The sequence below is a fragment of the Oncorhynchus gorbuscha genome, linkage group LG06 (genome assembly GCF_021184085.1).
Source record: "Oncorhynchus gorbuscha isolate QuinsamMale2020 ecotype Even-year linkage group LG06, OgorEven_v1.0, whole genome shotgun sequence".
NCBI lineage: Eukaryota > Metazoa > Chordata > Actinopteri > Salmoniformes > Salmonidae > Oncorhynchus > Oncorhynchus gorbuscha.
In genome coordinates, this window is record NC_060178.1 from 55066017 (window position 1) to 55210195 (window position 144179).

General features: G+C 43.0%; 2 protein-coding genes, 2 long non-coding RNA genes and 1 pseudogene across 8 annotated transcripts; 3 read left to right on the top strand and 2 right to left on the bottom strand.

The window, feature by feature from the left end:
* Positions 1-10570: 10570 nt before the first annotated feature.
* On the bottom strand, positions 10571-12793 carry LOC124037414. The gene is made up of 3 exons (XR_006839177.1): positions 12701-12793; positions 11259-11322; positions 10571-10792 (listed from the first exon to the last, which is right to left on the bottom strand). It is a non-coding gene; the product is annotated as an uncharacterized LOC124037414 (long non-coding RNA).
* Positions 12794-16852: 4059 nt separating this feature from the next.
* On the top strand, positions 16853-48528 carry LOC124038099 (protein FAM83H-like). Of its 2 annotated transcripts, XM_046353562.1 has the most exons (6): positions 16853-17221; positions 21202-21665; positions 38858-39022; positions 42568-42692; positions 42964-47308; positions 47469-48528. In XM_046353562.1, the coding sequence occupies exons 2-6, from the start codon at positions 21222-21224 to the stop codon at positions 47478-47480; spliced, it is 5091 nt and encodes a 1696-aa protein (XP_046209518.1). In that variant the 5' UTR covers positions 16853-17221; positions 21202-21221; the 3' UTR covers positions 47481-48528. The 2 variants fall into 2 exon arrangements, with proteins under 2 accessions (XP_046209518.1, XP_046209517.1); XM_046353561.1 differs by lacking the exon at positions 47469-48528 and having other exon boundaries at positions 42964-47461.
* A 2666-nt stretch (positions 48529-51194) lies between these two features.
* On the top strand, positions 51195-64667 carry LOC124038711 (annotated as a pseudogene).
* Positions 64668-75642: 10975 nt separating this feature from the next.
* LOC124037176 lies at positions 75643-76499 on the bottom strand. Its single transcript, XR_006839134.1, has 2 exons — positions 76423-76499; positions 75643-76316 (listed from the first exon to the last, which is right to left on the bottom strand). It is a non-coding gene; the product is annotated as an uncharacterized LOC124037176 (long non-coding RNA).
* Positions 76500-98952: 22453 nt separating this feature from the next.
* Positions 98953-111037, top strand: LOC124038101 (NAD-dependent protein deacetylase sirtuin-1-like). Of its 4 annotated transcripts, none has more exons than XM_046353563.1 (11): positions 98953-99343; positions 100125-100247; positions 104092-104330; positions 104422-104574; positions 104689-104836; positions 104929-105008; positions 105178-105361; positions 105474-106127; positions 106306-106469; positions 110637-110765; positions 110902-111037. In XM_046353563.1, the coding sequence occupies exons 1-11, from the start codon at positions 99016-99018 to the stop codon at positions 110923-110925; spliced, it is 2226 nt and encodes a 741-aa protein (XP_046209519.1). In that variant the 5' UTR covers positions 98953-99015; the 3' UTR covers positions 110926-111037. The 4 variants fall into 4 exon arrangements, with proteins under 4 accessions (XP_046209519.1, XP_046209521.1, XP_046209522.1 ...); XM_046353565.1 differs by having other exon boundaries at positions 100176-100247; positions 110902-111036; XM_046353566.1 differs by having other exon boundaries at positions 110637-110662; positions 110902-111016.
* Positions 111038-144179: the final 33142 nt, after the last annotated feature.

Genomic DNA, 144179 nt, shown 5'->3' on the forward strand with positions numbered 1-144179 from the left:
GTGTGCTAATCTGACCAGCCGCAGTCGTACCCGTAAATTGATATTCGGATTAGATTATTGTCATAATAGGGAAAGAAGTGTTTTAAAATGCCTAAATAAAGGTTGGCAATACCTTTAGTTTAGTAAGAATCTTCCTGCATGTTTATGGACCAAGAACGCTGTAGATCACCGTGTGTGTGTCCGCTCTCACTTAAACTATTGGCAGATTTGAGTCCTCATAATCCCCTATATTAGCCAAGTACTATACATTTATACATACTCAGAATTGTTCTTGGTGATATGGTGCTGCTACTGATAAACAACATTTAGAGACATACAGACAACTGAGTTTAAACAAAGTTGACATACATTATATACTAGGTAGAGTGAGCTTAGAGCTATAAGAGAATGAGCAGATATAAAAATGTACAGTGGGTATACAGTTGATATACAGTGGATGTACACATTTACAATATCGGTAAGAATACAGTATATCTAAATGCAGGGAGATGGACAGAGTGCAATGCAGTGTAGTGCAGTTATTTTGTGTGCAGTTCACAGATGGCTTTATGTGGTGTTCAGCATAGAGTGGTGCTGCTGGTAAGGTTGGGTAGGCTCGGTGCTCAAGAGCTCCAGTGCGCCTGCACGGTCCGGTCTATCCGGTAAAACCTCCAGCCCCCCGCACCAGGCTGTCTCTCCGTCTTCTCCCTACAGGTGCTCCCGCCTGTCCAGCGCTGCCAGAGCCTTCCTCCTGTCCTGAGCCGCTAGAGTCTCCCATTTATCCTGAGCCGCTAGAGTCTCTTGTGTGTCCTGAGCCGCTAGAGTCTCCCGTGTGTCCTGAGCCGCTAGAGTCTCCCGTGTGTCCTGAGCCGCTAGAGTCTCCCGTGTGTCCTGAGCCGCTAGAGTCTCCCGTGTGTCCTGAGCCGCTAGAGTCTCCCGTGTGTCCTGAGCCGCTAGAGTCTCCCGTGTGTCCTGAGCCGCTAGAGTCTCCCGTGTGTCCTGAGCCGCTAGAGTCTCCCGTGTGTCCTGAGCCGCTAGAGTCTCCCGTGTGTCCTGAGCCGCTAGAGTCTCCCGTGTGTCCTGAGCCGCTAGAGTCTCCCGTGTGTCCTGAGCCTCTAGAGTCTCCCGTGTGTCCTGAGCCTCTAGAGTCTCCCGTGTGTCCTGAGCCGCTAGAGTCTCCCGTGTGTCCTGAGCCGCTAGAGTCTCCCGTGTGTCCTGAGCCGCTAGAGTCTCCCGTGTGTCCTGAGCCGCTAGAGTCTCCCGTGTGTCCTGAGCCGCTAGAGTCTCCCGTGTGTCCTGAGCCGCTAGAGTCTCCCGTGTGTCCTGAGCCGCTAGAGTCTCCCGTGTGTCCTGAGCCGCTAGAGTCTCCCGTGTGTCCTGAGCCGCTAGAGTCTCCCGTGTGTCCTGAGCCGCTAGAGTCTCCCGTGTGTCCTGAGCCGCTAGAGTCTCCCGTGTGTCCTGAGCCGCTAGAGCCGCCAGCCAGCCAGGAGCTGCCGGAGCCGCCTGTCACGTCGGCGATGCCGGATTCACCCTTCACTCCGGAGCTGCCAGAGTCTCCCGCCTGTCCGGCGCTGCCGGAGTCCCCCGTCCGTTCGAGACCCGTGGCGTGGGTCCCCGGCGTGGGGGGGTGAGTTGGGTTGGGCAGTCAGAAAAACAAACAATGTTGATTTTTGTGTTCAGCCTAGTATAGTTCTCAATCAGAGGCCGGTGTCGGTAGATGTCTCTGATTGAGAATCATGCTTAGGTAGCCTGGGTTTCACTGTTGGTTTGTGGGTGTTTGTTTCTGTGTGAGTGTTTGTCGCCACATAGTACTGTTTCGGTTTTCGTTTTCATCACATCGTTTATTGTATTTCAGTGTTCAGTGTTCAGTTAGTTTTTAATAAATCGTCATGAACACTTACCACGCTGCATCTTGGTCCGATCCTTACTCCTCTTCAGACGAAGAGGAAATATGCCATTACAATAGTATTACTTTTGTGCCTTATTGCAAACAGGAGGCTTCCTTTTCACTCTGTCATTTATGTTATTATTGTGGAGTAACTAACATGTTGTTGACCCATGCTCAGTTATCCCCCCCATCTACCAATAGATGCCCTTCTTTGTGAACCATTGGAAAACCACCCTGATCTTTGTGCTTGAGTCTGTGCTTAAAATTCACTGCTCAACTGAGGGACCTTACAGAGAAATGTACGTGGGGTACAAAGATGTGGTAGTTGTTTAAAAAATCATGTTCAACACTATTATTGCACACAGAGTGAGTCAAAACTGTAACTAAACATTTCTAAGAACATAATTCCACTTTGAAATTTGTAATTGTTACCTATTTCATTACATTGTTTTGTTACATGTAATCTTTTGGTTCAACCATAATGCATAATAAGCATAATCAACAGGGGGGAACATATTGGGTGTGTCCATTTATAAGACTTGTTCATAAAAGAGAGAACTGTTCATAAAGAAGGGCCTGAGATCAAAGTCAATATTCAGATCACTAGGGGTCAATGTTTTTAGATATATCCAGTAAGACTCCCTTTGTAGTGGTAGGATCTCTGTGTTACCACCTCTCCTTGGTAGAGCAACATGCTCAATGCCTGTGTATTTGAGAGGATGGTTAGCTTCAACAAAGTGAACTGCTACTGGATAGTCAATGTTCTTACACCTGATTTGAGCTGCGGTGTTCAGCTATGCTTTGTTTTAATTGTATTTTTGTTTGTCCTACATAGGCTTTCCCACATGTACAGGTGATGAGATAGATTACTCCCTTGGTCTTGCATGAGATGATACCCCTAACATGAATTTTTCGACTGGCTATTAGCTAGCCATCTAACCAAGCATACCAGACGACAGGTTTGATATGATGTAGCTAGTTAGCTTTCATTAAGACCTGGCCAGCTAAAATTTCTGCTAGCTATCAGTAGCTAGCCAGCTTTTTTCAATTCTGATTTGCTAGCTAATGTTAGGTAGCTAGCATTCTAGGACTGACTGTTCTCATAAAAGTTTATTTTGTAGTGCAAAAATTTATGAAGGATCCAGCTATGGTGGTAATCGGTATCATGTCTGACTACTGCAGTACTGCTTGTCTATGTGCAAGCTAACAGGACCGGATGAGCTAGCAAAACATGTTGTCAGCATCCAGCAGTGATCAGCTATTGGTTGCATACTAATCGAGCTAGCACAAGTTTTGAAAATGGGCTGCGCTGGCCTGTGTTTACCCCTGACTGTGCTCGAATTTGAGAATTCCATTCCAGCCAGCTCGAATTTGGCCCTAATTGTAAGTGCCAGTGGAAAGGCGGCTTTATTCAGCTCAACGAAGGCCTTCTGCTGATATATAAACACACACAGAGAAAATGTTCCCTGTTAATCTTTGAACTATTGATTCCAGAGGTGTCTGACCTCTCTGGCATCGCTCATGCTCTTTCTGGAGCTGCTCCACCTCCACATTCAGGCTGAGGGAAAACCAGGGGTGCAACTTTAGTTTTAGAAGTGGGGGGAGGCATTAATCATTAAAGTGTCCAGTTGGATAAACACTCCAAACAGCCTACCCGACCACTCGGAGGCGTCTGCATGGTCCTAAAGCACACTGTTGCCTTGTTTTGTATCACATTCCAATGATAAAACTGGGGGAGACAAATGTAATTCTGACATGCACCCCCCCCCCCCCACCATCCCCAGTGAAGGTTGCGTAATGTTATGTTTGCACTGTTTTCCCCTATCAGTGAACACTGTGTGGGGAAATAATAGAGATGTGACTTAGCAGGATCAACAAGCTGCTTTGTGAGCTCAAGAGTTTGGTTAAGGGGGAGGGGAAGTAGATATTACAAATAGTTGACATATTGTGTCATACTGTGTGCACTAGACATCTGATTTACGGATAAGCGATTCAGTTTCTCTTAGTGTTCTGGATAGATTTTGTATCCTACTCTGTCCTTTATGCTGTACACATGAAACACGACCTAATTAGAATGTAGGGTTAGGGTTAGTTTTTAGGGAAGTTAGGAACCAACAGGCAGTTAGGAAAGCTAAGGCTAGCTTTTTCAAACAGAAATTTACATCCTGTAGTACAAACACAAAAAAGTTCTGGGACACTGTAAAGTCCATGGAGAATAAGAGCACCTCCTCACAGCTGCCCACTGAGGCTAGGAAACACGGTCACTACCGATAAATCCACAATAATTGAGAATTTCAATAAGCATTTTTCTACGGCTGGCCATGCTTTCCACCTGGCTACCCCTACCCCGGTCAACAGCCCAACAGAAACTCGCCCAAACCTCCCCCACTTCTCCTTCACCCAAATCCAGATAGATGATGTTCTGAAAGAGCTGCAAAATCTGGACACCTACAAATCCGCATGACAATCTGGGCCCTCTCTTTCTAAAATTATCTGCCGAAATTGTTGCAACCCCTATTACTAGCCTGTTCTTTCATATTGTCTGAGATTCCCATAGATTGGAAAGCTGCCGCGGTCATTCCCCTCTTCAAAGGGGGAGACACTCTAGACCCAAACTGCTACAGACCTCCTATATCTATTCTACCCTGCCTTTCTAAGGTCTTTGAAAGCCAAGTTAACAAACAGATTACCGACCATTTAGAATCTCACCGTACCTTCTTCGCTATGCAATCTGGTTTCAGAGCTGGTCATGGGTGCACCTCAGCCACGCTCAAGGTCCTAAAGGTTATCATAACCTCATCGAAAAGAGACATTACTGTGCAGCTGTATTCATCGACCTGGCTAAGGCTTTCGACTCTGTCAATCACAACATTCTTATTGGCAGACTCAACAGCCTTGGTTTCTCAAATGATAGCCTCGCTTGGTTCACCAACTACTTCTCCAATAGAGTTCAGTATGTCAAATCGGAGGGCCTGTTGTCCGGACCTCTGGCTGCTGGTGATTCTTTGATCCACCTCTACGCAGACAACACCATTCTATATACCTCTGGCCTTTCGTTGGACACTGTGTTAACTAACCTCCAGGTGAGCTTCAATGCCATACAACTCTCCTTCCGTGGCCTGCAACTGCTCTTAAATGAAAGTAAAACTAAATGCATGCTCTTCAACCGATTTCTGCCTGCACCTGCCCGCCCGTCCAGCATCACTACTCTGGATGGTTCTGACTTAGAATATGTGAACAACTGCAAATACCTAGGTGTTTGGTTAGACTGTAAACTCACCTTCCAGACTCACATTAAACATCTCCAATCCAAAATTAAATCTAGAACCGGCTTCCTATTTCGCAACAAAGCATCCTTCACTCATGCTGCCAAACATACCCTGGTGAAATGTACCATCCTACCGATCCTCAACTTCGTCGATGTCATTTACAAAATATCCTCCAACACTCTACTCAACAAATTGGATGCAGTCTATCACATCCGTTTTGTCACCAAAGCCCCATATACTACCCACCACTGCGACCTGTATGACCTTGTTGGCTGGCCCTCGCTTCATACTCGTTGCCAAACCCACTGGCTCCAGGTCATCTTCAAGTCTCTGATAGGTAAAGCCCCACCTTATCTCAGCTGGTCACCATAGCAGCACCCACCCGTAGCACGTGCTCCAGAAGGTATATCTCACTGGTCACCCCATAAGACAATTGTTCCTTTGGCCGCCTCTCCTTCCAGTTCTCTGCTGCCAATGACTGGAACGAACTGCAAAAATCTCTGAAGCTGGAGACTCTTACCTCCCTCACTAGCTTTAAGCAACAGCTCTCAGAGCAGCTCACAGATCATCTGTAAATGGCCCATCCAATCTACCTCATCCCCATACTGCATTTATTTATCTTGCTCCTTTGCACTCTAGTATCTCAACTTGCACATTCGTCTTCTGCACATCCTACCATTCCAGTGTTTTAATTGCTATATTGTAATTACTTTTCCACCATGGCTTATTTATTGCCTTACCTCTCTTATCCTACCTCATTTGCACATGCTGTATAAATCTTTTTCTACTGTATTATTGATTGTTTGTTTATTCCATGTGTAACTCTGTAGGTGTCAAACTGCTTTGATTTATCTTGGCCAGGTCACAGTTGCAAATGAGAACTTGTTCTCAACTGGCCTACCTGGTTAAATAAAGGTGAAATAAATCAAATAAAATGTAATTTACCACAGGTGAACTCCAATCAAGTTGTAGAAACATCTCAAGAATGATCAATGGAAACAGGGTGCATCTGAGCTCAATTTTGAGTCTCATAGCAAAGTGTCTGAATACGTATGTAAATAAGGTACATCTGTTTTTTTGTATTTTTATACATTTGTTAAAATAAATAAAAACGTTTCGTTTTGTCATTACGGGGTATTGTGTGTAGATTGCTGGGGATTTTTAAAAAATGTATTCAACTTTAGAATAAGGCTGTAATGTGGAAAAGTGAATGGGTTGGAATACTTTCTGAATGCACTGTATGTTTTGAGTGTCAAACTCTATGAAATGTCTCTCTTTTGAGTGGGTGGGGTTGAACACTTTGGCATGACTCTTACCGGTCAGTTTCAAATCAAATTTATTTATATAGCCCTTCGTACATCAGCTGATATCTCAAAGTGCTGTACAGAAACCCAGCCTAAAACCCCAAACAGCAAGCAATGCAGGTGTAGAAGCATGGTGGCTAAGAAAAACTCCCTAGAAAGGCCAAAACATAGGAAGAAACCTAGAGAGGAACCAGGCTATGTGGGGTGGCCAGTCCTCTTCTGGCTGTGCCGGGTGGAGATTATAACAGAACATGGCCAAGATGTTCAAATGTTCATAAATGACCAGCATGGTCAAATAATAGTAAGGCAGAACAGTTGAAACTGGAGCGCAGCATGGCCAGGTGGACTGGGGACAGCAAGGAGTCATCATGTCAGGTAGTCCTGGGGCATGGTCCTAGGGCTCAGGTCAGTTGAAACTGGAGCAGCAGCATGGCCAGGTGGACTGGGGACAGCAAGGAGTCATCATGTCAGGTAGTCCTGGGGCATGGTCCTAGGGCTCAGGTCCTCCGAGAGAGAGAAAGAAAGAATGAGAGAATTAGAGAACGCACACTTAGATTCACACAGGACACCGAATAGGACAGGAGAAGTACTCCAGATATAACAAACTGACCCTAGCCCCCCGACACAAACTACTGCAGCATAAATACTGGAGGCTAAGACAGGAGGGGTCAGGAGACACTGTGGCCCCATCCGAGGACACCCCCGGATAGGGCCAAACAGGAAGGATACAACCCCACCCACTTTGCCAAAGCACAGCCCCCACACCACTAGAGGGATATCTTCAACCACCAACTTACCATCCTGAGACAAGGCTGAGTATAGCCCACAAAGATCTCCGCCACGGCACAACCCAAGGGGGGGGGGGCGCCAACCCAGACAGGATGACCACAACAGTGAATCAACCCACTCAGGTGACGCACCCCTTGCAGGGACGGCATGAGAGAGCCCCAGTAAGCCAGTGACTCAGCCCCTGTAATAGGGTTAGAGGCAGAGAATCCCAGTGGAAAGAGGGGAACCGGCCAGGCAGAGACAGCAAGGGCGGTTCGTTGCTCCAGAGCCTTTCCGTTCACCTTCCCACTCCTGGGCCAGACTACACTCAATCATATGACCCACTGAAGAGCTGAGTCTTCAGTAAAGACTTAAAGGTTGAGACCGAGTTTGCGTCTCTGACATGGGTAGGCAGACCGTTCCATAAAAATGGAGCTCTATAGGAGAAAGCCCTGCCTCCAGCTGTTTGCTTAGAAATTCTAGGGACAATTAGGAGGCCTGCGTCTTGTGACCGTAGCGTACGTGTAGGTATGTACGGCAGGACCAAATCAGAGAGATAGGTAGGAGCAAGCCCATGTAATGCTTTGTAGGTTAGCAGTAAAACCTTGAAATCAGCCCTTGCTTTGACAGGAAGCCAGTGTAGAGAGGCTAGCACTGGAGTAATATGATCAAATATTTTGGTTTTAGTCAGGAGCCATATTTAGCACTAACTGAAGTTTATTTAGTGCTTTATCCGGGTAGCCGGAAAGTAGAGCATTGCAGTAGTCTAACCTAGAAGTGACAAAAGCATGGATTAATTTTTCTGCATCATCTTTGGACAGAAAGTTTCTGATTTTTTGCAATATTACGTAGATGGAAAAAAGCAGTCCTCGAAATGGTCTTGATATGTTATTCAAAAGAGAGATCAGGGTCCAGAGTAACGTCGAGGTCCTTCACAGTTTTATTTGAGACGACTGTACAACCATTAAGATTAATTGTCAGATTCAACAGAAGATCTCTTTGTTTCTTGGGACCTAGAACAAGCATCTCTGTTTTGTCCGAGTTTAATAGTAGAAAGTTTGCAGCCATCCACTTCCTTGTCTGAAACACATGCTTCTAGCGAGGGCAATTTTGGGGCTTCACCATGTTTCATTGAAATGTACAGCTGTGTGTCATCCGCATAGCAGTGAAAGTTAACATTATGTTTTCGAATAACATCCCCAAGAGGTAAAATGTATAGTGAAAACAATAGTGGTTCTAAAACGGAATCTTGAGGAACACCGAAATTTACAGTTGATTTGTCAGAGGACAAACCATTCACAGAGACAAACTGATATATTTCCGACAGATAAGATCTAAACCAGGCCAGAACATGTCCGTGTAGACCAATTTGGATTTCCAATCTCTCCAAAAGAATGTGGTGATCGATGGTATCAAAAGCAGCACTAAGGTCTAGGAGCACGAGGACAGATGCAGAGCCTCGGTCCGATGCCATGAAAATGTAATTTACCACCTTCACAAGTGCCGTCTCAGTGCTATGATGGGGTCTAAAACCAGACTGAAGCATTTCGTATACATTGTGTGTCTTCAGGAAGGCAGTGAGTTGCTGCACAACAGCCTTCTCTAAAATTTTTGAGAGTTTCAGCCTCTCTCTGCTTTAGCTCATCCTCTGTCCTACTCTGTTGCTCCTCCTTCATCTTCCTCAGCATGGAGTCAATGGCACTCAGATCCCAGTTCCGTAAAATGGTAATCACAGCCATCCCAAGAAGCCACCTGGAACATGCCAACAAACACATAAGCCCAAACAAGGCTTGTAAAACACAAATACAGACACCCTCTGTCTCTCTCTCGTTCTCGAACACACACATACACAGAGATATAGAACCTTGATTATTGCATGCCTGCTCTGGAGTGCTGACAACACCTGCGTGGGTCCTCGGGTCTGCCCCCAGCTGAACTGCTCCAAGATGGCCCCCAAAAAGGAGCTCTGTAGATTGGCTGCCATCCAAACACACCCTATTTTAAAAAACACTACCTGACATACTTCTGCAATTACTAAGGCCTTAGGCATGGACACCTAACTCCAATACTCAGAAGTTATTTGCCTGCTGGAGGAAGCTTGTATATAACCTATGCTCCAAAAAGAAAGGGTTTAAGTCAAGTCATGCTTTTTTGCCTATCAATAGTTTGTATATGTCAATGGGAATTGGTGGGGGAACACTCAATCTCATCTAACCAAGAGCTAATATTTCTATTAGCGCTGTATTATCTCACCAGTGTGTTCTCTCCACCAATAGGGTGATCCCACCTTCTGCTTCTGACACTGATGTGTTGCTGATGGCATCTGTGATGTTGATCATGCAAAGTTGGTTTAGCAGCCACTGGCACATTTTGGGTCTCTGTCATAGACCTAGATAAGTACCAAAGCAAAATTATGTTAGAAATGTCCTGTAAATGTACACTGAGTGTACATAACATTAAGAACACTTGCTCTTTCCATGACATGATATGATCCCTTATTGATGTCACTTGTTAAATCCACTTCAATCAGTGTAGATGAAGGGGAGGAGACAGGTTAAAGAAGGATGTTTATGCCTTCAGACAATTGAGACATTGAATGGCACACTTACACAAGAGGGTGAATGTGCAAGAACGGGGTATGGTAGTACAGTAGGTGTCGTATACTCCCTCTAGGTCATCAGGCTGCTGATTATCCCGCACAGCTGTCACCATCGTCTCGCGCACCTGCGCCTCATGACACTCACCTGGACCATCACCTCCTTGATTATCTTCCCTCTATCTGTCACTCCTCTTGGTTCCTCCCTCAGGTGTTATTGATTCTGTTTTCATGTCCTTGCGTTGTTTGTCTTCATTGTTTCTTTTATGTATTAAAACACTCACTCCCTGAACATGCTTCCAGACTCTCAGCGCACTCCGGGTGCACCGGTTTGAGTGTGTCAAGAACTACAACGCTACTGGGCTTTTCATGCTCAACAGTTTCCCTTATTTATCAAGAATGGGCCACCACCCAAAAGTCATCCAGCCAATTTAACACAACTGTGAGAAGCATTGGAGTCAACATGGGCCTGCATCCCTATGGAAGGTTTTCGACACCTTGTTGAGTCCATGCCTCAAAGAATTTAGGCTGTTCTGAGGACAAAGGGGGGTGCAACTTAATATTAGGAAGGTGTTCTTAATGTTTTGTGCACTGTGTATACTATTGTGAATTATATTGATGCCACAATAATAAAGACAAAGAAAAACATTTTTCCAAGTTATGGAGAAGTAAATCATTGTCACTTGCCACATAAACATTTTTCACAACAGCTTTTTCACTTTAGTATGTGGCCCATGTGCATCTATACATTTTTTTGTCAATTACTCATGTCTTCATTACACGTCCCCACAGATCTTACAGATATCAGTCACACCACCTTTGGAATTGCTAACACTTCCTCGGCCTCTCCATCAAACGCTGCTTCCAGAAGTCGTGTTCGTAGAAATTGCTCTTCCTTCTTCCTCTTGTCCTCCTTCTTCCTCTTGTCCTCCTCCTTCCTTTCATGCTCTGCCTATTCCTGTTCTCTTTGTAGTAGTGCCATAAAAGACTGCAGGCCAATCAAAACACACTTATCAGGGCACACACACTTCTAATTTTCAGAAACAATTGCCTCACATTGATTGTACGCTGCAACACACTCATAGGCACACTCACGGATGCTATTTAAAAGAAGAACAAAGGAGGAGTCAATGTGTAATGCCAAGAGTTCTATGACTCAGAATTTAACATTTTAAAATGTTAATATGCTTTATAAATCCAAACCTAACACCATTATCATAGCTAATTAGCTAAACGCCTCTTTCTCAATGTTAGAAGGTAGGTTGGTAGCCTAGTGGTTAAAGAGTTAGGCCAGTAACCGAATGGTTGCCAGCTAAGTGAGAAGTCTGTTGATGTGGCACTTAACCCTAATTGCTCCTGTTAGTTTCTCTGGCTAAGAGTGTCTGCTAAAATGTAAATGGTCCATAAGGTCTTTGTGGTTCTGTTTTTCCTTCCGTCTCCCACCCCGCTCTCACCTGGTCAGCAGGCCTTGAGTGGCCCACTGGATGGTCACTGCAGCTAGCTCCTCTGGAGTCGGCTCTATAACCACAATAAGCATGCATACAGTTAGGAAAAACAAGGCCCTATTATTATTCAAATGTATAAATATGAAATAGTGTGTACGGTGTAGTTTAGCCTCAGTGCAGACTTATTGTATTTTCTTTGTATGTCAAGGTGTATTTCTTCATTGCCTTTGTAACCAGGTACATTATTGAGAACACATTGTCTTTTACAATAACAAGAGCAAAACCGCAAAGCAATAGACTAACACAACAACACCCGTGCAGACAATAGAGCATGACCACAGTATACATAAGATTGTACAGTCGACTTTACCGCCTAATCCTATCTGTACAGCCCAAATATTTATTTTACCTGGAGTATTCGGTTCCTTTGTGCTGTTCAATATGGTGACCTTGACCTTTCTGTTATCATAATATTTCACATAGGCCTATGTGTTTATATATGGTTTGTAAATGTTTAGAAATTGATTTGTTACATTTTTATTTTTTGAAAGTATTAATTGGTATTGAATTGAAATTTAGAATACATACAAGGTATGTGTTTCATATAACTTCATGAATATCATCAGAGGGCTCCAGAAATAATTGTTAATTTGCTGACTAAAGTAGTATGGCAACAGTTGTCAAAACAATGAATCCTGCTCTATGGTATGTCGCGAGTCGACAATCTATCTACTGCTCCCCTGTGTGCCTTGGGTGGTGCCTGCAGGAAACAATGAGGGATTGTTTTCAAGCTTCCACTTGAGTGAGTTGCATCACTTCCTTTGACCCCATCAGACTCCCTTAGGTTTACAAAGAGACAATTGTGTAATTTAGGCCCAAGTAATGTGTCCACTGTCTTTCTCATAAATCATGTTTAATAAATAGAGAGTGCATTCTGTTCTGCCACAGGCGGGACACAAGACACAAACCTTCTGCATAACAACACATAATGCAACCGTGATAGACTATATTCTATTGCTCTTTTGGCTATCACGCCTGGAGCGACAGTAGCTTTTAAGATCTTAGGGAAGGTATGATGTCACCAATGTACCTCAGCCAACCTGCGAGTCTCACTTCAACTACACAAGCATTATGCACACAGATCTCAATTTAGGATTAAGGCCTAAGTGTACGAGGACATTCAAATCAGATCTTCTTTACATTGTTGCAATGGAAGTAAGACAAAGGTAAATTGCCCAATTGACTCATTTCCGATTGTAAGATTATTGTATCTTTTTTTTACCTTTATTTAACTAGGCAAGTCAGTTAAGATCAAATTCTTATTTTCAATGACGGCCTAGGAACAGTGGGTTAACTGCCTGTTCAGGGGCAGAACGACAGATTTGTACCTTGTCAGCTTGGGGATTTGAACATGAAACCTTTCGGTTAGAATGAGTAATACAAAGCAGTACTTTTCCTTGGTGGTTGCACAGTCTTGGCACTGGCAGAGAGGGTGTTTTCTTATGCCTTGGCAGCAGCATTTCTTGTGGACTGGCTACCCTGGGTCGGCCGGTGTTCTGTCTGCGCTGTGGGGATACACCTTCCAGAGCACAAACAAAGAGTGGAAATTATACTACACATCAAAAGAAAGATCAGCACAACACATCACTATGTACAGAAGGCTAGGCTATCACATATAATGGAATGGTAACTTAAACCAAAAAACAGGCCTGTTTGTGTTCAAAATGGGCTGGGATATTGGTAACTAAATGATGTAGTCTGTAATTGTTTTGCATCTTCACTTCAGAGCACAAGCTTTTGCTAAGGCCTAAATTGTCACATTCAGAAACAGATCGACATCGGCTGACTGCTTTAATCCTCCAATGCCATGCATGTCTTGCATACCTGCCTTTTATGATTGGACTGCTCCCTTTGACGGTGCCAGTTTTCCCTGGACGTTAAGTACCGCGTGAACTGGTATCTTGTCAAAATAATAGCTAGAGGAACCAATCTAGGAGCCCATAACTGTAGTACAATTATCCAGGGGCGGACTGGCCATCTGGCATTTTGGGCAAATGCCAGATGGGCTGGTCCATTTTTAGCCAAGGGGGCCAGAATGGTCCGGTGTGTTAAAAATGCCAGGGCATATTTCTGGTCCCAGTCTGCCCCTGCAATTAGCCAATAAGAGATGGTGGTTTCAAACCTCTCCAACTAGTTGTTGGTGTTAGATTCACTTCCTGAAAGCTTGCTGGTGACCATGGTAACACCTGTGCGGATGGATGCGGTAAAGAGGTCAATGGAGCGCAGACTGGGGGGGATAGAAGCACGTCGGATTGACACACATTCAACAAATCTGATCTAACAAAAAGCGATATTCGCCAAATCTCATGATTGATTTATGTAATGGCCCACAATGTGGTTACTAAAGTCCAATTTGGATGTATTAGACTGTATTCGCTGCAGAACATTTAGAAGTAGTACATTTTCAGGTTTAGAAGAAGTGACTGCTAAACTCCCATTCGTAAAAGCTGACAGCATAGCTAGCATTGAGAAACTGGTGATGGTAATCAAATATGTTTTTTAAAGGGATAATCCATCACAAACCACACATTTTCTATGATTAACAGTGTTGAACAGTTTAATAACACTAATATGTGAACACATTTTTTAATTTGTCAATATAACAAAGTTGGTGCCAACATCATTGCGGAAATATGTTGCAGCTCAGTCAAATACAAAACCCATAATGCAATGCTCTCTCTTTGCTGGCTAGCTAGCTAGCTAGGTATGGCAAACATACAGTTGAAGTCCAAAGTTTACATATGTAACCGGTGTGAAATGGCTAGCTAGTTAGCGGGGTGCTCGCTAATAGCGTTTCAATCAGTGACGTCACTCGCTCTGAGACCTTGAAGTAGTTGTTCCCCTTGCTCTGCCTTTAAACAGCTTGGAAAATTCCAGAAAATGATGTCATGACTTTAGAAGCTTCTGATAGGCTAATTGACAACATTTGAGTCAATTGGAGGTGTACCTATGGATGTATTTCAAGGCCTACCTTCAAACTCAGTGCCTCTTTGCTTGACATCATGGGAAAATCAAAAGAAATCAGTCAAGAACTCAGAAAAAAATGTGTAGACCTCCACAAGTCTGGTTCATCCTTGGGAGCAATTTCCAAACGCCTGAAGGTACCACGTTCATCTGTACAAACAATAGTACACAAGTATAAACGCCATGGGACCACGCAGCCGTCATACCGCTCAGGAAGGAGACGCGTTCTGTCTCTTGGAGATGAACGTACTTTGGTGCGAAAAGTGCAAATCAATCCCAGAACAACAGGAAACGACCTTGTGAAGATGCTGGAGGAAACAGGTACAAAAGTATCTATATGCACAGTAAAACGAGTCCTATATCGACATAACCTGAAAGGCCACTCAGCAAGGAAGAAGCCACTGATCCAATACCTCCATACAAAAGCCAGACTACAGTTTGCAACTGCACATGGGGACAATTATGTTTGTAGGAAAAAGGGGGAGACTTGCAAGCCGAAGAATAACATCCCAACCATGAAGCACGGGGTGGCAGCATCATGGTGTGGGGTGCTTTGCTGCAGGAGGGCCTGGTGCACTTCACAAAATCGATGGCCTCATGAGGAACGAAAATGATGTGGATATATTGAAGCAACATCTCAAGACATCAGTCAGGAAGTTAAAGCTTGGTCGCAAATGAGTCTTCCAAATGGACAATGACCCCAAGCATACTTCCAAAGTTGTGGCAGAATGGCTTAAGGACAACAAAGTCAAGGTATTGAAGTAGCCATCGCAAAGCCCTGACCTCAAACCTATAGAAAATTTGTGGGCAGAACTGAAAAAGCGTGTGCGAGCAAGGAGGCCTACAAACCTGACTCAATTACACCAGCTCTGTCAGGAGAAATGGGCCAAAATTCACCCAACTTATTGTGGGAAGCTTGTGGAAGGCTACCTGAAATGTTTGACCCAAGTTAAACAGTTTAAAGGCAATGCTACCAAATACTAATTGAGTGTATGTAAACGTCTGACCCACACCGACTTCAACTATATAATAGACAGTAGTGTGTGTGTGTGTGTGTGTGTGTGTGTGTGTGTGTGTGTGTGTGTGTGTGTGTGTGTGTGTGTGTGTGTGTGTGTGTGTGTGTGTGTGTGTGTGTGTGTGTGTGTGTGTGTGTGTGTGTGTGTGTGTGTGTGTGTGTGTGTGTGTGTGTGTGTGTGTGTGTGTGTGTGGGTGTGTGTGTGTGTGTGTGGGTGTGTGTGTGTGTGTGTGTCTGTAAAGAGTCAAAAAAAGTAAACGGGTCAATGCAGATAGTTTGGTAGCTATTTGGTTCACTATTTAGCAGTCTTATGGGTTGGGCGTAGAAGCTGTTCAAACAAACAAGAGATTTAAATGCATTTGTATATGATTTGTTTACATCAAACCATCACTTTACTTTTTTAGGAATTTAGAATCGTTAGCACTTTTTTTATGTTTCTATGACAATCAATGCAATTATTATTGTGAACAAGAGATTTAAATGCATTTCTATATGATATCATTACTTTATCTCAACATCACTTGACTTGTTATGCAATTCAAAGATTGTAAAAGTTGGCCAGACCTTTTTAGATTAATTATCACTTGTTTTGATGTTTCTACGGCAATCAATGCAAAAGTCATTGTGAACAAGAGATGTAATGGAGAATTTATGTTGTGTCTAATAGAAAACCTTTTTTTACCTCGGTGATATACTGATCCCATACATCCAGTGGAAACGTCCATAAAAGACGTGAAGATTTTTCCCCTGCACAAAAACAGCTGTCTGTCTCAAGCTCAATAGGCTAGTTGATACAATGTTACAAGTTCGCTCGTGACAGCTTCGTGCTGGACACAGTTTATTAATTTGATACAATGTTGCACTTTACTAGAGATACCTCAAGTCAAGACAAATAGAAAGTGAGGCTGACAGGCCGAGTAGAGACCTGAATTCAACTGAAAGAATCTGTTTTTTTCATCAGGATATTTTCTTCTGTTATTATTTGTTGGCCTTATGCCTAAATATTTTATTTAGTTGATGATGGAAGTTATAGGCCTACTGCTGCGTTGGTTTCATGCGCTCATTTATTTAGTGGCAAATGGATCAAGGTTTATCAGTGTGTATGGTGCTCGCTCCTGCGTTACTTGATTTTTTTTAAATCATGTTAATTCAGATTTGTATGATTAACCAGAAAAACGAAAACATTATTATTGAAAATAAACTTCCACAAAAATGCGCATATGCAAATCAGAGCTGGCACGCAGATTGGTGGAAATGGTAGGATAAATTGTTAGCTTCCCCAAACTTGAAACTCACTCACTTTACCATAACACCCATTAAACAAGTTCGCATGAAAAAGCGTGCCTCTTTTAAACAAATTCGCATGAAAAAAACGTGTCCCCCTATGGAAATCAAATGCCCATCCATCTGTCCTGGCGCCGGCCATGATTATCGTTAACAGTTGACAAAGACTACCAAGACAATGACAAATATTTATACAGTCCTATCACCAGATGAATGTTCTGCAGGGAACGACACTAGACAGTTCAATGTACACCACATTCCTATTATATCCGAGTGTGGAAGTGTGAGGGCTGATATGACCGTGCTACAAACTAACTGTAAAAAAAATTAGAACATTTGCAGTTGCAATCTGTAAAGTTGAGGCGGGGCAGAAATCGTCAGCAATATGTGAGACGGGCGTTTTTCTCATTTCTGAAACTCTTCCATTCTCCCTAACATGCCTCAAGCAAGCATGAAAATGAACAGGTTCTGCCGGAGTTGGTGATAAAGTCAAACAGCACGCTCTTTTTGACGAGTCCAGCACGGACTAGGAATGCGATTCAGTCTCATTGGAGAATAAGTTTCGAAAGAAGGACTAAATAGTTGCAAACAGCCTAAACTGAAACCATGGACGTATTCAATTCATGAAGAATGTCAGTTGAGCCATAAAGTGAGTTCTCAAATTGTTTCACTAAACATATGGGAAGATAATGTGTAACATTTCTCTCTTGGTTGATATTTATTGATTTGTTCGTGGGATTTGTTTTGAGGATGTATACCTACTTTATTCAAACACCAAAATAGCAAGGCTATTTTGTTGAGCTGAGAAACATAATTGTCCCCGAAGTTATAGATATTTCCTAGAAAACTATTATGTTAAGTGTATGTTTGTTATTAGTCTCATTATCCTTATCATTTTTACATTATGTTGGGCTTTTGAGTACTGTATTCCACAGAGTTTCTAAACCCAGAGGCGCAACAACGCTAAACTTCCGGGGACGCTTGCGAAACAGACCAAAACAGAACAGGGCGGGTTTGAGAAGTCAATCAGAGAAGTGAAAAAAAGATTCCTTAGTTGTTAATTTTCTCGTAATATAAAGGCACAGCCTAGATTCTTAAGTAGTTGAACATGTTATTACTCAAAAGTTAAAGTTACCTATATGGAAGGAGTGCCTTTGACTGCCTGCACATGCGCAGTTCGGCGCGAGACGACTTTTAGATCCGAAGACGTGTTTCTACGCATGAGCTTTGCTAGCCAATGTCGCCATGACATCGCCTACAAGCGTGATCAGGGATTTCTATTGGATAAGCAGTTTTCGCCTATCTTCACACTGTACGGTCTTTGGTATTTCGGCATTTTCATGTCAGCCTGCTTAAATATGAACTTGCAAATGGAGTAAGAATTGACTGTTGTGCCAGAGGGAGGAGCCACTCCATAAAGCCTTTTTACCCTGTGGCATATATCCCCCTTTCCACTTTGTTTTAGTGTTGGGTTACACAGGGACATACACAAGAGAATATGAATATGTAAATGGTGACATATTTTGTTTAAGGCTGATTTTGCAAATACGGGTGCTTTTGGATGTTAAATATTTTAGAAAATAAAACGTCTTGAAACTGCTTTTTATGTATCTTCACTCTGTCTGGAAACAAGATCTAATAGTGGCCGAGACCATACTATTACAGAATTTTATCAGTTTCCCCAAATACCCGAGGTCATTACCACCACGTTATAAAATGTGCTATCTTAGTTGAAAAGGAAATCAAAGAAATTGTGCTTAATGTATTTAAAAAAACATTTGTCATTATTTTTTTAAATCATGTTTTTTTTTTACTATTTGGAAGTTTTCTTAGTTATATGTATTCATCATTGTCACGTCTAAATGTCCATATAAGCATTGATGAAACTCAGAAACATGTATTTACCACATCAAACTCGTATTATCTTAAGAACAAGCATAAGGTTCACCTATTGGAAAAATCATCAATATCAATTGTAATTTAATACACCGTTTCCTCAAAAATATGTTCCGTGATGGTAATGACTTAGCATTGTGGTAATGACAAATTACATTTCATATAAAACAACTGATGAAAAATAAATGTAAACATTTGAATGTCACAGTTGTGCATGTTTAATTTTATTGTATGTTTCCCAAGTTTGTTCTTCTAATTGCATGTGAAGTCTTCCAGTAGAGTTTGAAGGGTACCTACCGTACACCTTCTCATTTACAGTCAAATGGACATTAAACTTCTCTTTTGTTCCATCTTTAGTTTTTTCCTCTCACTATTCTGCCTTGCATTCTACTCAAACCACCATGTTTGTCGGCCACCGTCAAAAGCGGAAGTCTGCAGCTCTTTCTCTTTGCAAAGAGGGCACTCTCGATACATGCACTATTTGGTCATCTTCTCGCAACACAAAGACCCAACCAATTCTTAAATATTGCTGCTTTTAACCACTCTGATATAACAACTTGTCTGCCATGAACTGAAGGTTGGCATGTGTCCCTGTCTTTCACTGATGGACTGACAATCCAAAAGGGACATCTGTTGGTGAACTCAGTATATGACAGCTTGACCTCTGATAATTCAAACTTTTGATGGAGTTTTGCCAGTGTGTCGTTCATTTATCACTTCTTTATTTTATTCTTGTGTCTTGTCAATCTTGCCCTTTTTCCTGTTGATGCTCGATTGTTATCATGACATTCAAAGAGCATTTTTATTTAACCTTCTATTGCTGGGCTAATTGCATTCAAATGTTTCTTTCTTGAGTACTGCAGACAGTCTGGCTGTTTGTTGTTTCCACACATTGTCTTCGCAGAGAATCCAAATTCTCTGTGGACCATTTTCACCATGGAATACTTTTTATTAATTTCCCAGCCAAAACCTTGGATATCACTTGTTGGTCTTTTGCACTCTGTTGCTTCTGATATTTATCTCGCGGCTCTGATGTGATGGTGTTATGTTATTCTTCTCAGATTCTGTGGCTTTGACCGCATTTGGTGTTTCGTTTTTGTTCTGAGAGAATCCTAAATACGGATCTTCTCTGACAATCTATCATATATTTATTGTAATACTTTCTCATTTTTCTTTCCCGTGGCCTCCAACTTCACATTTGCCATACATAGATCTCTGTAGACTTTGGATCTGTTTTTTTTTCTCACCTTCCTACGGCCTCTCTGTCTTGGGGTTTCTGAGTTTTAATAGGAGTCGGAATCCGGTGCCATTTGAGGGGCAGGTAGGTCATCATTCTGTAGCTGTAAGACTTCAGGTGAGTGATGTGGTGTGTTCCTTGACATGTATGACTCCATAACCACTCATTTCTGGATAGTTGATCTTCTGTTTCTTTGGTTTATTTTCCATTGCCCCCCCGCCCCCCTTTTTCTCACTGGGAAAGTTGTGAGATGGGTTTCAGTTAACCACTTTCTTTTCTCTTGAGGTATCTTTTTGTTTCTTAAGATACTCTTGGTATCTTATAGGATCTTGTTTGATTTTGTTAATACATGTCATTGTCCTCTCCTTGGTTGATTTAAGGGGGTTTCTTATATAATAATAATAATAATAATTAAAGTCAGTAATAACCATAGAAAATCACATAAATAGACATCAAAATCACACAATCATCCTAACATAATACAAAATATAATGGTCTTATTTAGCAAATAAGTGTTCAATTTCAACTTAACCATGATCATATATGTGATAAAAATATATGTGGTAAAAATGTATGAACTAATACATTTTGTCATTACCACCACATTCTGTCCTTTGCATCACAGTTCATTATGTGGTGGTAATAACGTGTGGTGGGAATGACATTTTTATAGTATTTGTTCATAAATAGCAGGGATTCTGGTTTGCTAAATCCAGTTGAACAGCTAGCATACGATGTATCCTAAATACACATAATTAAAATATATTTTTTAAATCTAACAATTTGATGACATTATAGCCTATTTGGTAATGACGTACAATATTATTTACTTAAGTCATATTTACCTTTATTTTTCTATAATTTCCCGGCATCAAAATTTGAATCTCCCTCCATGACGTCATCAATGCGCTCCACTGTCACTGTTCATATCCATGGTAACCAAGTAAACAAACTTTTAAAAAACGTTATTATTATGTAATTTGCTTGTCGTGGTGGCAATAACAACACGTAGAGACGACTGTATTTTGTGTAAAAAAAAGTAACAAATGGCTTATGCACGTCTAACATGTATATTGTGTCCATTTATTTGCCTCTTTTTAAAAACAGGTGCATTATTTTCTCATTATCAAGACTTTTGTAAGTGTAATACATAGTCGAATGTCAAACGTCTGGGTGTGAGACAGGACAAAAACTGCAAAACAGTGAAATCCAGACATGAAAGGCTTTAGAAAATAAAACAAACAAAAAAACATTGAAAGTTGGGGGAAAAAAAGTTTAAGATTGTTTTAGTCTCTACTTAATGGATGTGATTTTTTTGTGGTTGTTGAAATTAACATTTTATTTTACAAATCTAACCCTGAGACACAAAAAGGCCCGCATTTGCAAAATCACCCATAAATAAGCAGAATTGATCATAGCCTACACATCTGCAACCGTATAACTTTGTTTCCATCCCTCCTCCCTACCAAGTTCTCATATTGTGTGTACCCTTTCAGGTTATCTCTCAGGAATCAGCATGGCGCACCGTTCTCAGTGTTCCTCAGCAGGGGATAACCCCCTGGACCCCAAATACCTGCCTTCCCACTTCCGCGAGGAGTACCGGCTGGCCATTGACGCACTTGTGGAGGATGACTTGGAGGGCTATTATGAATTCCTTCAGAGTGCGGATGTGGTGGACTTCCTCTCCAGACAGGAAATTGAGCACATTAGGTGCACAGTGCAAATTCCGTACCAGAGCACTCAGCCAGAGCTCCCGTATGTAGAGTCTGAGGGAGATGGCTCTTCAGACACATACTGGCCTGTGCACTCTGACTTGGATGCACCTGGTCTTGACCTTGGCTGGCCCCAACAGCATCACTTCATAGGCCCCACCGAGGTCACCACGCTGGTTAACCCCTCTGAGCCAGATATGCCCAGTATCAAGGCGCAGGCTCGTCGACTTATCAAGAATGCTCAACAAGTATGTCGATCAGCTCCATATTATACTAATACTGATTCTGTTGGGAAATATGTTGTGTAACAGAAAGGATATGTAATAGTACAATAGTAAATGTAGAATCAGGGGCATAGTCTGTTTTTGAACATGGAGGGGCCCAATTTAGGCGGGGTGTGGGGGTTTCTCCCCTAGATCTTTTTAGTAAATATAAAATTATTTTCCTGCATTGTAAAGGCCCAAAGCAGCTGTTGATCTCAATATCAAATAATTTCTGGTTAACTATTAAGTACCTTACTGTAATAGTTTTCCATTAAAGTGGTCAAAAATCAAATGTTTTTTTGTTGCAAAAAACTATTTCTCAAGCAAGAATGTCACTAGGACTGTGTGGGCAAGTGGTCTGAGTGGGGGGGGGGGCACCTGGACAGGACACTAGTCTGTTGCAGGGCCTTACCCCTAATTCAACTCCTTGATGCTGAGTGTCAAGCAGAGCGGCATCAGGTTCAATTCTCAACTGGGCATCAAACACCCAACCTTTCAATCTCAGGGTGGACTTTTTAACCACAAGGCCAAGGCAGTTATTTCAAAAATATTAGACATTTTTAGTCATTCAATAAGAGATGCACCAATGTGGATATTGCGGGCCGATATCGATATACTAATTTATTTAACATTTTATGGCCATTCTAGCACAGATAGAAACTGTAACAAAGTTATGTTCATAAGTCTAATAAGAAAATGTGAAATTATTTGATTACATGTTTTACTTGCATCACAAAGTGACTGAAATGCATTCAAAAGGTTTTGCAAAGTTCACGAAAACATCAGGTAGGAATTGTGTGTCTAGAAAATAAGATCTGCATTGCTTCAATTGTGGTTATGTCCCTGTCCCTTCTAATGAGACCTGCAAGGCTTATGAGCATCGTAGAAGGAAACAGAATACATGTGTTCCTGTGAGTTGTAACTTTCAGTGATGGGGTCATAATAGCTTATAGCTCTAAAAGTTAGAGCTAAAAAGTATTTTCCCCCTTTCTGATTACATTTTTTTGCATATTTTTCTGCTGAATGTTATCAGATCTTCAACCAAAACCTAATAGTAGATAAACAGAACCAAATAACAAAAAAATATATACTTATTTCATTTATTTAATTAACAAAGTTATGCAACACCCAATTCCCCTGTGTGAAAAATGTATTGCCCCCTTACACTCAATAACTGTTTGTCCCACCTTTAGCTGCAATGACTTTAGCTGCAATGACTGAAACAGTAGATAGTATAGAATACAGTATATACATATGAGATGAGTAGTGCAAGATATCTAAACATTATTCAAGTGACATTATTAAAGTGACTAGTGTTCCATTAATTAAAGTGGCTAATGATTTCAAGTCTGTGTATGTAGGCAGCAGCCCCTCTGTGCTAGTGATGGCTATTTAACAATCTGATGACCTTGAGATAGAAGCTGTTTTTCAGTCTTTCGGTCCCAGCTTTGATGCACTTGTACTAACCTCACCTTCTGGAGGCAGTGGCTCGAGTGGTTGTTGTCCTTGATTATCTTTTTGACCTTCCTGTGACAGCTGGTGCTGTAGGTGTTCTGGAGGGCAGGTAGTATGCCCCCGGTGATGTGTTGTGCAGACCGCACCACCCTCTGGAGAGCCTTGCGGTTGTGGGCGGTGCAGTTGTCGTACCAGGCGGTGATGCAGCCCGACAGAATGCTCTCGATTGTGCATCTGTAAAAGTTTGTGAGGGTTTTAGGTAACAAGCCAAATTTCTTCAGCCTCCTGAGGTTGAAGAGGCGCTGTTGTGCTTCCTTCACCAAACTGTCTGTGTGGGTCGACCATTTCAGTTTGTCAGTGATATGAATGCCAAGGAACTTAAAACTTTCGACCTTGTCCACTGCTGTCCCGTCGATGTGGATAGGGGGGTGCTCCTTCTGCTGTTTCCAGAAGTCCACAATCATGTCCTTTGTTTTGTTGATGTTGAGTGTGAGGTTATTTTTCTGACACCACACTCACAGAGCCCTTACCTGTAGGCTGTCTCGTCGTTGTTGGTAATCAAGCCTACTACTGTTGTGTCGTCTGCAAACTTGATGATTGAGTTGGAGGCATGCATGGGTGAACAGGGAGTATAGGAGTGGGCTGAGCACGCACCCTTGTGGGGCCCCAGTGTTGAGGATCAGTGAAGTGTAGATGTTGTTTCCTACCTTCACCAACTGGGGGCGGCCTGTCAGGAAGTCTAGAACCTATTTGCACAGGGCGGGGTTCAGAGCCAGGGCCTAGAACTTAATGATGTGCATGGAGGGTACTATGATGTTGAATGCTGAGCTATAATCAATGAACAGCATTCTTACAAGGGTATTCCTCTTGTCCAGATGGGATAGGGCAGTATGCAGTGTGATGGTGATTGTCTGTGGACCTATTGGAGCGGTAAGCAAATTGAAGTGGGTCTAGGGTGCCAGGTAAGGTGGAGGTGATATGATCCTTGAATAGTCTCTCAAAGCACTTCATGATGACAGAAGTGAGTGCTACGGGGTGATAGTCATTTAGTGCAGTTACCTTTGCATTCTTGAGTACAGGAACAATGGTCGCCATCTTGAACCATGTGGGGACAGCAAACTGCTTCAGTGGTACTTATAAGCTATCTTATAAGTTATCTTATAAGCTTCCGGGTTAGAGTCCCGCTCCTTGAAAGCGACAGCACTACCCTTTAGCTCAGTGCGGATGTTGCCTGTAATCCATGGCTTCTGGTTGGAGTATGTATGTATGGTCATTGTGGTGATGACGTCATCGATGCACTTATTGATGATACCAGTGACTGATGTGGTGTATTCCGCAATGCCATCGGAAGAATCCCAGAACATATTCCAGTCTGTGATAGCAAAACAGTCCTGTAGCGAAGCATCTGCTTCATCTGACCACTTTCTTATTGACTGAGTCACTAGTGCTTTCTGCTTTAGTTTTTGTTTGTAAGCAGGAATCAGAATGACAGAATTATGGTCAGATTTGACAGATGGAGGGCGAGGGAAAGCTTTGTATGCATCTCTGTGTGTGGAGTAAAGGTGGTCTAGAGTTTCTTTCCCCTCTGTTGCACATTTAACATGCTGGTAGAAATTAGGTAAAAATGATTTTAGTTTTTCTGCATTAAAGTCCCTCATTGAGTGCGGTCTTAGTGCCAGCATCGGTTTGTTGTGGTATGTAGACAGCTACAAAATATATTGTTAAATAGTGTGGTCTACAGCTTTTCATGAGTGTCACGAGAATTATGTTCTCAATGTTTATAACCCAATTCAATTAAACTACCTGGTCTGCAACCCAGAATTTGTAAGATACTGGTTGAATGAAACAGACAGAGCCCCAGCTAAATAGTCAAAATGTTTATTCACTAGAGCGCTGGTTTGTTGTACAAAACCATTAATTTTATACTAGCTCCTTACGCACATACTTCTGCACACAAACAGTAGATATCATACGCACATACATACACACGAACAGTAGGTATCCTACGCACATACTGTATCAATACCCAGCCGACAAATATTAGGAACCGTGAGAAGCACTCCCTGTCCTCCCTCAAGATTAGGGAGTACTCACTGCCCTCTCCCAAATCTCTCAGAGGCCCCTAGCAAGGTCGGCACCGAATTTTGCTCAGACATTCTGTGTTCAAGATACTATAGAGACATATTGTACAGATATATTGTTTTACCCTAATTCTGACTAAAACTACACACATCATTTATTATCATTTTACTGACTAAGTACACACATCATTAATAATAATTTGATGATTCTAATCAATTTCACTACAATTATATAGTTTCAGGGTGGAATATTCTAATCATTCATTGAAAACATATAAATTCCATTCACAATGAGATGTTTTATTTTTGTTTAATTTAACCTTTATTTAACTAGGCAAGTCAGTTAAGAACAAACGTATTTACAATGATGGCCTACCAAAAGGTAAACGTCCTCTAGTGGTGACGGGGCTGGGATTAAAAATAAAACAAATAAATAACATATAAATATAGGACAAAACACACATCACGACAAGAGAGACAACACAACACTACATAAAGAGAGACTGAAGACAACAACATAGCAAGGCAGCAACACATGAAAACACAGCATGGTAGCATCACAACTTGACAACAACATGGTAGCAACACAACATGGCAGCAGCACAAAACGTTATTGGGCACAGACAACAGCACAAAGGACAAGAAGGAGACAACAATTCATCCCGCAAAGCAACCACAACTCTCAGTAAGAGTGTCCATGATTGAATCTTTGAATGAAGAGATTGAGATAAAACTGTCCAGTTTGAGTGTTTGTTGCAGCTTGTTCCAGTCGCTAGCTGTGGCGAACTGAAAAGAGGAGCGACCCATGGATGTGTGTGCTTTGGGGACATTTAACAGAATGTGACTGGCAGAACGGGTGTTGTATGTGAAGGATGAGGGCTGCAGTACATATCTCAGATAGGGGGAGTGAGGCCTAAGAGGGTTTTATAATTAAGCATAAACCGATGGGTCTTGCGACGGGTATACAGAGATGACCAGTTTTTAAGAGAGTATAGAGTGCAGTGATGTGTCCTATAAGGAGCAGTGGTGGCAAATCTGATGGCCGAATGGTAAAGAACATCTAGCTATTCTAGAGCACCCTTACCTGCCGATCCATAAATTACGTCTCTGTAATCTAGCATGGATAGGATGGTCATCTGAATCACGGTTAGTTTGACAGCTGGGGTGAAAGAAGAGCGATTATGATAGAGGAAACCAAGTCTAGATCTAACTATAGCCTGCAGCTTTGATAGAGTTGAAGTCGGAAGTTTACATACACTTAGGTTGGAGTCATTAAAACTCGTTTTAAAACCATTCCACAAATTTCTTGTTAACAAACTATAGTTTGGCAAGTCGTTTAGGACATCTACTTTGTGCATGACACAAGTTATTTTTCCAACAATTGTTTACAGACAGATTATTTAACTTAAAATTCACTGTATCACAATTCCAGTGGGTCAGAAGTTTACATACATTAAATTGACTGTGCCTTTAAACAGCTTGGAAAATTCCAGAAAATTATGTCATGGCTTTAGAAGCTTCTGATAGGCTAATTGACAACATTGGAGTCAATTGGAGGTGTACCTGCGAATGTATTTCAAGGCCTACCTTCAAACTCAGTGCTTCTTTGCTTTGACGTCATGGGAAAATCAATAGAAATCAGCCAAGACCTCAGACAACAAATTGTAAACCACAAGTCTGGTTCATCCTTGGAAGCAATTTCCAAACCCCTGAAAGTACCACGTTCATCTGTACAAACAATAGTACGCAAGTTTAAACACCGTTGGACCAGGCAGCCATCTTACCGCTCAGGAAGGAGACGCGTTCTGTCTCTTAGAGATGAACGTACTTTGGTGCAAAAGCAAAAAGTGCAAATCAGAACAACAGCAAACGACCTTGTGAAGATGCTGGAGGAAACAGGTACAAAAGTATCTATATCCACAGTAAAATGAGTCCTATATCGACATAATCTGAAAGGCCGCTCAGCAAGGAAGAGGCCAATGCTACAAAAACGCCATCAAAAAGCCAGACTATGGTTTGCAACTGCACATGGGTACAAAGATAGTACTTTTGAGAAATGTCCTCTGGTCTGATGAAACAAAAATAGAACTGTTTGGCCAAAATGACCATTGTTATGTTTGGTGGAAAATGGGGGAGGTTTTCAAGCTGAAGAACACCATCCCAACCGTGAAGCACGGGGGTGGCAGCATCATGTGGTGGGGGTGCTTTGCTGTAGGAGGGACTGGTGCACTGCACAAAATAGATGGCATCATGAAAATTATGTAGATATATTGAAGCAACATCTCAAGACATCAGTCAGGAAGTTAAAGCTTGGTCGCAAATGGGTCTTCCAAATGGACAATGACCCCAAGCATACTTCCAAAGTTGTGGCAAAATGGTTTAAGGACAACAAGTCAATGTATTGGAGTGGCCATCACAAAGCCCTGAACTCAATCCTGTAGAATATTTGTGGGCAGAACTGAAAAAGCGTGTGCGAGCAAGGAGGCCTACAAATCTGACTCAGTTACACCAGCTCTGTCAGGAGGAATGGGCAAAAAAGATTCACCCAACTTATTGTGGGAAGCTTGTGGAAGGCTACCCAAAACGTTTGACCTAAGCTAAACAATTTAAAGGCAATGCTACCAAATACTAATTGAGTGTATGTAAACTTCCGACCCAATGGGAATGTGATAAAAGAAATCAAATGTGAAATAAATTATTCTCTCTACTATTATTCTGACATTTCACTTTCTTAAAATAAGTGGTGATCCTAACTGACCTAAGACAGGGAATTTTACTAGGATTAAATGTCAGCAATTGTGAAAAACTTAGTTTAAATGTAATAGGCTAAGGTGTATGTAAATTTCCGACTTCAACTGTATGTGTTGAGAGAAGGACAGTGTACTGTCTAGCCATAGTCCCAAGTACTTGTATGAGGTGACTACCTCAAGCTCTAAACCCTCAATGGTAGTAATCACACCTGTGGGGAGAGGGGCATTCTTCTTACCTAACCACATGACCTTTGTTTTGGAGGTGTTCAGAACCAGGTTAAGGGGAGAGAGAGCTTGTTCGACACTAATAAAGCTTTGTTGTAGAGCATTGGGAAGATCCGGGGAGGGGCCAGCTGTGTATAAGACTATCATCTGTATATAAATGGATGAGAGAGCTTCCTACTACCTGAGCTATGTTGTTGATGTGAATTGAGAAGAGCTTTGGGCCTAGGATCCAGCCTTGGGTTACTCCCTTGGTGAAAGGCAGTGACTGAGACAGCAGATTTTCTGACTTTATACACTGCACTCTTTGAGAGAGGTAGTTAGCAAAGCAGGCCAAAGGCCCCTCAGAGACACCAATACTTAGCCGGCCCATAAGAATGGAATAGTCTACCGTATCAAAAGCTTTGGCCAAGTCAATAAAAATAGCAGCACAACATTGCTTAGAATCAAGGGAAATAATGACATCATTGAGGACATTTAAGGTTGCAATGACACATCCATAACCTGAGCGGAAACCAGATTGCATACCAGAGAAAAATAGAAATTGGCCTATAAACATTTAGGATCAGCTTGATCTCCCACTTTAAAAAAAGGACAAACCGTGGCTGCCTTCCAAGCAATGGGAACCTCCCCAGAAAGAAGAGACAGGTTAAAAAGGTCAGAGAAAGGCGTGGTGATGATAGGGGCAGCAACCTTAAAGAAGAAAGGGTCTAAACCATCTGACCCAGATGTTTGTTTTTTCAGGAGCTCCTTTAGCACCTCGGACTCAGTGACTGCCTGCAGGGATAAACTTTGTAGCGGAGCAGGGGAAAAGAGGGAGAAGCATTGGGGATAGTCACATTAGAAAGGGGTGGGAGATGAGGAAATGTTGCAAGGAGGCATGGCTGAGTCAAATAGGAATCCTGACTTAATGAAGTGGTGATTAAAGAGTTCAGCCATGTGCTTCTTGTCAGTAACAATCACATCATCAACATGGGCAGCTGTGAGGAGGGGGGTTTATTCTCCAGGTCTTTAACCGTTTTTGCAGAACTTCTTGGGGTTAGACCCACAGAGAGAGAACTGCTCCTTAAAGTAACTAACTTTGGCCTTCCGAATAGCCTTAGTGCACTTATTTCTCATTTGCCCGAACAAGAGCCAGTCAGCCTGAGTATGCGTGTGCCGAGCCTTTAGCCAAATGCAATTCTTGAGGTGGAGTAACTCACCGTCAAACCAGGGGCTGAACCTTTTTTTAATTGTAATTGTAATTTTCTTTATGGGGGTGTGTTTGTTAACAATACCACTGAAAATATATTTTTAAAAAGGGATCAAGCTGATTCTATACCCTTTTACAGAGGCCAGTTCATGAAGGTAGGCTTGCTCATTAAAGTTTTTTGCAAGCGTCTATAACAAATCAGGACAGGTCGTTTAACTGAGCAGCCATTATGAACACAGGCTGTAAAACAGTGATCACTGAGGTCATTACAGAAAACGCCAGACTGATACCTATCCGGAATATTTGTGAGGATAACATCAAGGAGAATAGTCTTTTCTGGGTGTTGGGAGTCATACCTTGTCGGATTGGCAATAATCTGAGGAAGATTTAGGGAGTCCCATTGCTTTAGGACTTGGTCAGGTGGTTTAAGCACGTCCCAGTTTAGGTCACCTAGCAGGACAAATTCATTCTTAGTGTAAGGGGCCAAGAGAGCACTTAAGGGTACGGGCTGGTGCCGATGGAGGACGGTAGCACCCAACAAAGAGCTATTTGAAAGTTGAATGCTTAAAACCATCAAATCAAATGGTTTGATGAACAGACTTGGTGGAGACAACCGAGCACTGAAGGTGATCCTTGGTAAAGATTGCCACTCCCCCAACTTTTGAAGATCTGTCTCGCCGAAAAAAAGGTTATAACCAGAAAGGTTAACAACATCAGTATTCATAATACTCTTCTTTAACTTCTTTGGGGTAGGGGCCATTATTGGGAATTTTGGATGAAAAGCGTGCCCAAATTCAGCCATAAAAGCTAGAATATGCATATAATTAGTATATTTGGATAGAAAACACTCCGGCGTTTCAAAAACTGTTTGAATGATGTCTGTGAGTATAACAGAACTCATATGGCAGGCAAAAACCTGAGAAAAAAATCCAACCAGGAAGTGGGAAATCTGAGGTTTGTAGTTTTGGATTCAGCCTCTATCGAATACACAGTGGGATATTGGTCATTTTGCACTCCCTACGACTTACACTAGATGTCAACAGTCTTTAGAAACTTGTTTGATGCTTCTACTCTAAAGGAAGGGCTCATAAGAGCTCTTTGAGTGAGTGGTCTGGCAGAGTGCCACAGGCTCAGTCTCATGCGCTCACGTGAAAGGTAGCTACGTTCAACTTCATTTCTGAAGACAGAGGAATTGTCCGGTTGGAACATTATTGAAGATTTATGTTAAAAACATCCTAAAGATTGATTCTATACATTGTTTAACGTGTTTCTACTAACTGCAACGGATCTTTCTGAAACTAGTGAACGTGCTTTATGAATGTGGATTACTTGGACTGAACGCGCTAACAAAAGGAGCTATTTTGACATAAATAATGGACATTATTGAACAAAACAGACATTTATTCTGGAACTGGGATTCCTGGGAGTGCATTCTGATGAAGATCATCAAAGGTAAGTGAATATTTATAATGCTATTCTGACTAATGTTGACTCCACAACATGGCGGATATATGTATGGGCTCTGAGAGCTCTACTCAGATTATAGTATGGTGTGCTTTTTCGGTAAAGTTTAAAAAAAATCTGACACAGCGGTTGCATTAAGGAGAAGTGGATCTAAAATTCCATGCATAACACTTGTATCTTTTATCAATGTTTATTATGAGTATTTCTGTAAAATTGATGTGGCTCTCTGCAAAGTCACCGGATGTTTTTGGAACTACTGAACGTAACGCGCCAATGTAAACTCAGATTTTTGGACATAAATATGAACTTTACCGAACAAAACATACATGTATTGTGTAACATGAAATCCTATGAGTGTCATCTGATGAAGATCATCAAAGGTAAGTGATTAAGTTTATCTATATTTCTGCTTTTTGTGACTCCTCTCTTTGGTTGGAAAATGGCTGAATGCTTTCTGTGACTAGTTGCTGACCTAACATAATGATATGTTGTGCTTTTGCCGAAAAGCGTTTTTGAAATCGGACACTGTGGTTGGAATAACCTCTTACTCCTACCCGACATGCAGGCGTCCCATCTAGACATCTGGAAATGCAAATGCGCTACGCTAAATGCTAATAGCACTCGTTAAAACTCAAACGTTCATTAAAATACACATGCAGGGTACTGAAATAAAGCTACACTCGTTGTGAATCCAGGCAACAAGTCAGATTTTTAAAATGCTTTTCGGCGAAAGCATGAGAAGCTATTATCTGATAGCATGTAACACCCCAAAAGACCCGCAGGGGACGTAAACAAAATAATTAGCATAGTCGTCGCTACACAAACCGCACAAATAAAATATAAAACATTCATTACCTTTGACCATCTTCTTTGTTGCCACTCCTAGATGTCCCATAAACATCACTATTGGGTCTTTTTTTCGATTAAATCGGTCCATATATAGCCTAGATATCGATCTATGAAGACTGTGTGATCAAGGAAAAAAATAGCGTTTTATAACGTAACGTCATTTTTTTAAATTAAAAAAGTCGACGATAAACTTTCACAAAACAGTTCGAAATACTTTTGTAATGCAACTTTAGGTATTAGTAAATGTTAATAATCGATCAAATTGATCACGAGGCAATGTATATTCTATAGCTGTACGTCTGGAAATAATGTCCGGGTAAATCTCAACCAAAATATCCGGTCGGAGACAGGAAGAAATGCGCTGCCTCGTGTCCGTTTGACCAAGAAACAAATCGTAGGCAAACGACAAAACTGTTGACATCATGTGGAAGCTGTAGGTATTGCAACCTCGGCCCCATTTAATGTGGTTCACATTCAACAATGGGTTCTAGTGGCGCATGGATATATTTTCGCATTTTCAGTGATCAGATTTTCCTGCGCTTTTCGATGAAATGCACGTTCTGTTATAATCACAGCCGTGATTTAACCCGTTTTATAAACGTCTGAGTGTTTTCTATCCACACATACTAATCATATGCATATACTATATTCCTGGCATGAGTAGCAGGGCGCTGAAATGTTGAGCGATTTTTAACAGAATGTTTGAAAAAGTAGGGGGTAGGAGTAACAGGTTAACGAGAAGTTTATCTATGAAATGATGTAAAATACTTCTATGTTTGAGAAGAAAATAAATATGGCATTTCTGTTGTTTTAAATTTGGCACCCTGCAGTTTCACTGGCTGTTGAGAGGTGGGAAGCTCACGTCCCGAATGGTCCCAGAGAAGTTAACCATGTCTCAGTAATGACCAACATATCTGGATTGGAGCTGTGATCCCACACTTTCATTTTTTTATTTTTAGGTAATAAGCTTCTGGTGTTAACATGCAGAAAACCCAGGCTTTACACGAGAGCAGAAATCAGTTAATGTCTCGTTGGTAGGATATATGTGATCGTAGTTTGTCTATTTCATTATTGATTGATTGTACGTTGGCTAATAGGACCGATGGTAAAGGTATATTACCCTCTCGGCGACCGATCCTAACAAGGCACCCCTGTCTCTTTCTCCTGTGAATGACGGGGATGAGGGCCTTGTCAGGTGTCTGAAGTAAATTCTTCCTGTCCGACTCATTGAAGAAAAGGTATTCCTCCAGTATGGGGTGAATAATTTCTGTCCTGATATCAATAAGCTTTTTTTGCTCATAAGAAACAGTACATTATGTACAAAATAACTTACAAATAATGCGAAAAAAACATACACAATAGAAAAATTGGTTACGGGATCGTAAAACGGCAGCCATCTCCTTCCGCACAATTGTCAAAAGATTTCCAGTTTGCATAAAGTCCAGTGAAGTTCTTGAGGGCTGTCGTGGCATCGGCTTGAGGGGGGATATGCATGGCTGTGACAATAACTGAAGCGAATTCTCATGGGAGATAACAGGGTCGGCATTTGATTACAAGGTATTCTAGGTCGGGTGAACAAAAGGACTTGAGTTCCTGTATATTATTACAATTACACCATGAGTCATTAGTCATGAAACATACACCCCCGCCCTTCTTCTTCCCAGAGAGATGTTTATTCCTTTCAGCGCTGATGGCTGGCCCATGTTTCCATGAAACAGTTACAATCCCTGATGTCTCTCTGGAAAGAAACCCTTGCCTTGATCTTGTCAACTTTGTTATCCAGGGATTGAACTTTAGCGGTGGGTGGTGTGCGCGCCTCCTAAGTCTGACTAGAAGACCGCTCCGAATTCTTCTTCTCCACCGGCGTTGTTTTGGGTCAGCCTTTGGAATCAGTTCATTTGCCCTGGGTGGTGCAAACAAAGGATCCGCTTCTGGAAAGTCATATTCCTGGTTGTAATGCTGGTAGTTCTGGTGAGTTACCACCGCTCTGATATCCAATCGTTCTTCCCGGTTGTATGTAATAACACATAACATTTTCTGGGCTAACAATGTAAGAAATAATACATGCAAAACAAAATACTGCGAAGTTTCCTAAGAACTCCCTCACATCACTGTGGAGAAATCTTGGTTCACTCTAGCATGCAGAACTGCTTTAACTTCACTAGGGTAGGGGGCGGTATTTTCACCTCCGGATGAAAAGTGTGCCCAAAGTAAACTGCCTGCTACTCAGGCCCAGAGGCTACGATATGCATATAATTGGTAGATTTGAATAGAAAACACTCTAAAGTTTCTGAAACTGTTAAAATAATGTCTGTGAGTATAACAGAACTGATTTGGCAGGCGAAAACCTGAGAAAAATCCATCCAGAAAGTGGGATTTTTTTATGTTTGTAGTTTTCTATTGAATGCCATTACAGTATCCATTGACTTAGGACCCAAATTGCACTTCCTATGGCTTCCACTAGATGTCAACAGTCTTTAGAAATTGTTTCAGGCTTGTATTCTGAAAAATGAGAGAGTAAGACCACTCTGAATGAGTGAACCCTACAGTGTCCCATAGATTTTTCATGCACACGACCGAGAGCGCGCCTTTCTTGTTTACCTCTTATATTGACAACGTTATTGTCCGGTTGGAATATTATTGATTATTTAGGCTAAAAACAACCTGAGGATTGATTATAAACATCGCTTGACATGTTTCTACGAACTTTACGGATACTATTTGGATTTTTCGTCTGCCTGTTCTGACTGCGTTTGCGCCTGTGGATTACTGAACAAAACGAGAGGGACTTTATCTAACAAAACAAACATTTATTGAGTAAATGGGAGTCTTGTGAGTGCAACCATATCAAGATTATCAAAGGTAAGTGATTAATTGTATTGCTATTTCTGACTTGTGTAACTCCTCTACTTGGCTGGTAACCGTTTGTAATGATTTGTCTGCTGGGCGCTGTTCTCAGATAATCACATGGTATGCTTTCGCCGCTAAGCCTTTTTGAAATCTGACACAGTGCTTGGATTAACAAGAAGTTAATCTTTAAACCGATGTATAACACTTGTATGTTTTATGAATTTTTATAATGAGTATTTCTGTTTTTGAATTTGGCGCTCTGCAATTTCACCGGATGTTGGCCAGGTGGGGACGCTACCGTCCCACGTCCCCTAGTGAGGTTAATAACTCAGTGATATTTGTGGATTTTCAAGCATGAACTGCTCTTTTCAAGTCCTGCCACAACATTTCAACTGGGATAGGTCTGGACTTTGACTAGGCCAGTGGTTCCCAAACGTTCAACCTCCAGCTGCGTACCCCCTCTAGCACCAGGGTCAGCACACTCTTAAATGTTGTTTTTTGCCATCGTTGTAAGCCTGCCACACACACACTATATGATACATTTATTAAACATAAGAATGAGTGTGAGTTTTTGTCACAACCCAGCTTGTGGGAAGTGACCAAGAGCTCTTATAGAACCAGGGCACAAATAATAATATAATAATAATCAATAATTTTGCTCTTGGTCACGTGAAAATGGTGAATCTAACCACAGGTTAATGAGAAGGGTGTGCTTGAAAGGATGCACATAACTCTGCAATGTTGGGTTGGAGAGAGTCTCAGCCTTAATGTGTTAAATATGTGTGAATATTTTTTAATTCCCTGCGCCACCTTTTCAGCTGAACGGGGGTCGCTGCCCATATCATTGCATAGTGCAGAAAATACACGAGAGTTCAGGGGCCTTGCTTTAACAAAGTTAACCATTTTCACTGTAATGTCCAAAACATATTTCAAGCTGTCAGGCTTTCCCTTGGCAGCAAGAACCCTGTGTATGTTGCAGTGTGCCCAAGTGGCCTCGGGAGCAACTGCTTGCAGTCGCGTTACCACTCCACTATGTCTCCCTGTCATGGCTTTGCGCCATCAGTACAGATATCAACACATCTTGACCACCAAAGTCCATTTGATGTCACAAAGCTGTCCAGTACTTTAAAAATATTGTCTCCTGTTGTCCTGGTTTCCAGTGATTTGCAGAAGAGGATGTCTTCCTTAATTGACCCCGAATAAATGTAACGGACATATACCAGGAGCTGTGCCAGGCACGTCTTTTGACTCATACAGCTGTAACACATAGAATTCACTGGCTTGTATGTAAAGAAGTAATTGTTTCTAAACATCTCCTGCCATGTCACTGATGCTTTGTGAAACAGTGTTGTTTGATGAAGACATTTGTCTGTATAGTTTTTTGGGCCTTTTCCCCCAGCATTGTCCCAGCCATATCCGTGAGAGCAGAAAGAATTAAGTCCTCCACAATAGTATGGGGCTTGCCTGTCCTAGCCACTCGGTAGCTCACCATATATGACACTTCTAGCTCCTTCTAATTAATGGTATCTGTTGCTTTTACATATGTCTTACTACTCAAAAGTAGTCTTAATTATCGCTCCAAAAACCACTGTGGCTTACTGTTTATTTTATGTCTGCGCAAAAGTGAAGGTTTCATCGAGTTGTGAGAGTACTTTTGCATATAGACTACCATTCAAAAGTTCGGTGTCACTTACAAATGTCCTTGTTTTAGAAAAAAAGCTCCTTTTTGTCCATTAAAATAACATAAAATTGAACAGAAATACAATGTAGACATTGTTAATCTTGTAAATTACTATTGTAGCTGGAAATGAGAATAGACTAATGAGTTTCAGAAGAAAGTTATTTGTTTCTGGACATTTTGAGCCTGTAATCAAACCCACAAATGCTGATGCTCCAGATACTCAACTAGTCTTAAGAAGGCCAGTTTTATTGCTTCTTTAATCAGGACAAGTTTTCAGCTGTGCTAACATAATTGCAAAAGGGGTTTCTAAGTATCAATGTAACAGCTGTTGGAAGGAGAGGACCAAAGCGCAGCATGGTATGTGTTCATACTTTATTTGAACAGAACACTGAAATAACAAAAATAACAAAGCGAATGAACGAAAACCAAAACAGTCCAGTCATGTGCAGAAAGACACAAACAGAAAACAACTACCCATAAGACACAGGTGGGAAAAGGCTACCTAAGTATGGTTCTCAATCAGAGACAATGATAGACAGCTGCCTCTGATTGAGAACCACACCCGGCCAAACACACAGAAATAGAAAACATAGAATGCCCACCCCAACTCATGCCCTGAGACATAAAACGATTTCTAAGGTCAGGGCGTGACAATCAATTAGCCTTTTAAAATGAAACATTTGGATTCGCTACCACAACGTGCCATTGGAACAAATAAGTGATGGTTGCTGATAATGGGCCTCTGTACGCCTACAGTATGTAGATATTCCATTTAAAAAATCTGCCATTTCCAGCTACAATAGTCATTTACAACATTAATAATGTCTTACACTGTATTTTTAGAACAACATTGTTATTTTAATGGAGAAAAAAAAAGTTTTTCTTTCAAAAACAAAGACATTTCTAAGTGACCCTAATCTTTTGAACGGTAGTGCAAGTGAACCCCAAATCAATGTAGTTCTCATCATATTTGTGCCTCTTCGATGGTCCAATGTCCCTGTCTGTTGTTTGGTGCTTTCACGGGTGAGGGGGCAGCAGCTCTTCCACTGCATCAGATTCACAACTGTCAGTGTACATGCTAGCTGGGCTAACAACAAATGTAGAATCACTGATGCTAGCATTGGATGTGCTCGTGGAAGCAGAACAACTTGTGTTGTCGACAGGTGCAGGTGTAGCACTGCTGGTAGTAGCAGTACTACCAGTAGAGCTGGTATGTGTCTCTATGGACGCGGTTCTTACTAAATGGACTGTTTGAAAATGTGAATAATTTTTTTAGTAATTTTTTAACAAATTTGGTTTCTTTTTAAATGTAAAAAAAAAATGGAATCACGTTTTTACGTTTTTACTTGGTGTACCCCTGATGGCATTGCACGTACCCCAGTTTGGGAATACCTGGACTAGGCCATTCCAAAACGTCAAATGTGTTGCTTTTTAGCCAATTTCATGTTGACTTGATTGTGTGTTTTTAATTATCGTCTTGCTGCATGACTCAGCTGCAGCTCACAGATGGATGGCCTGGTCATCCAGGTCCAGGTCCTGAGGCAGCAAAGCATCCCCAAGCTTGACATTTGGTAGAAGGTTATTTTATATTCTATTTATTTATTTTTAAGCACTCTTTACCCCTTTTTCTCCCCAATTGGTTGTTACAGTCTTGTCCCATCATGCTAAGCCGCGCTGTTTCTTGACACACTGCTCAGTTAACCTAGAAGCCAGTCACACCAATGTGTCAGAGTCCAACTGGCGATTGTGTCAGCGTGCATGCGCCCAGCCCTCTACAGGAGTCGCTAGAGCGAGATGGAACAAGGACATCCTAGCCGGCTGAACCCTCCCCTATCCCGGACGACACTGGGTCAATTGTGCATCACCTCATGAGTCTCCCAGTTGCGGCCGGCTGCGACACACAGCCCGGGAACGAACCCGGATCTGTAGCGACGCCTCTAGCACTGCCACGCAGTGCCTTAGATCGCTGCGCCACTCGGAGGCCTGGTATAAGGTTCTTCCTGTGGATGCAGTGTTTGGTTTTCACCAGGCATAATGGGACCCATGTCATCCAAAAAGTTATACTTTTGACTCATCTGTCCATAGAACATTCTTCCAAGAGTCTTAATGATCATCCAGGTGCTCCCAGGTGATTTGTTTAGCAAACTTGAGTCAATGTTTTGGAAAAGATAGGTCCCATTATGTCTGGCGGAAACCAAACAGCAATGTGAGAGACTGATCAACAACTACAGGAAGCATATGGTTATAGTCATTGTAGTCATTTTAGCTAAAGGTGGCACAGATAGTTATTGTGTGTAAGAGAGCAATTACTTTTACACCCAGTGGAATTGGGTGTTGCATAACTTTGTTAATTAAATAAATATTTATTTGATAATAAATATATTTTTTGGTTATTTGTAAACTCAGGTTCCCTTTATCTAATATTAGGTTTTGGTTGAAGATCTGATAACATTCAGTATAATAAACTATGCAAAAATAGAGAGAAAATCAGAAAGGGGTAGTGGTGTATATGCCGACTACGTCTATGTGTAGAATAATTGCACAGCATGTTATGTGTGTATAATGCCTCACTATTGCATACTTTAACATTTGAAACAAATTTTAATCATAGTGTGCTCTGTTGTCCACTCCAGGTGATTGCTGTGGTAATGGACACCTTCACAGATGTGGACATCTTTGCTGATATTCTGGATGCTGCCATGCGAAGTGTTGCTGTGTATATCATTCTGGATGAACAGAATGCACACCACTTTACTACCATGGCTTCCAACTGCCGGGTCAATCTGGAGAGCATTCAAGTGAGTCTATGAAGTGGTGCAAAATCTTGAATATATGTGCTGGAGTTTTTAAATTAAGACACGTTTATAATTGTGTCTTTGATATTTGATGGATTTTAGGGCTTTTTCCTTAAAAAGGCTTTCCCCTGGAAGTTCATATTCAGTAAGGAACTTAAATGGAAAGGAAACTGGACTCGTACCGAAATGGACCTGGGGCTGTCCCACCCAGACCCGATATGTATAAATACATTTTTTATAATATAGATACCCATTCTGAATGGACCGAGGACAGCTAGACCAAATCAAATCAAATGTATTTATATAGCCCTTCTTACATCAGCTGATATCTCAAAGTGCTGTACAGAAACCCAGCCTAAAACCCCAAACAGCAAGCAATGCAGGTGTAGAAGCACTGTGGCTAGGAAAAACTCCCTAGAAAGTCCAAAACCGAGGAAGAAACCTAGAGGAACCAGGCTGTGAGGGGTGGCCAGTCCTCTTATGGCTGTGCTGGGTGGAGATTATAACAGAACATGGTCAAGATGTTCAAATGTTCATAAATGACCAGCATGGTCAAATAACAATAATCACAGTAGTTGTCGAGGGTGCAGCAAGTCAGCACCTCAGGAGTAAATGTCAGTTGGCTTTTCATAGCCGATCATTAAGAGTATCTCTACCGCCCCTGCTGTCTCTAGAGAGTTGAAAACAGCAGGTCTGGGACAGTTAGCACGTCCGGTGAACAGGTCAGGGTTCCATAGCCGCAGGCAGAACAGTTGAAACTGGAGCAGCAGCACGGCCAGGTGGACTGGGGACTGCAAGGAGTCATCATGCCAGGTAGTCCTGAGGCATGGTCCTAGGGCTCAGGTCCTCTGAGAGAGAGAGAGAGAGAGAGAGAGAGAGAGAGAGAGAGAGAGAGAGAGAGAGAGAGAGAGAGAGAGAGAGAGAGAGAGAGAGAGAGAGAGAGAGAATTAGAGAGAACATACTTAAATTCACACAGGAACCGGATAAGACAGAAGTACTCCAGATATAACAAACTGACCCTAGCGCCCCAACACATAAACTACTGCAGCATAAATACTGGAGGCTGTGACAGGAGGGGTCAGGAGACACTGTGGCCCCATCCGATGATACCCCCGGACAGGGCCAAACAGGAAGAATATAACCCCACCCACTTTGCCAAAGCACAGCCTCCACACCACTAGAGGGATATCTTTAACCACCAACTTACCTTCCTGAGGCAAGGCCCACAAAGATCTCCGCCACGGCACAACCCAGGGGGCGGCACCAAACCAGACAGGGAGATCACGTCAGTGACTCAACTCACTCAAGTGGCGCACCCCTCCCAGGGACGGCATGGAAGAGCACCAGCAAGCCAGTTACTCAGCCCCTGTAATAGGATTATAGGCAGAGAATCCCAGTGGAGAGAGGGGAACCGGCCAGGCAGAGACAGTAAGGGCGGTTCGTTGCTCCAGAGCCTTTCCGTTCACCTTCACACTCCTGGGCCAGACTACACTCAATCATATGACCCACTGAAGACCCGTTCCGTATAGACCTGGTCAAATCCAGACCTGGTCCGATCAGCAATAAAGCAGCAGACAAGTCATTTTTTTAAACGTCTTAGGGATCGGGTGTCGCTAGCAGGATCAAATTCGACCACATCCGGTGAAATTGCAGAGCACCAAATTTAAAAGAAAAAATAATATTAAACATTCATGGAAATACAAGTGTCTTACATTATTCAAAAGCTTAGATTCTTGGTAATCGAACTGCGTAGTCCGATTTACAATAGACTTTACAGCGAAAGCATAGCATTCAATTATCTGAGGACAGCGCCCCACATCAAAATATTTTTCAAATCAGCACAGGGGTCACAAAATTCACAAATAGCGATAAAATAAATTACTTACCTTTGAAACCTAAGGGTCCCAGCTACACAATGAATGGTTGTTTTGTTCGATAAAATCCTTATTTATATCCAAAAAAAGTCTGTTTAGTTGACACCATTGATTTCAGTAATCCATCGTTCAACATGCAGACAAAGGAATCCAAAAAGTTACTGGTAAAGTTCATCCAAAGAAGTCAAAAGATGTTTCTAATTAATCATCAGGTACTCTAATATCTAAATAAATGCTAATCTTTGATATGGAGATTAGTATGTTCAAAATGGAAGATAAATAACGAAGAGCGCGCCCTCATTCACAAGTGCCACAAGACTACACTCCCAATGAGGGTCACCTTGGATAAACTACTTGTTCGTTTTTCAAGAAAGAAGCCTGAAACCTTGTATAAAGACTGTTGACATCTAGTGGAAGCCATAGGTACTGCAATCTGGGAGCTATTTATTTGTATATCTAATAGGCTTCCATTGAAAAGGCCTGTGAAAAGAACATTTTGGATGGATTTTCCTCTGGTTTTCGCCTGCCATATCAGTTCTGTTATACTCACAGACATTATTTTAACAGCTTTAGAAACGTCAGAGTGTTTTTTATCCGATTGTACAAATTATATGCATATCCTAGCTTCTGGTCCTGAGTAACAGGCAGTTTACTTTGGGCACGTCAGACAGGTGGAAATTCAGGATACTGCCCCCTAGCCCTAAGAAGTTTTTTAAGCTCCTTTATTAACCAGAGCTGATAAAGCATGAGAAGAGGGAGAGAGGTGCAGGGGAGGGGCCACACTGTGAGCGAGTGACACTGGAAGCAGGGAGAGACAAGAGACAGCAACCAACCAAGTCGACTTGTGCTATAGTAGATTAATAGCTTCAATAGCTGGGTTATTTATCATCAAATATGATTACGTAGTACCTGTCTTGACTGCATCAAACCGGGAGACGCTAGCTAACGTTAGCTAGCTAGGCTAATTGAGCCTGCAGTGCATGTGCTTTCTCATCCTACAGTTACAAATAACAACAACTCCATTCAGAATATTAATTAGCAGCCTACCTGTTAGCTCTTGGTCATTGTAGCCTATTCTTCTTTAACTGTTAATTCAATAACATTAATTCCATCTTCCATTGATTAGATATCTCATAACTCTTGCGAAACATGGAGGCTCTACGACTGTAGTATATTGCCGCTTTGATGACTTATGATTGACCAACAACAAGCGCTATGCGTCACGCTCCACTCTCTTCAAAAGCAAGAGCAGCAGTATGAGTGATAAAAAAAATATCTCTCTCTCGACTGCATTTGTCACATTCGGATCTGTGCGGGCTCTTCCAGACAAGTCCGTTAAAATTGCACATATCTGAGACCCGTGGCAATCATATCAGATCCGACACAGACCCGTGACATTATTTATAACTCTGGATCCAGGCCTGCTCGGGTCCCAGATTGTGTCTTCGGTATTCGGGTACTTGTGGATCCGTGAAGACCAATAAAGGAAACCTGTAGGCTTGGGATATGAATAGCTCTTCCTCTCAACCTTGAACATGAAGACCCACTGCCTCTTTCCTCATTTGTTCCCATTTAATGAACAACAACTACTCAATTTCAATCATTATTCATATGGAACTAATTCAGTACTTTTTGGAGAACATCTAATGAGAACACCATGTTTTTATCTTGCAGTTCATGCGTGTCAGAACTGTGTCAGGCATCACCTATCGATGTCGCTCTGGAAAGTCCTTCAAGGGTCAAATGCTGGATCGCTTCTTGCTGACAGACTGCAGGGCTGTCCTGAGTGGAAACTATAGGTGAGGGTTCCAAAATGAAGAATGTGGTACAAAGTGTTGCATGATTTCTCAAGCAGACTTGACATTAGTAATGTGGACTTAAGAAACTGTACATTAAGTTTCTCTTACATCTGTGTAGTAACAAATACATAACATTATTGTTCCATTGTAATTTAGAAATTGCTTTGCATTTGCATAGTAATGGAGTTAAGAGTTCCTTATTCCATTGTAATATGTATATTTTGCTGCATTGTGCTGTTTAATGAAATTCCATGAATCTCTCTGCCCACAGCTTCATGTGGTCTTTTGAGAAGATTCACCGTTGCATGGCTCACCTCTTTCTTGGACAGCTTGTGACTACTTTTGATGAGGAGTTCCGAATCCTGTTTGCACAGTCCCAACCTTTGGTACCTGAAAATGTCCTTGTTCCAGTGCCAGACTACAGCAGTTTATCTGACAGCCAATACAGCACTGATAGGACACCATTGTTCAGAGATCCCAGAAAGTTCCTGCCCATAGAGAGCTCTCGTCCTAAAGAATGGGCAAGACATTCCTTTGATGATCAGAAAAGAATGCCCCCTGGAAGGCACGAGCACATCCACAGATCACTAGATCAGGGTCCACTAGATATGCACAGAAACAAGTACTCCTCACAGCAATTTAGAATAGAGCAGCAGTATTTTATGGAGCAAGGTCACCCTATGATACAGTCGAACACAATGGATTTTGCTGGCTCTAAAAGGCACAGTTATGCAGAGGGCACTTATGCCAGACACTCCTCCTCTCAATTCATGCAGCACCAAGCCATGCACAACTTTGAGGAGGGTATGGCAACCCAGAGCAGGAAGATACATAGGGAACAGCATCACTACCAGAGAACAGGGCCAGAGCCTGGTTATGGTAGCTACGATCAATTCAGGGACCAAGGGTACCCTCCGATGGATCAGTATTCTGAGTCTGGGTACCCACATGGAATAGAGATAGAGCCACCAGACAACTATGACCCTGTAGTGAATTATTTATCATCATCGAAACTTGCTATGGAGATGGGCCATGGCTCAGACAAATTATCACATCCAGGAGAGGGTCCCTTTTGTCATTCAAATGCAAAAAGACTGAGTGTGGGCCATCCTTATGCCTGTCAGACCTCCCCAACACAACAAAACCTGTCTGAACAGAAGCAGTTTTTTGTTGGGTCTGGTTCGGACCGTAAAACACAGGATCCCAGTGCAAAGCAGGGGATGCGAGATTGGAGGATCAGCTCATACCTCAGTGCATATGATGATGCCGGGGAAGAAGACATTTCACAGCCTTTTGGAAATGATCCCTTTGAAGAGCCCCTTAATCCCTCACAAGGAATAATATTAGCTCCACTTGTATCAGATCCCAAGTTTAATGCCAAAGAGTTACCCAAGATTGCAGGGCTCAGGTTAAAGACCACACGCCCAGAACATTCAAGAACACCAGATATTATTGTCAGCATGGCAACAGATGAAGGTGACAAATCAGAGGATATGGATGTAAAAGAGCCCAAAAGAGAAGAGTCATTCCGTAGGAGGTTCAACCCTGCTATCCAAAGGACCTCAAGGCTAAGATCCTCACTAATCTTCAGCTCACAACTAGAACAGCATATCTCTCAAGAACTGAACCTTACCTCAGGCCAACATTGTGAGGAAACTGCCAATGAGGAAGATGACCAATCTAGATTTTCCTTGACCGCTCAGATTTTGGGAAGACGAAGATCCATAACAAGAGAACCTTTTCAATGGAGATGTAATAAGCCAGCAACAGTTGATAATTCAACCATAGAGTCTTTGAAATTTGAGGACATCACTACTGATGCCGGTGATAAGGAATTGCAAAATAATCCTCCTTTGGGCACCAACATGGCTTCTTCAAAGGAACAACCTAAACCTGACCATGAAGAAGAAAGCAAAATGGTACAATGTGCACATCCATCCAAATCTGCTCAAATTGAGCAACCCAAAACCATACAAACAGCACACCTGCCATCTTCATTGAGCAATACATTATATATAGATATGAATGATCCAGACAGTAGGTTCAAGTTTTTTAAAGAGTTGGCTGCCAAACGAAAAGCTGCAAAGGCTTCAGAGTCTGAGAGCAGCGCTGAAAAAGCTCCTCTAAATCCAGTGACTCCATTTGACTTGAAAACAAAGGACGAAGTCACAAGTGTAGAACCTGCTCCACTAAATCCAGCAGATACTTCCACCAAAAAGCCATCTACATCAACAGAGGGACCTCTTAACCCAGAAGATACATCAAACAAAAAGATAGCAACATCAACAGAGGCCCTACGTAATCCAGCAGATACTTCAAGAAACAAGACATCAACAGAGACCCCACCTATTCCAGCAGATACTTCAACAAACAAGACAGCAACATCAACAGAGACCCCACCTAATCCATCAGATACTTCAACAAACAAGACAGCAACATCAACAGAGACCCCACCTAATCCAGCAGATACTTCCAACAAAAAGCCAGCTACATCAACACAGACCTCTTCAGAAACACTGGAGACCTCACCTGTCTCACAGGGGAATAAAGCATCCATGGCAACAAATAGCTCATTACATCTAGATGTCAAAGACAAGGCTTCTAAAAATAAAGAACAGGAAGAACTTAATCTTCCCAAAAGTGACTCCAGAACATTCCTCATTCGTAGATTATCTTCTGACGATGGGCTACTTAGAGTCTCTATGGATGCTGAGACGATTGAGCTGAAGAACAGTCAGAACCAAAGTGTGTCTGAAGTTAACACAAGAGATACAAGTGCATTTCTTGAGCACACCTCAAAAGAGCGTATCTTTAACATCGCCCCAAAGGAGTTTAGTTCATATAAACTATCACCAAAGGAACCAAATTCTTCAAATCCTGCTTCAAAGGAGCTGAGCCCATCTCTTCCACTCACCCTAACAGAAGTTAGCTCGTTGTTATCTCCAACATCAACGAGTTTCAGTTTAGCTAATCTCACTTCATTTAAACATGCCACAAAAGATTTGAGCTCAGCCCTTACCCCCACCCTTAATGAGTCCAGTTCATCAAAGCAGAAATTACTATCCTCTAAACCAGTCACAGTAGAGTCCAACAAACCTCTGAGCCCCACCCAATCCGAATCAGGTGTCTCTTCTCATCCCATTCCATCAAAATCCAGCACCTCTGCTCATACCATCCCATTGCAATCAAGTCCCCCCATTATTCCTGGTCCAGTTGAGCCAGTTGTGTCTCCCAAGCCTGACAAAACTGATTCCAAAGAATCTCTTAGCCCTACCCCAATGCATTCTTGCTCGTCCTCATTCCCTGCCCCTGCAACAAAACTTAGCCTTTGGCTAAGCTCTACCCAAACAAAATCCAGTTCCTTACCTACATCCACCTTAGTTGGGTCCACTTCATCAACACCAATAGACTCTAACATCTCTCCCAATCCCTCCACAAAGGAGTCATTGTTTACAATTGCCACAACTGAGTTGAAGTCACCCTCTCCAAAGACCAACCCAATAAAATCCTACTCCTCTCCTAGTCCTGGCCAAGATGAGTTTGTTTTATCCCCCAAACCCTCCAAAACAGCATCCACAGCAGATCCAAAGCCCACCACAGCAGAGTTGAATGACTCTCCCAACTCCTCACTTCCATCGCCAAAGCATTTCACGGAACAAGCCAACAAATCTCCCATCCTAACACCAACACAATCTAGTTCTTCTTCCAATCCAACAACAAGAGAACCCAACCCTCTTCCTAACAACACCCCAACAGAACCAGGTGCATCTCCTGACCACACCCCAACAGATTCAAGTGCATCTTCTAACCCTACCCAAACAAAATCACATTCCTCCCCTATGTCTGCGTCAGGTGGATCAGTTTTGTTCCCAATGTCTGGCCAAACAAAATCTATCACTTCTCCAAACCTCACCCCAACAGAATATTGTTCCTCTCCTAATCATACTCAAACGGAGTCTACCTCACCATTAAACCAAGTCCTTGTAGAATCCAACCCATCAAGTAACTCAAACCCAACTCATTCCACTGCCTCTCATGACACTGTCCCAGTTCCATCCGTCATTGTGGATAACAGTAAGAAGGGCAAACTAAGTAACCTTATCAAGGAGCAAAGAGCTGGAAGTTCTCCTGTCGCTAAAGGTGACAAGAAAGCAGGTGATGCTGAGATAATGAGCAAAACTGCTCCTGGAGAATCCGCCTCCCATGGACCTCAGAGTCCTGATGAAACCAAAGAGAATGATAGCACTATGAAACCAGAGAGCCCTACAGATCAAACTAATCCCATATCACCCCCAGTGAAGCAAGCTAAAGTAAGTCAGTCCCACTACCATTCATCTACTGCCAATGTACTCTCAAGCAGCAACCTAAGAGATGACACAAAGCTCCTTTTAGGGCAGATTTCTGCTAACAGCCAGAGCCGGACAGAATTCACTATAGAATCTGCTGTCACTGATGATGCCAAACAGGATGAGGCTGACCGGGGTGTTAGTGGTAAGGAGGAAGAATCAGCCCAAGGACAGAGCAGAGGCCCGACTAGAACTTCTCAGGAGCGGGAGAAGCTACTTCAGAGAATCGAGAGCATGCGGAAGGAGAGGAAAGTATACAGCCGCTTTGAGGTAAAGTACCATACTGTATCAATAGGCCAGTAGCAATTTACAAAATACAATTTTAAGGTACCTATTGTACCCAAGATACCCACTGTATTGTGTTTTCACCCACACCTGCTTTCCTTCATGTGAGCTCATGTTTTCTGTTTATTATTCTGTATTTTGATAGATGCCGCCTTAACCAGGGATCGGAAGGATGATTGAATATGGAGAAAGACCATCGCTAATTCTCCTCTAAAACTTGTCCTTTAACTATCTCCATTCCCCAAAAGTCTAAAATCACAGGTCAGAGAGGCACAGCTAGCTAACCAGCAGAGAGGTATTATTCTCAGGTTTCTATATTAGAGTGTTCCTCCGAATGGACTATCTGCATGTAAATGATTAAGGTTTATGGGAACATGAACAGAAACTTGACTAAGTTGACTAAGTTTACCAACATGGACTACTGTATAAGTAAACAGAGACTCTACAGTGTGGACAATGGACTACTGCTATCTACAAGGTGGGACTGAAACATGCAATCTCATCAGATAAATACACAGCTAAATGTGAAATATATTTGAAAAGTATTGTGTTCATAGACACACCGGACACAGGTATTGTTGACTGTATGGGTCAACTGCAATGTAATATATGTTACTCTCATGGTTGTTTAATTATTATCTGTTTGAGGATCTGTTTTATATACTAACAGACATTTCAAAATACAAACATTAGAATCACCATTAATCATCATAGAACATGTAATCATCATAAACAGTGCAAGTATAGCTTTCAAGTAGTTAATGGACCACTTTCTTCATTTCAGCAGGTTAGTAGGTGTAACAAATCAGGATGACAATGTGCAAGATAAACCAAATGTAGGTAACTGCCAAAATAATATAAAAACATATGTAAATGAGGGATACAAAGAATATTGAAGGCATGTTCATGTGGTTCCTGAATTAATTAAGCAATTAACATCATGCTTTGGGTCATGTATAAAAATCCATTATTTTGGATACTATTGTTATACCCCCATAGGATGACAATGTTCCCATATGCAGGGCACAAGTGGTTACTGAATGGTTTGATGAGCATTAAAACAATGTAAGCCATACGCCATGTTTGTCTCAGTCACCAGATCTCAACCCAATTGAACACTTCTGGGAGATTCTGGAGTGGTGCCTGAGACAACGTTTTCCACCACCATCAACAAAACACAAATTATGGAATTTCTCATGCAAGAATGGTGATGCATCCCTCCAATAGAGTTACAGACACCTGCCGAATCTATGCCAAGGTGCATTGAAGCTGTTCATGGTGGCCCAACACCCTATTAAAAAACATTATGTGGTGTTTCTTTTATTTATTTATTTTATTTTTTGGCAGTTACCTGTGTATGCATGAATAATCATGTGTATTTGCACAAAAATGTTAATTCCATGGGACATTTCGATCTCATGTCTGGACTTTCAAAAGTATGTGGACACCTGCTCGTCGAAAACATCATTCCAAAATCATGGGAAATAGTATGGAGTTGGTCCCCCCCCTTTACTGCTATAACAGCCTCCACTCTTCTGGGAAGGCTTTCCCACTAAATGTTGGAACAATGCTGTGGGGACTTTCTTCTATTCAGCCACAAGAGCATTGGTGAGGTCAGGCACTGATGTTAGGTGATTAGGCCTGGCTCTCAGTCGGCGTTCCAATTCATCCCAAAGGTGTTCGATGGGGTTGAGGTCAGGGCTCTGCGCAGGTCAGACAAGTTCTTCAACACCAATCTCGCACAAACCATTTCTGTATGGATTTCGCTTTGTGCAAGGAGGCATTGTCATGCTGAAACAGGAAAGGGCCTTCCCCAAACTGTTGCCACAAAGTTGGAAGCACAGAATCGTCTAGAATAACCATGTATTCTGTAGCGTTAAGATTTCCCTTCACTGGAACTAAGGGGCCTAGCCCGAACCATGAAAAACAGCCCCAGACCATTATGTCTCATCCACCAAACTTTACAGATGCTTTTCCACTGCTCCGGCGTCCAATTGGCGGAGAGTTTTACACCACTCCAGCTGACGCTTGGCTTTGCACATGGCGATCTTATGCTTGTGTGCGGCTGCTCAGCCATTGAAACCCATTTCATGAATCTCCCGACGAACAGTTCTTATGCTGACATTGCTTCCTGAGGCAGTTTGGAACTCTGTAGTGAGTGAAGTGCATTTGGAAGGTTTTCAGACCCCTTGACTTTTCCACATTTTGTTATGTAAGAGCCTTATTCTAAAATTGATCAAATTAGTTTTTTTGCTCATCAATCTACACACAGTACCCCACGATGACAAAGCGAAAACAGGTTTTTAGACATTTTTGCAAATGTATTCAAAATAAAAAACAGAAAAAACATATTTACATAAGTATTCAGACCCTTCGCTATAAGAGAGGAAATTGAGCTCTGGTTGCATCCTGTTTCCATTGATCATCCTTGAGATGTTTCTACAACAAGATTGAAGTCCATCTGTGATAAATTCAATTGATTGGACATGATTTGGAAAGGCACACACCTGTCTATATAAGGTCCCACAGTTGACAGTGCAAGTCAGAGCAAAAACCAAGCCATGAGATCGAAGGAATTGTCCGTAGAGCTCCGAGACAGGAATGTGTTGAGGCACAGATCTGGTGAAGGGTACCAAAACTGTCTGCAGCATTGAAGGCCAAGAACACAGTGGCCTCCATTATTCTTGAATGGAAGAAGTTTGAAACTACCAAGACTCTTCCTAGAGCTGGCCGCCCCGCCAAACTGAAACGTGGCACCATCCCTAAGGTGAAGCGTGGTCATGGCAGCATCATGCTATGGGGATGTTTTTCAGAGGCAGGGACTGGGACACTAGTCAGGATCATGGGAATGATGAACGGAGCAATGTACAGAAAGATCCTTAATAAAAACCTGCTCCAGAGTGCTCAGGAAATCAGACCGGACCTCAGATTTTTCACCTTCCTACAGGACAATGACCCTAATCACACAGGCAAGTCAACACAGGAGTGGCTTTGGGACAAGTCTCTGAATGTCCTTGAGTTGCCCAGCCAGAGCCCGGACTTGAACCCGATAGAACATCTCTGGAGAGACTTTAAAATAGCTGTGTAGCGACGCTCCCCATCCAACCTGACCGAGCTTGAGAGGATCTGCAGAGAAGAATGGGAGAAACTCCCCAAATACAGGTGTGCCAAGCTTGTAGCGTCATACCCTAGAAGACTCAAGGCTGTAATCGCTGCCAACAGTGCTTCAACAAAGTGCTGAGTAAAGGGTCTGAATACGTGTTTTTTTGTACTCTGTATAAATATAATAAGCTAAATAAAGTGTGTAAATGAACGCCATTTGCTTGATAGTGTTGTCCTTTTCATTTTGGGGGGAAATAAACTTTGATTTGTTTTCATGTTTCACAAAAAGACTTGGATAACCATGTGCTTTTTACCTTTTGAAGGAGAGGAGGACACGTTTACATGCAGAATTGGGCTCTTGCACACCCGTAGGTCAAAGTAGAAGTAGTAGTCTACTTTGCTCGTCACTTGGACTGAGGAATGTTTCAGTCATAAAGGAGAAAGGATTAGTGGTTCAGGTTTGCTCTGTCTCTGCTCCAAACTTCAATTCAGTTGTTGGCTTAAATGCACAATCGTTGTTAGGATTTGCAGGGGAATGAGCACAACTCTATCTAGCCAGTCAGTGCAAGATGGAGTTTCATACTACTTCTTATTCCTGTTCTCTCAGATCTCAACAACTGCTCATGGGGAGGAGTGAGGCCACGTAGTTAGTGTTTCCATCCTTCAATGTTCAAACGTCTTTTGCTCATTCATGGTTTGGGGCTCTCATGGTTTTGCTTTAAAAACTCATTCTGAAGACCAGATCTCTCTGTGTTTACTTCAGAAATGAATCCGCAAAAAGTTTGTACCTGGATTAGTGTCATACAAAGGACTTAAGCTCATAACAAATGTGCATTATGAATGTTATCTAGACACTCTGAAGGACTTTGAGATATGGGACAGTGACATTTTTGCTGTTACATACCCCAAATCGGGTAAATAAACCCACTCTCCTAATTCATATATAATCCCAAAACATGTTCTGATTGTTTGGATAGAGTATTTTACAAGTGTTAAAATTAGTATTCTGTCAATTATTTTGTATGAGAAAAAAACATTGCATAACATTCAACAGGAACAAGATGGCTGCAGTACATTATAGCATTGTTGTTCCTGTCATGCAGGTGAAAGAGGACCCAAAAGCGACTTGGCGAAAACAGAGTCTTTAATCCAGTAAAGTAAATACAAACAAAAAACACAACTTTCACTCGAAATGACGAGGACAAACTGGAGACTCGATCTTGAACAGCAGGTGAACAGCAGGTTGCCTCGGGAAGGCACTTGAACCAGACAGACTCAGACACCTGCTCACCACGCAGCATCTGAGGAAAACACGACACGACAGGGCGATACACAAACACAGCACGGTGAATTCTAGACAAGGAACCGACAGGACAGGAACGGAACACAAAGGAAGAAATAGGGACTCTAATCAGGGGAAAGGATCGGGAACAGGTGTGGGAAGACTAAATGATTGATTAGGGAATAGGAACAGCTGGGAGCAGGAACGGAACGATAGAGAGAAGAGAGAGCGAGAGAGTGAGAGAGGGAGGGGGAGAGAGAGGGATAGAAAGAGGGAAAGAACCTAATAAGACCAGCAGAGGGAAACGAATAGAATGGGAAGCACAGGGACAAGACAAGATAATAAATGACAAAACATGACAGTACCCCCCACTCACCGAGCGCCTCCTGGCGCACTCGAGGAGGAATCCTGGCGGCAACGGAGGAAATCATCAATGAGTGAACGGTCCAGCACGTCCCGAGACGGAACCCAACTCCTCTCCTCAGGACCGTAACCCTCCCAATCCACTAAGTATTGGTGACCCCGTCCCCGAGAACGCATGTCCATGATCTTATGTACCTTGTAAATAGGTGCGCTCTCGACAAGGACGGGAGGGGGGAGGGAAGACGAACGGGGGTGCGAAGAAAGGGCTTAACACAGGAGACATGGAAGACAGGATGGACGCGACGAAGATGTCGCGGAAGAAGCAGTCGCACAGCGACAGGATTGACGACCTGGGAGACACGGAACGGACCAATGAACCGCGGAGTCAACTTACGAGAAGCTGTCGTAAGAGGAAGGTTGCGAGTGGAAAGCCACACTCTCTGGCCGCAACAATACCTTGGACTCTTAATCCTGCGTTTATTGGCGGCTCTCACAGTCTGTGCCCTGTAACGGCAAAGTGCAGACCTCACCCTCCTCCAGGTGCGCTCACAACGTTGGACAAACGCTTGAGCGGAGGGAACGCTGGACTCGGCAAGCTGGGATGAGAACAGAGGAGGCTGGTAACCCAGACTACTCTGAAACGGAGATAACCCGGTAGCAGACGAAGGAAGCGAATTGTGAGCGTATTCTGCCCAGGGGAGCTGTTCTGCCCAAGACGCAGGGTTTCTGAAAGAAAGGCTGCGTAGTATGCGACCAATCGTCTGATTGGCCCCTCTGCTTGCCCGTTAGACTGGGGATGAAACCCGGAAGAGAGACTGACGGACGCACCAATCAAACGACAGAACTCCCTCCAAAACTGTGACGTGAATTGCGGGCCTCTGTCTGAAACGGCGTCTAACGGGAGGCCATGAATTCTGAATACATTCTCGATAATGATTTGTGCCGTCTCCTTAGCGGAAGGAAGTTTAGCGAGGGGAATGAAATGTGCCGCCTTAGAGAACCTATCGACAACCGTAAGAATCACAGTCTTCCCCGCAGACAAAGGCAGACCGGTAATGAAGTCTAGGGCGATGTGAGACCATGGTCGAGAAGGAATGGGGAGCGGTCTGAGACGACCGGCAGGAGGAGAGTTACCCGACTTAGTCTGCGCGCAGTCCGAACAAGCAGCCACGAAACGGCGCGTGTCACGCTCCTGAGTCGGCCACCAAAAGCGCTGGCGAATAGACGCAAGAGTGCCTCGAACACCGGGATGACCAGCTAACTTGGCAGAGTGAGCCCACTGAAGAACAGCCAGACGAGTGGAAACAGGAACGAAAAGGAGGTTACTAGGACAAGCGCGGCGACGCAGTGTGCGTGAGTGCTTGCTTAACCTGTCTTTCAATTCCCCAGACTGTTAACCCGACAACACGCCCATAAGGAAGAATCCCCTCGGGATCAGTAGAAGCCACAGAAGAACTAAACAGACGGGATAAGGCATCAGGCTTGGTGTTCTTGCTACCCGGACGGTAAGAAATCACAAACTCGAAACGAGCGAAAAACAACGCCCAACGAGCTTGACGGGCATTAAGTCGTTTGGCAGAACGGATGTACTCAAGGTTCTTATGGTCTGTCCAAACGACAAAAGGAACGGTCGCCCCCTCCAACCACTGTCGCCATTCGCCTAGGGCTAAGCGGATGGCGAGCAGTTCACGGTTACCCACATCATAGTTGCGCTCAGATGGCGACAGGCGATGAGAAAAATAAGCGCAAGGATGAACCTTATCGTCAGACTGGAAGCGCTGGGATAGAATGGCTCCCACGCCTACCTCTGAAGCGTCAACCTCGACAATGAATTGTCTAGTGACGTCAGGAGTAACGAGGATAGGAGCGGACGTAAAACGTTCTTTTAGAAGATCAAAAGCTCCCTGGGCGGAACCGGACCACTTAAAACACGTCTTGACAGAAGTAAGAGCTGTGAGAGGGGCAGCAACTTGACCGAAATTACGAATGAAACGCCGATAGAAATTAGCGAAACCTAAAAAGCGCTGCAACTCGACACGTGACCTTGGAACGGGCCAATCACTGACAGCTTGGACCTTAGCGGAATCCATCTGAATGCCTTCAGCGGAAATAACGGAACCGAGAAAAGTAACGGAGGAGACATGAAAAGAGCACTTCTCAGACTTTACGTAGAGACAATTCTCTAAAAGGCGCTGTAGAACACGTCGAACGTGCTGAACATGAATCTCGAGTGACGGAGAAAAAATCAGGATATCGTCAAGATAGACAAAAACAAAGATGTTCAGCATGTCTCTCAGAACATCATTAACTAATGCCTGAAAAACAGCTGGCGCATTGGCGAGACCAAACGGCAGAACCCGGTACTCAAAATGCCCTAACGGAGTGTTAAACGCCGTTTTCCACTCGTCCCCCTCTCTGATGCGCACGAGATGGTAAGCGTTACGAAGGTCCAACTTAGTAAAGCACCTGGCTCCCTGCAGAATCTCGAAGGCTGATGACATAAGGGGAAGCGGATAACGATTCTTAACCGTTATGTCATTCAGCCTCGATAATCCACGCAGGGGCGCAGAGTACCGTCCTTCTTCTTAACAAAAAGAACCCCGCCCCGGCCGGAGAGGAAGAAGGCACTATGGTACCGGCGTCAAGAGACACAGACAAATAATCCTCGAGAGCCTTACGTTCGGGAGCCGACAGAGAGTATAGTCTACCCCGAGGAGGAGTGGTCCCCGGAAGGAGATCAATACTACAATCATACGACCGGTGAGGAGGAAGGGAGTTGGCTCGGGACCGACTGAAGACCGTGCGCAGATCATGATATTCCTCCGGCACTCCTGTCAAATCGCCAGGTTCCTCCTGAGAAGTAGGGACAGAAGAAACGGGAGGGATGGCAGACATTAAACACTTCACATGACAAGAAACGTTCCAGGATAGGATAGAATTACTAGACCAATTAATAGAAGGATTATGACATACTAGCCAGGGATGACCCAAAACAACAGGTGTAAACGGTGAACGAAAAATCAAAAAAGAAATAGTCTCACTGTGGTTACCAGATACTGTGAGGGTTAAAGGTAGTGTCTCAAATCTGATACTGGGAAGATGACTACCATCTAAGGCGAACATGGGCGTAGGCTTCTCTAACTCTCTGAAAGGAATGTCATGTTTCCGAACCCATGCTTCGTCCATGAAACAACCCTCAGCCCCAGAGTCTATCAAGGCACTACATGTAGCACCCGAACCGGTCCAGCGTAGATGGACCGACAAAGTAGTACAGGATCTTGATGGAGAGACTTGAGTAGTTGCGCTCACCTGTAGCCCTCCGCTTACAGATGAGCTCTGGCTTTTACTGGACATGAATTAACAAAATGTCCAGCAACTCCGCAATAGAGGCACAGGCGGTTGGTGATCCTCCGTTCCCTCTCCTTAGTCGAGATGCGAATCCCTCCCAGCTGCATGGGCTCAGACTCTGAGCCAGAGGAGGGAGATGGTTGCGATGCGGAGCAGGGAAACACCGTTGATGCGAGCTCTCTTCCACGAGCCCGGTGACGAAGATCTACCCGTCGTTCTATGCGGATGGCGAGAGCAATCATAGAGTCCACATCTGAAGGAACCTCCCGGGAGAGAATCTCATCCTTAACCACTGCGTGGAGTCCCTCCAGAAAACGAGCGAGCAGCGCCGGCTCGTTCCACTCACTAGAGGCAGCAAGAGTGCGAAACTCAATAGAATAATCCGTTATGGACCGTTCACCTTGGCATAAGGAAGCCAGGGCCCTAGAAGCCTCCCTACCAAAAACTGAACGGTCAAAAACCCGAATCATCTCCTCTTTAAAGTTCTGGAACTTGTTAGAGCAATCAGCCCTTGCCTCCCAGATAGCTGTGCCCCATTCTCGAGCCCGGCCAGTAAGGAGTGAAATGACGTAAGCAACCCGAGCTCTCTCTCTAGAGTATGTGTTGGGTTGGAGAGAGAACACAATCTCACACTGCGTGAGAAAGGAGCGGCACTCAGTGGGCTGCCCGGAGTAGCAAGGTGGGTTATTAACCCTAGGTTCTGGAGGCTCGGCAGGCCAGGAAGTAACAGGTGGCACGAGACGTAGACTCTGGAACTGTCCAGAGAGGTCGGAAACCTGAGCGGCCAGGTTCTCCACGGCATGGCGAGCAGCAGACAATTCCTGCTCGTGTCTGCCGAGCATGGCTCCTTGGATCTCGACGGCAGTGTAACGAGCGTCTGAAGTCGCTGGGTCCATTCCTTGGTCGGTTCCTTCTGTCATGCAGGTGAAAGAGGACCCAAAAGCGACTTGGCGAAAACAGAGTCTTTAATCCAGTAAAGTAAATACAAACAAAAAACACAACTTTCACTCGAAATGACGAGGACAAACTGGAGACTCGATCTTGAACAGCAGGTGAACAGCAGGTTGCCTCGGGAAGGCACTTGAACCAGACAGACTCAGACACCTGCTCACCACGCAGCATCTGAGGAAAACACGACACGACAGGGCGATACACAAACACAGCACGGTGAATTCTAGACAAGGAACCGATAGGACAGGAACGGAACACAAAGGAAGAAATAGGGACTCTAATCAGGGGAAAGGATCGGGAACAGGTGTGGGAAGACTAAATGATTGATTAGGGGAATAGGAACAGCTGGGAGCAGGAACGGAACGATAGAGAGAAGAGAGAGCGAGAGAGTGAGAGAGGGAGGGGGAGAGAGAGGGATAGAAAGAGGGAAAGAACCTAATAAGACCAGCAGAGGGAAACGAATAGAATGGGAAGCACAGGGACAAGACAAGATAATAAATGACAAAACATGACAGTTCCGTCCTAATGTATTCGAGGGTAAAAACAAACACCATGGAAATTGTACCATGGATTGAGGTGGAGATGAAAACAGTGGACTGTGGCTCAATGCCCTCACCCCGATTATTTTCCTCTCACCTTCTCCCCAATCTACTGCCTCCAGGTTTAAGAAAGAGAGGGAAGGTAAGATAAAGATGATTGTGGGGGTCTGAGGTGTGGTCATTACAAGAAAATGTTAAAGACAAAGTAGCAATGAAGCTGTCACATTGTTTGCAGTCAACTGCTTTTAACATGATTGTGTCTCTATAGGTTATCTACATCGGAAGGAACCCAAAAGATGTTGCATGTTAATTTTACTGTTATGCAGGTGAATGAGGACCCAAAAGCGACTTGGCGAAAACAGAGTCTTTAATCCAGTAAAGGAAATATGCAATACTCCTAGACAAATCGGAGCGGTAAATAAAGCATAAAAAACAATTCCACTCGTAATGACGAGAACAGACTGGAGACTCGATCATAAACTGTAGGTTGCCTCGGGAAGGCACTTGACCGTAGCAGACTCAGACACCTGCTCACCACGCAGCATCTGAGGGAAACACGACACGACAGGGCGATACAAAGACACAGCACGGTGAACAATATACAAGGATCCGACAGGACAGAAACGGAAAACAAGGGGAGAAATAGGGACTCTAATCAGGGGAAAAGATAGGGAACAGGTGTGGAAGACTAAATGATTGATTAGGGGAATAGGAACAGCTGGGAGCAGGAACGGAACGATAGAGAGAAGAGAGAGAGGGAGGGAGAGAGAAAAAAGGGAACGAACCTAAAAAGACCAGCAGGGGGAAAACGAACAGAAGGAAAAGCAAAATGACAAGACAATATAAGACAAAACATGACAGTACCCCCCCCACTCACCGAGCGCCTCCTGGCGCACTCGAGGAGGAATCCTGGCGGCAACGGAGGAAATCATCAATCAGCGAACGGTCCAGCACGTCCCGAGACGGGACCCAACTCCTCTCCTCGGGACCGTAACCCTCCCAATCCACTAAGTATTGGTGACCCCGTCCCCGAGAACGCATGTCCATGATCCTACGTACCTTGTAAATAGGTGCGCTCTCGACAAGGACGGGAGGGGGGGGGAGGGAAGACGAACGGGGGTGCGAAGAAAGGGCTTGACACAGGAGACATGGAAGACAGGATGGACGCGACGAAGATGTCGCGGAAGAAGCAGTCGCACAGCGACAGGATTGACGACCTGGGAGACACGGAACGGACCAATGAACCGCGGAGTCAACTTACGAGAAGCTGTCGTAAGAGGAAGGTTGCGAGTGGAAAGCCACACTCTCTGGCCGCAACAATACCTTGGACTCTTAATCCTACGTTTATTGGCGGCTCTCACAGTCTGTGCCCTGTAACGGCAAAGTGCAGACCTCACCCTCCTCCAGGTGCGCTCACAACGTTGGACAAACGCTTGAGCGGAGGGAACGCTGGACTTGGCAAGCTGGGATGAGAACAGAGGAGGCTGGTAACCCAGACTACTCTGAAACGGAGATAACCCGGTAGCAGACGAAGGAAGCGAGTTGTGAGCGTATTCTGCCCAGGGGAGCTGTTCTGCCCAAGACGCAGGGTTTCTGAAAGAAAGGCTGCGTAGTATGCGACCAATCGTCTGATTGGCCCTCTCTGCTTGACCGTTAGACTGGGGATGAAACCCGGAAGAGAGACTGACGGACGCACCAATCAAACGACAGAACTCCCTCCAAAACTGTGACGTGAATTGCGGGCCTCTGTCTGAAACGGCGTCTAACGGGAGGCCATGAATTCTGAACACATTCTCGATGATGATTTGTGCCGTCTCCTTAGCGGAAGGAAGTTTAGCGAGGGGAATGAAATGTGCCGCCTTAGAGAACCTATCGACAACCGTAAGAATCACAGTCTTCCCCGCAGACAAAGGCAGACCGGTAATGAAGTCTAGGGCGATGTGAGACCATGGTCGAGAAGGAATGGGAAGCGGTCTGAGACGACCGGCAGGAGGAGAGTTACCTGACTTAGTCTGCGCGCAGTCCGAACAAGCAGCCACGAAACGGCGCGTGTCACGCTCCTGAGTCGGCCACCAAAAGCGTTGGCGAATAGAAGCAAGAGTGCCTCGAACGCCGGGATGACCAGCTAACTTGGCAGAGTGAGCCCACTGAAGAACAGCCAGACGAGTAGAAACAGGAACGAAAAGAAGGTTACTAGGACAAGCGCGCGGCGACGCAGTGTGCGTGAGTGCTTGCTTAACCTGTCTTTCAATTCCCCAGACTGTCAACCCGACAACACGCCCATAAGGAAGAATCCCCTCGGGATCAGTAGAAGCCACAGAAGAAATAAAAAGACGGGATAAGGCATCAGGCTTGGTGTTCTTGCTACCCGGACGGTAAGAAATCACAAACTCGAAACGAGCGAAAAACAACGCCCAACGAGCTTGACGAGCATTAAGTCGTTTGGCAGAACGGATGTACTCAAGGTTCTTATGGTCTGTCCAAACGACAAAAGGAACGGTCGCCCCCTCCAACCACTGTCGCCATTCGCCTAGGGCTAAGCGGATGGCGAGCAGTTCGCGGTTACCCACATCATAGTTGCGTTCAGATGGCGACAGGCGATGAGAAAATAAGCGCAAGGATGAACCTTATCGTCAGACTGGAAGCGCTGGGATAGAATGGCTCCCACGCCTACCTCTGAAGCGTCAACCTCGACAATGAATTGTCTAGTGACGTCAGGAGTAACGAGGATAGGAGCGGACGTAAAACGTTCTTTTAGAAGATCAAAAGCTCCCTGGGCGGAACCGGACCACTTAAAACACGTCTTGACAGAAGTAAGAGCTGTGAGAGGGGCAGCAACTTGACCGAAATTACGAATGAAACGCCGATAGAAATTAGCGAAACCTAGAAAGCGCTGCAACTCGACACGTGACCTTGGAACGGGCCACTCACTGACAGCTTGGACCTTAGCGGAATCCATCTGAATGCCTTCAGCGGAAATAACGGAACCGAGAAAAGTAACGGAGGAGACATGAAAAGAGCACTTCTCAGCCTTCACGTAGAGACAATTCTCTAACAGGCGCTGGAGAACACGTCGAACGTGCTGAACATGAATCTCGAGTGACGGTGAAAAAATCAGGATATCGTCAAGGTAGACAAAAACAAAGATGTTCAGCATGTCTCTCAGAACATCATTAACTAATGCCTGAAAAACAGCTGGCGCATTGGCGAGACCAAACGGCAGAACCCGGTACTCAAAATGCCCTAACGGAGTGTTAAACGCCGTTTTCCACTCGTCCCCCTCTCTGATGCGCACGAGATGGTAAGCGTTACGAAGGTCCAACTTAGTAAAGCACCTGGCTCCCTGCAGAATCTCGAAGGCTGATGACATAAGGGGAAGCGGATAACGATTCTTAACCGTTATGTCATTCAGCCCTCGATAATCCACGCAGGGGCGCAGAGTACCGTCCTTTTTCTTAACAAAAAAAACCCCGCCCCGGCCGGAGAGGAAGAAGGCACTATGGTACCGGCGTCAAGAGACACAGACAAATAATCCTCGAGAGCCTTACGTTCGGGAGCCGACAGAGAGTATAGTCTACCCCGAGGAGGAGTGGTCCCCGGAAGGAGATCAATACTACAATCATACAATCGGTGAGGAGGAAGGGAGTTGGCTCGGGACCGACTGAAGACCGTGTGCAGATCATGATATTCCTCCGGCACTCCTGTCAAATCGCCAGGTTCCTCCTGAGAAGTGGGGACAGAAGAAACGGGAGGGATGGCAGACATTAAACACTTCACATGACAAGAAACGTTCCAGGATAGGATAGAATTACTAGACCAATTAATAGAAGGATTATGACATACTAGCCAGGGATGACCCAAAACAACAGGTGTAAAAGGTGAACGAAAAATCAAAAAAGAAATAGTCTCACTGTGGTTACCAGATACTGTGAGGGTTAAAGGTAGTGTCTCAAATCTGATACTGGGAAGATGACTACCATCTAAGGCGAACATGGGCGTAGGCTTGTCTAACTGTCTGAAAGGAATGTCATGTTTCCGAGCCCATGCTTCGTCCATGAAACAACCCTCAGCCCCAGAGTCTATCAAGGCACTGCATGTAGCACCCGAACCGGTCCAGCGTAGATGGACCGACATAGTAGTACAGGATCTAGATGGAGAGACCTGAGTAGTAGCGCTCACCAGTAGCCCTCCGCTTACTGATGAGCTCTGGCTTTACTGGACATGAATTGACAAAATGTCCAGCAAGTCCGCAATAGAGGCACAGGCGGTTGGTGATCCTCCGTTCCCTCTCCTTAGTCGAGATGCGAATACCTCCCAGCTGCATGGGCTCAGTCTCTGAGCCAGAGGAGGGAGATGGTTGCGATGCGGAGCAGGGAAACACCGTTGACGCGAGCTCTCTTCCACGAGCTTGGTGACGAAGATCTACCCGTCGTTCTATGCGGATGGCGAGAGCAATCAAAGAGTCCACACTGGACGGAACCTCCCGGGAGAGAATCTCATCTTTAACCACTGCGTGGAGTCCCTCCAGAAAACGAGCGAGCAGCGCCGGCTCGTTCCAGTCACTAGAGGCAGCAAGAGTGCGAAACTCTATAGAGTAATCCGTTATGGATCGATCACCTTGGCATAGGGAAGCCAGGGCCCTAGAAGCCTCCCTACCAAAAACTGAACGGTCAAAAACCCGAATCATCTCCTCTTTAAAGTTCTGGTAATTGTTAGAACAATCAGCCCTTGCCTCCCAAATAGCTGTGCCCCACTCTCGAGCCCGGCCAGTAAGGAGCGGCACTCCGTGGGCTGCCCGGAGTAACAAGGTGGGTTATTAACCCTAGGTTCCGGAGGCTCGGCAGACCAGGAAGTAACAGGTGGCACGAGACGAAGACTCTGGAACTGTCCAGAGAGGTCGGAAACCTGAGCGGCCAGGTTCTCCACGGCATGACGAGCAGCAGACAATTCCTGCTCGTGTCTGCCGAGCATGGCTCCTTGGATCTCGACGGCAGTGTTACGAGCGTCTGTAGTCGCTGGGTCCATTCTTTGGTCGGATCCTTCTGTTATGCAGGTGAATGAGGACCCAAAAGCGACTTGGCGAAAACAGAGTCTTTAATCCAGTAAAGGAAATATGCAATACTCCTAGACAAATCGGAGCGGTAAATAAAGCATAAAAAACAATTCCGCTCGTAATGACGAGAACAGACTGGAGACTCGATCATAAACTGTAGGTTGCCTCGGGAAGGCACTTGACCGTAGCAGACTCAGACACCTGCTCACCACGCAGCATCTGAGGGAAACACGACACGACAGGGCGATACAAAGACACAGCACGGTGAACAATATACAAGGATCCGACAGGACAGAAACGGAAAACAAGGGGAGAAATAGGGACTCTAATCAGGGGAAAAGATAGGGAACAGGTGTGGAAGACTAAATGATTGATTAGGGGAATAGGAACAGCTGGGAGCAGGAACGGAACGATAGAGAGAAGAGAGAGAGGGAGGGAGAGAGAAAAAAGGGAACGAACCTAAAAAGACCAGCAGGGGGAAAACGAACAGAAGGAAAAGCAAAATGACAAGACAATATAAGACAAAACATGACATTTACCACTTCCACAATGTAAATAGACTACTAGAGGACAAAGAGGACTTCAACACATTTCTGGAGGAATTTCTTGAAGGAAAAGGGGGGTATGTTTTCCCGATAGTGTACATATTTTATGGAAGTGTAATACCGTGGGATTTTTTTGTAGGCAAATGTTTTCGATGCGATACTTAATTTGTGCTTGTAACATTCTTTGATTAATTTTTGTTTCTTATTTTTCGTGGTTCTTGGTTTGATCATGTTAAAGATTGGTACAGCCAAAAGGAAAACATTGACATACTGTTTCTCACATATGAAGAAATGAAAAAGGTATTTCAGTTCGATTCATTTTCAAAACATTTGTTATTATTAGTGTTCAATACCAGAGAAAATAAGAGTTTGTATTTTGATACAAAATACTTTTTTGTGTACTCTTTCTTGCGTAACAGGACATGAAAGGCGTAATTGTCAAAATTTCAAACTTTCTGAACAAGAGACATGAAAACAAAACACTCAACATGATTGTTTGAAAAGAGCATTTTCAGTAACATGCGACAAACCCCAAATGCCAATTCGGATACAGTGGCTCCTGTATTCCTCTTGTGGCTTCACAGGAACAGTTTTCCATCACCCAGAGTGAAAGGTTTGACACCCATCTACAAGGAAGGGATGAAAGGTTTCCCTTTGGAGTTCCTTTGGGATCTATGAACTGTGAATTGTAGCAGGCCTACTGTTGATAAATAACTAAGAACTTGCAATGTACATGGTCAGCTATATCCACGAGCGCTCTAACTGAAAAGTTTATTTGGGTCAACAACAAAAAGCTACAGAAAATCTCCTTGAATTCTTAGAAACAGATTATTTATTTCCTATACAAAGCTCATAGTGTGAAACAAATTAATTAGCTAGAGCACTGAGCGAATCTTCAATTTCTGTACTAATTAGAGACAGGTGCTGTGTAAACCTATTATGTATCTTAGCAAATACCAGAGACATAATGATAACACATTATGTTTCCATTACTCATGCTACTTTTTATGCTAATTATGCCCTTCTTTCTTTCTAGCAACATTGTATACTACATCAAATGGGAAAGCGGCACCTTCAGTTTTCTGGTACAGCTTGTGCCAATGCCACATTCAGTGTTTGTTTTGTTTATTTCTCTTAGTGTTTGCTAGGATTTCTGTTATAGAATGGTATCAGTCTAGTGTCAAATCTATCATAGTTCATCATGATTGCAAAAGTGACAATAGTTTACCATATCACAGCTTTCAGCTGATATGCCTTTGTCTTTATTAAGTTCATGGTTGCTTAGGATCGGGAGAAGTTACCACCTGGGATGTTTCAGTATGATGGAACCTGGAACTACCTTACTTTCCTCAACCTGGTGAGTTTACTTGGAAGTCACTCCTCAGTAAAAGGTACATGACAGCCCACTTGGAGTTTGCCAAAAAGCACCTAAAGGACTCTCAGACCATGAGAAACAAGATTCTCTGGTCTGATGAAACCAAGATTGAACTCTTTGGCCTAAATGCCAAGCGTCACGTCTGGAGGAAACCAGTCACTTCTCATCAGCTGGGCAATACCATCCCCACGGTGAAGCATGGTGGTGGCAGCATCATGCTGTGGGGATGTTTTTCAGCGGCAGAGACTGGGAGACTACACTCTATGGTGTATTGTGTGTAGAAATTATGAGGGGGAAAAAACTATTTAATCCAAATTAGAATAAGGCTGCAACATAACAAAAGGTTTAGGGGTCTGAACACTTTCCGAATGCACTGTCAGATGATGTCATCCTATTGAAGAGGATGAGCTTGCCAGTCAGCGGTCTACTTGCGTGAATTATATATGCCCACACCATTCTGTTTTTGGGGTATTTCCTCACCATTCCAACACAGACACGCTGCTTTTTAACATACTTAATTTCCATGTTTTGGAAGGAAAACTATTTCACTCATATTGTAATTGATTATAGGTAATATTTCACAGAAATCTGGAAACACTGGACAGTTACTTTAACTGCACAGGGTTTAATAGATCCAGTATAGAGGTTCAACCCTGTCGACCTAGTCAGAATATACAGTTGAAGTCGGAAGTTCACATACACCTTAGCCAAGTACATTTAAACTCAGTTTTTTTACAATGTCTGACATTTAATCAGAGTAACAATTCCCTGTCTTAGGTCAGTTAGGATCACCACTTTATTTTAAGAATGTGAAATGTCTGAATAATACTCCTGACAAGAGTTGGTGTAACTGAGTTAGGTTTGTAGGCCTCCTTGCTCACACACTTTTTCAGTTCTGCCCACACATTTTCTATGGGATTGAGGTCAGGGCTTTGTGATGGCCACTCCAATACCTTGACTTTGTTGTCCTTAAGCCATTTTGCCACAACCTTGGAAGTATGCTTGGGGTCATTGTCCATTTGGAAGACCCATTTGCGACCAAGCTTTAACTTCCTGACTTATGTCTTGAGATGTTGCTTCAATATATCCACATGATTTTCCTTCCGCATGATGCCATCGATTTTGTGAATTCCCTCCTGCAGCAAAGCACCCCCACACCATGATGCTGCCACCCCCGTGCTTTACGGTTGGGATGTATTTCTTCGGCTTGCAAGCCTCCCCCTTTTTTCCTCCAAACATAACGATGGTCATTATGGCTAAACAGTTCTATTTTTGTTTCATCAGACCATAGGACATTTATCCAAAAAGTACGATCTTTGTTCCCATGTGCAGTTGCAAACCATAGTCTGGCTTTTTTTATGGCGGTTTTGGAGCAGTGTCTTCTTCCTTGCTGAGCGGCCTTTCAGGTTATGTCGATATAGGACTTGCTTTACTGTGGATATAGATACTTATACTTATATTTTGTTTCCTACAGCATCTTCACAAGGTCATTTGCTGTTGTTCTGGGATTGATTTGCACTTTTCGCACCAAAGTACGTTCATCTCTAGGAAACAGAATGCGTCTCCTTCCTGAGCAGTATGAAGGCTGCGTGATCCCATAGTGTTTATACTTGCATACTATTGTTTGTACAGATGAATGTGGTACCTTCAGGCATTTGGAAATTGCTCCCAAGGATGAACCAGACTTGTGGAGGTCTACAATTTGTTTTCTGAGGGCTTGGCTGATTTCTTTTGATTTTCCCATGGTGTCAAGCAAAGAGGCAATGAGTTTGAAGATAGGCCTTGAAATACATCCACAGGTACACCTCCAATTGGCTCAAATGATGTCAATTAGCCTATCAGAAGCCTCTAAAGCTATGACATAATTTTCTGGAATTTTCCAAGCTGTTTGAAGGCACAGTCAACTTAGTGTATGTACATTTCTGACCCACTGGAATTGTGATTCAGTGAATTACAAGGGAAATTATCTGTCTGTAAACAATTGTTGGAAAAAATACTTGTGTCATGCACAAAGTAAATGTCCTAACCGACTTGACGAAACTATAGTTTGTAAACTAGAAATTTGTGGAGTGGTTGAAAAAGGAGTTTTAATGACTCCAACCTAAGTGTATGTAAACTTCTGACTTCAACTGTATATCCAAGGGCATGTGAGGCTGTATGAGTTTTGTTGTATGATTTACTGTATGTGTATATTCATGATACATGTAACAACCAAGAAACTTCTGTGTGCAATATTTAAGTTTTGCAGATGGTGTTATTTGGGATGGTTGTGGTGACTGATCTTTAGACAGGGGAAAACTTAACCAAGGGTCTTTACAATTGGAAATACCTAACCTTTTCTGTCCTCACCTTCCCTGTAGGAATGGTGAGAAGGCATGATTGAAATAATGTGAAATATTGTTACTTGATATACAGTACCACCAACGTGGAATCTCCCTTATCATAGGGAGATAGTATACAGTATTACATTTACATTTACATTTAAGTCATTTAGCAGACGCTCTTATCCAGAGCGACTCACAAATTGGTGCATTCACCTTATGACATCCAGTGGAACAGTCACTTTACAATAGTGCATCTAAATCTTAAAGGGGGGGGGGATACTTATCCTATCCTAGATATTCCTTAAAGAGGTGGGGTTTCAGGTGTCTCCGGAAGGTGGTGATTGACTCCGCTGTCCTGGCATCGTGAGGGAGTTTGTTCCACCATTGGGGGGCCAGTGCAGCGAACAGTTTTGACTGGGCTGAGCGGGAGCTGTACTTCCTCAGTGGTAGGGAGGCGAGCAGGCCAGAGGTTGATGAACGCAGTGCCCTTGTTTGGGTGTAGGGCCTGATCAGAGCCTGGAGGTACTGAGGTGCCGTTCCCCTCACAGCTCCGTAGGCAAGCACCATGGTCTTGTAGCGGATGCGAGCTTCAACTGGAAGCCAGTGGAGAGAACGGAGGAGCGGGGTGACGTGAGAGAACTTGGGAAGGTTGAACACCAGACGGGCTGCGGCGTTTTGGATGAGTTGAAGGGGTTTAATGGCACAGGCAGGGAGCCCAGCCAACAGCGAGTTGCAGTAATCCAGACGGGAGATGACAAGTGCCTGGATTAGGACCTGCGCCGCTTCCTGTGTGAGGCAGGGTCGTACTCTGCGGATGTTGTAGAGCATGAACCTACAGGAACGGGCCACCGCCTTGATGTTGGTTGAGAACGACAGGGTGTTGTCCAGGATCACACCAAGGTTCTTAGCGCTCTGGGAGGAGGACACAATGGAGTTGTCAACCGTGATGGCGAGATCATGGAACAAGCAGTCCTTCCCCGGGAGCAAGAGCAGCTCCGTCTTGCCGAGGTTCAGCTTGAGGTGGTGATCCGTCATCCACACTGATATGTCTGCCAGACATGCAGAGATGCGATTCGCCACCTGGTCATCAGAAGGGGGAAAGGAGAAGATTAGTTGTGTGTCGTCTGCATAGCAATGATAGGAGAGACCATTGTGAGGTTATGACAGAGCCAAGTGACTTGGTGTATAGCGAGAATAGGAGAGGGCCTAGAACAGAGCCCTGGGGGACACCAGTGGTGAGAGCGCGTGGTGAGGAGACAGATTCTCGCCACGCCACCTGGTAGGAGCGACCTGTCAGGTAGGACGCAATCCAAGCGTGGGCCGCGCCGGAGATGCCCAACTCGGAGAGGGTGGAGAGGAGGATCTGATGGTTCACAGTATCGAAGGCAGCCGATAGATCTAGAAGGATGAGAGCAGAGGAGAGAGAGTTAGCTTTAGCAGTGCGGAGCGCCTCCGTGATACAGAGGAGAGCAGTCTCAGTTGAATGACTAGTCTTGAAACCTGACTGATTTGGATCAAGAAGGTCATTCAGAGAGAGATAGCGGGAGAGCTGGCCAAGGACGGCACGTTCAAGAGTTTTGGAGAGAAAAGAAAGAAGGGATACTGGTCTGTAATTGTTGACATCGGAGGGATCGAGTGTAGGTTTTTTCAGAAGGGGTGCAACTCTCGCTCTCTTGAAGACGGAAGGGACGTAGCCAGCGGTCAGTGATGAGTTGATGAGCGAGGTGAGGTAAGGGAGAAGGTCTCCGGAAATGGTCTGGAGAAGAGGGGAGGGGATAGGGTCAAGCGGGCAGGTTGTTGGGCGGCCGGCCGTCACAAGACGCGAGATTTCATCTGGAGAGAGAGGGGAGAAAAGAGGTCAGAGCACAGGGTAGGGCAGTGTGAGCAGAACCAGCGGTGTCGTTTGACTTAGCAAACGAGGATCGGATGTCGTCGACCTTCTTTTCAAAATGGTTGACGAAGTCGTCTGCAGAGAGGGAGGAGGGGGGGGGGGGGATTCAGGAGGGAGGAGAAGGTGGCAAAGAGCTTCCTAGGGTTAGAGGCAGATGCTTGGAATTTAGAGTGGTAGAACGTGGCTTTAGCAGCAGAGACAGAGGAGGAAAATGTAGAGAGGAGGGAGTGAAAGGATGCCAGGTCCGCAGGGAGGCGAGTTTTCCTCCATTTCCGCTTGGCTGCCCGGAGCCCTGTTCTGTGAGCTCGCAATGAGTCGTCGAGCCACGGAGCGGGAGGGGAGGACCGAGCCGGCCTGGAGGATAGGGGACATAGAGAGTCAAAGGATGCAGAGAGGGAGGAGAGGAGGGTTGAGGAGGCAGAATCAGGATATAGGTTGGAGAAGGTTTGAGCAGAGGGAAGAGATGATAGGATGGAAGAGGAGAGAGTAGCGGGGGAGAGAGAGCGAAGGTTGGGACGGCGCGATACCATCCGAGTAGGGGCAGTGTGGGAGGTGTTGGATGAGAGCGAGAGGGAAAAGGATACAAGGTAGTGGTCGGAGACTTGGAGGGGAGTTGCAATGAGGTTAGTGGAAGAACAGCATCTAGTAAAGATGAGGTCGAGCGTATTGCCTGCCTTGTGAGTAGGGGGGGAAGGTGAGAGGGTGAGGTCAAAAGAGGAGAGGAGTGGAAAGAAGGAGGCAGAGAGGAATGACTCAAAGGTAGACGTGGGTAGGTTAAAGTCGCCCAGAACTGTGAGAGGTGAGCCGTCCTCAGGAAAGGAGCTTATCAAGGCATCAAGCTCATTGATGAACTCTCCGAGGGAACCTGGAGGGCGATAAATGATAAGGATGTTAAGCTTGAAAGGGCTGGTAACTGTGACAGCATGGAATTCAAAGGAGGCGATAGACAGATGGGTAAGGGGAGAAAGAGAGGATGACCACTTGGGAGAGATGAGGATCCCGGTGCCACCACCCCGCTGACCAGAAGCTCTCGGGGTGTGCGAGAACACGTGGGCGGATGAAGAGAGAGCAGTAGGAGTAGCAGTGTTGTCTGTGGTGATCCATGTTTCCGTCAGTGCCAAGAAGTCGAGGGACTGGAGGGAGGCATAGGCTGAGATGAACTCTGCCTTGTTGGCCGCAGATCGGCAGTTCCAGAGGCTACCGGAGACCTGGAACTCCACGTGGGTCGTGCGCGCTGGGACCACCAGATTAGGGTGGCCGCGGCCACGCGGTGTGGAGCGTTTGTATGGTCTGTGCAGAGAGGAGAGAATAGGGATAGACAGACACATAGTTGACAGGCTACAGAAGAGGCTACGCTAATGCAAAGGAGATTGGAATGACAAGTGGACTACACGTCTCGAATGTTCAGAAAGTTAAGCTTACGTAGCAAGAATCTTATTGACTAAAATGATTAAAATGATACAGTACTGCTGAAGTAGGCTAGCTGGCAGTGGGTGCGTTGTTGACACTACACTAATCAAGTCGTTCCGTTGAGTGTAATAGTTTCGACAGTGCTGCTATTCGGGGGCTAGCTGGCTAGCTAGTAGTGTTGTTTACGTTACGTTGCGTTAAAAGAACGACAATAGCTGGCTAGCTAACCTAGAAAATCGCTCTAGACTACACAATTCTTTGATACAAAGACGGCTATGTAGCTAGCTACGAGCAAACAAATCAAACCGTTATACTGTAATGAAATAAAATGAAAATGTGATACTACCTGTGAATGCGACCGGGTTGTTGAGTCTATTCAGAAGACGTTGGCTAGCTGTTGGCTAGCTGTTGGCTAGCTGTTGGCTAGCTAGCAGAGTCTCCTACGTTAAGGACGACAAATAGCTGGCTAGCTAACCTCGGTAAATTAAGATAATCTCTCTAAGACTACACACTCTAAACTACACAATTATCTTGGATACGAAGACAGCAAAGACAGCTATGTAGCTAGCTAACACTACACTAATCAAGTCGTTCAGTTGAGTGTAATAGTTTTTCCAGTGCAGCTAATCAGTGGACGTTAGCTAGCTGGCTAGTGAAGACTACGTTAGGATGGCGAAATACGATAATTACGCAATTATCTTTGATACAAAGACGGCTATGTAGCTAGCTAAGAAGAAATTGCTAAGATTTAGACAAATCAAACCGTTGTGCTATAATGAAATGTAATGAAAAAGTTATACTACCTGCAGAGCGAAGTGACGATGCGACCGCTCGCTCCAACCCGTACTACCCAGTATCTCATTCTACTAGATTTATTGCCGTTTTTCTTTTCATTCTTTCTGTGAAAATGTTCATTTTGTGGTGCTGCTTTTCTGGAGTATTTTTTCCTATGACAGGTTTTTTTGTAGTACACCGTTGTTATGCCTACCTTACTTGGGGAGATATTGCTTCAATGTCATGTACCAAAAAATGGCTTAGCCGCCTTAATGACCCTACACACTGCAGTAAACTACGCAAACACAGCGAAAGAGCGTAGATTTCACACTTAGTTCAACATACATTTGTGTGGCTCAAATTATACGAGGTCGCTCTGTTTGCGCGAAGTATGTAGCGGCCTTTAGGAGTCTTGGGCTTGGCATACTTGGTCTGGTAAGTAAGGTCATTTATTAATCAGATACAAATGTATGTATGTGTTGTTGATTTTAGCCTGGCTTGAAAAAAGAGGAGGCTGAGTTTTGGAACGGCGGCGTGTTTCAAACTTGTGGATTAGCCAACTGTGATCTGCAGGTGTTTTTTTCACAAATCCAAGGCTGAAGGTGGCTGTGTAATGACTGCAGGTGTTTCAGCCTAGCTCAGTGCTTTCTGAGGTGGAGGGGCAGCCAGCGGAAAATAAAGCACGTAGAGGTTGGTCATCTCTAGTTGTGCTGTGATTGGCTCAGTGTTCTGTCATTCATGGGGACACTACGTCATCGCAAAATCTACAGGAAGAGCGAGAAAGTTCAAGCCCCCTTGTGTGGTACCATAGAATTACATGAGAAGTGCCCATTCAAGAAGGCTCAAGGTCATTCGCAACAGATAAAATTATGTCAAATCGCATTATATCTACCATAGCTTTGATTGGACATCATACTTTTAAAGTCTTAGCAATCAAGCTAGACAAGGAGTCATCATCATGAATCGCGTCAACAATCTACTGGCAAATCCTTGTCAAATGAAGAGAAATTAAACATACTGTATAACGTATAAGTGCTCATCGGCCATTGAACATAAAAATTACACAACAACTTGGAAATCACAACTTCAACAAAGAGTGGTTTGGAAGGAATACGTGGGTAACTGCAAAGCAATCACTATTTTGCTTCCCTTGTCTTCTATTCGGTAGAGAAGGTGTGTTCTCCAAGTCTGGGTGTAAGGGTCTCTTTTCCAGGCTTAAAAGGACTGACATCATGATACGACCTTGTTTTTTTTTGTAGTTCCCAGTTGTCTTGAAAGCACCATAAATCCAGAGAACCCCAGACTTTGCAGACAATGTTCCATGACCAAATTTTCTCTCAAGAAGAACCGCTGCGCCACCTTGCTGTTCAAGTGGGTACAGCACAATGGTGAGTCCAAAAATGTGTTGTATACTGCTGCATAAATTATGTAGTATGTAATGGAGATATGTATACTGCAGCTCAGAAAGTAATACTAAGTATATGTTGTGTAGGAAACTGTTAGTAGACAATGTGCCTCACCCTAATAATTTGGTACCTTTCCCCCTCATAACTTAGCCTACCGTTCTGACTTGGTGGTGCACATGTAGCCTATAGCCTGTTTTAGAGAAATGTCATAATTTATTATTGTAAGAGCTTTCATTGTCTGCTTACAGTGGGGCAAAAAAGTATTTAGTCAGCCACCAATTGTGCAAGTTCTCCCACTTAAAAAGATGAGAGTGGGAGAACTTGCACAATTGGTGGCTGACTAAATACTTTTTTGCCCCACTGTATATGCCCCCTTTACCTATGCTACAGTTCTGACTTGGTGTACAGGGAGAACACTGTAAGAACGGCCCATGTTCTGAATTCTGTCGCTGTACATTTCAAAAGTGCTGAACAAATAGACATTAATGTCTTAATTGAAATTATGGATTGCATCTTATCCTCTCATCGTTCCATTATGCCATCGTTTGTACATCTCAGTTGTCAGTAGAAACCACATTTGATTAAGCAAGTCAGCCATCTTAGCTATGTTTTTTTAAAGGCAGTAAATGAGGCTGAACTAATTGTTTTGCCCCCAGACAAGACTCTGCTGATAGCCAGGTGTAGCGGTGGTAAGGATTATTTAAAAATATATATATTTGACCTTTATTTAACTAAGCAAGTGTGAGGGAAAAATTATGTGTTCACCTTATTTGTTGTCTATGTAACAATTATTTACTTAACGACAGTAACATATTTCTGTCCTGCTAATGCAGTGTTGTATGGTCTCCACTCTAGCACCCTGCAGTCAGTCTGGGTGTTGAGGACATGGGTTCTACTAGAGATAGCTCGAACCTCACAATTGACTTGTGTTTGTCACGCCTGCTCCCGCTCTTCCCTTCCCCTGGCGCTTGAGGACGCCAGATTACCCTGCATCATGCACTCCTGCCATCCACCACGCACACCTGCCTTCCCTCGTCACACGCATCAGCATTATTGGACTCACCTGGTCTCACTTATCTCCTGTTTATTTCCTCCCCTATATTTGACATTTCCCCAGCTCTGTTCCCGGCTGCTGCATTGATTGTCTTTTGTCTTAGGCACAGCGTCAGACATTTACATTACATTTAAGTCATTTAGCAGACACTCTTATCCAGAGCGACTTACAAATTGGTGCATTCACCTTATGACATCCAGTGGAACAGTCACTTTACAATAGTGCATCTAAATCTTAAAGGGGGGGGGGTGAGAAGGATTACAGAAACTGCATACAGAGACTGTCTCGTTACTCCCCATACCTGCTTCGTCTCTCCAGCATCAATACATGTGACAGAATGCAGCAGCCACATACGAAGCATCGGGGAGTACTGGCGTTCCGGTTGGAATGGTGGCAGCGGCTCTGGGTCGCCTAGCCAGCTCATCAGGCTTTCACGCCCTAGCTGGCTCGAGAGGTTTCCTTGCCCCAGCTGGCTCGGAGGGCATCCATCCCACGTCGGGCCTGGATCGTCAGTTCTTGTACGCCCGGCTGGTCCAGGACTTTTTGTCTTTTGTTTTGTTGGTGACATCGGGTTGGATCCTGCCGCCGATGGAACCGGGGGTGCCTAAGCCAGCCCATCAGGCTTTCTCACGCCCTGGCTGGCTCGAGAGGTTTTCCGGCTTGGCGGCTTCCCATCCCATGTCACACTCCACTGGATCATCAGGCTCCCCTTCTACTGCGGGATCAGCAGTCGTCTTGCCTCAGCCGGATCGTCAGGCTCTAGCGCTCCTGCCGGTTTATTGGGTTTTCAAGCCCCGAACGACTTGCCCAGCACCCATGTCTCGTCCGGCTCGCCTAGGTGGGACGCTGGGTGGAGTCCCAAGAGGGAGGGGTACTGTCACGTCTGCTCCCACTCTTCCCTTCCCCTGGCGCTTGAGAGCGCCAGATTACCCTGCATCCGCACTCCTGCCATCCATCGCGCACACCTGCCTTCCCTCGTCACATGCATCAGCGTTATCTGACTCTCCTGGACTCACTTATTTCCTCCCCTATATTTGTCAGTTCCCCAGCTCTGTTCCCCGCTGCTGCATTGATTGTCTTTTGTCTTAGTTTCTGTTTGCTGACGCTGTGCTTGTCTTGTTATATGTCCGTTATTTATTAAATGTTACTCCCCGTACCTGCTTCGTTTCTCCAGCGTCAACTCATGTGACAGTATTGGTGATAAAAAGCTAGTGTTCTATAGACAAGATGTGGTGTGTGTGACTCAAGATAGAGAGAGCCTGGAAGAGTTAAGAACAATGCCTCATTGTCTCATCTTCCTGGCATCTGGGAAACGAAGTAAAAGACCATCCTGTGTAGATAACCAAGGTGGCTTATGGGACGGTTAGAAGTGCCTGACTAAACAATCTTGGTATCAGCTATATAAAAACTGTGCATCGTCTGTAAAGGCTAGGCTCTCTGCCTAACAGTCAGGCAAGACTGGTGGGCTGACGGTCTCATTATTGCAATAATTAATAGATATCAAATAAAGATGATTGTTTGAAGAAATGACCAAGACCAAGTCTCTCAGTACTGAATTTCCACGACACAAGTCAGTTAATAACAAATTCTTACCTTCAATGACGACCTAGGAACAGTGGGTTAACTGCCTTATTCAGGGGCAGAATGACAGATTTTTACCTTGTCGCCTCTGGGATTTGATCAAGCAACTTTTCTGTTACCAGTCCAACACTCTAACCACAAGCCTACCTGGTGCTGAAAAGAGAACTCTGCTGTTAGGGTCTACATAAAGCTGTCCCAACATTTTGTGGGCACCGTTTATCAGTTATAGTGCAATTAATGTATTGTTTAGTGATGTGTAGTGGCTTTGCTGGCATGCATAAAAACATGTTTTATTTTAGTTTGCCCCACCAAGATTTACATGCTAAAGTTGCCACTGAGCGTTAAGCAAGTGTAAAAAACTATCGTCTCGCAGCCAAAGCAGTAGGTATGAAAATGAGCAAGGACAAGAAGCAAAGCAAAGGAAACTTGCTTTGAGCCCCAAGACTACAGTGGTGAGTAGGGCTACAGTGCTCGACTTTAAAGTCCATATGCGGTTTTCAGGCGGATACGATGGGAAGATCAACCCTCAGACTGTCAACAGCATTAAAATCTCAACTCAGGAAATAAAAAATGCACGAGTATTTTCGGATGGCAATGTCCTTCTCACATGTGCTTCCGAAGAACAAAGCAGTAAGGACTTAACCTTCACATTTGTGGCCAAACAAACCCTAGTGTACCAAATATGGTGACCAGAAGTGGAGTAAAGGGGTTATATAGAAATGGGGTGGCAGGGTAGCCTAGTGGTTAGAGCGTTGGACTAGTAACCGGAAGGACGCAAGTTCAAACCCCTGAGCTAACAAGGTACAAATCTGTTGTTTTGCCCCTGACCAGGCAGTTAACCCACTGTTCCTAGGCCGTCATTGAAAATAAGAATTTGTTCTTAACTGACTTGCCTAGTTAAATAAAGGTTTAATAAAGGTAAAAAATGTTTAAAAAAATAAAAACCATGTGTTTGATACCATTCCAATATTCCGCTCCAGCCCGTCTTCTCCAATTAAGGTGCCACCAATCTTTTGTGAATTCAGCCCATGTTCCTGTTTCAAACCACCAGGGCCTGATGCATTGTTGTCACTCCGATTTCCCAGACATACCTCAAGAAATACTGCATGTGTATGAATAGATATTGCACACAGGGTCTTGGGATATGTACTGTCCTCTGACGACATCGTTTCTAACTAACAAATCTGCCTCTAAGATATTGTGGGAAAACAGTGATATGATACTTTAAAATTACTTAAACCTATGATGTTTGTGTTTCATGAAGATAGAGTTGTTCTTTTTAAAATAAATGTAATCAGCATATCACAATTGAAAAATAGAACTCAGTTGATCGGTTTAGTCCTTTCCTACCAAGAAGTTATCACATTTTCAAAACAATAATTTTCCACTTTCTAATTCTCTGGCTACAACTTGACCAAATGAGAATATGAGAGTATACACGAGGTGATAAAATATCTTACTTTAAATTTTAGTCTTGAGATTGGAATATCATTATGTTTCCAGAAGCTGTATAAACACTTTTATATTGCACATATCTGTTAAGTGGAAATCATGAACAGTATGTGAGCTATTATAGTTGTTGTTTTTTTTGGGGGGGGGGTCAGCTAAATTCTTACAATTCTACCCATTTTGCCATGGGACAAATAGTAAAATATGCAGTTTTATAACTAATCATTACATTATTCATCAATCAACTAATAAAATAAAAGGGCAGCACATCACTCCAATGACAACTGTGGGCCCATGAGAGGATCCTTCTTCATTCTCACATTGCCCGTTAATGTTTTTTTATATAGGTGGATAACTTTTCCAGGGTACCAAATGTGATTGGCTCCAGAAATAACTGTGCCGTACATTTCCTGGTGTGTGGATCCTTCAGGAAGTGCTACCACGCAGGTCCCTGTAGTTCTTGAGGTGTTGAAGATAATTGGGGTCTGCGTCTACCAATCCAACTGACAGGACTTTGGCCAACAAGTGATAGTCTTGTTCAGTTAACTGCAGAAGAAACTAATGTCAGTTGATGATATTAAAGAATATATGAACCAGTTTTATTATCTAAAGTGTGTTATCGGAATATACGTGGCCTGCATCAACTCCACACCTTTTTCTTGTTGGCTTCCTTGTGTTCAGGATTTTGAGCATTTCCACCTTTATTTCTGCGCATCAAAGCATTTCTCTGTGAAAAAAAGGTTACATGGACTTTTAGAATGAAGACTAGTGAACTGTTATTAGGACAACAATAATAATTTTAAAATTTCAAAAGGTGGGTCTGTCTGTCATTTATCAAAATATGAATCTCTTTGTTGTCAAGACAGGGAATCATTTCCAAACATTTGAGCAGGGTGACACAATATATCGAAGTGTTGCATAATCTGACAATTTTTAAAAAACACACCAGGGCACTTTCAGTCAGTGGTGAATCAAGGAATTATAAAGGTAAATGGTAACGCACAATAAATGATTTACAGATGTGTCAAATGAGCCCCCAATGATTACAGGAAAAATGTAAAGATAGAAATGTTAAGGCTTAACAGTAAAATTTGAAGACACTGAAAATGTGTAATCTGAAAATCTAGAGATAAGATGAGGTTGATAAGGAATCCTTTTCTCGTTTACACTTCCTTCTTAGGAAACATTTGATTTGCGTACCCTGGAGGTTTCAAGAGACAAGTAGGGAAAATTATACTTTGATAATTAATAATTGTGAGGGCATTAACAGGAGTTTTAAATACAATATCACTAGTTTTGGTATTGGTAGTGAAACTTGTGATGTAGGAAATAAAAAGTACTCGCCTCTTTTAGGCCATTTGAAAAGCATATAATGATGCAAATTAGGCCAATGGTAATCTGTAAAGGTTTAATGGAAAAGAAACATTAGGTCAAAATTTTTATTTTCCCACATAAGGGCCTAAGTCTTGTTATGACGAAGGATCTTAAAGAAAAAATACAGATTTCACAATAGTCTAGCACTGCTTATCAAATCAAGAATAATGTATAGGTAATACCTAGTATGAACTACAATTCGAAGCTCAAATAAAAGGTCCTTGTTTTTTTTAAATTAAAAGTTTGAACTTACCCCTAATATGTACAACATGTGTCTCTCTCTGTAAATCCTTCCTGAGAGGTGTGTGAGGTCTTATCTTAAGAGAAGCAAAGTTTCCTGCTCCTACGCTTTAACAGACTACTCTCGCAATGTGAAACTCCTACAAATAACCAGTAATACAGGTTTAACCGCATTTGTTAGGTATTGTTAAACCACAAAAGGCTCTAGTTATGCGTAGTGAGCTGGGCTATTACGTAAATAAACGTCAACTGATTGAATCAGAGTTATTTAATGATACACTCAACATAGCTATTGATTTTTTTTAATAGGCTACACCTAGAAACAAGGTTAGGCTATTTTGTGGATAATCTGCACACCCATGTATATATAGACCCATTGGAAACGTTATAAAACCAAGTATGCAGTTACTCAAGGAATTCTTATAAAACCATAAAGTCTCAGGTGCAACTGAACCAAACCTCTAATTAATTGCTTTGTAATGATACATTTTCTATTTAAAATGCACACATTTAATGCTGTCTCAAATCAGAGAGAGGAATGTAGCTTACATTAAAACGTCATTAAAAACATTACATTTAGACTATATTAAATCATATTTAAATGATTATGTGCAGGTTTAATTGTCTATTTAGTTTTTATTATGTTGACTGTGTAGTCTGTGCCTACACCCTTCATCACCATACCACTCATAGTGCTTGGGGTAGACGTTGATACAGTATTCGGCACAGATGTAATATCCTCAGTTTGTCCTCAATAGGTTATTGTTAGGAGGGAAACACAAAACGGACCTTAGATCAGTCTAATGGATCGGTGTCAAGGCGCAACGAGAGATATTACAGAAAGGAGGATATATCAAAGGAGACAATCCCATTGGGCAACGAATGGAGGAACGTATAACGCATCACCAAAAAGACTGTCGACCAATCGCGTTCACGTTGTCAAATATACGTCACGCATTTGCAAAACCATCGTCATGAAATCCCTTCTTAATTTAAAGTCAGGGTAGGAGTCGAGAAAACCTGCCTATTTTCTTCGATAGTATGTAATGTCACGATTCCAAAGCTTATACGATACTACAGAGAACAAGTTAATCATTTCACATCTCGGAAAATAATTGCAATGTACTTCTTGTTGACCAAATCCATTTTAATGTTGGGTTTTGGAGCAGCGCCAACTGAACCATTCACGCCCTGATATTCACCCAGAATGCACCCTGCGGCCCATTGACGATGAATGGGCAACATTCAATGTGCGTTAATACGATACCAATTGGGTTTCCCGTCTCCTCAAAAATATCTCTGGTGCAACACTTCTGCCGCATTCATGCGCTAGTAGAAACTAGGAAACTCGGAAATGTCCGACTTGCTAGTAGTTATACACGTGCTGCTTCCAATAAATCAACAACACAGAAATGTCTGAGTTTTCCTTCTGTGAACGCTTGTTGTGCTAGCAGTTGTCTGGTCTCAATAACTACCTACAATTTACACCTTCCGAGCAAATCTGGTCACCGACATTTAACTAATATAAGAAAAACATTTCAGACTTCTCGTGGCAACGTTCATGTACCCCTGACTGCAGTTCGGGGTCGGGGTAAATGTGAGTGGAGTCAAACGTTTGACCCTGCCCACCGGTGTTTTTGTCCCTCTGTGGTTTGACAGTCACACTGAATACGAACACACACGTTTGCGCAAGGCACACATTGAATACAAACGTATTTCAATTTTGAAGATTGTAAGAAATATTATATAAAGTGGTACCAGCACATCTGTTGTAAACACTTTTAGCTTCATGCTATATTTAAGACAAGCTGATGATGTTGTTGCAGTGAACAACAGACGTGCTATGTACTGTTAAAATTGTGTTGATAAATGTTATAAGTTTGTAATTATATCATTTCATTGAGCATATATACAGTTACTACCTATCCTGATTTATAATGCTATTTACTTTCCTCATGAGAATGGGAGACAGACTATACCATATAGACATATTGACAAGCTGAATGTGTTAAGCTATATCAGCCCCAGTAAAGAGATCAGAGACTCGGGTGACTTCTACATCATCTTTACTAAACAAAATAACACAATTAAACAATTGAAACAAAAAAAACAGCAGACAAAAACAAGGTTTGACCACTCCTCAAAAATGGCTTCACTCTTGCTCCTCAAAAGAGGCAGAGACAGTAATTTTCTTGTTATCAACTGCCTCAATATAGAACATCTCTCCTTGTAACTGGAACGAGAACATGAATGGTTCCTTGAGGATAATATTTTCCTCTTCATCCAGGTGCCTTTAAATGTTTGGTGTTCGCACCACCTTGCTGCTTCTAGGGTGTCCCTTAGAAGAACGTCTGCATCCTTGAAGAAAAAGGAAGAAGAAATATTAAGAGTAGGCCTAATTGGGTGATCAAGACAAATTACACCCCACTTTCACAATACCACCATGCAAACAAAAGCCACTATTGCTATAGGGGTTTTCAATGATATCTATAACTACTCGACAAGTAATCACAACTATTATATCTTGCCATGCAATCAAGCCTTCAGCATCACACACAGTAGACTACATACCCAGTTCACAGATCCCAGTTCACAGTGCATTTTGTTTTCAATATCGTCTAGAAAGAAAACAGATTGTGGTCATTAAGTAATGTAAAGAAATCTCTATGGATATGTCAAGCAGGTGAAAGAGGACCCAAAAGCGACTTAACAGAAACAGAGTTTATTCAAGTCCAAACAGAAAACGACAAATCCTGAATCCTTAACAGGAAATGTCCAAACAGGGAATAACAGAAATCCTCTAGTCTGTAGAGGGGAATAACAGGAGAAGCGGCCACAGACTGCAGGTCGCTTCGGGTAGGCGCAGGCCGTAGCTGACAGAGACACCTGCTCACACGCAGCATCTGATGAAGGCAAAAACACGACAGGACAGGGCGATACACAATCACAGCACGGTGAATTCTAAACAAGGAACCGACAGGACAGGAACGGAACACAAAGGAAGAAATAGGGACTCTAATCAGGGGAAAGGATCGGGAACAGGTGTGGGAAGACTAAATGATGATTAGGGGAATAGGAACAGCTGGGAGCAGGAACGGAACGATAGAGAGAAGAGAGAGCGAGAGAGTGAGAGGGGAGGGGAGAGAGAGGGATAGAAAGAGGGAAAGAACCTAATAAGACCAGCAGAGGGAAACGAATAGAATGGGGAGCACAGGGACAAGACATTATAATAAATGACAAACATGACAGTACCCCCCACTCACCGAGCGCCTCCTGGCGCACTCGAGGAGGAATCCTGGCGGCAACGGAGGAAATCATCGATGAGTGAACGGTCCAGCACGTCCCGAGACGGAACCCAACTCCTCTCCTCAGGACCGTAACCCTCCCAATCCACTAAGTATTGGTGACCCCGTCCCCGAGAACGCATGTCCATGATCTTATGTACCTTGTAAATAGGTGCGCTCTCGACAAGGACGGGAGGGGGGAGGGAAGACGAACGGGGTGCGAAGAAAGGGCTTAACACAGGAGACATGGAAGACAGGATGGACGCGACGAAGATGTCGCGGAAGAAGCAGTCGCACAGCGACAGGATTGACGACCTGGGAGACACGGAACGGACCAATGAACCGCGGAGTCAACTTACGAGAAGCTGTCGTAAGAGGAAGGTTGCGAGTGGAAAGCCACACTCTCTGGCCGCAACAATACCTTGGACTCTTAATCCTGCGTTTATTGGCGGCTCTCACCGTCTGTGCCCTGTAACGGCAAAGTGCAGACCTCACCCTCCTCCAGGTGCGCTCACAACGTTGGACAAACGCTTGAGCGGAGGGAACGCTGGACTCGGCAAGCTGGGATGAGAACAGAGGAGGCTGGTAACCCAGACTACTCTGAAACGGAGATAACCCGGTAGCAGACGAAGGAAGCGAATTGTGAGCGTATTCTGCCCAGGGAGCTGTTCTGCCCAAGACGCAGGGTTTCTGAAAGAAAGGCTGCGTAGTATGCGACCAATCGTCTGATTGGCCCTCTCTGCTTGACCGTTAGACTGGGGATGAAACCCGGAAGAGAGACTGACGGACGCACCAATCAAACGACAGAACTCCCTCCAAAACTGTGACGTGAATTGCGGGCCTCTGTCTGAAACGGCGTCTAACGGGAGGCCATGAATTCTGAATACATTCTCAATAATGATTTGTGCCGTCTCCTTAGCGGAAGGAAGTTTAGCGAGGGGAATGAAATGTGCCGCCTTAGAGAACCTATCGACAACCGTAAGAATCACAGTCTTCCCCGCAGACAAAGGCAGACCGGTAATGAAGTCTAAGGCGATGTGAGACCATGGTCGAGAAGGAATGGGGAGCGGTCTGAGACGACCGGCAGGAGGAGAGTTACCCGACTTAGTCTGCGCGCAGTCCGAACAAGCAGCCACGAAACGGCGCGTGTCACGCTCCTGAGTCGGCCACCAAAAGCGCTGGCGAATAGACGCAAGAGTGCCTCGAACACCGGGATGACCAGCTAACTTGGCAGAGTGAGCCCACTGAAGAACAGCCAGACGAGTGGAAACAGGAACGAAAAGGAGGTTACTAGGACAAGCGCGCGGCGACGCAGTGTGCGTGAGTGCTTGCTTAACCTGTCTTTCAATTCCCCAGACTGTTAACCCGACAACACGCCCATAAGGAAGAATCCCCTCGGGATCAGTAGAAGCCACAGAAGAACTAAACAGACGGGATAAGGCATCAGGCTTGGTGTTCTTGCTACCCGGACGGTAAGAAATCACAAACTCGAAACGAGCGAAAAACAACGCCCAACGAGCTTGACGGGCATTAAGTCGTTTGGCAGAACGGATGTACTCAAGGTTCTTATGGTCTGTCCAAACGACAAAAGGAACGGTCGCCCCCTCCAACCACTGTCGCCATTCGCCTAGGGCTAAGCGGACGGCGAGCAGTTCACGGTTACCCACATCATAGTTGCGCTCAGATGGCGACAGGCGATGAGAAAAATAAGCGCAAGGATGAACCTTATCGTCAGACTGGAAGCGCTGGGATAGAATGGCTCCCACGCCTACCTCTGAAGCGTCAACCTCGACAATGAATTGTCTAGTGACGTCAGGAGTAACGAGGATAGGAGCGGACGTAAAACGTTCTTTTAGAAGATCAAAAGCTCCCTGGGCGGAACCGGACCACTTAAAACACGTCTTGACAGAAGTAAGAGCTGTGAGAGGGGCAGCAACTTGACCGAAATTACGAATGAAACGCCGATAGAAATTAGCGAAACCTAAAAAGCGCTGCAACTCGACACGTGACCTTGGAATGGGCCAATCACTGACAGCTTGGACCTTAGCGGAATCCATCTGAATGCCTTCAGCGGAAATAACGGAACCGAGAAAAGTAACGGAGGAGACATGAAAAGAGCACTTCTCAGCCTTTACGTAGAGACAATTCTCTAAAAGGCGCTGTAGAACACGTCGAACGTGCTGAACATGAATCTCGAGTGACGGAGAAAAAATCAGGATATCGTCAAGATAGACAAAAACAAAGATGTTCAGCATGTCTCTCAGAACATCATTAACTAATGCCTGAAAAACAGCTGGCGCATTGGCGAGGCCGAACGGCAGAACCCGGTACTCAAAATGCCCTAACGGAGTGTTAAACGCCGTTTTCCACTCGTCCCCCTCTCTGATGCGCACGAGATGGTAAGCGTTACGAAGGTCCAACTTAGTAAAGCACCTGGCTCCCTGCAGAATCTCGAAGGCTGATGACATAAGGGGAAGCGGATAACGATTCTTAACCGTTATGTCATTCAGCCCTCGATAATCCACGCAGGGGCGCAGAGTACCGTCCTTCTTCTTAACAAAAAAGAACCCCGCCCCGGCCGGAGAGGAAGAAGGCACTATGGTACCGGCGTCAAGAGACACAGACAAATAATCCTCGAGAGCCTTACGTTCGGGAGCCGACAGAGAGTATAGTCTACCTCGAGGAGGAGTGGTCCCCGGAAGGAGATCAATACTACAATCATACGACCGGTGAGGAGGAAGGGAGTTGGCTCGGGCCCGACTGAAGACCGTGCGCAGATCATGATATTCCTCCGGCACTCCTGTCAAATCGCCAGGTTCCTCCTGAGAAGTAGGGACAGAAGAAACGGGAGGGATGGCAGACATTAAACACTTCACATGACAAGAAACGTTCCAGGATAGGATAGAATTACTAGACCAATTAATAGAAGGATTATGACATACTAGCCAGGGATGACCCAAAACAACAGGTGTAAACGGTGAACGGAAAATCAAAAAAGAAATAGTCTCACTGTGGTTACCAGATACTGTGAGGGTTAAAGGTAGTGTCTCAAATCTGATACTGGGAAGATGACTACCATCTAAGGCGAACATGGGCGTAGGCTTCTCTAACTCTCTGAAAGGAATGTCATGTTTCCGAACCCATGCTTCGTCCATGAAACAACCCTCAGCCCCAGAGTCTATCAAGGCACTACATGTAGCACCCGAACCGGTCCAGCGTAGATGGACCGACAAAGTAGTACAGGATTTTGATGGAGAGACTTGAGTAGTTGCGCTCACCTGTAGCCCTCCGCTTACAGATGAGCTCTGGCTTTTACTGGACATGAATTAACAAAATGTCCAGCAACTCCGCAATAGAGGCACAGGCGGTTGGTGATCCTCCGTTCCCTCTCCTTAGTCGAGATGCGAATCCCTCCCAGCTGCATGGGCTCAGTCTCAAAGCCAGAGGAGGGAGATGGTTGCGATGCGGAGCAGGGAAACACCGTTGATGCGAGCTCTCTTCCACGAGCCCGGTGACGAAGATCTACCCGTCGTTCTATGCGGATGGCGAGAGCAATCAAAGAGTCCACATCTGAAGGAACCTCCCGGGAGAGAATCTCATCCTTAACCACTGCGTGGAGTCCCTCCAGAAAACGAGCGAGCAGCGCCGGCTCGTTCCACTCACTAGAGGCAGCAAGAGTGCGAAACTCAATAGAATAATCCGTTATGGACCGTTCACCTTGGCATAAGGAAGCCAGGGCCCTAGAAGCCTCCCTACCAAAAACTGAACGGTCAAAAACCCGAATCATCTCCTCTTTAAAGTTCTGGAACTTGTTAGAGCAATCAGCCCTTGCCTCCCAGATAGCTGTGCCCCATTCTCGAGCCCGGCCAGTAAGGAGTGAAATGACGTAAGCAACCCGAGCTCTCTCTAGAGTATGTGTTGGGTTGAGAGAGAACACAATCTCACACTGCGTGAGAAAGGAGCGGCACTCAGTGGGCTGCCCGGAGTAGCAAGGTGGGTTATTAACCCTAGGTTCTGGAGGCTCGGCAGGCCAGGAAGTAACAGGTGGCACGAGACGTAGACTCTGGAACTGTCCAGAGAGGTCGGAAACCTGAGCGGCCAGGTTCTCCACGGCATGGCGAGCAGCAGACAATTCCTGCTCGTGTCTGCCGAGCATGGCTCCTTGGATCTCGACGGCAGTGTAACGAGCGTCTGAAGTCGCTGGGTCCATTCCTTGGTCGGTTCCTTCTGTCAAGCAGGTGAAAGAGGACCCAAAAGCGACTTAACAGAAACAGAGTTTATTCAAGTCCAAACAGAAAACGACAAATCCTGAATCCTTAACAGGAAATGTCCAAACAGGGAATAACAGAAATCCTCTAGTCTGTAGAGGGGAATAACAGGAGAAGCGGCCACAGACTGCAGGTCGCTTCGGGTAGGCGCAGGCCGTAGCTGACAGAGACACCTGCTCACACGCAGCATCTGATGAAGGCAAAAACACGACAGGACAGGGCGATACACAATCACAGCACGGTGAATTCTAAACAAGGAACCGACAGGACAGGAACGGAACACAAAGGAAGAAATAGGGACTCTAATCAGGGGAAAGGATCGGGAACAGGTGTGGGAAGACTAAATGATGATTAGGGGAATAGGAACAGCTGGGAGCAGGAACGGAACGATAGAGAGAAGAGAGAGCGAGAGAGTGAGAGGGGGAGGGGGAGAGAGAGGGATAGAAAGAGGGAAAGAACCTAATAAGACCAGCAGAGGGAAACGAATAGAATGGGGAGCACAGGGACAAGACATTATAATAAATGACAAACATGACAGGATATGTGTACAAGAATGCACCTTACTTTAGCAAATAGCCTATATAGTAACTGATCCTGCAGAGCTGGATGCTGATGTGGAGTGGCAGGGTAGCCTAGTGGTTAGAGCTTTGGACTAGTAACCGAAAGGTTGCAAGTTTGAATCCCCGAGCTGACAAGGTACAAATCTGTTGTTCTGCCCCTGAACAGGCAGTTAACCAACTGTTCCTAGGCCGTCATTGAAAATAAGAATTTGCTCTTAACTGACTTGCATAGTAAAATAAAGGTTTAAAGAAAATGTGACTTCTTGGGGGGATGTCTTCTGGTTATTATAATAATAATAATACCTCCCCTTTTGAAGTATGCTTGGGGTCCATGTCCATTTGTGATTTCATGAAAATGAAATATTATTAGTAATTTAATTTGAATTTGGCGCTCTGCAATTCAGTGGATGTTGACGAAAATGATCCCGCTAACGGGATGGGTGCATCAAATTCGAACTGGTTCTCTACCAAATTTGTTCAAGAATGGCCATTTTCCCTTTGTTCCGATTACAACCGCTCACTTTCAGTTATTTGAAAAGGAAGTCGTCTCCCAAATATCACAATTTTTAAACAAGCCATAGAAAGTTGGTTGCAATTTCAATTTAATCCACCAGACAATACACAACAAATAATATAACAAATATTGTTGTTCAACTCAAATATTCAAATTGATAATATACCATAATTCTTTTTGAATATTTTAAAAAAGGTATAATCTTTGTAAATTATATAATTTAAAGGGCTGGTGGAGTTATGTCACACATGAAGCTAACAAAAACATATGGAAATGTCTGCTCTACCCAAAATTACAACCAACTAATTGCATCATTACCACAAAAATGGAAGAGAAAAGTGGAAGGGGGAAAAGTAAGGAACTTGTCAGTCAGCCCTGCATTAAAGACCGTAATTGGTTAAAGAAAATTGTGATTTAAAAAAGTATACCAGTTTCATCATGTGTAACATGCGTCATATTGTGTTGGTCCGCTAGGGACCTGTTGTCATCGTATTAAGCTTCTAATCAATAACCAATACCGTGTATGTGTATCTTATGTTGTCATTTAGCTTGTTAGTAAATCATTAAATCAATTTGTGTGGTACGGAATGATCAGTGAGATTCGGGTTTGTGCAGATTTAAGGATTATGCGACATTCAGAATGAGACTGATATAAGGAAATTATTAATTGACGACTGTTATGATATCTATATTCTTAAATTAATTCGGGAAATTGTAACTCATTAAATAAACTTTTCTGTGGTGCCCCAGAGTCCTAAATGAGTTAATTGTTACATGATTAATTTAAAATCGGGTAATAATTCAATGTTAGGTCATTATTTGATAAATAGCATGTCATCACATTAATGATAGTCATGTCACAACACCTTAGGGGGGGACATGTTAGATGAAATAGCTTACATTTTGAATTAGGCTACCATCTCAGTTTTTTTATTTACTTGGCAATACATTTTTTTCGGGTCTAGAGCCCTGCCGCTAAGGTAGCCTTAAGTAACTGCCCATAAAAAGAAATGATTGAATTTATTGAGCAAAATAGTTACATTTATCTCAATTACTTTTTGTCCATATCTCCCAGCTCTAGCACCTCCCCAAACAACTATTTATCTCGATATGGATTTTTGTCCATATCACCCAGCTCTAAGAGTTTTTTTTTTTTTTACAGTTTTCTTTTTTTGGGTGGGGGGAGTAGATCAGCTTTAATATTGCAGATAGATTGTAGTTTCCATCAATGTAATTGTCTACATCACTTCCATTACCCCATATATTTTTTTCAAATACACACACACACACACAAACACACACACACACATACACAAATATATATATATATATATACACACTACCTGTCAAAAGTTTTAGAACACCTACTCATTCAAGGGTTTTTCTTTATTTTTCTTATTGTCTGTATTGTGAATAATAGTGAAGATATCAAAACTAAGAAATAACACATACGGAATCATGTAGTAACCAAAAAAGTGTTAAACAAATCCAAATATATTTTATATTTTATACTTCAAATAGCCACCCTTTGCCTTGATGACAGCTTAAGCTAATCAAAATATATTTTATATGTTATACTTCAAATAGCCACCCTTTGCATTGATGACAGCTTTGCACAGTCTTGGCATTCTCTCAACAAGCTTCATGAGGTAGTCATCTAGAATGCATTTCAATTAACAGGTGTGCTGTGTTAAAATTATTTTTGGGGAGTTTGTTTCCTTCTTAATGCATTTTAGCCAAGCAGTTATGTTGTGACAAGGTAGGGGGGCTATATACAGAAGATAGCCCTATTTGGTAAAATACCAATTCCATATTATGGCAAGAACAGCTCAAATAAGCAAAGAGAAACAACAGTCCATCATTACTTTAAGACATGAAGGTAAGTCAATACAGAACATTTCAAGAACTTTGAAAGTTTCTTCAAGTGCAGTCGCAAAACCAATCAAGCGCTATGATGAAACTAGCTCTCATGAGGACTGCCACAGGAATGGAAGACCCAGAGTTACCTCTGCTGGAGAGGATAAGTTCATTAGAGTTACCAGCCTCAGATATTGCAGCTCAAGTAAATGCTTCACGGAGTTCAAGTAACAGAAACATCTCAACATCAACTGTTCAGTGGAGACTGTGTGAATCAGGCTTTTGTGGTTGTATTGCTGCAAAGAAACCATGACTAAGGACACCAATAAGAAGAAGAGACTTGTTTGAGCCAAGAAACACGAGCAATGGACATTAGACCGGTGGAAACTTGTCCCTTGTTCTGGAGTTCAAATGGAACATTTTTGATTCCAACTGCCGTGTCTTTGTGAGACGTGGTGTGGGTGAACGGATGATCTCCGCATGTGTATTTCCCACCATAAAGCATGGAGGAGGAGGTGTTATGGTATGGGGTTGCTTTGCTGGTGACAATGTCTGTGATTTATTTAGAATTAAATTCACACAGCATTCCGCAGCGATAGGCCATCCCATCTGGTTTGGGCTTAGTGGGACTATCATTTGTTTTTCAACAGGACAAGTACCCAACATACCTCCAGGCTGTGTAAGAGCTATTTCACCAAGAAGGAGAGTGATGGAGTGCTGCGTCAGATGACATAGCCTCCACAATCCCTCAACCTCAACCAAATTGAGATGGTGGGATGAGGCGGACCGCAGAGTGAAGGAAAAGCAGCCAATTAGTGCTCAGCATATGTGGGAACTCCTTCAAGACTTTTTGAAAAACATTCCAGGTGAAGTTGGTTGAGAAAATGCCAAGAGTGTGCAAAGCAAAGAGTGGCTATTTGAAGAATCTCAAATTTACAATATATTTTCAATTGTTTAACACGTTTTTGGTTGCTACATGATTCCATATGTGTTATTTCATAGTTTTGATGTCTTCACTATTATTCTACAATGTAGAAAATACATTATAAAGAAAAGACCCTTATTTTGTTTGTTTTTACGCCTGTCCTTCTTCTACCCTCAATCTCTCCCATCTATTTCTGATGTCCATCCTGTCACCACCTGTCACCATCGTTACCCGCACCTGCGCTTCATCAGACTCACCTGGACTCCATCATCAATTTCATCATAGGTACACTTCAACTATGACAGACAAAATGAGAAAAAAATCCAGAAAATCACATTGTAGGATTTTTTATGAATATATTTGCAAATTATGGTGGAAAATAAGTATTTGGTCACCTACAAACAAGCAAGATTTCTGGCTCTCACAGACCTGTAACTTCTCTTAGAGGCTCCTCTGTCCTCCACTCGTTACCTGTATTAATGGCACCTGTTTGAACTTGTTATCGGTATAAAAGACACCTGTCCACAACCTCAAACAGTCACACTCCAAACTCCACTATGGCCAAGACCAAAAAGCTGTCAGAGGACACCAGAAACAAAATTGTAGACCTGCACCAGGCTGGGAAGACTGAATCTGCAATAGGTAAGCAGCTTGGTTTGAAGAAATCAACTGTGGGAGCAATTATTAGGAAATGGAAGACATACAAGACCACTGATAATCTCTCTCGATCTGGGGCTCCACGCAAGATCTCATCCCGTGGGGTCAAAATGATCACAAGAACGGTGAGCAAAAATCCCAGAACCACACGGGGGGACCTAGTGAATGACCTGCAGAGAGCTGGGACCAAAGTAACAAAACCTACCATCAGTAACACACTACGTCGCCAGGGACTGAAATCCTGCAGTGGCAGACGTGTCCCCCTGCTTTAGCCAGTACATGTCCAGGCCCGTCTGAAGTTTGCTAGAGAGCATTTGGATGATCCAGAAGAAGATTGGGAGAATGTCATATGGTCAGATGAAACCAAAATAGAACTTTTTGGTAAAAACTCAACTCGTCATGTTTGGAGGACAAAGAATGCTGAGTTGCATCCAAAGAACACCATACCTACTGTGAAGCATGGGGGTGGAAACATCATGCTTTGGGTCTGTTTTTTCTGCAAAGAGACCAGGATGACTGATCCGTGTAAAGGAAAGAATTAATGGGGCCATGTATCGTGAGATTTTGAGTGAAAACCTCCTTCCATCAGCAAGGGCACTGAAGATGAAACGTGGCTGGGTCTTTCAGCATGACAATGATCCCAAACACACCGCCCGGGCAACGAAGGAGTGGCTTCGTAAGAAGCATTTCAAGGTCCTGGAGTGGCCTAGCCAGTCTCCAGATCTCAACCCCATAGAAAATCTTTGGAGGGAGTTGAAAGTCTCTGTTGCCCAGCAACAGCCCCAAAACATCACTGCTCTAGATGAGATCTGCATGGAGGAATGGGCCAAAATACCAGCAACAGTGTGTGAAAACCTTGTGAAGACTTACAGAAAACGTTTGACCTCTGTCATTGCCAACAAAGGGTATATAACAATGTATTGAGAAAAACTTTTGTTATTGACCAAATACTTGTTTTCCACCATAATTTGCAAATAAATTCATAAAAAATCCTACAATGTGATTTTCTGGAGATTTCTTTTTCTCATTTTATCGGTCATAGTTGAAGTGTACCTATGATGAAAATTACAGGCCTCTCTCATCTTTTTAAGTGGGAGAACTTGCACAATTGGTGGCTGACTAAATACTTTTTGCCTCACTGTATATAGGACTTGTATCCTTGGCACAATAAAGTTATTGTATTCTACTCAATCGATAGGCTTCATTAATGCCATTCAGACTTGAAGTCGATACAATAACTATGATAGCTGAGGTTCATAGATAGGTTCTGAACTAATATTCATACCAACAGTTTTACGGTCCATACACAGACCGACTACATACTGTAGCTAGCTACACATCCATAGGTGTACAGTTATTTTTATCCTCCACTACACAATAAGCAAATAAATAGTTTTCTAGCTATGTTACTTCAGCTGTATTGCATGGCAAATATAAGCAAGGCAAGCTTACACAATTGTACATTCAATTAGCAGTAAATGTAAATTGCGTAAAATAACCGATTTAATGTATTTTTCACACACACACACACACACACACACACACACACACACACACACACACACACACACACACACACACACACACACACACACACACACACACACACACACACACACACACACACACACACACACACACACACACACTGACCTTTTAATGTGCCCATTGCGTGTGGCAGCGATCTTCCCAAAACATTGTTTATTGGCAATTGCAAGGTTGTACAGGTACGGCGTAAAGGTCTGCCTGCCATAATGAAATCCCTTTCGCTTACTGCTAGTGACCTGAAACATTTATGTCCAGCTGTCACATCCTGATCTGTTTCACCTGTCTTTGTGATTCTTTCCACATCCCTCCAGGTGTCGCCCATCTTCCCCATTATCCCCTGTGTACTTATACCGGTGTTCTCTGTTTGTCTGTTGCCAGTTCGTCTTGTTTGTCAAGTCAATCAGCGTTTTTCATCTCAGATCCTGCTTCTTCTCGGTCTCTATTTTTCTCGCCCTCCTGGTTTTTACCCTTGCCTGTCCTGCCTCTGAGCCCTCGCGCCTGACCACTCATGTACCTTTGCCCCACCTCTGGATTACCGACCTCTGCCTGGCCCGACCCTGAGCCTGCCTGCCGTCCTGTACCTTTCCCCTACTACTCTGGTTATCGACCCCTGCCTGCCATGACCGGTTGTTTGCCTGCCCTGTTGCCAATAAACATTGTTACTCCGACACAGTCTGCATCTGTGTCTTACCTTCAAATCTGATACCAGCCGTGACTTAATTGTCAGTGGACCGTTGAGTCTGTCAAAGTAACGATATTATGACTTGGCCAATTAAACAAGGGGCGAGGAAGGCAAGTAAACAGATGCCCAGTTTATAGATGGTATTTTTTTAAATGTTTTATAATAAACCAGTGCCAATTTTAGCATGTAAATCTTGGTGGGGCAAACCAACACACTTTGGGGATGTATGCCAGCAAAGACATTACACAACACAACACTAAACAATACATTAATTGCACTATAACGGTGACAAACGGTGCCGACAAACTGTTAGGGCCTACATAAAGCTGTCCCAACAGCTGAGTCCCAACAGCAGTCCCAACACATTACCACTGCTGCACATGGCTATCAGCGGAGACTTGTCTGGCAGTGAAACAGTTAATTTACTCATTTACTGCCACTAGAAACCAAATGTGTTTTCTACTGACAATTAAGATGGACAAACTATGGCATAAGGGAACAATAAGCGGATAAAAGATCATCTGTAGTTTCGATTAAGACATTTATGGGCGAGCTAGGACTGATATTTGTTCAGCACTTTTGAAATGTACAGCGACAGAATTCAGAACATGGGCCGTTCTTACAGTGTTCCTCCTGTACACCAAGTGGGAACCGTAGTATAAATAAAGGGGGCATATAAGCAGAAAATGAAAGCCCTTACAATATTTGATGATTCAATTTCTCTAAAACACGTTATAGGCTACATGTGCACCACCAAGCCAGAACAGTATGGAAAATAGACCAAATGGTTAGGGTGAGGAACATGGGCTACTAACATTTTACTACACAACATACACTTAGTATTACTTTCTTAACTACAGTATACATATCTCCCTGGCATATTACATCATTTATGCAGCAGTACACAGGACATTTTTGGACTCACCTTGTTGTCCTGTGCTCACTTGAACAGGAAGGTGGCGCGGTGGCCCTTCGTGGGCAGATTTTGTCATCAAACTTTGTCATCAAAATCTGTCATTCTCTGGATTCATGGTGCTTTCAAGGCAACTAGGAACTCGGAAAAAACTAGCTCAAATTATGAGGATGTCAGTGATCTTCAGGTCGTAGCTCTAGAAAGATGCCGAGTTACCGATTTACAATTCCGAGTTGGATGACCGTTCAAAGCGTATTTTCCCAGTCGGAGTTCCCAGTCGTCTTGAACTCACTGAAGTCAGATTTCTTAGTTCTGAGTTAACAGTTGTTTTGAGTGTGACATAAATCATGCTGGATTGACAGCATGGATAATGTTGACTGTTTATAATTTTAAACTTGGAAAAAATAACCTTAAACTGAGAAATGGGACCACAGACCCACCCCACTGAATAGCACGCTAGTGAATGCTTTGTAATGCTTGCAATTAGCCATTGATTCCTTCCAAACCACTCATTGTTGCATTTGCGATTTCCAACTTTTTGTGTAATGTTCAAGTCCAATTGCCGATGAGCACCGATATGTTTAATCTATAATCTTTAATCTCTTTATCTTCATTATTTATCTTCTTATGACAAGGATTGAAAAAGATTTGCCAGTAGATTGTCGACTTAATTCATGATGATGACTGCTAGCTAAGTTTTTGAAAGTATGATGTTGACGTGATCAATCCAATCAAAGTTACTGTAGATATAACTTCATTTGACATGATTCTATCTATGGCCAATGATCTTGAGCCTTCTTGGATGGGCACTTCTAATGTAACTCTATGGTAGCACCCAAGGGGCTTGAATTTTCGAGTGCTACCCTTAGATTTGGCAGTGATGTAGTGTCACCATGAGTGACAGAACACTGATCCAATCACGGCGCAACTAGAGAACATTACCAACCCCTTTGCTCCGTATTTTCCGCTGGCTGTCCCACCATAGAAAGCACTGAGCTAGGCTGAAACCCCTTCATTTTGGAGCTGCCTTACTCAAGAAAGCAAAAAAGAGACCATGTGTGTATGGAGGCTTTATTAACTCAATTATTATTATTTTTTAAATGTAATTGGATCTTCTTATCCAAGATGGCGTAGCAGTCAGGCATCTTTGTCTTCATCTTGTCATGTCCCTTGGATATATCTTTTTTTCTTCACATTTTCTTCGCATATATTTTTTAAATATTTTTTAAACCTCAACTCCAACATACTCTTTTGCAACCCGCCTCACCCAATGTGGTATGGATCTGCTATTTTCTTTACTTTAGAACCGGAACTCCCAACAGAAGCTAGCCAGCTAACTAGCTACTAGCTAGTAGTCAGTGAGCCACTGCTAGCGGTCATCAGCTAACCTTAAGCACAGACAACTCCTGCCAGTCTGCACAGCGCGTTTCAACCCAGAGCATACTAGACTCTTTTTCCAGGCTTCCGGATTCCTACCGCAAGCTCTGAATCCTGGTTTAGGAAGGCCACCAAAAACCCTGAAATTTCCATCCCTAACTATAACATTTTCCAACAAGATAAAACTGCCAAAGGGGGCGGATTTGCGATCTACTGCAGAGATAGCCTATCCAGGTCTGTGCACAAACAATTTGAGCTTCTACTTTTAAAAATCCACCTTTCCAGAAACAAGTCTCTCACCGTTGCTCCTTGCTATAGACCACCTTCTGCCCCCAGCTGTGCCCTGGACACCAGATGTGAATTGATTTCCCCCCATCTATCGTCAGAGCTCGTATTGTTAGGTGACCTAAACTGGGACACGCTTAACTCCCCGGCCGTCCTACAATCTAAGATAGATGCCCTTAATCTCACACAAATTATCAAGGAACATACCAGGTACAAACCCAAATCTGTAAATACGGGCACCCTCATAGATATCATCCTAACCAACCTGCCCTCTATATACACCTCTGCTGTCTTCAACCAGGATCTCAGTGATCACTGCCTCATTGCCTGCGTCCGTAATGGGTCTGCGGTCAAACGACCACCCCTCATCACTGTCAAACGCTTCCTAAAACACTTCAGCGAGCAGGCCTTTCTAATCGACCTGGCCCGGGTATCCTGGAAGGATATTGACCTCATGCCGTCAGTTCCTCACCATCGTAAATAAGCATGCTCCGTTCAAAAAATGTAAAACCAGGAACAGATATATCCCATGGTTCAATCCAGACCTGTCTGCCATTGACCAGCACAAAAACATCATGTGGCATAGCATTGAATAGCCCCTGTGATATGCAACTTTTCAGGGAAGTTAGGAACCAATATACACAGGCAGTTAGGAAAGCAAAGGCTAGCTTTTTCAAACAGAAATTTGCATCCTGTGTACAAACCCCAAAAAGTTCTGGGGCACTGTAAAGTCCATTGAGAATAAGAGCACCTCCTCCTAGCTGCCCACTGCACTGAGGCTAGGAAACACCAATAAATACACGACAATTGAGAATTTCAATAAGCATTTTTCTACAGCTGGTACGGCTTTCCACCTGGCTACACCTACCCTTGGTAAAGAGCCATGCACCCCTCAGCAACTTGCCCAAGCCTCCCCCATTTCTCCTTCACCCAAATCCAGATAGCCAATGTTCTGAAAGAGTTGCAAAATCTGGACCCCTACAAAATCAGCTGAGTTAGACAGTCTGGACCCTCTCTTTCTAAAATTGTCTGCCGCAATTGTTGCAACCCCTATTAATAGCCTGTTCAACCTCTCTTTCATATTGTCTGAGATCCCCAAAGATTGGAATACTGCCGGGGGGAGACACTCTAGACCCAAACTGTTACAGACCTATATCTATCCTACCCTGACTTTTTTTAAACCTTTATTTAGCTAGGCAAGTCAGTTAAGAACACATTTTTATTTAAATGACGGCCTAGGAACAGTGGGTTAACTGCCTTGTTCAGGGGTAGAATGACAAATTTGTACCTTGTCAGATCGGGGATTAGATCTTGCAACCTTTCAGTTACAAGTCCAACGCTCTAACCACTAGGCTACTGTTATGGGATTTTTATGAATAATGATTAAATTATGTATACATTTAACTTAGACCTATAACTAAACAGAATACTACTATGTTACTGTATGAATGTATGAATCTCATTATAATCACAATACTGAATATAATGTGTGTAGTTTTAGTCAAGAATTAGAACAAGGACTTTCTGTTCCTTGTTAGAAACTAATGGAGCTATCGTCAGACCGGCTGGAATACTGTGTTCCTTACAGGACATTCTGTCCCTACCCAGGGAGGGGAGAGACCTTGGGCTTGAAGTAGATTTTTTAACAGGTGGCAGACAATGTCGGAAGGCTTGTGAACTATATTGCCATTGTATCTGAGAGGAGGAGAGACATTTATGACGAAATGTGAGGTATATAAACCAATGTACATTGTATTATGACCAGCGCTCTCGAGAATAAATGCTATTGGCTAATTTTGGTAGACTGGTCTCTGTCCATTTTATGGAAATAAGGATCTTACAAATTTTTAGAAACAGACAGAGTGATTTAAATTGAATTGGTTAATGAACACATATAGGAATTGTTAAATTCCTTTAACAGCTATGCTGCCGCCCCACGCTCTAACCACTATGCTACACTGCCGCCCCACAAGTTCTTCAAAGCCAAGTTAACAAACAGATCACCGACCATTTCGAATCCCACCGTACCTTCTCTGCTATGAAATCTAGTTTCCGAGCTGGTCATGGGTGCACCTCAGCCACGCTCAAGGGCCTTATACGATATCATAACCGCCATCATTAAAGACAATACGGTGCAGCTGTATTCATCGACCTGGCCAAGGCTTTCGACTCTGTCAATCACCACATTCTTATTGGCAGATTCAACAGCCTTGGTTTCTCAAATGACTGCCTCGGCTGGTTCACCAACTACTTCTCAGTGAGTTTAGTGTGTCACATCGGAGGGCCTGTTGTCCGGACTTCTGGCAGTCTCTATGGGGGTGCCACAGGGTTCAATTCTCGGGCCGACGCTTTTCTCTGTATACATCAATGATGTCGCTCTTGCTGCTGGTGATTTTCTGATCCACCTCTACGCAGATGACACCATTCTGTATAGTTCTGGCCTTTCTTTGGACACTGTGTTAACTAACCTCCAGACGAGCTTCAATGCCATACAACTCTCCTTCCGTGGCCTCCAACTGCTCTTAAATGCATTTAAAACAAAATGCATGCTCTTCAACCGATCGCTGCCCGCACCTTCCCGCCGGTCTAGCATCACTACTCTGGACGGTTCTGACTTAGAATATCTGGACAACTACAAATACCTAGGTGTCTGGTTAGATTGTCAACTCTCCTTCCAGACTCACATAAGCATCTCCATTATAAAATTACATCTAGAATCGGCTTCCTATTTCTCAACAAAGCATCCTTCACTCATGCTGCCAAACATACCCTCGTAAAACTGACTATCCTACCGATCCTTGACTTCCGCGATGTCATTTACAAAATAGCCTCCAACACTCTACTCAGCAAATTGGATGCAGTCTATGACAGTGCCATCCATTTATCACCAAAGCCCCATATACTACCCACCACTGCGACCTATATGCTCTCGTTGGCTGGCCCTCGCTTCATATTCGTCGCCAAACCCACTGGCTCCAGGTCATCTATAAGTCTTTGCTAGGTAAAGCCCCACCTTATCTCAGCTCACTGGTCAACATAGCAGCACCCAACCGTAGCACGCGCTCCAGCAGTTATATTTAACTTGTCACCCCCAATGCCAATTCCTCCTTTGGCCGCCTTCTCTTCCAGTTTTCTGCTACCAATGACTGGAACGAATTGCAAAAATCGCTGAAGCTGGAGACTCATATCTCCCTCTCTAACTTTAAGCACCAACTGTCAGAGCAGCTCATAGATCACTGCAAATAACCCATCAAACTACCTCATCCCCATACTGTTTTTTTTTCTTCTCCTTTGCACCCCAGTATATGTACTTGCACATTCATCTTCTGCACATCTATCACACCAGTGTTTAATTGCTAAATTGTCATTATTTCGCCACTATGGCCTATTTATTGCCTTACCTCCCTTATCTAACCTAATTTGCACACACTGTATATTGACTTTTCTATTGTGTGAATGGCTGTATGTTTGTTAATTCCATGTGTAACTCTGTGTTGCTGTTTGTGTCGCAATGCTTTGCTTTATCTTGGCCAGGTCGCAGTTGTAAATGAGAACTTGTTCTCAACTGGCCTACCTGGTTAAATAAAGGAGAAATAAATAAAAATATTTAAAAATAGTTTGCAAACTGATATGTGAAACGTACTAATGCCAAATAACATTCAAAACAGGCAACCCAATTTTGTTAGTTGTTTTATTTTTTTGCTAAAAATGTGGCACTGCCCTACCTGCCCGAGTGATATGTTGCCATTGTAGTAGACAATGTTCAACAACAGTATGGGCACCATTCGCACATCAAGGTCTCCGTAGGACGTTTGGATCTATAGGATCTGAGCCTATGCTCAAAACAATTGAGTGACCCCCAGTCTTAATGTGTTAAATTACTAATGAACTTCAGTGTAGTTTAAATGTTACATGGCCCTGTAATAAGTCTACATCAGGCAGTGACAGTTGTATGGTTGCAGGATGCAAATGGTTTTAGTTGTTTGTTTTTAATTCACACTTTCAATGCAATACTTCATAAATGTTTTGTCATACACGTGGTATACGCTCTGAAGTTTAAATCTGAGTTTAAATTATAAACTCGGTGGTTAGAGACCTGAATGCTGATTGGCTGAGAGCCGTGATATCAGACCGTATACAGGGTATGACAAAACACTTGTTATTACAGCTCTAATTACGTTGATAGCAGTTTATAATAGCAATAAGGCAACTCTGGGATTTGTGGTATATGGCCAAAATATCAAAGCTAAGGGCTGTGTCCAGGCGCTCCGAGATGCGTCGTGCATAAGAACAGCCCTTAGCCGTGGTATATTGACCATATACCACACCCTTTCGTGCCTTATTGCTTAAGTATAATCCATTCTGATCAATATTATGCAAGCTTCGAAAATAATTGATTTAGCTAGCCTGGCTCCTCTGAAGGCTTCAGTGGTGTTGCGCGTTCCAGGTCGACTTTATTTTAGGTCGCGCTGTGCAACAGGCAGGCTCAAGAACCAGAACCAGCAATATTCAATGTGCCATTGAATATTGCAATATTATCCAGCTAACGCTAGTAGCTTAAGTTGATTTGAAATGTGACATTTGCTCAAATAATATACATTAATGTTCATCGCTAAACATGAATCATGATACGTGTTCTTATGGTTGACGTCATTGACGTGGCGCTCGGGTCGCAACGACTGGAGTGGAGAGCGAGTCACATGCGCCATTTAAATACCCAGCTGTCGACCGAGACATATTTTTTTCACCACAGCGGCTTTGATGGCGGACGGGGAGAATATCCTTGTTGGAGCCACTTCCAGCGCTTCAAGTATGGAAGAACCCGTTTCAAAAAAGTCCAAAATTAGCATGGCCATAGAATGTGGGCTCAAAATTGTTCAGACTGAGCAAGCTACATACGGGCTAGAGGCTTGTGAGAGTTGGGCTGCGGCGATTTCTGCGCGGCCAGATGAGGAGATTGAGCCGGTGATGGCGTTAGGACAGGCCCCAGCAGCAGCAGCACTGGGCGGAGACAATGGGCTGCTGGTCTTGGAGCCTCAGGAAAGCGTAACAAACTTAAACGCGTCTGGACCCGCTGCGGAGCTTGCAGGTAGGCTAATTTAGCTAGCTGCTATAGCTAGTATGCAAAGTTTTTTTTTGCGGACTCGAGCGTTGCATGTCTGGTTCGATTACTCCACCTTGGATAGCCAATTCAACTGGGCTCGCTAGCGTTGTAGCTAACTTGCTGCACGCTAGTTCAACAGTACGTCTGCCTGAGGGTTGAAACTAGCAAACTTTAGCCGACTCATTTAAAAAAAAGGTAGCCGATATCAAACATTAGCTTTTTGGCTAGTAACGTTATACAATTCAGGTTTTTGGGTTGCATGTTTTGTACATTTCAGGGAATGCAAAAACACAGTAACATTTAAGTCCTTTGCAGAATAGTTAGTTAGGTGCATTACTGTTCAACACATTGCCTGAGTGATCTGTTATGATGAAACCGCTAGTCAACATTAAAGATGCAGAAATCCCTCCGCCATTTATTGGTTGCTAAAATTCTAAAAGTTAACTTAATTTCAGTTAATGTGACAACATACAAGTAGATAATAATGTACCATTTAAACCGCTATGAAATCTATTTTTACACAACCAAAAATATTGTATTTTCAGCTGTTTGATGGTGGTGTATAAAACCGAAAGCTCAAGACGCGAAACTTAAGAACGGGAAGAAAAGAAAAAAGACACAGAACAGATATACTGCTTGCTTTCAATGAGTGACTGCTATCTAACACATTTCTATATTAATTTGTTCGGGTACATATTGCAGCTTTAAATGAATTGGCAAAACTGTATCAATTCCCACAATCATGTCCTCTTCATTGCTTGTCCAGAGTGTCGTGGCACTGATGAGGAGTTTCACCAAAATGGCTTTGCCTTCCCAGATGGTGTCAATGAGGATGATGACAGATCCTCACATGCAAGTTCCAGTGACTGGACCCCTCAACCACAGATAGGTACAAGATGTCTGATAATCAATGTTATTTTTACCAGGTGTATTGAAAATTCATTTTTCAAACCATACAAAGGACAACAAAGCACAACCATCAATGACATCATACCTGTTTTCACTCATATCTCCAGTGCCGGTTAAGAGAATGCAAAGAGTGTGCAAAGCTGTCATCAAGGAAAAGGGTGGCTACTTTGAACAAACTCAAATATAAAATATATTTTGATTTAACAATTTTTTGGGTTACAAACATGTTTCCCAATATGTTATGTCATAGTTGTCTTCACTAATATTCTACAATGTAGAAAATAGTGAAAATATAGAAAAACCCTTGAATGAGTAGGTGTCCAAACTTTTGATTGGTACTGTACATTTTTCAAGATAATTGACGGGAAGCGTATCGTCCAGTCCATCGGGTATCTCCCTGCACCCTCATGACAATTCTTGAAATATGCAGACAAACAAATTTACATTGCAACACTTCTGACAACCAACTTTCTATCTCCACTCATAACATTTTGACTTCATAGCATTTCCAGGGGGCATGGATTATTTAGTCATTATTAGGTTTACACTTTAGACATTACTCTGTTCTGTAAATTGTCTCTTGTATTATACATTATGCTTAATCCAGTATAAACTAAAGGTTCATTAAGCTATAAACTAAAGGTCCATTCATTTGTTATGTTCAAACATTCCCTCCATCTTGTGCCAACATCAGTTGTTTTTATGTCTTGGTACCAATAGTTTATAAACTCAGCACAAAAAAAACATCCCTTTTTCAGGACCCTGGTTCTCCAAAGATAATTAGTAAAAAATCCAAGTAACTTCACAGATCTTAATTGTAAAGGGTTTTAACCTCTTGCTCCTACCTGACACGCAGGCGTCCCATCTAGACATCTGGAAATGCAAATGCGCTACGCTAAATGCTAATAGTACTAGTTAAAACTCAAACGTTCATTAAAATACACATGCAGGGTATTGAATTAAAGCTACACTCGTTGTGAATCAAGGCAACAAGTCAGATTTTTAAAATGCTTTTCGGCGAAAGCATGAGAAGCTATTATCTGATAGCATGTAACACCCCAAAAGACCCGCAGGGGACGTAAACAAAATAATTAGCATAGTCGTCGCTACACAAACCGCACAAATAAAATATAAAACATTCATTACCTTTGACCATCTTCTTTGTTGCCACTCCTAGATGTCCCATAATCACTATTTGGGTCTTTTTTCCGATTAAATTGGTCCATATATAGCCTAGATATCGATCTATGAAGACTGTGATAAACGGAAAACAATAGCGTCTTATAACGTAACGTCATTTTTTTTAATTAAAAAAGTTGATGATAAACTTTCACAAAACACTTGGAAATACTTTTGTAATGCAACTTTAGGTATTAGTACACGTTAATAAGCGATCAAATTGATCACGAGGCGATGTATATTCTATATGGGGTACGTCTGGAAATAATGTCCGGGTAAATCTCAACCAAAATATTCGGTCGGAGACCTGAACAAATGGCTTGTCTCTTCTTCGTTTGACCAAGAAACAAAGCCTCGGCAAATGACAAGACTGTTGACATCGTGTGGAAGCTGTAGGTATTGCAACCTCAGCCCCATTTAATGTGGTTCACCTTTATCAATGGGTTGAAGTGGCGGATGGATATACATTTCCATTTTCAGTGATCAGATTTTCCTGCGCTTTTCGATGAAACACACATTCTGTTATAGTCACAGCCGTGATTTAACCAGTTTTATAAACGTCTGAGTGTTTTCTATCCACACATACTAATCATATGCATATACTATATTCCTGGCATGAGCAGCAGGGCGCTGAAATGTTGCGCAATTTTTAACAGAATGTTCGTAAAAGTAGGGGGTAGGAGTAACAGGTTAACACTGTTTCCCATGCTCGTTCAATGTACAATGAACAATTAATGAACATGCACATGTGACTAACCACTTACAGACTGTAGGCAATTAAGGTCGCAGTTATGAAAACTTAGGACACTAAAGAGGCCTTTCTACTGAGTCTAAATTGCAATGTCTGTATTGTGAGATGCCTAAGACATCGCTACAGGGAGAAAGAACGGACAGCTGATCGTCCTCGCAGTGGAAGACCACGTGTAACCACACAGGATAGCTAAATCGGAACAACACACCTGCGGGACAGGAACAGGATGGCAACAACTGCCCGAGTTACACCAGGAACGCACAATCCCTCCATCAGTGCTCAGACTGTCCGCAATAGTTTGAGAGAGGCTCGACTGAGGGCTTGTAGGCCTGTTGTACGGCAGGTCTTCATCAGACATCACCGGCAACAACTTTGCCTATGGGCACAAACCCACCATCGCTGGACCAGACAGGACTGGCCAAAGGTGCTCTTCACTGATGAGTTGCGATTTTGTCTCACCAGGGATGATGGTTGGATTTGCGTTTTATCATCGAGGGAATGAGCATTACACCGAGGCCTGTACTCTGGAGTGGGATTGAGGTGGAGGGTCTGTCATGGTCTGGGGCGGTGTGTCACAGCATCATCAGACTGAGCTTGTTGTCAGTGCAGGCAATTTCCACGCTGTGCCTTACAGCAGGCTCATCCTGACATGACCCAGCATAACAATGCCACCAGCAATAGTGCTCGTTCTGTGCGTGATTTCCTGCAAGACAGGAATGTCAGTGTTCTGCCATGGCCAGTGAAGAGCCCAGATCTCACGTCTGGGACCTGTTGGATCGGAAGGTGAAGGCTAGGGCCATTCCCCCTCCAGAAATGTCTGGTGCCTTGGTGGAAGTGTGGGGTAACCTCTCACAACCATAACTGGCAAATCTGGTGCAGTCCAAGAGGAGGAAATTCACTGCAGTACTTAATGCAGCTGGTGGCCACACCAGATACTGACTTACTTGTGATTCCCTCCCCCACCTTTGTTCAGGGACACATTATTCCATTTCTGTTACTCACATGTCTGTGGAACATGTTCCGTTTGAGGCTGTCATTTGGATAGGCTCTCTGCAAGGTTTTGAATATCATACCTAACATATGAAGATCCTTTTCTAACTCAAATAGAATTTCCTTAAGATTGCTCTAATGTCCCAAAAGATTTCAAATCAACATTTTGTGATATTAAACTTAAATTGCATGTCTTTGAAAATATCGACATTGGTCAATCAAATTGCTTTTTATTTCTGTCATGGAAATAATTATTTCCTATTACCAAGTAATTGTTTTTTTTATGCCTTTGTTACATGTGAACCAATTTATCGGTGCATTCTGAATAGCTGTCCAAGGATTTTTACCTAGGCTTGTGTTTCTTGGGAATAACATTGTTTTTTTTGTAGAATCTGTTTTAATTTTCTTCCATATTGTTAGTGGTAACTATGAAGTTGTTAATGTTCTCAGTTTATCATTTGAAAATAGCCAAGTGAAACGATTGAGGGTGAATGCACATCTATAATTACACATTGCTCCTCTTTAGTGCATTTAACGATATGTCTCAAGTAAAAGCCTTGGGTGGCGAGTTGATGCAATTCCAATCAGAGGTTAAAAAGATTAGGGAGCTTTAACTTTCCTTTTTGAGTTCTATTTGCCCGTATAAAGTCTAATGGCTGAGGTATACTTTTTTAAAGAATGTCTTTGGTGGGGTTATTGGTATTACTGAGAATAAATATAAGAACTTTGGGAGCCATGCCATTCTGAAGAGGTTTATTCTACCTTTACGATTTATGGGAAGATTGTTGCATTTAATACATATGCTGTAATACACAATTGCATGCAACCCAGGTAATGTTCAATATACAATAACATGTTTTTAAAGCAATTTGAATGTGCAGTACTTTTTTATTTTTTTTAATAGGTTCCTACAGTTTTATTCAGCAACACATTATGAGAGAGACTAATCCGAGAACAATACTGAAAGACTTGCTTCCTGAGACTGTGCTTCCGCCCGACTTGGATGACATGACACTGTGGCAGATCATCATCAACATCTCGGAGCCTCCTAAAAGAAAGAAGCGCAAAGACATAAACACCCTGGAGGATGTGGTTCGGCTACTCCAGGAAAGCAAAAAGATCCTTGTGCTGACCGGCGCTGGGGTATGTATTGCAGGGAACAATTAAGTTTCGCTGTGTCTTTGTATAGCTTTCACAGTTGCCTTATTAGGACTGATGGTTTATTTTTCCTCAGGTGTCTGTTTCTTGTGGAATACCAGACTTTCGATCCAGAGATGGCATTTATGCAAGGCTGGCAATAGATTTCCCAGATCTTCCAGACCCTCAGGCAATGTTTGATATCGAGTACTTCAGAAGAGACCCACGGCCATTTTTCAAGTTTGCTAAGGTTTGTGGACTGAAAGCATATCTATATAGTATTTGTTTAAGCGATGATTAATATCTGTAAATGACCACTTGTTGGATATGTGAGACGGTTTTGATTTGCTCTGATCTCTTGCAGGAGATCTATCCAGGACAGTTCCAACCTTCGCCTTGTCACAAATTCATATCTATGCTGGACAAGCAGGGGAAGCTACTACGCAACTACACCCAGAATATTGACACTCTTGAACAAGTGGCTGGGGTTAAGAGGATCATCCAATGTCACGGTATGTACTGTAATACATGTTAACTTTAATCAAGTGTTTGTGGTCCCGGGTCTAATATTTGTTCTTATGACCCACACTCTTCTGTATTTCAGGGTCTTTTGCAACAGCTTCCTGTCTCGTCTGTAAACACAAGGTTGACTGTGAGGCCGTAAGGGAAGACATATTTTATCAGGTATTGGCAAGAGTGGTTCCTATTAATATTCACCAGTGTTAAATCTGTGAATTGATGTGTACTCCTGGACAGACTTGTGGCTTTTTTTTTAGTCATTCACGGATTATCTTGTACAGTAGCGTCCATTGTCTGATTTTGTTTCCATAATGAATTCAAATCTCTGTTCAAGGTTGTCCCTCACTGTCCACGGTGTACAGATATCCCCCTGGCAATCATGAAGCCAGATATTGTCTTCTTTGGAGAGAATCTTCCAGAAATATTCCACAGAGCAATGAGGCAGGATAAGGATGAAGTGGACCTCCTTATTGTCATTGGGTCCTCACTGAAAGTGCGACCGGTGGCTCTCATTCCAAGTATGTTGAAAATGTTTTTTTTTTAGATGCCCAAGATAAAGCATAATACCGGTAATAGCATTGCTTATCTCGAGCCATGCATATATAACAGGTGACCTCTTTTTCCATCCAGCCTCTGTTCCTCATGACGTGCCTCAAGTCTTGATAAATCGGGAGCAGCTGCCTCACCTCAACTTTGATGTGGAGCTACTTGGGGACTGTGATGTCATCGTTAACGAGCTCTGCCATCGGTTGGGCGGAGACTTTGAGCAACTGTGCTACAACTCCTTAAGACTCAATGAGATCACAGAAAACCCCCCGCGGTTAGCGACTTCCGCAGAGCAGCCATCATGCAAGGCCTTGTCTACTCACAGTAAGCCAACAGAAAAAGAACAGAAGCACCGTCACACAGATTCATCAGTCATTGCTTCAGAGGAGACAAACACTCATATGGTCTCAGATACTCCAGAACGCGACAGAGTACCAACAGATCCTTGTCCGACGGCTCAGAATGTCACCAACACACCTGAAGTCGATGGAGTACCACCGGCGCCCTGTCCAAAAGGGCAGATTGTCCAAGACACTCCAGAAGTAGTAGCACAACCAGAGCCCTGTCCAAAGGCTCCAAGCCCCAATGAGGAGAGAATGGAGTATTCCGTCTCTCCATCAGCAGACACGCGGAGTGAAGAAGGCTCTGGATTAAATGATCAACACATCAACCTTGAGGTTCGCAGACTATGCTGCATGAGTCGAATCTGTCGAAGTCCTATCAGCAAGCGCCTTGAGGGTAAGATTTCAAGTGTTCGTTTACCGATTTGGTGCAAAATTATAATAATTTTTAAATTATGCAAAACCTTCTGCTGGTAAAAACTTTTCCATGTCGTTTCATGAAATCATGTCCTGTAATTTCCATCTTATGACAACTTGTTGTGAAATTCACCCAAAATGTGATGTCTTTTACCCAGCTTCTCAATACCTTTTCCGAGCACCAAATCACTACATCTTTCATGGGGCAGAAGTGTACTCCAACTCGGAGGATGAGACGTCCAGCTTCTGCGAGAGCGATGACTCAAGCCTGGAGATGGAGGAAGACAGCGACGCAGAGGACGAGCAGAGCACACCAACAGAGGTGGTCAAGGGCTGCCTCATAGACACAGTGACACACAAGAAAGCCTGCGAGGGCACGTTGAGTGTGAAACAGACAGACAATACAGACACAAATGTTCAGAACACCACAGACCTGTAAAAAAGACAGAATTACCCTGTCTTGACAAGGCACTTTTCTTGTTTGTTTTTATTATCTTGTTTAGTGTTTTTTTTTACTAGATTGCGTTGAGACACTTGCGTGCTTGTGCAGAAAATAAATTCTGTCTTTCTGCGTCCGACCACATTACTGAGCTGCAGGGTAGTTGAGTACATGTTTTGTGTACTACCATTAGCAGCTTAACCAAGAAAGGAACAGCAAACTTAGACCAAAGAACACCCCCCCCCACCCCCCAATACTCCAGATGTTTTTCAATTTTTCCATAGTCCTAAAAGGTTTGTTTTTTGACTTACCCACCACTGAAGTGTAAAGATTATATTTAATGGTGGCATTGTTTTCCTTACGATATTTGGCAGCTACTTTTTACTGTCACGGTCAAGCTTTTATTATTTTTGTATTTTGTAAGACATACTCAACGAGTAGGTGATGGTTTTCTAAATCATATTGAAGTTATACATTGTGCAAACAAAGCCTTCTAACCATGTTCAATATGCTTTCTTTTGAGCAAATAGCACTTTTTTCGTCTTCCATTTCGAGCAGTTTGATGCATTTGTACTTATGTCCTTGGTTGCATGAGCTATTTGGAGGATGTGACTGCTTGTGGAAGTGCAAATCTATAGCGCTCGTATTCACTTGCCTGGAGAACTGTCCAGCCGTAACACAGACATTGTGTTCTGTGATCAGTTTAACATGAGCCGAATTTAGTGTTTTAAGAACCTTATTTGTATGTTTAAATTGTTTTTGTTTTGATATTGATCTTGGTAGTAAAATAGAAAGCTTTTTCAACATTTGTGGTAGGCATTTTTTTTTTTTCATGACAACATAAATAGCCTTTATTAATCACAAGGTGTAACAACACACTTGTGTAAGAAATGGATAGAAATATGAGTTGCATGCTATTTGATGGCCAACTTTAGTTTGAGAATACCACTTTACAGCTAAATGCATGCAGTTAAGATCCTGCAGCAGTGACAAGGGGGTGTTCTACACAAATGAAGGGACAACATTTACATGAATGTAATGGAGATGATTTAAAATGAAATTTGAGTTTAGAAATAGTATGTCATTCCTTCTGATGTTGGTGTGTCAGCTTTTATGCTCTGCATTTTTTTACATAATTAAAAACGTACTAACCGCTTTCTTTAAAAACATTACATTTTATTTGCTGGATTTATTTTAGGCTTAATGACACCATGCACCAACAAATAGCCCATAATATAGCAGATGATCTCATTTGAGGTTACCATTTATGTAAATATGGCATTATTTACCCATATTGATGTATACTGTATTTATAGTATAGCCCTATACAAGACCAATTCACAAGACCATTTAAAGTTCTTATGCCTGCAAAAGTCACAAAGCGCTGTGTTTTTGTCTAAAATTGTACTACTAAAGAATGTAATTCCAATCCAGCATCAGTGATAAACGAACCTGTAGTCATTGCATTATTTTAACTACATTGTCCTGATACCCCAGTCGCAGTTCTTTTCACACCATTTCGTGCGATAGGTCATGTCATGTGGGCGTACATTTCAGTGCGTATATAGGTGCACACAGTGTCGAGAACGAGCCAACCACTCTCAGATCCAGTGTGGTGATAATGATTTTTTGCTACAGATGGTTTGTTTACATAGTAGGTTAAGATCATTAACGTACATTACGTAGTTAATGTTAGGCAAAGGATTAAGTTTTAGCTATAACGCAAGTTGTCAACAACTGTTGTTCCAGATGCAACCACTAGAAGAACCTGTAACTTTATCTAGCCACAATGGTAGAAGCTTAAACAAACCAACTGTGGCAGAACAATAATCGGTATCATAACACCGGATCGTGGAATCTATTCAACACATCGCTAAGCCATTTTAGAGTACAGGTTGGCTAAGCCTAACGCCAGTAATGGTATTGCTGTTTCATCAGGGAGCCACAAAGATGAAGTAAACAAATGTAATCGCTGAATTCCTGTCATGTTTAAATTTCATGAAGCCACAAAATAGAAAGAAGCTAAACAAATAATTTTATATTTGAATTTCGCATTGTTTCAGCAAAGTAATGAGACTGGGTGTGTAAGTATACCTCCGGGGTAATATGGTAAAGCTGGCCTCAAGTAAAGGCCTTTGAACAAAAAAGACATGAGAGAGAGAGCACTTCATCAGCTTTTAAATTGCTTAGAATACGAGTCAAATATAATATGCTAAGAGTGAAACACTTGCAATATAATCAGCAGAGATTAACCAAACATTACATGTACCTGCCATGGTAGAGAAAGAGAGCGAGAGAATGAGATAGTCCCCTTGTCCAGTAGAAGTCAATAATCAAACACCAAAAACTTGATCAGTCATAACATGTTGCAGGATCATCATGTGTTATGATCCTATAGGCCGCAAGGACTGTAACATTATAGTGAATAATAAGGCTACAATGCTGAATTATTAGTAAACATTTGGGGGAGAGAGGCTAATCTTCACAGTATCAGATACCTGACAAACTTGAGAGACAGAGAGAGTGTGTGTGAGACGCTTACCTGGCTTTTTGTAGAGCACAACTTTTTGTGGAAGGTACTACAGACCTTCTCGTGCACATAATGTCGTTGAGATACACTACATGACCAACATTTTTTGTGGACACCTGCCTGTCGAACATATCATTCCAAAATCATGGGCATTAATATGAAGTTGGTCCTCCATTTTTCTGCTCCACTCTTCTCGGAAGGCTTTCCACCAGATGTTGGAACATTGCTGTGGGGACTTGCTTCTATTCAGCCATAGAGCATTAGTGAGGCCAGCGCTGATATTGGGTGATTAGGCCTAGCTCGCAGTCGGCGTTCCCAAATCATCCCAAAGGTGTTCGATGGGGTTGAGGTCAGGGCTCTGTGCAGGCCAGTCGAGTTCTTCCACACCTATCTCAACAAACCATAATTATTATTTTTGTACCCCTTTTTCTCCCCAATTTCGTGGCATCCAATTGGTAGTAGTTACTGTCTTGTCTCATTGCTGCAACTCCCATACGGACTCAGGAGAGGCGAAGGTCAAGAGCCATGCGTCCTCCAAAACACAACCCAACCAAGCCGCGCTGCTTCTTGACACAATGCACATCCAACCCGGAAGCCAGCTGCACCAATGTGTCGGAGGAAACACCGTACACCTGGCAACCTGGTCAGCGTGCACTGCGCCCGGCCCGCCACAGGAGTTGCTAGTGCGCAATGAGACAAGGATATCCCTGCCGACCAAACCCTCCCTAACTCTGACAACACGGCCGGCTGCGACAAAGCCTGGTCACAAAACCAGGATCTCTGGTGGCACAGCTAGCACTGCGAAGCAGTGCCTTAGACCACTGCGCCACCCGGGAGCCCTAACAAACCATTTCTGTATGGACCTCGCTTTGTGCATGATGGGATTGTCATGCTGAAACAGGAAAGGGCCTTCCCCAAACTATTGCCACAAAGTTGGAGGCACAGAATCGTCTAGAATGTCATTGTATGCTGTAGCGTTAAGATTTCCATTCACTGGAACTAAAGGGCCTAGCCCGAACCATGGAAACCAGCCCCAGACCATTATTCCTCCTCCTCCAAACTTTACAGTTGTCAGTATGCATTGGGGCAGTTCCCCTGGCAACCACCAAACACAGATTTGTTTGTTGGAATGCCAGATGTTGAAGCGTGATGCATCACTCCAAAGAACACATTTCCACTGCTCCAGAGACCAATGTCGGCGAGTTTTACATCACTCCAGCCGACGCTTGGCATTGCGTATGGTGATCTTAGGCTTGTGCTCTGCCCTGGAAACCCATTTCATTAATGAATAGTTCTCGTGCTGATGTTGCTTCCAGAGGCAGTTTGTAACTCGGTAGTGAGTGTTGCAACCCAGACAATTTTTTACGGTACTAGTCCCGTTCTGCGAGCTTGTGTGGCCTACCACTTCACAGGCTATAAGAATGTGTTGAAGGCTAGCTGTATTGGGTGCATATTTACATTTACATTTAAGTCATTTAGCAGACTGACTGAACTGCTCACTTTTGTGTCTGTGTCTGCAGGTACACAGAGGAGGAGGCATACAAAGGTATGTCAATTGGTATTGGTATGTTATTATGCAGATCACATTTACCATCCTCCTCCCTTACCTCTTCAACGAATATCCCATAGACCTCTACATTATGGACAAGGTATGTGAATGAAAACCGTTATAAACTGTTTTTTAAATTCATATTTACCACAAAAACCAAGGTATGAATACTGTTGTGTGCATGTTTTGTTAACCATCTGTATAATTATTATTTTACTATTTTTTTGGATTCACAGACTTCAGCCTCCCTACACCTCTGATGAATACAACAGGGAATGTGTTTGATCATCATGCACTGCAAAATCATTCTGGCTAAGGAGATGGAGAACGTTAACACATTAACATCAACAGACCAGAGGATATATCCATTTGACTTGGAGCTCTCCTGGGAGTTTACCTCATATTTAGATTTTTGTATTCTGCTTTGCCACTAAAATCATAATAAACACTGACAACTAAAATATAGTGTTTTATTGTTGTTATTGTTATGCTTATTATTATTAATAATAAATAATAATAGGGGGGGGGGTAGTTAAAAAATCAACCCCAAAAGGTTATTCAAATAACCCCTTTATAGGGTTTTTTCGAAGAACTTATAGGGCTTCCCCCACAGTTTCAATTTGAAGAACTCCTGAAGGATACTCCAGGAACCTTTACTTTTTAGAATGTAGCCGAATCCCCTAATTTGAAGGGGCGTACACATACTTTTGTATATATGGTGTTTGTCGAGTTTCCTTGTAGGTCTATTTGGCGAGGAAACTGTGAAGACAGCTCTATAGCCTATTGCCTGTTTCTGTGTCTTTTATTAAAGAATATGAAACATTGTGTATTTTTGCTGCTTTTAATCAAATCATGCAGAGCTGTTCTTTACATGGCCTAAAATAAATGGGTTCATATAGGGAGAATATTATATATAGGCTGTAGCATAGCACATTTTGAGTCAGTTATGAAAATAGTACATGCAATGAATGCTGTAATTGTTTCATGTGGTAGGCCTAAAAGGCCAACATTTAGAAGTTTCAATAAAATAATACTTTGTAACATGACTATAGAAATGAAACATTGTGATTTTAGAGACACATTTACAGTAGCCTATGATTAAAGGGTTAGGCTATATTGGGCTCTCACCCTCATCATCCTTAGCATTATTCACATAATTCCAATTCAACCCATCACAATTATCGGCTTGGGTATTGACATCAATGAGCAGGCTTTCCAAGTGGGCTCCCTAGTGGCGCAGCGGTCTAAGGCACTGCATCTCAGTGCAAGAGGTGTCACTTCAGTCCCTGGTCTGAATCCAGGCTGTATCACATCTGGCTGTGATTGGGAGTCACATAGGGCGGTGCACAATTGGCCCAGTGCTGTCCAGGTTTGGCCGGAGTAGGCCGTCATTGTAAACAAGAATTAGTTCTTAACTGACTTGCCTAGTTATATAAAGGTTAAATAAAACAATATTAACAGTGAGGAGAGACACATTGGTAGGCATATCAAAAGAAAAAGTCTTAAAATGATTATGATATTTGGACCACAGAAATCCAATGTTTATATAAAATGTATGCCTTTTCCCCTACATTGTAACAGTCTAGTAAGTCAATGTAAAATAGAACAACATCACAAAATCCATATGGCCTGTCATTTAATTTAGTCTCAATTTGATACAATAAATGTTGGCTATTTCAAAAGATCAGGATACCATAGTTTGAGTTGACTGTATAAGGTATTATATTAAAGATCTATTTGAGGTTCAACAAGAACATATTTTGATACTCACCTCCTGTCTTGATAATATGAATGAGAATGTAGTCCATTTCATTTTGAAATCATTATCTGTCCATCTCTCCCATAGATCCCAGTTGTCGGCATGGGAGATTCACAAGACCATAACATTTGAATGTTGTAAAATGCTTCCCTGCCTGGACACCCACATTCAAATCATTTCCACCTCCTCAAAATCATTTTCAATAAAAAAAAATATGCATGAGAGATTCACAAGACTACAACATTGGAATTTTGCAAAGTGCTGCCGTACCATGTATGGTTGGCGAGGACACAGATTGAATAAAATGAATTACATGGAAATAATGTTTTTTTAGCTTTTGAACCTGTATAGGCGTACATTTTTAGCCTGTATAGTTTGTTGGACTATCCTTTTTGTAACATATGAGATATCAAAGCGTTCTAGAAAAACCTTGCATGTTATCACAACAGCTGTTCACTTTACTGTTATCCTGAAAATTATTTTGGAATCAGCTGATGATTGTTGAAACAGGGTTCAAGTTTTATGTCTACTTTCACAGATAAATGCTTATTATATTGATAGGCGAACATTGTCACTAATACAAGGAACAAAAAGTGTTTAATGTCACACGATTTCGACAAGTAAAATGTTATCAGAATATTAAAATTGTACATTCCCAAGACGCCTAAAAGATGGTTCTAGTTTTAGGAGGTCATACTTAAATGTAAAATAATAACATGCAAACAAACTAAAGAATACTATTTTATTGATTAAAAATTATCACCAAGACAGGCAGACAGTCCAGACAGAAAAACAGTACATTAGGCTATACATTGCACAAAAAGAGTATAGGCTATTTTATGAGATTTAAGAGAATGAATGCAAATATATCCTGCTAATGAACAATCCATTTGATTACCTTTAAAACTATCGTCTGAACTGCCGGCTCTGAACAAATGGCTGGATGGATGGCTTCAATAGTCCAATAGTGCAAGTCGTTCAAATACTTATAATCCAAATATTCTGCTTAAAACGATCTTGTACTGCTACCCTCAGCATTCATTATTCTTGGAAAAAAATTCCAGGCGCTGAATGCTACATCTACAGACGGGAACCACCGACCACAAATAAGACCTTCAGGAAGTGCCCCGAATATGATGCTTTCGAATGCCAAGGTCGCATAACCCTTAGCGCCCGGAACATCAACTGGAGGAGCTCCTGACACTTTCAGGCAACATGGGTTGCAGAAAAGGTCGGACGCCTTGGAGAAAGCCAATGTTTTCCATAGGTAGGCCATTGTGTTGTTTAACATAATCATGGATTTATTATTTGTATTCTTATTGTTGATGACAGCATGCTCAATGCCAATAACATGGTTGCTAATCTGCTTCTATCTCTTTTTTTATGTTCAGAATGGAACTGCCACTATGCTGCCCAGCAAGACTTGTCGAAGACCGACAACAGGGGTGGAGGGATGTCATCGACTTTTTTCTGCGAATCTTGGCGCTACCCATCCCACCATTTGGAAGTGAAATGAGAATGGAGCAGCAACTTCTGGGGTACCACCGCCATGGCAAAGACCCCATTACCACAAGAAACAGAAGGATCTGAAGTCACTGGCATGTAAATACTCCAACATCCATCTATTCAAGTCAACTAAATGTGCAAAATGTGTTAATTTGACAAATAACGTTAAGTTAAATTGACTTCAACTCAATAAAAGCTGTAAACATAAAAAATCAAGTTCAGTTAGCAAAGAACAATTTGCTCAGTCAACTTTCAAATCAGAACTAATACGTCAAATAAACTAAAACAAGATCCCAGTTGTGTTGACAAAAAATCAGCTATAAATTATGTGTTCCCTCAACTTCCAAATTAGATCCAATAAGTCAAATGAACTAAATGAATACAACAGTTGTCTTGACTTTAAATGTCAAGTCAGGATAACTACAAATCTGTACATTAACTTAACTTACAAAATTAAGTTAAATCGGCTAAGACCTATATGTTAATTTAACTTTTAAGTCAGAACCAAGATGTCAAATCAGTGCAACTGTCTCCGGTGCACATGTACTGTTGTGTGAGTTTGAGTCTGGGTTTGAACTTCTTAATTATCGACCTAATAGTGTATCTATTGTTTAATAGTGGAAAAAAATATATATATTTTTGAATTTGTGAGTGTTTTTGCCTTTCCACATTGTGATTGATGAAAAATGTATATTCTATGCGTGTTAGCTTATTTTTATACACAAGTTAAAGGGAGCCATGTAAGGCCACAATACAGCTAATTTTTCCATAAGTAAGAATCCATATGGGATGCCAACAATTGTCACAATTGTAATTTTGTTGATTTGTTTGTTTTAAATGGAATTTGATTGGTGCAACTGTTCTGCAGTGACTTCCACAATATTCCTTGCAGCCAATAAATTCAGGTTTTGTTTGTGAGGGCAAAGGTCACGTGCAATATCTCATGTTCTCATTTCTGACACCAATGGAGCAAATGTTAATGAATATGGGGCCACATAGCAGAGCAAGGGGAACAACTACTTTAGGTCTCAGAGCGAGTGACATCACCTGTTTGAAACGCTTTTAACTCGGTTACACATGCACATGTATTAGTGATCCTAATATTGGGCCTAAGCTTTCATGGCTAACCATCTTAACAATTCGTGTTTGGTGAGGCCAATGTAGTGAAAGTAATATGTGTAAGGTTACAATTGGTTATAAAAGAGATTAACTACAAAAAACACTCAGAATGCATCAGATCACCTATCCCGTTGTTTGATGTTTGTGTAGCGTTTTCTCCTTGTTTGCGCATTGATATAGGGGACATAATTCAAACTTAATTTGGTTTAGCACTTACAAGCACTCCTTGTAATTCTAGTAATCAATTCATTATTAAACAAAAGTTTATAATGTTTAGAAACAAACATATTTTTGATTTACTTAAGCCTTATTTTAGAACACGTGTTAATTTATAGGCGGCGGCATCATTTCAGGAAGTGGCTTGATCAAGACTGTGCTTCTGAAACTCTATTTCATTCAACAGCTTTCCAAGCTGGAGTGAGTAGCTTGGTAAAATGTGAGTATCTCCTTAAAAAAAATACAACCACTAGCATATTATTTACCTACTTTTCAGCACAAAAATAGCAAGGACATTAGCCACTATGCTAGCTGGTTAGCACCGCACACACTCCATGTTAAAATTGTCATTTGGTTAAATTAAGCAAGAAAAACATTTGGGTACGTTTAGCAAATATTATTTTACTATATCAATTTGAATGGGATTACTAATGCTATTCTGCTATGTGTACTGTAGTATAATTGTAGCTAAGCTTGCTGTTATCATGCTTTTAAATAGTACCGCTCTAGCTAGCAGCACACATGGCTCCAAATTGCAGACATGCTGACTAACTTTGTTTGATAACCTGTATAACAGTAGCTAGCAACAAAAGCCAACTGTAGCTATGCTTGTAGTTACAATTACTATTATAGTGGGTGGTAATGAGCAGTTATCCGTTTTTATATTTACTATTTGTGGTTGTATTCAGTAACTTGCTAGCCAAACATCAGATATAGGCATGTGTAGCTAAGTAAATTCTCCAGGGTATGTTGTGGCATTTAGCTAGGATGCTGTTAGCTAGCATCGCACTATCTAGCATGGTGTTAGCTAGCATAGTGTTTGTTAGGACCGTTAAGACACGTGGCCGAATTTTCACATGTGCTGGTTAGTTAAAAGTGCATTTATTAAGCATGGCGCTAGATGGCACATGGTCGGAATTGCACATGTGATGATAAGAGTTGCCTGTTGGCTAGCTTGGAAATAGTTTGATAACCTGTATAATGGTACAAAGGAAAGATGTTTGCTAGCCATGCTTTTAGTTAGTATTGGGTTTTAAATCCTCCATTTTTTCCAAACATATATTATTTAAAACCTAAGAATATTCCAATGATTTTAATTAATTAGCCTAATCTTGCAAGTATTAATGTTGGCATATTTTGTTAGTTTACAATTGTTAGTTTGGGTGTATTGAGATGTTATGGTAAACCATGTTATAAAAATGAATTTTGTAGTTAACAGATTTACCTAGACAGCACTTATATCTTGAATTTTTAACCAATTTCAGAATTTGCTAATTAACATGAACTAAAGTTTTTATTTTTAAGGTTTATGTAAACATTATTTTTTTAGATGATTGGAAATCCAAGTGTTATTCTTCAATGGATGAAGTAGAATTGTAAGTACTGCAGATTTGACACATCAAATCAACGCATCCTTATTAGACATTACAAATTGAAGCATGGACATGATGCAAGATACATTGATGGATACATTGCCATGTATCCATCAAGACTGTCGGTGCACCTTTAAAACAGAAATAGCACTCAAGAAGCATTTGACTCAACACTGAAGAAATGTTCATGAAACAGTTACTGTTTGTATAAAATGTGACCTGTCATTTTTCTGAGCCCTGTAATGTTAAGCAGTACTTTTCTCATTTGAGAAGTCATTTCAACAATAAGGATTATATGCAAGAAGAGAGTCAGTACTTAATTTCTGAATAACTGTTGATGCATCAATGATGACTACTTTCTCATTAACTTTAAGAAGAAAGGAGATTGTGGAAGATGAGCCGCTTGTGATTGACATCAAATCTAGATGGTTCAGACTGTTCAGACAGAAAAGTAAATGTAAAATGTAAAATCTGCGAAAGGTCCAATAAGATTTTCTGTGGTTGTTGAAATGAACCCTTTCACACGTACCATCACACGGGTGTGATCGATCTACAGTGGTCCCTGAAGCATACAATCACACCTGTGTGATTAGAACACTCATTTAGAATGCTCGTTTAGAACTGCAGTTTCAAATGACGCAACAATCAGCGTTTGAGTTGGCCACACTTTTTTCAGACACTATTTACACAAACACAGTCCTTATAAAGTTATGTCCAGAATGTCAGCGGTTTATTTTTGTATGCAATGTTCAGATATTCACAGAAGTGTGTGTGTATATATAGCATAACACAATCATCCTAACCGGAAAAATGTAGGCTACATTTGTCCTAGCGCTGAGGAAAGATTGACTCAACACAAGCAGTCATATTTTCTACCCCCAAACTGTAGCCATTGAGAACCCTGAATCTGAATTTCCCTTGTCCACTGACTAAGTACCAGGTCCCTTTGAAGATGCTGGTGGTGATTGAGGCAGACCAACAGTGGATGAAGTACAGGAGTTCTGTGGTAGCTGGAAGGCCACCAGTCATTTCACCCCTCCTGACCCTGCTGTTTGCTTTGACGAGTCCCAGTCTGGAGTGCAACGCCCCTAGCCATTTCCAACTGAGGCAAAGTGCTCCAAGTTGTTTCTGACAGAGGAGCTGGTGGGAAACATAGTGGAGGAGACCAATCGCTATGTCTTGGAGCTATAGGAGAAGAGAGAGCCTGGAGTGAGGGGGAAACTCGCTAAATGGGTGACAACCACAATTAGTGAAATGTATACCTTCTTGGTGACAGTCCTTCTCATGGGAATAGTAAAGAACTCCCAAAGAGAATACTGGAGCACAGATCCTATGTTTGCAACTCCCTTCTTTGCCAACCTCTTTTCCCAAGACCGCTTCCTAGTTCTGCTGCGATACCTGTATTTCATCAACAATGCTACTGCCATCCTAAGTGACCCGTTATACAAAATAAATGTTCTTACCAGCCTGACATTAGCATTTGGTTGGGTCTTTGTGCCATACAAGGACCTATGCAATGATGAGTCCCTGATGTTATGGAAAGGTAGGCTGGCGTTCCGTCAATATATTCCCTCCAAAAGGCAAAGTTTTGGAGTCAAGTTCTTTGTCATGTGTGACGTGAAGACAGGATTTGTCCAGGATATTATAGTTTACACAGGGTCCACCACTGACATCAAACATTATGAGGGGCTTGGGGTGTCAGGGTCCGTGGTGATGACCATGCTGGCTCCTCATCTCGGCAAGGGACACACTTTGTACGTGGACAATTGGTACAGCAGTCCCACACTCTTGGAATGCACTCGGAAAAGTACCAAGTGGTATACAAAGATATTATTCCATCTGATCGACACTGCTGTCCTCAACGGCAGTATAGTTCACCGCCAACTAACAGGTGAGATGATTACTGAACAAGGTATTTTTGTAATTGGATGTACAGTTCACATACATCCATTATGCAACTATAGTGACAATATCTCACCCATCTACCCACTGCCTCATCATCCTCTAACTTTCCTCATCCTCCCCACTCCCTCATAGGTAAAGTAATTACCTACCAAAAATACAGAGAACCTCGAGAGAGCTGCTGGAGGAGCACACGAGGCATTGCAAAGTCTGCCTGTCTGGTGCCAGGAGAAGTAAGCAGAGGAAGATGACAAAATGCATGTGTTTAGCTTGTGATACACCTCTATGTATTTCACCATGCTTTGAGGAATATCACATGCTCAAGCATTATTGAGCACATCTGCAGCAATAAGTGACTGACTGACTGACCTGACAGGTGACTTGACAGGTGACCAGCCATGATACTATGCCTTTAGAGATGGGGGTGGAAATGCAGTTGTTCAGTCACTGCATGGATATTAAAAATGGGTTATGCATATTTAGTTTTTTGTCCTCTAGTAAAACAAGTTGTTGAACCAACTACCAATACTGCAATAAAAAAGATGACTTACATATGGGCATATGTGTTTTCATCCATTAAAACTGTTAAGTAGTGTACGCTAGCATACAAAAGCTGTCCTCATTCTTCAGCTCCAAAGATGTCCAGCTCCAGTTATGATATTGGCAAATAATGTTTGTGGTTTCTGAAAGTACAGAATAAAGAGGAATTACTCATTACAATACAATATAAGGATATAGCAATAAAACTACTGCTATAAATTGTTTATTGCATTGACAAATTAACAGATGTGAGTTATAACAGTAAGAAACTAACTTTTGAGCTCCACAAGGGGGCAGGGCAGGGCAGAACAGAACTATGCTGAATAGACCAAATAAACCATGGTCATATATTTTTATTTTATTTAACTAGGCAAGTAATTAAAAACAAATTGTTTACAATGATGGCCTACACCGGCCAACGCTGGGCCAATTGTGCGCTGCACAATGGGACTCCCAATCACAGCCAGTTGTGATACAGCCTGGATTTGAACCTGGGTGTCTGTAGTGACGCCTCTATCACTGAGATGCAGTGACATAGACTGCTGCGCCACTTGGGAGTCATGAAGCAAAATGACTCCCAAAATACAACACAAGCTAATAGTTCTCTGACGCAACTAGCATTGTTTTACAGAGGGATTCTGTAGTGACGCCTCTAGTACTGATGTGCTGTGCCTCTGACCGCTGCACCACTTGAGAGTCATAAGGCCATGTAGCTTCAAAATACAACACAAGATAATACTTCTCTGATGCAATTAGCATTGTTTTACAGAGTTAATAGAATGTAGCTACGTAAGCACGATTGACTATAACACCATAAAGGTAATAAAATGAGTAACGTAACCTCACGTGTCCACAGTGATAAAGAATATACACAAATATATTATGCTCCATACATACAGTACGCTACAATAGAAATAGAAAATGTGAACACGTGAGCAGATCCTGTTCTGACGGGAGATGAGCAAATGTCTGCAGACGTGAACAGCACAAACAATTGGGAAGTGCTTGGGGAATTTTGTCCGTGTCAGAAATATCCCAAAAATGTAATTGTCCGCAAAAGTAAAAATGACTATTTTTATGTGAATGAATGAGGCGGAACACACCGAAATTTAAACTGTTTTTAGAAAATAAAAACTTGTTAGAAAATCATTTGAAATTGAAGTTCGATCAACCTATAAATATAAACAGGCTGAGTGCTTTTAGTTTGAGGGCAGCGGTGATAATATGTACTGTTACGTATCAATCACCTTCTGGAATGGAGAGAACATTCTAACATCACGTGCATAAAAAAACTCACGCTGGGGCGACGGTTAGAGATATTTGGAACTCACGCATGAAAGGGTTAATAATATACACAGTTTCTCATATCTTAAGAGCTTTTCTCCCTTCAGACCTTTGTGCATTTTTAGATTAAGGTGATTAGAGGACACAAGGAACTACATAAGTTATGTAATATGCTTTTCAAAAATGTATTCCTTTTATATGTAGTGCTCTTAGGCTGGGTGTAAAAATCCCAACTCTGACTGTTTATAGGTCGCACAAATGCAGGGCTCTATACAGTAAGTGTTTTACTCACATTTTCTGAAGTCAATAATGGATATAAACCATTGTTTTCAAAGTTTTTCTGTCATTTAGCTTCATAGCTTGACTCTGAATCCCTTAACTACAGTGCCTTGCGAAAGTATTCGGCCCCCTTGAACTTTGCGACCTTTTGCCACATTTCAGGCTTCAAACATAAAGATATAAAACTATTTTTTTGTGAAGAACAAGTGGGACACAATCATGAAGTGGAATGACATTTATTGGATATTTCAAACGTTTTTAACAAATCAAATACTGAAAAATTGGGCGTGCAAAATTATTCAGCCCCTTTACTTTAAGTGCAGCAAACTCTCCAGAACTTCAGTGAGGATCTCTGAATGATCCAATGTTGACCTAAATGACTAATGATGATAAATACAATCCACCTGTGTGTAATCAAGTCTCCGTATAAATGCACCTGTACTGTGATAGTCTCAGAGGTCCATTAAAAGCGCAGAGAGCATCATGAAGAACAAGGAACACACCAGGCAGGTCCGAGATACTGTTGTGAAGAAGTTTAAAGCCGGATTTGGATACAAAAAAAGATTTCCCAAGCTTTAAACATCCCAAGGAGCACTGTGCAAGCGATAATATTGAAATTGAAGGAGTATCAGACCACTGCAAATCTACCAAGACCTGGCCGTCCCTCTAAACTTTCAGCTCATACAAGGAGAAGACTGATCAAAGATGCAGCCAAGAGGCCCCTGATCACTCTGGATGAACTGCAGAGATCTACAGCTGAGGTGGGAGACTCTGTCCATAGGACAACAATCAGTCGTATATTGCACAAATCTGGCCTTTATGGAAGAGTGGCAAGAAGAAAGCCATTTCTTAAAGATATCCATAAAACGTGTCGTTGAAAGTTTGCCGCAAGCCACCTGGGAGACACACCAAACATGTGGAAGAAGGTGCTCTGGTCAGATGAAACCAAAATTGAACTTTTTGGCAACAATGCAAAATGTTATGTTTGGCGTAAAAGCAACACAGCTCATCACCCTGAACACACCATCCCCACTGTCAAACATGGTGGTGGCAGCATCATGGTTTGGGCCTGCTTTTCTTCAGCAGGGACAGGGAAGATGGTTAAAATTGATGGGAAGATGGATGGAGCCAAATACAGGACCATTCTGGAAGAACCTGATGGAGTCTGCAAAAGACCTGAGACTGGGACGGAGATTTGTCTTCCAACAAGACAATGATCCAAAACATAAAGCAAAATCTACAATGGAATGGTTCAAAAATAAACATATCCAGGTGTTAGAATGGCCAAGTCAAAGTCCAGACCTGAATCCAATCGAGAATCTGTGGAAAGAACTGAAAACTGCTGTTCACAAATGCTCTCCATCCAACCTCACTGAGCTCGAGCTGTTTTGCAAGGAGGAATGGGAAAAAATGTCAGTCTCTCGATGTGCAAAACTGATAGAGACATACCCCAAGCGACTTACAGCTGTAATCGCAGCAAAAGTTGGCGCTACAAAGTATTAACTTAAGGGGGCTGAATAATTTTGCCCGCCCAATTTTTCAGTTTTTGATTTGTTAAAAAAGTTTGAAATATCCAATAAATGTCGTTCCACTTCATGATTGTGTCCCACTTGTTGTTGATTCTTCACAAAAAAATACAGTTTTATATCTTTATGTTTGAAGCCTGAAATGTGGCAAAAGGTCGCAAAGTTCAAGGGGGCCGAATACTTTCGCAAGGCACTGTATATTTAACAATGAGCGTAGAGGCCGTTACAGCCTGTCATAGATACATTTTAAATATCCCAACTAAGACTTGGCTAGTTTTTATGTTTCCTAGCTATATGTATATTGTAATCACACGCTTAAACTGCAAAATCAAGATATATATTTCCAGGGCCTTAGTGCCCTGGCTGATTGTTTTGTTGCACTGGCAGATTAGGCACCCCCTTAAGGCATTGTCCCTAAAATTCCTTCCCTGGTATGTTATGCTCTTCAAACAGGTTGCTCTGGAGTTCATGAGACTGACTGGAGTCTGTGGACCTCAAGAAGACATTTTATGAAGGCCTGGACAGTCTTGACAAAGACGTAGGTACGATTATGTTGACAAAGTCTTCTGTACAGTTGTTACTTACGTTTTGGTGTATTGATAATTGCTACTGTTTTAAGTACATGTCAATATTGGGAATGAGACCTTATCATTGACAACCACATTAACAATTTTACAACAACTTTACAACAACAATGTCGTAAAACAGTAAATTGTGCTTTTGTTGTTAGAGTTCCAATCAAAGGAAGAGAAACGCTGTGCTCCAAGGCTTGCCATACTTCCTGCGAGAAGACCCTACCAATTTTTTGAAGACGTGAGGTATACAACCCTACAAGATAACCTTGTGCTTTCTCCCAGGAGTGAAATTTCCTATGAATCACGATGCACTGTAACGTTCAATGGAGTCAAGTTGAATGTCTGTCACCATCTGAAGTGATTATAACACACAGGCCAAATCAAATGTGAACCAAATCAAATTGTATTGGTCACATACACATGGTTAGCAGATGTTAATTTGAGTGTAGCGAAATGCTTGTGCTTCTAGTTCCAACCGTGCAGTAATATCTAACAAGTAATCTAACAATTTCACAACAACTACCTTATACACACAAGTGTAAAGGAATGATTAAGAATATGTACATATAAATATATGGATGAGAGATGGCTGAACGACATAGGCAAGATGCAGTAGATGGTATAATGTATGGTATATACATATGAGATGAATAATGTTTAAAGTGGCATTGTTTAAGTGACTAGTGATACATTTATTACATCCAAATGTTAATTATAAAAGTGGCTAGTGATTGAGTCTGTATGTTGGCAGAAGCCACTCAATGTTAGTGATGGCTGTTTAACAGTCTGATGGCCTTGAGATAGAAGCTGTTTTTCAGTCTCTCGGTCCTAGCTTTGATGCACCTGTACTGACCTCGCCTTCTGGATGATAGCGGGGTGAACAGGCAGTGGCTCAGGTGGTTGTTGTCCTTGATCTTTTTGCCTTCCTGTGACATCGGGGGGTGTAGGTGTCCTGGAGGGCAGGTAGTTTGCCCGCGGTGATGCGTTGTGCAGACCTCACTACCCTCTGGAGAGCCTTACGGTTGTGGGCGGCGCAGTTGCCGTACCAGGTGGTGATAGAGCCCGAAAGGATGCTCTCGATTTTGTGCATCTGTAAAAGTTTGTGAGTGTTCTTGGTGACGTGCCAAATTTCTTCAGCCTCCTGAGGCTGTTGTGCCTTCTTCACAACGCTGTCTGTGTGGGTGGACCATTTCAGTTTGTCCAGGATGTGTACGCCGAGGAACTTAAGGAATTGCAATCAGTTTTGATTCAACATTGTTCGTCAGTGGGCTCGCGCAGTTCCGTCTTCAATATAAACGTTGCATTTTAGGCTGTGCTTTTGTGTAACAAAGGACAATGATTCTCTACAATAATCAATTCATATCTAGAAATATAGTTTTTACAGCTTTTGTATGCTGGTCTTTTAAAAAGAGTACACTTTTTTTTTTTTTTTTACACAGTACACCTTTTTAATACACTGATCAAAAAAAATAAAGGGAACACTTAAACAACACAATGTAACTCCAAGTTAATCACACTTCTGTGAAATCAAACTGTCCACTTAGGAAGCAACATTGATTGTTGTGCAAATGGAATAGACAACAGGTTGAAATTATAGGCAATTTGCAAGAAACCCCCAATAAAGAGTGGTTCTGCAGGTGGGGACCATTGACCATTTCTCAGTTCCTATGCTTCCTGGCTGATGTTTTGGTCACTTTTGAATGTTGGCGGTGCTTTCACTCTAGCGGTAGCATGAGACGGAGTCTACAACCCACACAAATGGCTCAGGTAGTGCAGCTCATCCGGGATGGGACATCAATGCGAGCTGTGGCAAGAAGGTTTGCTGTGTCTGTCAGCGTAGTGTCCAGAGCATGGAGGCGCTACTAGGAGACAGGCCAGTACATCAGGAGACGTGGAGGACAACAACCCAGCAGCAGGACCGCTACCTCCGCCTTTGTGCAAGGAGGAGCACTGCCAGAGCCCTGCAAAATGACCTCCAGCAGGCCACAAATGTGCATGTGTCTGCTCAAACGGTCAGAAACAGACTCCATGAGGGTGGTATGAGGGCCCGACGTCCACAGGTGGGGGTTGTGCTTACAGCCCAACAACGTGCAGGACGTTTGGCATTTGCCAGAGAACACCAAGATTGGCAAATTCGCCACTGGTGCCCTGTGCTCTTCACAGATGAAAGAAGGTTCACACTGAGCACATGTGACAGTCTGGAGACGCCGTGCAGAACGTTCTGCTGCCTGTAACATTCTCCAGCATGACCGGTTTGGCGGTGGGTCAGTCATGGTGTGGGGCGGCATTTCTTTGGGGGGCCGCACAGCCCTCCATGTGCTGTCAGAGGTAGCCTGACTGCCATTAGGTACCGAGATGAGATCCTCAGATCCCTTGTGAGACCATATGCTGGTGCGGTTGGCTCTGGGTTCCTCCTAATGCAAGACCATGCTAGACCTCATGTGGCTGGAGTGTTGGATCAAAGTTGGATCAGCCTGTAGTGTGGTTTTCCACTTTAATTTTGAGTGTGACTCCAAATCCAGACCTCCATGGGTTGATAAATTTGATTTCCATTGATAATTTTTGCGTGATTTTTGTTGTCAGCACATTCAACTATGTAAAGAAACATTTTTAATAAGAATATTTCATTCATTCAGATCTAGGATGTGTTATTTTAGTGTTCCCTTTATTTTTTTGAGCAGTGTATAATGAATGTTGTAGAAAGAGCTGATTGCCAAAACAGCACAGAATGATAGATGAGGCTTTACATTGTATCCCCCCTCATTTTCAGTGTTGGATGACCATGGGCCTTTGTGGCGCTATAGCGGACAAGCAATAGTTTTTTGCAAATAGGAAAAGTACAGACCATGTTATACCTCAACTAAGAACGCATTCTATCTAGACCTGGGAGCAATCATGTTTGACTGATGTGCTTAAGGACCATGCTTATTTCCTGACGCAACGCTCTTGCTCACTAGGCTACCTGCCACCCCACTTGCCTGCATCAATATGCAACAGTACATTTGCAGACAGTGTCACAAAAAATTGTTTTTGAGGATGTTTTGTAGGGCAATACCTCTAATCTTTGCCTATTTTTGTTCTGTTTTTCAGAAGACAACTGATTCTGAGGAAGGCACCTGCGGAGTGAAAATCGGTCGTTGTGGATGGAGCTGAAGCAGGTGACCCAATGCCAGTTTACAATGTGGATATTGCCCTTGTGATGGAAGAGCAGGTGATCGTACATGAGCTTCACAATGTCCCAAATGCCTTTGCCACTTTGATTGGACTTCTTTAATGTCTGAATATGGATTACTCAAAATGTTTGAGGTCTACTTTTGAGGTAGTTCAGAAAATATTCTTGAAGATTGGTGCAGAAAACTACAGCAAAGGTCCATAGGCTGAACCGTCTTCTTCGTTAAGACAGCTAATTAGTGTGTTTTTGGTTTACTCGCAGTAGTTGAGTTCATTCCTCGGACAACGATGCTGCTAATTTGCCGAAATCTTACAAATCTCAGTTTTGGGAAGACTTAAGTTGCCCTATTTTTGTGTGACCTTCAGTCTACAAACTGAAGGTCAAAACAGTGCATTCTGAAAATGTTTACAGCATGTTAGAATTTTTCACACTCAACACCAACTCATATAAACCGTTCTGAAGGTTGTCATTTCTCAGCGTTTAAATTTGTATTTACCGTGCCATAACCATGTTTCAATGGTTCCATTTACAAGTGTATGTGTTTCCTGGACAGTGAAAAAAAAGGTTTGACAAAACATTTATCTTTATTAAAAATAAATCATAGCTGATATTGGTTAAGACCAATTAGTGACAGCAGAATTTGGATTCCTATTTAAATGCACCCAAAGACATGCACCTAAAAACATGCATTGTTAGATTTTTTTTTTCTCATGACAATAAATGCGTTCCAGGGAGCAATACATCTTTGCAAATGTATTTGTTTGTTAATACATAGTGTAATAAATGTTCTGAAATACACGATATAACTATTTTGTTGTCATTACAAGCTAGATGGAATTCATTGATTTCGATGTAAGTTGTTGAATCGATCAATGAACTCTTGATAGTAAATCAATCATTGTAAATATAAAGCCATTTTAAAATGGAGATCAGCTTTACTAAATCTGAACTTTGTTCAACTGTACATACTGGGTTATTTTAAGTTTACATATTTTATTAAAGTAATTTTGTTGAGTTAGAACAGTGGTTCTCTACTTGCAAGCCTGTGGCAAGTTTGTCTGTTATGTCATTAATAGTATAGTTATTTATTTGTGACCTGCTTGACTTGCTCGTAGTCACAGTGTAGCACCACCAGCCAAACAGGTTAAGAACTGTTACAATAACTCAATGAAGTAGGCTTGACTTGAATTGTTAAGTCTTTTAAATGTGCCTTTAGATCAGATGACTCATACTTTTAATGTTTCAACTTGTTATTACTAGTTGCGTGGTCTTTTTCAAGCTCAGAGCACTTAACATGTCACATGCCTAGCTCAGACAATTTTATGTCAACTTTAAGTCTAGTTATCATAACTGTTACTAATTATGATAACTTTATTAAAAGTTGACATAACAAAATTGTAAAAAGTTTAAACTCAGAATAGTAAGTTATAATGGCAAATGGTTAACTATTATATAAATGAAAGTAAATGGCTTTAGTTCAGATAACTAGCTTTAAGCTTGTTTCAACTTGTTATTTCCAGTCATCTAGTTGCGTGGCCTTTTTCATGCTCAGAGCACTTAACATGTCACGTTACCCTTGCTTAGACCATTCTGTTATGTAACCTTTAAATGTAGTTATGAAAACTGCATTACTAGTTACAATAACTTAATTGCAAGTTGACTTAACAAAATGTGAAATTAATTAAACTAAAAATGGTCGGTTATACTGACATGATGATGTGGACTTAAATGTTTTTTATTTGTCAACAATAATGTAGCTTTAGTTATTAGAACTCCACATTTGTTAACATAAAGGTTTAAGTTTTTTCAAATAATGTTAAATGAACAATTAACAAACATCAAATTAACTGTCTATTATTAGTCAAAATAAATGTGATAAAAGTTAGGGTAACGTGAAATGTGAAGTACTCTGAGCTTGAAAAAGGCAATGCAACCAGATCACTGGAAATAATAAGTTGAAACAATAAATCATTTTTATAGCCTACTTGGTCCCTTTGTGACAATTTCAACCCTTTCAATGACTCCAACATCCTTAAGAAGCTAGTACCCTCATGTGGATGAAAGGGTAGCGGAGGAGGGAGTTCACTTAGGCTGCAGTGTTTGCTTAGATGTGAGAGCGAGATCGTCAAGGACTCCAGTCACCCGAGCCACAGACTTAACTCCGTTACCATCTGGCAAGCGGTATCGGAGTATCGGGTCTCGTACCAACAGGATCCGAGAGAGATTCTACCACCAGGCCATCATTCAGACCGCTTATAAGCTAAACCTAGTTGTCTCCCTGCACAGACCTGCACCTTAGAGGCTATTTGTGCCTTAGAAATTAATTGCACAAAGAGGCGGGCGATGCACATGCGCATACCGCAGTGGGAGTGAGTAGCTCAGTTTTGTACTGAACAATGTGGTTATGTAGAAGTCAGACAAAGTTCATTAAGCCTCAAATGGATAGATCAATATATCCATGGGCACAATTTTCACTGGGACAGGGACCCCCACCATTCTAAAATGGCAACTGTATTCCCCAGTTTTATCATTGCAGTGTGATATAGGGTTGTGCGATATTACGATCTAATCGGAAATCCACAATGTTTCAAATAAAATATTATTGGTCACATATACGTGTTTAGCAGATGTTATTGCAGGTGTAATGTATAACGCTCGAAGAGTGATGAGTGTGGAGTCAGGTGCAGAGAGCAGAAGATTCGAGGGAAAAACACTTTAATGTTCAAAAACAGGAACACGTACAATGGGTGACGCCGAAAACAGGCGTAAAACACAACCCAAGTACCACTGGTATATACCGGACAGCGAAAACCCAACAATAATCAAATACACTTGTTACATAAACAGCAACAAGCCCGCACAAACACAAGCGGGCTAATCGAACTTAAATAACCCCAACCCCAAAACCCCAACAATGAACAGGTGAAAACAATTAGACAAAACCAAATGAAAAGGGAAAAAGGGATCGGTGGCAGCTAGTAGACCGGCGACGACAACCGGCCTCGGGGACAACGATGGAACTCCCTCAGCATAGATGGATCAAATATGTCCCCCACCGGGACCCAGCACCTCTCCTCCGGCCCGTACCCCTCCCAGTCCACGAGGTACTGCAGGCCCCTCACCCTGCGTCTCGAGTCCAGAATGGCCCCTATCGTGTACGCCGGTGACCCCTCGATGTCCAGAGGGGGGGTGGAGGGACCTCCGGAACCTCACCTTCCTGCAGGGGACCAGCTACCACCGGCCTGAGGAGAGACACATGAAATGAGGGGTTAATATGATAATACGAAGGAAGTAATAACCTCCACTATGATTGCCAAAAAAGGGTACGGATGCGCCAACACTGGTGCGTCTGTGAACAGCGCCTTCAAACGACGGAAAGCTCCGTCCGCCTCTGCCGACCACTACAAACACAGAGTATTGAGATAAACTTTTGTTATTAAACAAATACTTATTTTCCACCATAATTTGCAAATAAATTCATAAAAAATTCTACAATGTGATTTTCTGGATTTCTTTTCTAATTTTGTCTGTCATAGTTGAAGTGTACCTATGATGAAAATTTCAGGCCTCATCTTTTTAAGTGGGAGAACTTGCACAATTGGTGGCTGACTAAATACTTTTTGCCCCACTTTATGTCTCCATAGCCAACGTCTCCTCCTGGGACAAAGGATACGTGACTCCTGGGCAGTGCAGCGTTTACCTGGAGGTTTATCATGCAATCCCCCTTTCGATGGGGTGGTAATTGGGTCGCCTTCTTTTTACTGAAGGCAATAGCCAAATCGGCATACTCAGCGGGAATGCGCACGGAGGAAACCTGGTCTGGACTCTCCACCGTCGTTGCACCGATGGAAACTCTTACACACCTACCTGAACACTCATCAGACCACCCCTGGAGAGCTCCCTGTCTCCACGAAATCCTAGGATTGTGAATAGCCAGCCAGGGGATCCCCAGCACCACTGGAAACGCAGGTGAATCGATAAGAAACATACTAATCTGCTCCTTATGACCCCCCGCGTAATCATTTCCAGAGGAACCGTGGCCTCCCTGACCAGCCCTGACCCTAACGGTCGACTATCTAAGGAGTGCACAGGGAAGGGGGGGTCAAGCTGACCTAACGGAATCCTCAACCTCTGTGCGAGGCGAGGCCGCAATCTATAAAGTTCCAAGCTGCGCCTGAATTGACTAGCGCCTTATGCTGGAGAGAAGGAGAGCTTAAGGAAACAAATTAATAAAAACGTGACCAACAGGAAGCTCTGGGTGAGTGTGGTGCTGACTCACCTGGGGTGACCGAGAAGTGTTCTGCCTGCCCTCTCGACTCCCGGAGGAGCCTCCTCCTCCGGTCTCCCTAGATGCAGCCCCCCCTGCTCCATAGGTATGGGAGCGGGTGGAACAGACAGGACCCATTCAGAACGTCCGCGAGCAGCCAGCAGATTGTCGAGCCGGATCGTCAGGTCTATGAGTTCGTCCAGGGTGAGCGTGGTGTCCCGACAAGCCAGCTCTCTGCGGACGTCCTCTCTCAGGCTACACCTGTAATGGTCTATCAGGGCCCTGTCGTTCCACCCCGCTCCAGCGGCCAATGTCCGGAACTCCAGCGCGAAGTCCTGCACGATCCTCGTCCCCTGCCTGAGATGGAACAGTCTCTCACCCGCCGCTCGGCCCTCCGGAGGTTGATCAAAAACGGGACGCCTCGCCGAGTCGGGCCCGTTCCAGACGGCATTGGCCCACTCCAGGGCTCTACCCGTCAAGCAAGAGACGAGGACACTCACGCTCTCCTCGTCCGAGGGAGCCGGCTGAACGGTGGCCAGGTAAAGCTTGAGTTGGAGCAGGAATCCCTGGCACCCCGCCGCCGCTCCATCGTACTCCCTCGGAGGCGCAATACGCAGGGCGCTGGTACCGGATACCGCTGGAGGAGATGGTAGCGTTGCAGGTTGGAGGGGAAGTATGGACACCACTCCTCTCCATCATCAAATCCATTCCTGATCCAATGCGGTGGACGTGCGATGAAGGACACGCTCCTCCATCGTTGGGAGAGGGGTGGTCGCTGCTCCTGCTGACTCCATACTTTTGGGTTGCGGACTTCTATAACGCTCGAAGAGTGATTGGTGTGGAGTCAGGTGCAGAGAGCAGAAGATTTGAGGGAAAAACGCTTTAATGTCCAAAACCAGGAACACGTACAATGGGTGACGCCGAACACAGGCGTAAAACACAACCCGAGTACCACTGGTATATACCGGACAGCGAAAACCCAACAATAATCAAATGCACCTCTTACATAAACAGCAACAAGCCCGCACAAACACAAGCGGGCTAATCGAACTTAAATAACCCTAACAAGGAACAGGTAAGGAATGGTAAGGAATGGATTAAGAATATATATACTGTACATATACACTATTGTTCCAAAGTTTGGGATCACTTAGAAATGTTGTTTCTGAAAGTAAAGCAAAAAATAATTGTCTATTACAATAACATCAAATTGTTCAAAAATACAGTGTAGACATTGTTGATGTTGTAAATGACTTTTGTAGTTGGAAACGGCAGATTTTGTATGGAATATCTACATAGGCATACAGAGGCCCATTATCAGCAACCATCACTCCTGTGTTCCAATGGCACGTTGTGTTAGCTAATCCAAGTTTACCATTTAAGGGCTAATTGATCATTAGAAAACCCTTTTGCAATTATGTTAGCACAGCTAAATACTGTTGTTCTGATTTAAAGAAGCAATACGACTGGCCTACTTTAGACTAGTTGAGTATCTGGGGCATTTTTTTATTTCACCTTTATTTAACCAGGTAGGCAAGTTGACAACAACTTCTCATTTACAATTGCGACCTGGCCAAGATAAAGCAAAGCAGTTCGACACATACAACGACACAGAGTTACACATGGAGTAAAACAAACATACAGTATAAACAAGTCTATATACGATGTGAGCAAATGAGGTGAGATAAGGGAGGTAAAGGCAAAAAAAAGGCCATGGTGGCAAAGTAAATACAATATAGCAAGTAAAACACTGGAATGGTAGATTTGCAATGGAAGAATGTGCAAAGTAGAAATAAAAATAATGGGGTGCAAAGGAGCAAAATCAATTAATTAATTAAATACAGTAGGGAAAGAGGTAGTTGTTTGGGCTAAATTATAGGTGGGCTATGTACAGGTGCAGTAATCTGTGAGCTGCTCTGACAGTTGGTACTTAAAGCTAGTGAGGGAGATAAGTGTTTCCAGTTTCAGAGATTTTTGTAGTTCGTTCCAGTCATTGGCAGCAGAGAACTGGAAGGAGAGGCGGCCAAAGAAAGAATTGGTTATGGGGGTAACTAGAGAGATACACCTGCTGGAGCGTGTGCTACAAGTGGGAGATGCTATGCTGACCAGCGAGCTGAGATAAGGGGGGACTTTACCTAGCAGGGTCTTGTAGATGACATGGAGCCAGTGGGTTTGGCGACGAGTATGAAGCGAGGGCCAGCCAACGAGAGAGTACAGGTCGCAATGGTGGGTAGTATATGGGGCTTTGGTGACAAAACGGATTGCACTGTGATAGACTGCATCCAATTTGTTGAGTAGGGTATTGGAGGCTATTTTGTAAATGACATCGCCAAAGTCGAGGATTGGTAGGATGGTCAGTTTTACAAGGGTATGTTTGGCAGCATGAGTGAAGGATGCTTTGTTGCGAAATAAGAAGCAAATTCTAGATTTAACTTTGGATTGGAGATGTTTGATATGAGTCTGGAAGGAGAGTTTACAGTCTAACCAGACACCTAAGTATTTGTAGTTGTCCACGTATTCTAAGTCGGAGCCGTCCAGAGTAGTGATGTTGGATAGGCGGGCAGATGCAGGTAGCGATCGGTTGAAGAGCATGCATATAGTTTTACTTGTATTTAAGAGCAATTGGGGGCCACGGAAGGAGAGTTGTATGGCATTGAAGCTTGCCTGGAGGGTTGTTAACACAGTGTACAAAGAAGGGCCAGGAGTATACAGAATGGTGTCGTCTGCGTAGAGGTGGATCAGAGACTCACCAGCAGCAAGAGCGACCTCATTGATGTATACAGAGAAGAGAGTCGGTCCAAGAATTGAACCCCATAGAAACTGCCAGAGGTCCGGACAGCAGACCCTCCGATTTGACACACTGAACTCTATCAGAGAAGTAGTTGGTGAACCAGGCGAGGCAATCATTTGAGAAACCAAGGCTGTCGAGTCTGCCGATGAGGATGTGGTGATTGACAGAGTCGAAAGCCTTGGCCAGATCAATGAATACGGCTGCACAGTAATGTTTCTTATCGATGGCGGTTACAATATCGTTTAGGACCTTGAGCGTGGCTGAGGTGCACCCATGACCAGCTCTGAAACCAGATTGCATAGCAGAGAAGGTATGGTGAGATTCAAAATGGTCGGTAATCTGTTTGTTGACTTGGCTTTCGAAGACCTTAGAAAGGCATGGTAGGATAGATATAGGTACATAGCAGTTTGGGTCAAGAGTGTCCCCACCTTTGAAGAGGGGGATGACCGGAGCTGCTTTCCAATCTTTGGGAATCTCAGACGACACAAAAGAGAGGTTGAACAGGCTAGTAATAGGGGTGGCAACAATTTCGGCAGATAATTTTAGAAAGAAAGGGTCCAGATTGTCTAGCCCGGCTGATTTGTAGGGGTCCAGATTTTGCAGCTCTTTCAGAACATCAGCTGAACGGATTTGGGAGAAGGAGAAATGGGGAAGGCTTGGGCGAGTTGCTGTGGGGGGTGCAGTGCTGTTGACCGGGGTAGGAGTAGCCAGGTGGAAAGCATGGCCAGCTGTAGAAAAATGGTGGATTTATCAGTGGTGACAGTGTTTCCTATCTTCAGTGCAGTGGGCAGCTGGGAGGAGGTGTTCTTATTCGCCATGGACTTTAGTGTCCCAGAACTCTTTTGAGTTAGTGTTGCAGAAAGCAAATTTCTGCTTGAAAAAGCTAGCCTTGGCTTTTCTAACTGCCTGTGTATAATGGTTTCTAGCTTCCCTGAACAGCTGCATATCACGGGGGCTGTTCGCTGCTAATGCAGAACGCCATAGGATGTTTTTGTGTTGGTTAAGGGCAGTCTGGGGAGAACCAAGGGCTATATCTGTTCCTGGTTCTAAATTTCTTGAATGGGGCATGTTTATTTAAGATGGTTAGGAAGGCTTTTTTTAAATTTAATATCAGCATCAGCATTTGTGGGTTCAATTACAGGCTTAAAATGGCCAGAAACAAATAACTTTCTTCTGAAACTTGTCAGTCTATTCTTGTTCTGAGAAATGAAGGCTATTCCATGTGAGAAATTGCCAAGAAACTGAAGATTTCATACAACGCTGTGTACTACTCACAGAACAGAACAGCGCAAACAGGCTCTAACCAGAATAGAAAGAGTGGGAGGCCCCAGTGCACAACTGAGCAAGAGGAAAAATACATTAGTGTGTCTTGTTTGAGAAACAGACACCTCCACAAGTCCTCAACTGGCAGCTTCATTAAATCGTTCCCAAAAAAACACCAGTCTCAACGTCAACAGTGAAGAGGCGAATGTCAACGGTGGGTGTAGCTGGTGCATGGAAGTCAGGCACAGGAGAGCAGAGATGAGTGAACACAAAGTACTTTACTGAGGCAAATAGTAAGACTAGAACGCAACAGCGTCACCAACACCAAATGCCCAAAACAAGTAAGGCAGCACAAAGTACCACAAGCAAAGTACAAAGTACCGGCTGCCACAAAACACAGGTACATACATAAAACCTGGCGCTAACCAGCCGGAAGCGTGCCAACCTCGACAATAAACAATACCCGACACAGACATGGAGGGAACAGAGGGCTAAATACACAGTAATTATGAGATGTAAACCAGGTGTGCAGGAAAACGAGACAAAACCAATAGAAAATGAAAGGTGGAGCGGCGATGGCTAGAAGACCAGTGACGTTGACCGCCGAATGCCGCCCGAACAAGGAGAGGGACCGACTTCGATGGAAGTCGTGACAGCGACTCTGGGATGCTAGCCTTCTAGGCAGAGTTGCAAAGAAAAAGCCATATCTGTCCAGTGTCTGTGTTCTTAATGTTTTATTTTTATTTTACCAGTCTGAGATATGGCTTTTTCTTTGCAACTCTGCCTTAGAAGGCCAGCATCCCAGGGGTTGCCTGTTCACTATTGATGTTGAGACTGGCGTCAAGAAGACTGCCAAGTGATGGAGAACATGCTCACTCGATCTCAGTTGAAATTGTCTGAAATCACCATTGAAAGGGTCTCATATCACATCAAAATCAAATCAAATTGTATTTGTCACATGCACCGAATACAACAGGTGTAGACCTTAAAATCAAATGCTTACTTACAGTGCCTTAACCAATAATGCAGTTTTAAGAAAACATTTAAAATATTATAAATAATTAAGGAGCAGCAATAAAATAGGGAGGCGATATAAAGGGGGTTCCGGTACAAAGTCAATGTGCCGGGGCAACAGTTAGTCGAGGTAATTGAGGTAATATGTACATGTAGGTAGAGGTAAAGTGACTATGCATGGATAATAAACAGAGTAGCAAGCTGCGGGGGTGGAGTGGGGACAATACAAATAGTCCGGGTGGCCATTTGATGAACTGTTCAAGAGTTTTATGGCTTGAGGGTAGAAGCTGATAAGAAGCCTTTTGGGGAGGCAAGTTATTGGATAAGAAATTACCAATTAGGTATTTTCTTGATTTCGGCCCACATAATTCTATTTTAATCAGTTATCTGTATTACTTTATCATATTGTATGCTGGAAGTGATCTTTTTTGCTCTGGCCAACATTGTTGTATACTAACATTAACCTTAGCTTGTTGGTTCCTGTGAGAGTGTAGGCCTTTTAGCGAGCTGTTTAAAAATATACTTGCTGTTGTTATCATTTATGTAAAAAAAACAATTCATAATATCAATTGTGTAAGCACATGGAAATACTTTTTAGCAATTTATTTATTTATTTCAGATTCATAACTTAAATGGCGGGCTGTGAGTGATGGACTGTTCAATTCAATCTCCCATGATTCCGTAGTACCGGAACTGACCTTGTTGTCATTTGTAATAAATCAACTTAATTATGTTGAATTCTGCACCAACCTTAAGAAAAACAACTACTACTACTCTGCATATAATGTATATAATGTATAATAATATAAGAAACAATTGTATTTTGCATTTTAATTAGATCTGTAATAGTGTAGCTAGTTTATTTATTGGCCTGTGTGTGTCCAATAGAAAAATTACTGTCTGCACAACATTTTAAAATTATCAGAGAGAAAAAATTAGTAGTAGTTGCTCAGTGAAACATTGTTGACAGTATATTGAGATGATATTCACAGTGCACTCAGAAAAAAAGTTATTTGTGGCACCATTTGTGCCTGTAGGGGAACGCTCTTAAAAAGAAATGTTCTACATCGAACCATTTTAAATCAGATAAAACTCTTCCTTTCTGAGAATGTAGATTATTCATTGTCCCACAGCTCACTGTCTTTATTGATGATCAGGTAAAACACAGAATGACTGATGTAGCCTAAGTTTGTGCGCTGGGACAGCATCAGGGGACTAGACTGGGAAGGCTTCGTGTCCAAGGCAACAGGGATGTGACCCGGCAATAGTGCAACCAATAACACTATATGACTTTGGCAAGACTTCCCTATAATAGCAAAACCATTAACTATGAATTTGGTAAAACATATTTGATCTGTTGTAATGGTTTCATGACACAAGAACAAGTTGATCAGAATATATCATGGATTATCAGAAATTGCTGTCTGTCTAGACAGAAAAATAACGTGAAGTCAGATTTTGCAGTAAAAAAAGGCATAGTTCCTGCATTTTGCCATTGTAGGGCAGAAGTGAGCCTAATAATAATATCTTACTATCAATATATAGCAACTATACAATAAAATATAGGTCTACAACATTTTACAATCATGGAGGTACCCCTCAAGTATGGTCATACATTTAATTTTTTTAAACTATTGCATCAGTTGAGTACTTTAGCATTACAAGCCAGTTGCTAAAAGTACTCCTAGGGTCATTGGAAGTACTATACAGATATCCAGTTTCTCTGCTCTGTCATGACCACTAGAGTCTGGAGTCAGGCCATAAACTAACTCCAATAATTGAATCTGCTTTCTTAATCCGTTAATTGATCTTGTTCCTGATGTGGACAATTTAATATCCAAAGTAACCCTCTACTTCATTCTGGAATTATAATTCACATAATATGACATAATGGTATGAGTATGATATTAAACAATTAACCTAGGTTTGTATTCATATTGACAGATTATATAGATGCACATTGTCCACCAAAAGGTTGCAAGATCAAATCCCTGAGCTGACAAGGTAAGAAATCTGACGTTCTGCATCTGAACAAGGCAGTTTACCTACTGTTCCTAGGCTGTCATAGTTAAATAAATAAATGTAAAAATAATGCATACCTCCATCTGAGTGAAAATATCATAGTCACAAGCATATCTGTTGATATTTTGTTTGTTGAGGCAGTCTGGAAAAAACGTTTATATCCATGAGCAAGGAGACTTGAGTGACTTTGCTTGGAAATTGTACAGAAATATGACAATAATATTTAGTGGTTTCAGCTTCTTAGTCTAAAAGGCAGCAGGGTCCCCATCCTGCTTCTTGGGAAAAGGGAGGGGTGGATTTAAAGCCCAGGTCCTCACTACCCCTAGGAACCTGTCAGAGGAGGAGAGGGGGGCTCACACTGCCCTTTTATTTGTGTTTGAGAAGTTACACTACTTTTAACTATACTTGATTGATATACACTGAGTGTACAAAACATTATGAACACCTGCTCTTTCCATGACATAGACTGATCAGGTGAATGCTATGATCCCTTATTGATGTATTTGCAACGGTTCCGTTACTGCAGACCCCAAGGAGACGGGAAGCAAGTCCCGGGTGAGGATTTAATAATAAATAGACGTGAAACTGGACAAGAACAGCGTCTGGACAAGAGAAACAAAACATGGATGCAGAGACAGGAATGAAACTGAGGAAGTGACAGATATAGGAGAGGCAATCAATGACGTGATGAATTCCAGGTAAGTCCGATGAAGTGCATAACGATGGTGACACGTGCGTGTAATAATGAGCAGCCTGGCAACCTCAGAAGGGGGAGCGGGAGCAGACGTGACAGTACCCCCTGCTCTAGGGGCGCCACCTGGCGGCCTACCTGGGCAAGTCTGACGAGGTGCGGGAGCCCGACAAGCCGGGTGAGGCGCGGGAGCCCAACGGGCCGGCTGAGGCATGGTGTAGGAGCCAACCGAGGCGGTTGAGGTGCGGGAGTCTGACAAGCCGGCCAAGGGAGGTCGACGTGCCCGGCCGAGGCGCGGGAACTCGACGGGCCAGCTGAGACATGGCGTGGGAGCCTGCCGAGCCAACCGATGCTTGTGAGCCTCTTGAGCCAGCTGAGGCATAGGAGACTGACGAGCTAGCCTGAGGCATCCCCGGTTGCGTCGGCAGCGGCCGACGTCACCAACAAGAACAAAAAACACTCCTCGATGCTTTCAATTGTAGTGTCTGCATTCTGTAACGGTTCCATAACCACAGACGCTGGGAGACAGGAAGCAAGTACTGGGTAAGGATTAAGGATTTAATAATTAATAGACATGAAACAAAACAACAGCATCTGGACAAAAGAAACAAAACAACATCAATGCAGACACGGGAATGAAACTGAGGAAGTGACGTGATGGAGTCCAGGTTAGTCCGATGAAGCGCTGGTGCACGTAACGATGGTGACAGGTGTGCGTGATGATGAGCAGCCTGGTGACCTCGAGCACCAGAGAGGGTGAGCAGGAGTTACAGTATTTGTTATTAATCCCCATTAGTTCCTACCAAGGCAGCAGCTACTCTTCGTGGGGTCCAGCAAAAAATTAAGGCAGTAATATACATTTGAATAAACATTTTTATAATTAAAATACATTTTACAACAGATTTCACAATACATTAAGTGTGTGCCCTCTGGCCACTATACTACAGCACAATCCAGGTGTACATATGTATAGTGTGTATGCTGTGTGTTTGTATGTCCAAGACCAAATTAGTCTCTTCCCTCACCCCACCATTTGTGCATTCACGCATGCATGTTACATGTTATGTATGTCAGGAAAACATTCTAACATAATTTATTGAATTCTTCCATTTGACCTATGCTGATGTGGTTTGTTCATTTTGTTGGTTTCATTGCAGTGGCAGAAAATGGCGGATGACCAACCCAACATCACTTAAAACCCACTGTTCTCCCTACACCTGTGAAGGAGCTCTCTCATTCCCCCCCCCCCCCCACACACACCCACTTATCTCCATATAATAAATCCTCTTAATTTTCAAATGTTTGGTTTGCGCTTTATGAAGACATTGTGAATAATTATTAGGATCTAATATAATCTTATATTATTGTTTAATGACATTAACATAAACATCTACATGCAGTAGGACAGATCTACAATTTGTACAATGAATCAGGAAAGCAGCAGATACGGCAGTCGGCAGAGCCAGGAGGACACAATGGTATATTATATTTTGTAGTTCATTTTTCTAACCCTAATCAGATTCTTATCACCAATATCATTCTAATATGCATGTCAATTCAAATGTACCCCCTGTGGTATCCCAGGAGGTCTACCCCGGGGGATGGTAATAGAGGGTATGTACGTGAGGCGACGTTGGCTCCCTCTGCTGGGAATATGGGAGCTGGGCACCCCGACACGGACAGCTCTAAGTGGAGGTAATTTGAGGACAGTGCCAAACAGCCGCGGAGGCCAAATAAAAGGAGCACGTTGGCACACCACGAGAGAGAACGGGGAACGGTTAACTCAATGTTTGTTCAGTCTTTAATATTTAAGCTTGAAATGTGGGAGCATCATTATTTAATTAAGGTCCCTTAGCCGAACATTATTTAACATGAAGATTTACTATGTATGTTCTTGACTTTACAAATCATTCAAGTTTGGAGAAATTGTACCTTTGGGGGGCGCTATTGAGCACCCCATGGCTAGCAGGAGTAGAGGGTCGAACAAATATGTCTGATTCATCCAAGATATATTTTGTGCCAATACACAAATCTGAGCTTTAAAAAAATATATATATAATTTATTTGGATTCAATGACCAGACATGGCTTGTTAAAATATATGGTTTGGTTTCCTAGGGGTGTATAGAGTTTCACGGCAGAACACAAATTGTATTGGTCACATACACATATTTAGCAGATGTTATTGAGGGTGTAGCAACTTGCTTGTGTTTCTAGTTCCAACAGTGCAGTAGTACCTAACTTTTCACAACAGTACACACATCTAAAAATAAAAGAATGGAATTAAGAAATCTATAAATATTAGGACGAGCAATGGCAGAGTGGCATTGAGTAAAATACAGTATATATCTATGAGATGAGTAAAGCAGTATGTAAATATTCAAGTGACTGGTGTTCCATTAACGTGGCCAGTAGTCATTCAACTGAGACTGCTCTCCTCTGTATCACGGAGGCGCTCCGCACTGCTAAAGCTAACTCTCTCTCCTCTGCTCTCATCCTTCTAGATCTATCGGCTGCCTTCGATACTGTGAACCATCAGATCCTCCTCTCCACCCTCTCCGAGTTGGGCATCTCCGGCGCGGCCCACGCTTGGATTGCGTCCTACCTGACAGGTCGCTCCTACCAGGTGGCGTGGCGAGAATCTGTCTCCTCACCACGCGCTCTCACCACTGGTGTCCCCCAGGGCTCTGTGCTAGGCCCTCTCCTATTCTCGCTATACACCAAGTCACTTGGCTCTGTCATAACCTCACATGGTCTCTCCTATCATTGCTATGCAGACGACACACAACTAATCTTCTCCTTTCCCCCTTCTGATGACCAGGTGGCGAATCGCATCTCTGCATGTCTGGCAGACATATCAGTGTGGATGACGGATCACCACCTCAAGCTGAACCTCGGCAAGACGGAGCTGCTCTTCCTCCCGGGGAAGGACTGCTTGTTCCATGATCTCGCCATCACGGTTGACAACTCCATTGTGTCCTCCTCCCAGAGCGCTAAGAACCTTGGTGTGATCCTGGACAACACCCTGTCGTTCTCAACCAACATCAAGGCGGTGGCCCGTTCCTGTAGGTTCATGCTCTACAACATCCGCAGAGTACGACCCTGCCTCACACAGGAAGCGGCGCAGGTCCTAATCCAGGCACTTGTCATCTCCCGTCTGGATTACTGCAACTCGCTGTTGGCTGGGCTCCCTGCCTGTGCCATTAAACCCCTTCAACTCATCCAGAACGCCGCAGCCCGTCTGGTGTTCAACCTTCCCAAGTTCTCTCATGTCACCCCGCTCCTCCGTTCTCTCCACTGGCTTCCAGTTGAAGCTCGCATCCGCTACAAGACCATGGTGCTTGCCTACGGAGCTGTGAGGGGAACAGCACCTCAGTACCTCCAGGCTCTGATCAGGCCCTACACCCAAACAAGGGCACTGCGTTCATCCACCTCTGGCCTGCTCGCCTCCCTACCACTGAGGAAGTACAGCTCCCGCTCAGCCCAGTCAAAGCTGTTCGCTGCTCTGGCCCCCCAATGGTGGAACAAACTCCCTCACGACGCCAGGACAGCGGAGTCAATCACCACCTTCCGGAGACACCTGAAACCCCACCTCTTTAAGGAATACCTAGGATAGGATAAGTATCCCCCCTCCCCCCGCCCCTTTAAGATTTAGATGCACTATTGTAAAGTGACTGTTCCACTGGATGTCATAAGGTGAATGCACCAATTTGTAAGTCGCTCTGGATAAGAGCGTCTGCTAAATGACTTAAATGTAAATGTAAATGTAAATGTATTCCATGTCTATGTATATAGGGCAGCAGCCTCTAAGGTGCAGGGTTGAGTAGCCGGGTAGTTGCCAGCTGGTGATGGCTATTTAACAGTCTGATAGCCTTGAAATGGAAGCTGTTTTTCAGTCTCCCGGTCCCAGCTTTGATGCACCTGTACTGACCTCGCCTTCTGGATGATGACGGGGCGAACAGGCCGTGGCTCGGGTGGTGTAGTTGTCCTGGAGAGCAGGCAGTGTGACCCCGGTGATGCGTTGGACAGACCGCACCACCTTCCGAAGAGCCCTTCGGTTGTGGGCGGTGCAGTTGACATACCAGGTGGTGATACAGCCAGACAGGATGCTCTCAATTGTGCATCTGTAAAAGTTTGTGAGGATCTTAGGGGCCAAGCCAAATTTCTTCATCCTCCTGAGGTTGAAGAGGCGCTGTTGCGCCTTCTTCACCACACTGCCAGTGTGGGTGGATCTTTTCAGATTGTCAGTGATGTGTATGCAGAGGAACTTGAAGCGTTTCACCTTCTCCACTGCAGTCCCGTCAATGTGGACAGGGGCATGCTCCCACTGCTGTGTCCTGAAGTCCATGATTAGCTCCTTTGTTTTGTTGACTTGAGGGAGAGGTTATTTTCCTGGTACCACTCCGCCAGCGCCCTCACCTCCTCCCTGGAGGCTGTCTCATCATTGTTGGTAATCAGGCCTACTACTGTTATGCCTGTCAGGAAGTCCAGGACCCAGTTGCAGAGGAAGAGGTTCAGACCGAGTGCCCCGAACTTAATGATGAGCTTGGAGTGACTAGTGTTGAAAGCTGAACTATAGTCAATGAACAGCATTCTTACATAGGTAGGCAGCCTTAAGAGGGTTAACATGCTTAAACGTCTTGGCCACGGAGAACGAGAGCCCATAGTTCTTGGGAGCGGGCCGTGTAAGTGGAACTGGATTATCCTCAAAGCTGATGAAGAAGGTGTTTAGCTTGTCCGGGAATAAGACATTGGTGTCCGCGACGTGATTGGTTTTCTCGTTGTGATCTGTGATTGTCTGTTGACCCTGCCACATACGTCTCGTGTCTGAGCCGTTGAATTGCGATTCCACTTTGTCTCTGTACTGACGTATTGCCTGTTTGATTGCCTTACGGTGGGAATATCTACACTGTTTGTGTTCAATCATATTCCCAGTCAACTTCCAATGGTGAAATGCCATGGTTCGCCCTTTCAGTTTTGTGCGAATGCTGCCATCTATCCACGGTTTTAATAGTCACAGTGGGAACAACATCCCCTATACACTTCCTGATGAACTCAGTCACTGTGCCTGTGTTTAAATCAATGTTACGTGGAACATATCCCAGTCCGCATGATCAAAACAATCTTGAAGCATGGATTCCGATTGGTCAGACCAGCGTTGAATAGACCTTAGCACGGGTACTTCCTGTTTGAGTTTCTGCCTATAGGGAGGGAGGAGTAAAATGGAGTTATGATCTGATTTTCTGAAGGGAGGGCGAGTGAGGGCCTTGTAGGCATCCTGGAAGGGGGAGTAGCAGTGGTTGAGTGTTTGTTTGTATGTAAATGCTTGTAAATTGTGACGTATGTACAGCAGTCCCTAACGCTTCTACAAACAGTGTTATATCAATATTGGAGCCTTGGGAACCTCGGAAATATACTATTTAAACATTCTACGCCCTTTATATGTCCATTCCACTCCTGTACCCATTATGGCCATAACCGCCCCTCTATTGCCATGGTCTTCGGCACAGCATATTCCTGACAAGAAAGACAATTAGGCAATGAATTCTCACCGCCTATCCAAATAGTGCAGATGTGCCATGATTTGGCTTTCACCTTCAGATAAATACATCCCTCTGTTACAGTGGTGACATTAGCATGTAAATCTTGGTGGTGAAAACGAAAACATATTTTTTTTAGATGCATGCCAGCAAAAGCCACTATACAACACAACACAACACAACACTAAACAATACATTAATTGCACTATAATGGTGACAAACAGTGCCTGCAAACTGTTCGGGCCTACATAAAGCTGTCCCAACAGCAGAGTCCCAACACCTTACCACTGCTACACCTGGCTCAGTGGAGACTTGTCTGGAAGCAAAACATACAAATAAATAAATATAAACCAATCATATGGTGATATGTAGTACCACTAACTTTGAATGGTGATTTGGAACCAAACTTTGTAGGCCTACAGTGTGATAGGAGCAGTGGTGCCCCGTCATTCAGGGAAGGTGAGCCCCACTTGCATGTTATTTTGGCATTATTACGTGTCACATATTAGTTTGCAAACAATGTAAAATAAAGAATACAAATCATTGAGTTAATAAAGCCACATACAAACTTGGTCTCTTTTTTTATTTCTTGAGTAAGTCAGCTCCAAAATGCAGATGTTTCACCCTAGCTCAGTGCTTTCTGTGGTTCACAATATCCCTCGGCACCAGCCACGGA

Bases quoted from the DNA above. Each gene is read 5' to 3' on its own strand.
- LOC124038099 (XM_046353561.1), top strand. From the start codon at position 21,222: ATGGCGCACCGTTCTCAGTGTTCCTCAGCAGGGGATAACCCCCTGGAC. The intron at 39,023-42,567 runs GTGAGTCTATGA...TTTATCTTGCAG, and splicing joins TCAATCTGGAGAGCATTCAA to TTCATGCGTGTCAGAACTGT. The intron at 42,693-42,963 runs GTGAGGGTTCCA...CTCTGCCCACAG, and splicing joins GTCCTGAGTGGAAACTATAG to CTTCATGTGGTCTTTTGAGA.
- LOC124038101 (XM_046353563.1), top strand. From the start codon at position 99,016: ATGGCGGACGGGGAGAATATCCTTGTTGGAGCCACTTCCAGCGCTTCA. The intron at 104,575-104,688 runs GTTTGTGGACTG...GATCTCTTGCAG, and splicing joins CATTTTTCAAGTTTGCTAAG to GAGATCTATCCAGGACAGTT. The intron at 105,362-105,473 runs GTATGTTGAAAA...TTTTCCATCCAG, and splicing joins ACCGGTGGCTCTCATTCCAA to CCTCTGTTCCTCATGACGTG.